Here is a 124976-nt window from a genome sequence, read left to right as displayed (position 1 = left end):
CTGCACGTTGCAGGTGCTGACGGCGCTGCTGTGCGCGGCGCTGCTCCCGCTCCGCTCGGACGCCGCCAAAGCGCCCAAACGCCCGGCCCGGCCCCGGAGCTGCGGCGAGCGGCCCGAGGAGCTGCTGGAACAGCTGTACGGGCGGCTGGCGGCCGGCATGCTCGGCGCCTTCCACCACACCCTGCAGCCCGAGCCGCCCGGCCGCCAGCACAACGCCAGCTGCCCCGCGGGGGCCCGGCCGGGCGGCGACAAGAGGTTCCGGCTGCCCGTCAACCTGCGCAGCGCCTCGCCCTGGGCCTACAGGTGACCGACGGGCGGCGGGGAGCGCCGGGTGGGGCTGCGGGCGCGGCGGGGCCGGGCTCCGGGTGGGTGCGGGAGCCGTGGTGCCCTGGCGGGCCCGAGGGCTGCGCTGCGGGACGGGGCGGCGAGGGGGTGCCCGGTGGGCAGGTGTGCGGCGCTCCGGGCGGGAGGAGCCCGCTGGGTAGAGCCGGTGGACAGCGGAGGCGTGAGATAGAGCTGAACGGCCGGCACACTTCAGCGCATCTCCTTGTTGGCGATCGCCATCGGCGTTTGTTCTGTGGCGTGGTCGTTGCCCACTTCTCCTTTAAGAGGTAATCCTGCCGAGAGAAAAACGGTTGATTTGCCCAGTCAGCCTTTCATAAACAAAGTATTTTTAGAAGTAGTATTTTTAGTGATACGTTTCTGTAAGCAGACTGAGAACTTTTGAACCGAAACATGTGGAAACCCGGGAATGATGAACACCTACCAGCGAGCCCAGGTATTTGTACGTCACTGTTGCCAAATAGTGCTGCTATCAGGGAACTGTGCTCTTCGGAAAGCAGGGGGTTCCATTCTCAGCCCCTCCGGGCAGGTATTTCATTTCAGCTGGAGCTCTGTGTATGCTCAGTGCTTAACAGAGAGTGCTGTCTAGTAACAGATCCCATTTCTCCTTGATCACTGGTACTGTGAGACATTGCAAGATGTGTGAGGGAAGTGTAAAATACAGAATTGCTCGTTATGAAGAGCGATGTACTTTTATGATGACAGCCGGCTGTTTCACAGACTGTGAAGCCAGATACAAGAGGCATCAGGAAGACCAAGCACTCAGAGCACAGCTGTCCACCCAGTTAACTCCCTCAGCAGTCTCCAAGTGCCTTTAGAGCTGTTGTGTATCTCCAAAAAGGACGTGCGGCTCTCGTTAAAGCGCGTCGTGACACAGTACACCTTGTCAGTGGTTAAGCAATTCCACTGACACGATCTTGACAATTTCTTCTCCATGGCATGAACGTTATTGTGAAAATCTGTGTACGGCTCTTTCCTGTGTGAGAGAACTAAACAGCCTGCACATGTTTAGTTCCCTCAGTCTTTCCCCACGAACTGCTCCCCTTCACTCATCTTCCAGGAGTCGTGGCTATTTCCTGCTGCTGTTCCTTTGAGCTGCCAGGGTTGTTCGGTGAATACCCAGAAGTGTGCTCACCCAGCGTCACCTGAGAGGGGCAAGAAGTGGTCCCCTCTGTTTAGATGTTGTACTAAGGGACGTGATTTAGTGGGGAAATATTGGTGGTAGGTGGGTGGTTGGACTGGATGATCTTGGAGGTCTTTTCCAACCTTGGTGATTCTGTGTTTTTATGCTTCCTCTATGCCACAATGGGATGGACACACCTCAAACATGAATTTCACTATTTGAAACTTGCATCAGGATTCCTGCCCAGTTCCAGCATCTCCTGATGTCTGCTCTCCGGCTTTTTTTCTGCCAGCTAAGAGATACAGCACAGCTGATTTCTGCTCAATGCAGAAATCTTTTTTCTTTTTGACCTGCATTTTAATGTCTGAGAAATACTGTGCTATTACTCTGTCTTCACTGGTGTTGCAACAGTTCCCGTTGTGGCCATCTGCAGATTTCATTAACATGCTGTTTATACTCCCTATTCCAGATCATTAATAATGAGGATATCGAGCCTGGCTGCACTTACCTTCCCTGCACGTCTCCCCAGACACCTGTTCCCAGCTGTTGAACACAGCTTCTTGTAATTCTTCTGCTTGCATGCCAGTTCAGCTCAAGTCAACTGGAATTTCTTCATATCAGCATTTGTGAGAAAGAATCAAATATATTAGTTAGAGAGCAGTGTTTAACGTTCACCTTGCTGCATCATATATATCCGAGTTTGTCATTCTGTTCAGTGTGAAAGACGTAGCTTTGATTGGGTAAAAGTACTGATCTTGGTGTGGCTTCTTTCTTTGTCTTTGTTCTGTGCTTGCAGCTTGCTTTCTATTACCTGATCCTTAATTTGGTTACGCAACTAACAAGACTTACTTATGTCATTTTTGGCATGCTACAACCTGGACATACAGGAGTTGCACATGGACTGCACCATGAACCATCTGGTCCAACATCCTCCTGCTGGCAGCAGTTGTCCATTGGTATTTCAGCAAAAGTTAGGGGAAAATATGAGTTTGTCTGCCAGATACTGAAATTCCATCCCAGTGTCTACAGAAGTTTGGTGTATAGCTAGGAGCATGAAGTTCAGAATCACAGAATTGCAGGCGCTGAAGGGACCTCAAGAGATCATCAAGTCTAACCCCCTGCTAAAGCAGCTTCCTTACAATAGGTCGCACAGGTAGGCGTCCAGATGGGTCTTTAATGTCTCCAGAGAAGGAGGCTCCACAATCTCTCTGGGCAACCTGTTCCAGTGCTGTCACCCTTACCGTAGATAAGTTCTTCTGCATGTTTGTATGGAACTTCCTATGTACAAGTTTTAGGCCATTACTCCTTGTCCTGTCACTGCACGCCACCGAGAAGAGCCTGGCCTCATTCGTTTGCCTCCCACCTCCCTTTAGATATTTATAAGCACTGTTACGATCCCCTCTCAGTCTTCTTTTCCCCAGGCTGAACAGACCCAGGTTACTCAACCTTTCCTCATACAGGAGATGCTCCAGATCCTTTACCATCTTTGTGGCTCTCCGGTGGACTCCTTCTAGGAGATCCCTGTCTTTTTTCAAGTGGGGAGCCCAGAACTGGACACAGTAGTCTGAATGTGGCCTCACCGGGGCGGAGAAGAGAGGGAGGATCACCTCCCTTGACCTGATGGCCACATTCTTTTTAACGCACCCCCAGGATCCCATTGGTTTTCTTGGCCACCAGGGCACACTGCTGGGTCATGGCCAACCTGTCATCCACTAGGACCCCCAGGTCCTTCTCTGCAGAGCTCCTCTCTAGCAGATCATCCCCCAACCTGTACTGGTGCATGCCATTATTCCTCCCCAGGTGCAAGACTCTACACTTGCTCTTGTTAAACCTCATCAGGTTCCTCCCTGCCCAGCTCTCCAGTCTGTCCAGGTCTTGTTGAATGGCAGCACAGCCTTTCGGCGTGTCAGCCACTCCTCCCAGCTTTGTATCATCAGCAAACTTGCTGAGGGTGGACTCTGTCCCTTTATCGAGGTCGCTGATGAAGATGTTGAACAAGGTGGGACCAAGCACCAACCCCTGATGAACACTGCTAGTTACAGGCCTCCAGCTGGACTCTGCACCACTAATGACAACCCTCTGAGCTCTGCCAGTCAGCCAGTTCTCAATCCACCTCACTGTGCACTCATCTATCCTACACTTTCTAAGTTTCGTAACAAGGATGTTGTGGGAGAAAATATTGAGCTCAGATTCCATTAACCTTACTGCCTAGCACAAGTGCTGTTCCATTAATTAGCTGTTTATTTTCATTGACTTTATTATCTGCTGTCTTGGGGCTGTAATAGCGTTCAAGGCTAGGAATTAAAGGAAGAGTTATAAAAACACATTGGGGGGCTTCTGCAAACACCTTTCAGCATGAATTTGGCAAGCATCTTTATGTGTAGTCAAGAAATCATAGAATCCTTAGAGTTGGAAGTGACCTTTAAAGGCCATCTAGTCCAGTTCCTCTGCAATTAACAGGGACATGCACAGCTCAATCAGGTTGCTCAGAGCCTGATCCAGCCTCACCTTGAAAGTCTCCAGGGATGGGGCATCCACCACATCTCTGGGCAACATGTGCCAGTGCCTTACCACCCTCACTTTTTCTTTATATCCAGCCTAAATCTCCTCTCCTTAAACTTGAAGCCATCTCCCCCTGTTCTGTCACCTCAGAGCCTGCTAAAGAGTCTGTCCTCTTCTTTCCTCTAGCTCTCCTTTAGATACTGAAAGGCCGTTCTGAGGTCTTCCTGGAGCCTTCTCCAGGCTGAACAGCCCCAGTTCTCTCAGTCTGTCCTTGTAGGAGAGGTGTTCCATCCCTTGGATCATTTTTGTGGCTGTCCTCTGGACACGCTCCAACAGGTCCGTGTCTCTCCTGTACTTAGGACTCCACATCTGGATGCAGTACTCCAGGTGAGGCCTCACCTGTGCAGAGCAGAGGGGTAGGATTCAAGACCTGCCTGGAAGCCTACCTGTGTGTCCTACTGTAGGGCAGTTGCTTTAGCAGGGGGGTTGGACTCAATGATCTCTTGAGGTCCCATCCAACCCCTGTGATTCTGTGTTTCTGTGATCCTCAGTTTAGTGCTCACTTACATAAAATCTTAATAAAAGTAATACAGCCTGTCTTCATGGGTAGGGCCAAACCGACTGCAGTGCTTTTAGGAATGAGGTCATACACGAAAGGGGCTTTCCTTTAGACAAAACTCCCGTGATTTGCAAGAACCTTATCCAAGACGTTTTCCAGGATTTAGCGTTTTTGTGTGGCACAGTGTGCATGGCCCAAAGATGCAGCTGAGGCCGAGAACACCGGGGCACACAGAACTGCTCTCCTTTGTGAGTACACACTCATACAACAGCTGGATGTTACTGGAGGTGTGACATTCGGGTCATTGTCCCGTTGCACTCTGAAATACTTAGAAGATTAGGCACTAACAACTGTTTTTTCCCTTGGCAGGACACGTAAATCTCTGTAGCAGGTGTTCGTTTGTTATGTTCTCATTGTGCTCAGTGTGTTCCAGACGCAGGTAGTAAGCGTAGTAAGCGTGGTGTGTGCAGAACTGAATTGCCCGACACCAGCTGTGGGTTCCTGAAGAGTTAGCTGTGCCTGCCTAATCCAGCACAGCATCTGACCGCTGGATTTGGAAGCTTGAAGACTATGAAGTGCTAATATTATTAAAAAATACTACATCTGAAAGTAGCAATACAGGGCAAGAGAGACAAAGTCTTTGCAAGAGTTTTGCTTCTGACAGCAATGTGTCTCTTGAGTCTCCAGGCTTAGTGCGTAAATGGCAGGAAGTTTGTTTTTCACTGGGAGCTCTCAAGACACTCATAGGGTTGTAAGGAAAAGCAGCCTAGAACTAGTCACACTTCATTAGCAGTTCCAGTTCAGCACAAACCTGCTGCTTGTTCCAGCAGATGGAAACGTAGCAGCCCCGCACAGCTCCCTGCTTGGTCATTTGCAGATGAGGACCGCTGGTCAGGCAGAGCTCACGTGGCATACAACGACTCGAGCTCAGTGCCAAGGGCAGCCTGCGTCTGTGTGCTTGGCCTGTCTCGTTTGCAGCTGTGATACAGCACCTGGCACAAAGATGCAGGGGACTCTGCTGTGGGAAGATGCACCTCTCAGGTCCTCCACCGCTTCCAGCTGATTGATAGAATCATAGAATGCCTTGGGTTGGAAGGGACCTCAAAGATCACCTAATTCTACCTCCTCCCACCCCCCCCGCCACACGCAGGGTTGCTAACCTCTAACTCAGCCATTGCATCATATTGCTAGCGTCCCATCCAACCTGGCCTTGAACACCTCCAGGGATGGGGCACACACAGCTTCTCTGGGCAAATTCTGTTGTGTCCACCCATTTGGTGCATCTTCTAGCACATGCAGGGAGGAGGCAGTGGGAACTTGGAGCATGCTTTTTGTCCTGTTGTTGAACACTGTCAAACATGGTTGTCCTGTTCCAAAAGATTTAAAAATGGAACATGTAGCGCATGGAGTAATGGAGATACATCAACCTGCAGCAGCTGGGGCTGTGGTCACTGTATGCACAAACTGATGATCAATGCATAAAGACAAGAGAAGGCCACAAGGTGCACTTGCATGGCTGGGTTACCTTTATCAGCAAGTTTGGGCCAAAGATGCAGAACCTTTTAGTTCAGCCTTTAATTTCATTCCTTAGAGCATTCAGCCTTCCAGTTCTGCTCTGGATGCAAAACCATGTCTACATTTTGGATTCATTTTCGTGTTTGTAACTCTGATTCCTTTCAGTCCTCATCTCATGGAGCAGTGGTACCTACCCCACACTTAGGAATAGAAGAGATTTTCCTACGGAAAGTAAAAAACCACACCACACCATCTTTCCAGAAAACCTCATTTATGCCTGACTTTTGCCATGTGAGAATTCAGAAGGGGGAAGCTTGTTGCAGACCACGATTCCACTGACACTGTTCTCTTGTTATTAGTGAAAACTGCAGTGTTTGCTTCAAGAAGCATTTTTGTGCTTTCCAGTAACATCATAAACCAGGTGCTAGAGATAATACAGCATAGGAAATACCACTGCTTTGACATATGGTATGTTTAACATTCTGCCACTGAAATTATTCACATTTGAGTTTGAAATGGGAATGTATCACAGGAGAACCAACCGTATTTCACTGTCTTCCTTTCTGCTGGCTAGCAGACATTTCATTGCACGTTGGTGTGAGATCCTGTAACTTTGAAGGTATTTCCTGGGGAAAGTAAGCAAGTGTAAATGGGACAGAGCAGCTTTGCAAAACCTATCAGCAGCATCACAGATGTCTGGCTGTGCAAGAACTGGCCGCGTTTCTCTGCAAGGAAATCAAGTTCCTTAAAAAGATAAAGAATCCAGAATATATGGCCACTGCAAAAATAGTGAAGTGAAAAGGTCTCTTTTTTTAATGATCATAGAATCATAGAATCATCTGAGTTGGAAGGGACCCTTAAAAGTCATCTGGTCCAACTCCCCTGCAATGAATGGGGACACCTACAGCTCCATCAGGTGCTCAGTGCCCCGTCCAGCCTGACCTGGAGTGTCTCCAGGGACAGGGCATTCACCACCTCTCTGGGCAACCTGTGCCAGTGCCTCACCACCTTATTGTAAAAAACTTCTTTATGTCCAATCCAAGTTACAGCCCTTCCCAGAAATTCCAGTATAAGCAGGAAGAGGGGGTGGAGAACTAAGCAATGAATACATTGTCACAATATGCACTGTGGCTGCATACTTCATTTTTTATGCTGTGTAGTCTTTTTTTTTTTTTTTTTTTTTTTAAATTTCAAAAACAAGCTGATTTTATCAGCTTCTGCTCTCTGTTGAAAACATGAGTTATAAGGCAGTCAGGATCAGTATAACCTGAAACCACACTATCACACTTTCACTTCTTCCAAGAAGAAGAGGAGGCTCAGGGGTGACCTTAGTGCCCTGTATAACTGCCTGAAGGGAGAATGTGGTGAGGTGGGATTTGGCCTCTTCTACCATGTAACTGGAGATAGGACTAGAGGGAATGGCCTCAAGTTGCACCAGGGGAGATTCAGGCTGTAGAGTGGTCAGGCGCTGGAATGGGCTGCCCAGGGAGGTGGTGGAGTCACCATCCCTGCAGGTGTTCAAGACACATTTCGATGTTGTACTGAGAGACGTGGTTGAGTGGGAAATATTGGTGATAGGTGGACGATTGGACCGGATGATCTTAGAGGTCTTTTCCAACCTTGGTGATTCGATGATTACATGATTCTGTGTGTTATTCTCTGCTTAGAGGAAGAGGTGGAGACAAAAGAGGTGAATTAGGCAAAGAAATGCAGAGTTCTGCTTTTAAGAGGAAAGAACCTTTACAACCCTGAATACCTTAGTCATACTAGGGAGCAAAAACTATTGCAGAAAGAACTGTACAAAGTAATTCCATTTAAATTATATAATTCTAACTAGTCATGTCAACAGTTGAATGTTAACAAGTATCTGTAGTGCATTTTTAAGAACTCAAGGCAGATAAGGAGTTTGGAAGCGTCCACGTCTTTCCTAATGCTCTAATTTCCCACTCAGTCCAAAGGGCAAGACTTATTCTATTGAAACCCCTGAATCGCGTTTTGGGAAGCCGGTCACTTCATACTTCAGCAGGCTCTGTAGGACTTGATCAGTTCAATGAGTCGTTTGTGCTTTTTCTTTCAATCTTTCAACTAAGAAGCCAGACAGCAACGACTACTGCTATTTTTCCTGGCAACGCATCCCCCAAAACATTATATAAATGTTTACAGTCAAATAACTTCATAATAATGTTTTCCAGATGAATATATAGAGACATGCTAATGAATCTTTATTATTTACTTCCCTGTAGAATTTCATATGACCCCACAAGATACCCTAAATACATTCCTGAAGCATACTGTCTGTGCAAGGGCTGCCTCATGGGGATCTTTGGCGAGGAGAATTTCCACTTCCGCAGCACCCCCGTGTACATGCCCACCGTCATCCTCCGCCGCACCTCCTCCTGTGCTGGGGGCCGCTATGTGTACACGGAAGACTACGTCACTATCCCAGTGGGCTGCACGTGTGTGCCCGAGCAAGAGAAGGAGGCTGAAAGCGTGAATTCCAGCATAGACAAGCAAGAGATGAAGTTGCTGGTAAACCAGAACAAGCCGTCATCAGAATGAAGAATATAGGAAGAGTCGTTTGTTCGGTATTGGCTTCACATCATTATTTCACCACCTCAGCAAACTGTGCACAGCAGAGAAACACATCAGATTATGCTGTTTCTCTGCTTACAGCTATTTCAGTTATAAGATGGAAAATTCTGCTCAGTTGCTCAGATCGTTAGCGATGACAATTTGTATTAAGAACTTCTGTAGCTCATGTGAGCATTTGTTGCAAATTCCAGTATAGCTTTCCTTTCTTTCCTTAGGGCGGAACATTTTATCCATACTTATTCACAGTAAATTTTAGAAGATGACGCAATAGTAAGAAATGCTCGCTATTGCTGTAGCAGACTACTGGTTGTAGATATTATTCAGGAATCTCTTATACTCTACGTCTTTTAAATACTTTTATATAAAGATCACATACCAAAGTGGCCTAAGTGCCAAATCATCAGTTAAAAGTATGGTTTTTCAGTCTGGGAAAGCCTTCCTTTATACGACATATCTCAACCCAAAGCAGCATTCTTTGCTGTTATATCTTTGGCTATTTATACAGCACAGCATGGGAACCTTCACCGGGCTGGAGTCATTCATGAAACGACATTCTGTGAATTAGCTATTTTTAAACCCACCAAATTGCTATGGGTACAAAAGTGTTGAGAAAAAAGCCATGCTAAAATGTTATAAAAGTGCAGTGGACTTCCCTGGTGTGGACTACAGCTAATGGCACGGAAAATATCCATTAGAATAAATAGGGTTTGGATCCCAAAAATTCTGTGTTGGATTTCATTCATCATTAACTTCTTATCAGTTTCTTGAGACAAAACTGTTCTGTGAAGTTGAAAGGCCAAAATGTTTTTCATGTCACTGAGATGAATCGCAGCCAATCCAAACTGGTTAAATCCAGCTAATTTATACAATTAGTTCTGCTCGGTTTTCCCCATGTTACAAGTAGCAGAGAATCACCTGTGAAAACACCAGCTTGTAGAAAAGCATTCAGCCTTTCATCTTTGCAGCTTACAGAACCTGGGGGCAAGACCCAAGTACAAACCATCAATAAGCAGAAGCTTGCATTTCCACAATGAGAGACCAAAGATTGACTTAGTCTAGAGAATGATAGTCAGGAATAACTGGGCAGCTTGCATGACCACAACTCATAGAAGGGTCACAGTCACCGAAGTTGATAGATCTCAGAATGAAGAGCAGGGAGTATCTTTTACAGTTCAAAGATCGTGACTACAATATTGTTGTAAAATAGAATAAACACAGTGTGTGTCGAGATATTTGCTACATCAAGAATCTTAAAATTGGCCTTAGTTCATGGAGGAGAGAGTCCCAGACCTACACAAAAACATATCTTTGGCATGTCATTGGATGAGGAATGGAAAGGCTACAAGCTAAACAGAATTAGCAAGTTAAATAGAGAATTAAAATCACATAACTCCTTGTCTCGATGCATAATTATTGACCATGCTCTTTATGGCTCAGTATGGCATAATGGTATTTTCATAGTGCAGTCTGTCTAGCTAAGAAGCCTAAGAATTCTGGAAACCAATAATAGAAAGATTGCCATCACAATGTCAGATTGAAGTATGTAACTGTTTCTTGCAGATGTGTTTTTTGTTATTGTACTTTTCTTTCGCTCTGTGTCTCCTCAGAGTGGGATACTTCAATCACAAGGAGATTCTCAAAGAAAGGTTCAAAAGAGGCCACAAAGTGTTTATCAGACTCAGAGAACAGCTAACTGCCTAGCTGCTGCCAGCAGTTATAGGTGGTTAGCTGTTCTCCTGAGAATATAAATACTTGAAGCTGTTAGAGCCATTTTTCTTTCCTCCTAATATGGAAGAACTTCTCACCCTCAGAGAAAAGGGAAATGCTAATCAAAGACAGAGGGTTTCAAAAGGAAACAGACCTGCAGGGATAAATATTGCATTAGATGATGCTTCAGCAGTTCCTTAAAGGTTTCACTGTTACATAGTGTTTTTTCTCCACACGCACATTTCGGGAAGGATGAAATTGGACCTTCAGACTCCATAACATATTAAACCAATTATTCGTTACAAAAGACAATAAAAGCAGCCCACAACAACAACAAAATAAAGCTCCTGCTAAAAACTGCCCTCCAGAAAATGAGTGTGACTGACCACATCTCTCTGATATACGGATCAGTGTCTGCAACAAATGTGCTAATTAGCATCTGTGGATTTATTTGCGTGACATAGAGAAAAAAAAGCTCACATTCTGTTGTAACTGTCCTGCAGCCATAATTTTATGGCATCGGTTTGAGTTTCTTCAAGTAACCATAGCATGTTCTGGGAATTTCTGGGAATCACAGGCTAACACCAGGTAAATGGAACACAACTGGTTTTGCCAACCCGGAAGAACAGATGCTTTAGCTTACATAAAGCTTCAGGAATTGGATGACTGAAAGGAAAGTATTAGAGAACTGCAGAACCTCAGTGGATCAATAGATTATGTATATTGGCGACCTCCTCTTCGTACTGCAACAAGTGCAGAAAACTTCCTATGGTCATGGGCAACCTCACGCTATTCTACTTGAATACCCTTTCCCTTTTTTAATCTTCTTTCTCTTCTGTGACAAACCTTCTAGCTGAGCCAGTCTGCTTTCTGATCCAGCTTTCCAGTTAGATGTCTTGTAAAAGCGGTTTTATGTTTCAGCGTGAGCAACTATTCAATAATAATTTGTTATTGAACAACTGTTTCCTAATACTTAACATCAAAAGTGATTAGCTGTGCAAACATTTATTAACCTTCATCATACCCTTCCATATATTACCCCTCTCCACATTACTCATGTGGAAAAGTTTGAGTATTAAATGTAGTTTGTGTTTGTTTGCATTTTTTTCCTTTTCTTTAAGATTTCATCACATCGTGGATTTATATCAGTTGGACTTCAACTGTGGTATGACATTTTCCAGCTTTTAGCCCCCTGGTTACAGCTGCTGTAGCCTTGCCTTTAATTTGCACGGGGGGAGGGAGGTCCACTGGAGTTGCTTCAAGGCTCACAAACTGTTGACAGAAGGCAGACATGAAATGCCTCATTGAACCAACTCCAGGCCCAATAAATGCAAACAATTTGAAGCTGAAACTATCTGGCAGCTGTGGCTGATTTGAGAAAATTTTTGTTGTGCCAGGAAAATCTTCTCCTGCAAGGAGGTTGTCCCTGGAATGCATTAGGAGCCACAAAACACAGAACAATATCCTTGGTAAAGGAATTACTTTCTTCTCTGCAGTATCACTTAAGATACATTGGAAAATTCGTATCGTGCAGGAAGGCTGAGAAAATCCTGAGATGCTTGCTTTGGTTTACTGGCCTCTCATTCCAAGAAGGTGTTCGCATAACCTGGCAGTGGCCTGCAGCTGCAAATAAGCACAAGATTGCCAGCAGTAAGGGGAAGAGGCAAGAAGGCGATTACATGCTCTCAGAATGTATAACTGCCTGTTAATTTCTCTGGGATTAGGGAGCAGCCATAACTATAGGAGGGAGATCTGCACGCATTGCTGCTGAGTGGTGTGAGCTACCACTTGTTTTTGCAGTACTTCCTTCCAAGGAGGCTGCAGAATACGAGGAGAAATGGAGCAGCAGCATCAGCAGGTGCTTTCCATTTGCTCATGGGCTGAGGGGTGAAGGCACAGAACCTGGCTGGCTGCGTGACACTGAGATGAGCACAACACTTTTAGTGCCAATTAGAGCTTAATGAAAGCTTCATCCTAATCTGATACCATGCAGGCAGCCGTGGTACCTGCCCCTTCTTGTGCAGCCCTCAGCCTGTACGTGAGATGCTAGGTTTCCTCTGCCAGGTGTCACACAGTGTACTGGCACATGGCTGCTGCAGCTCAGAGGCTGCTGCATGTCTGCCTTTGCAGCACTGGAAGAATGGCTTCACGTTGAAAACTTCACCAAGAGAAAGGCAACCCGTGAGAGACCTGCAATAAAGCCAGCCAAGCACTACATGACACTCAAGTTGTTTTTTTTAATAATGCCGTTCCAGAAAAGATAGATGGTTTGCTGTTACGTAAGTTACTGCACCGGCACAAAGTACAAATTCACTACAGACTTTTGTGGCCTCAGAAACACAGCAACTTCCCCATAAACAAACAGAGCAAAAATAGTTTCCACCCTATCACTGATGAATGCTGTGAATGCCACCAGTCAAGCTCTGCTTGGGCAGCTGCCCATCCTCACCAGCCTCAGGAGAAGGAAGCCGGTGGATAATGGGCTGCTCTGTGGACTGAATCTACAAAAATTTACAAGTACCCTCATTTTCATAATCACGCATCTTCACAGTGCCTCTTTTCAAAGCTGTCTGGCCAACGTGTGAGAGGCAGCAGTTATTAAGTGAGCTGGTTTACTTGGTACAACTCAAAGTTGTACTTTTTTTTTTAAGAAAAAGAAATAGGTCTCTGATGAAGTTAGCAAAGTTATCTTTTAATGCTGCGGTAGAGAGCCCAGTAAGACAGATTTAGCACAGGGAAGGAAACAACTGAAGGACATTAACTGTAAAGCAGCTACATATGTTAAGCTTGTATTTGAGCAGCACGTTCCAATTTAGGTGGGCAGGAGGGAAGAATATCATCAGTTCTGGCAGTCATGCCGTACCTGTCCCATCTGAGGCCTCTGTGTAGTTAAAAGCTTCAGGAATTGCTCCATATTGCACTGCCTCAATCTACTTGGCGTGGTAATAAACACAAAACAGTTTACAGTTGTGACTGATGCCAATGCCTACATGTTTAACATTGCTTTGCTTTCTTATTTTCAAACTGGCCATGTAACAGCAATGTCTCAGGCTCCTGGAAAACAGCTAACCCCAGCTGCGTGTCACCTGTGGGCAGGGATTTTCAGGGAGAATTCTGGTGTAACTGGGCTCAACAGCAGGGTTGAGCACCAGCACCTGGTCAAACAGCACCAGTCAAACCAGCACCTGGTTTGACAGGTATTGGCCATGGGTGTGCAGCGACTCTTGGATCAGCCTTGCTGAGCTCTTCCTCTACCACACGGTCCTTGTTCTGACAGTATCCATTACCAGTCCTGTCACAGAAATCAACAGGAGTGAAAGAAAGAAAACTGGTGCCATGAAACCTGGGAGCACTGTAAAGGGTGGGAAGCAGCTGACAAAAAAGACACGGGGGGAAAGTCTTAGGACGTGAACAGATCTGTTGGGAAGCAGACAGGAGAGCAAGAGTGGCTTGGAAGGGTATTCAGGGTCCAGTTTTAGCTCCAACTCGGGAAGCACGATTCTCTGAGCACTGTAAAAAGACTCCATCCACAACAGCTCTGCTCATTTGTTTACGCTGTCAGATGGGAAAATCTGCATCCGAACAGCAGAAACGCACAGAAACCTGAGTTTGACCTCTACATTATTAGAATTCTTCTCTCAAAAGGTTAATTAAATTTATCCCTTCCACAAAATAGATTTTCTAATACTTTTTCTTAGATGCTTCATTTCGTAGATGAAGCATTTCTGTTAGCCTTCTCTACAAATCGAATATCTAGTATGCTATACAAAGACAAGTACTTCCATTTTGTTTGATATATTTACAGCCAATAAAAACTGTTGAGTGCCTTGGAATTTATGAACCAGCTTTCACCCAAAAACACATCAGCAGTGTAGGCAAGAGGTCAGAGAAAACTGGCTTTAAAAGTGTCCTGTTATCAAAAATCCCATCTATCCCAACATTTTTTTAATGCATCATCTATTTTGACACAAATTGCTTGAAATACAGCCAAACCCTTTTATATAAAATTTAATATTTGCCTGTTAGAAACAGTGAGAGTCTATCAAAGGTTATACCTCATTGGCCTTATAAGATGCAACAATTTCTATTCTACTCCTAACACTTCTGTCTGTGGAATAGAAGACCAAGATAAAAATCGGTATTCAGAACAAAAGGGCCTGTTCTTGGAACTATAAACTTGACATACCTGTAAATTATCTTTAACTTGATATTGAAATCAATGAAAATGCAGGTTCTGTATTTAATCAGATCCATAGTGATTCAAGATTTAATGCACATGTGTGAGTCATGTCGCTACACAAACAGTATTTCCTAGCCAGCAATAGGAGTAATTCAAAGGGAGAGCCCACGGACACAGTCTGAAGCGCTAATTTAGGCAACTGGCTGATGTGTGGCATCTTTATTAATTACTTCATATTTTAGGCTGATTTTACCTGACTTACTTATACGATTCCTAACGAAACTAAAGCTCAGTCTATCGGGGGAATCCTTAATGGGTTTTTCTCAAGGAGACATGAGGTATATACCAATATTTGGAGATACGCTTAGCTAGAAAGTCTAGCTGGGTTTTTATTTGTTTTTAAAGTTCATCAGTTTTTGTTGCTCGTGTTTATTCTGTATTGCAAAATAAATGCACCGTACCTCTGCAAAGAGATGTTTAACACATTACTTTTTTCAAGTATGGCACACATACACAAGTTTACATGGTGATCATTGAAGACAAAATAGATCTACAAAAACAAAGTCTGGGTTTTTGAAAAACCTTTATAAAAGGTGAAACAATCACCACACTATTTTTTTTTCAAGCCACTATAGCAACACTAACAGATAGTAGGTCTTATCTTACTTGGCAAATCTTTGATTATTATACAAAGCAACTGAAGAGACCTACGCAGGAGATGTGTTTTCTCTTTAGTTATTCTTATAAATATATCAGCCTGCTGGATAATGAATCTGAAAACACGTTGTGTTCAGAACAAACAGCTCTCAAAGGTGAAAGGAGACCAATATTCATGCTCTTTCAGTCATCGGGTTGACACATGACTGACACACAGCTGACAGTTCTGATGTCTGTGAGGCAAGCACCTAAGTGGTGTTAGAGGCCAAGCAGCTGAAATCAATTCAGAGAGGTCACTGGAAAGTACTTCAATGGTAACAACTACTGGTTGGAAAGGAACTCTAACAAAGAAGTTCCCGTTATCCAGAACCTACTTTGTTTGGGTCCCTGCTTACCTAACAAGTTAGGTAAACGACACTTGCAAATGCTTACACATTTAAAAGAGAAAGACAATCGCCCTGCGTTGATTAAGTCTAGCCCAGAAAATACTGCTCGGAGCTGAATGTTTCAGCACTGTGGAGTCACTGAGAAAAAAAATACAAAGTAACTTGATTGAGAAAGTTGCAGATCTTCTGAGAAAGTTTTAGATCTTCTCCTGAGAATCAGTCCAGTCCAGAAGCATAGTTCACATAGCATCGAAATTCATTAGCTAAATTTCGAGAGTGTTTTGGAATAAACTTGCATATCTTCACACCAAGATGCTGTGCTGCCTGTTCCTCCATGATTGCACCTGTAGCAAAAATAATTGGTAGTTGATGAGAAAACAGTAACAATGTCAAAATGTTTGGACTCTTTATTAGCTCCTCCCAACTGCCTGCCTCTTTTTTTTTTTTTTTTTTTTTTTAAGAGAACACACTTAAAGCAGCTGAACTGTCACTTTGTTAACTGTCTTTTCAACAACTGAAGCCTTGGGCTATTTAAGCATGAAAGAACGGAAGAAGCCCCAAAGAAGTGAACATCCTCTAAGTTTCAGAAAAATAGGTAGAAGGGTAAGATCAGTGCCCCTTTCATAGAAAACAGAAACGTGCACTCAGTCTTACTGCTACATGCCAGAGAAATTTCATGGTGGGGAGCATGGGAAATGCAAACAGATTACATATACTATTTTATTTAAATAAACCACAGCGTGATATTTATGGCTCCACACAAAGAAATCGTGTGTGAGAAATCCACACTAAAAAATCGTGCCTTGAGTAGTATTTGTCAAATCTTATAAACTGAAGGCCCACTTAGCCATTTTAGGGAAAAAAAAATCTCAGGACTATTCTCATGCATGACTGTCATTTACAATTAAACAAAGAAGTAGACTTTCTACGTCCACATATTATTTTCATTTTTCTCTATTTTGCCTACTTGGTTGACTGCCCAGAATTGTGCGTACACAGGGTTTTTGTCCTTTGGCTTTTGTTTTGCAAAAGTTTCCTGAATGTTTTCAGAGGCCTTATTGTAAGGTTACAGTTTTAAGAACCACCATAACTGAGGCAGACACTCGTAGCTTCTTAAAACTATCGAGTTCATCCTCATGAAGAAGGCCCTGCAAATGCACTCAGTAAGTTTTCCAGTTTCACCGCTGTTATCACCGATTTTTAATTCCTCCTGCTGCATTTCAATGCCTAAGAACCAATTTTTTGAACCAGTGGCAGAATTCTCCTGCACTCGTTCACACTGCAATTGCTATATTTACCAGTAAGGAGTAGGTGATATGGAAAAGAAAAAGAAAAAAAATTGCCTTTTTTGGTTTTTGTTTTCTGAAGACTTAGCTGAAATCATCCCACTCCACAGAGCAAAGGCCATTCTAACCTGTTTGTCTTTCTATTTGGTTCACCTTAGATTTTGCTAAATATGCAGCAGCTGGAACCCTGCAGTGACAGCCATGCTTAGGAAATCGTACATTCAACAGGAAGCGGCACCTCTGTTTGTCACAGCCATCACTTCAGTCATTGCAATTCTAGAGAACAACTCTTATACAAGAAAAAATATTCTGGCACTTTGCAGGGTGATCTTAACAATTTGTCAGTAATTTAGTAAAACTCATAATGCAGTAAGAAAAAGGGCAGATTTTATTAAATAAAAATTAATTAAATATTTTATTTTATAAAATTTATTAAATATTTATTAGAATACACCTATCTTCAATGAAAAATAAATGTGGAACTGAAGTATACCAGTACAAAGCTTACCCTGTTCTGGATATATGTTCTTCCTAGAATTACCTGTAAGTCAGTATTGTTGAGTTGGTATTTTTCTCACTTGAGTACGTTTGCCTTTTGAGACAGAAAAAGAGCTGCTTACATCTTACATACAGACCTTACATACAGACCTACATATTTTTATTAATGATACCTGTGCAAAGCAGAATCTTTCCTTTTGTTAAGTATTTGATGGTCTCTGCAGTTTTTTGAAGACATTCCTCGGACAGATAGGGTGGATCTGCTACTACAATGTCAAAACTGTGCGGCAGGAGATTTTCAGGTAAGTTCAAAGGCTTGTTGTAATCATAGAAGATAAATTCTTCTCCGTACACAGAAAACCTTCTGTCATACTCCAGGATACACACAGAAAAATCTGTGCCGTCCTGTTCTTTCAGCTTCTGGTACACACTTGGTGCACTGACACAGGCTATCCTGAAAAAAGAGACAACAACTTAGACTACTGATTTTAAAAGGCAACAAAAATAATTACAGCAAAGACAATTCCCTAAGTTCTCGGGGCTGCTATGGGAAAACATCTTAAACATTTGCCTCAGATAACGTACGTAACTAGAGTGAAAAGCTTATTTCACAGCAGCAATGAAATATATTTGAAAACTTGTTTTCAAATGAAAATCTAATCCTTGCAGAACTAAGAGGAAAAAGTTTTTTCCATCTGTTCTGCAGAAATGTATGAAAACAGAGAAAAGAATTAGAAGTCATTAATATGCTCTGGAGCTCAATATATTTCTCAGGGAAAAAAGAAAGAAAAAAAAGATCCATAGTAAACTTCTACTACTGGCACAGCTTGCCCAGAGAGCTGGTGGCTGCCCTGTCCCTGGAGATGCTCCAGGTCAGGCTCCGAGCCCCTGATGGAGCTGTGGTGTCCCTGTTCAGTGCAGGGGGCTTGGACCAGATGCCCTTTAAGGATCCCTTCCAACTCTAAGGATTCTGTGATTCCACGATTCTGTACGGCAGAGCCTACAACATTCATTGCAATTTGGAACAAAATCAGTAGGAAGCACTGAATAAGTAGTGGCAAGGCATTTCTGTGCCATTTCCCCCAAAGAAAGATGAGGTACAAAAGCCAAAGAAAGATGAGGTACAAAAAGTAATGAATAACACTGCGTGCTCTCTCTGCATAAATGGGATAATTACAGAAAAAAACCAAAACCTTGCAAGCCTGCAAGGTAGCTATTAAATCCTACCTGCCACCTTTTCCAGCTGCCACAATCGCTTCATTAGCCAGGCATGATGCAGTCTCATCACTGTACCAAAACTGGCTCAGTTGCTGAGAAAAATAATGCACAATGATAAGCAACATCATCTCTTCTGATCATGTTATGCACAATTAGGTGTTGAGAATCCTATGTGAAGAAAACCCAAATCCACTGCAACTTCTTGCTTCACAAACTACAAAGATGACCATTTTCTGGAGAATCTTTTTTCTTCTGAAAACCAAGGACAAACAGCAGGCAGCTTACACTGCATGTTTTCTAAAGCACTTACCTGCGGCATCAGGAGAACCAAGTAATGCAAAATCACTGACAGGGTTAGCTCAAACCCAATTTGCAGATGTACAAGATAAACACATGCTTAAATTGGGTTACTTCAGTAGAAAAGGAAAAAAAAAACCTTGAAAAGTGACAGTAGAGAAGGAAATAAAGGATAAAAGTACTAAATGAGAAGAGATCATAAACAGAAAGAGTGAAAAAACAAACTCAGAGAAGAAAGCCAGTCTGTGAGATGAAAAAATGCAGCAAGGCACCCACCCACACAACCAAAGAAATAAACACAAGCAGAAATGCGTGTGGAAGGAAAGAACATTCCTTCTTATTACACTGTGTTGTCTCAAACCCAGGGAAGAATCTCCACTACCCTCACACACCAGGCTGGAGTTCAAGTCTCCAGAGGGCACAGATGATTCTGTTGGCAACTTTATTCCCTTTCTTCATGTAATTTACCTGATTTAATATTAAAGTGAATAACCCTACAGTGCTAACATCCACAAACAGCTGGGCCACTCTAGGAACATCTCGAGTGTTCGCCTTTTTATTATCCACCCACAAAAGAAAGCTGGTGAAGGCTGTTCCCCTGCAATGCTAACCAATGTGCCTCATTTGCTGCAGCCTTGTTTCTTACCCAGTCTTCTTCTATTGAGCCAACAGAATATTGATTAAACCCTTGGGAGGTCTTCATGCCCTCTCTCTGCTGCTGTTCCAAATAGAACTCCTGGAGGGCAGCCAATGTGTGGGATGAAAGCTGGGGAACGTCATCATCATCATCATCCATTTTTCTAGACATTGACCAGAGGGAAAAAAAAATAATTAACCCTTTTCAACGGTGGAAGCTTTTAATAACAGCCTACTCTTCCAAGGAAAAACATTCCTGACACCAGGGGCTCAGTCTGACAGCTAACCAGGAAAACCTCCCACAGGGCACAGCACACCCTCCGCTTAGCAGCTTTAAAGCGGTCAGAGGCAGAATGGAAAGAGCGTGTCTCCAGAGGGAACGCAGGAGCTGTTTCTGTACAACACAGAAGTGGCTTGTATTTGTATAGGGATGTTGTCATGACACTTTGTATACCCTGCATCCAAACACCACTTTTGTATCAGCTTGCTGAAAAAAACACCAAAAGCTTTAATGGATTTCACAAATCCTTTGGAATATTTTCCCTTCTCTCCTAGACATAACGATAGCTGCCAGTCATTTCTTGCCATGCTGTAAAGTCACAATTTTGACTCCAAATGAATAAAGCAGTGTTCTAGGATCAGCGTCACCTGGCTTCACCTCCCACACTGTAACAAGACTCCTCTGTACGCTACAAACCTGAAGCAGACGAGATGCTCAAGAGGATGCTTTTATTAGCTAACACTACATGACTGCCTTGTGCACCCACGAACACAGACGGAGCTCATGTCAGAAGCACGAGGCACAAGCGGGCAAGCACAGCCACTGCCGGACGCTCCGTCTGCCGGGTGCCACCGCCTCGCTGCTCAGCGCGCCCCGCGCAGGAGCCGAGCGCCGGGGCCCTCCAGTCCTTGCCAGCAGGGGCACTGCCACCTCGTGGACCAAGGGTGACAAGCAGAAATTGGGCGTGTGAAACTCGAATTTATTCTCTTAAGAAACTAATTTCCTCTGCACTCATTCCATGAACTCACATACGTGCAAAGATTTCAACAGAGCTCAAAGCGGGTGCACCCCTTCCTTTGCCAGAGGTCTCGCAGCAACGCGTGCCACCAGAACCACAGCTAACTTCCAAAGTTAAGCACGCTTCACCTGAGCTAGAGCTGCTTAACGCTTCTTCCACCCTCGGTTGCAGTGAAGACTGCAGCGCTCTCGGCCTTCTCGCTTTGCTCTTTCCTCTGTGCTGCGCACTCCTGCAGAGCTTTCATTCGGGACATTTCCTAAAACTCAGTTTCTCTCCGCTTGCTGAAATGACGGGCAGCTCACCACCACAGGAAAGCCATTGCACAGGGCACAGCACACGCAGGGTGCTGCGATGCAGAGCCCATCACCTGCCTCGTGCAGGGGAAATGCTGAAGCCAGGCCACCCGGTAACAACACAACGGCCCGTTTTGTTCCTACTTCTTGACAACAGTGCATATTGCTAACATCCATCGTGGCCCTGTACAAGCACATTTATTGTTGGGACAGATGTTACAAATTACTTTTCATCTCACACTTTCTCTTTAATTAAGTGTGTCACACATGCAGAAATCTGGTTCACTGTTCTCCCTAAGGCAAGCACACATCTATGCTCTGATGCTAAGCTGAAACAGATGCAAACTTGCAATTCTTAAGTCAAAAGCTGAAATTTTGATCTTATGCTCCATGAGCCCGTACGGGCCTTTGGAAAGGCTGAATCTATACAGATGAAATGAAATCTTCACAGACAGAAGCAAAGATTGTTGTGTTGGTGGAAGGGCGGGCATACAAGCAGAGGCATCTTTTTTCTACACACGTTATTTTAGCTCCTTTTTAACAGTCTTCCTTTTGGTTTGCATAGTAATGCTTCAGGAACCGAGCAGCAACTGTGAGGCTGCAAGGAATGGTAACTCAGAATACGTGGTAGAAAAATCATGAGGTCCATCTATTCGGAACACTTCCAAAACTCAATGTGCCTTTCTGAACAAACATACATTGTCTACAAAGACTGACTTAAGTCTTCAGCACGAAGACATTTTTATGCACATGAACCACATTATAAAACTATTAAAGTAAGTGAGTTTATGCGAACAAGACTTGTAAATTCCTTTGGCTTCAAGCGAGCAGGAAGCGCTACTACTTGAGACCGTCTGCAGCCCTCCCACACACCGCTGCTCTCAGGTCCAAAAACAGCCCCAAAAGCTGAGGAAGAATGGGACGAAGCAGAGGAACCCGCAGCGCCTCTAAGCACCATCAACAGGAATACAAAGTTTAAAACTAGCAACGTGTCAAGTCTGATTTACTGTTATGTGAATGCTGCTGGCCTCCAAAGGGGCAGCTCGACCCACTGATTGCGCAGAGTGAGCGCACCGACGCCACACACGACAGCCCACAGCCTGCAGCTCGCAGGGCAGAGCCCTGTCCCTGCACAGCCGAGCCCCTGCCAGCTGCTGAGCTGTGCGGGGCAACGCACCACTTCTGCGTGACAGCTCTTCTGAAAACATAACAAAATGAAGAGGTAATAACACCACATGGGAACAGCAGCACAGAAGACTCCAGTGCCTCGTCTACAAAGCAGTACTGTACAATTTAACACTGGCTTCCAGCTCTCGTATGAAAACACTGATTTTACACAGCCAAGTCCTAAAATGGAGACGAAAAAAAGTCAGAAGGAACACTGGAAAAATTAACTCACTCACAAATTCCTATGGGCTTTCACAGTCTTTCTGTGCCCCGGTACATTTGGTCCATCCATAGTTAGGAACTTACGGACATCTGGAAACCAGCACTCAGTGAGATACAGCGCAGCTCCTGTGCACAGATGTGCCTGTGCTCCTACAGCAGAAGCCTGGGAACTCATACCCACCCAGTTAGGTTAGGCACATGGGGCTGTGTACCCGTGCATTACTGCTTACCCTGTAACTACAGAAAATGGAGTCAGATCCTTCCAGAGCCACAGCACTACTCAGGAGAGACATTCAGGAGGTAAGAACAAGGCGGCACACGTATTTATGAAGCTACCTCAAAAATTCTCTTAAAGCAGGCAACGGCTCCTTCAGAGCTTTTACCTCCAGACTGCACCACAGCTGACTAGCTACCGCTTCTCTGCCAGCGGAGAGTTCAACCTGACTCGTGGCTGTAGGTCAGGCTTCCCTATCCATCTGGGTAATGCAGAAATACTGTTTGGCGCACGCACAACCAGAGGGACACGTTGCTGCTCTGCCAGTTCCCAATACTCACTCCTTTACGGTACCCTGAAGAAGTAATCTCATTGTAATAAATGTCCCTTAGCTGATGGGAGGAAGGAAAGACTACTGGAAGGCCAAGGAGTATTAACACAACTGGGAACTGGTACTGCTAACCTCTGTGAGGGGAGGGAGGATGCTGTTAGCCCCTTCAATCTCTTACCAAGAATATAAAACGTGCACGTGCAACTTCTGAAAAGACCTTATTCTAGCATAGCATAGATCTAAAATCAGCATGCAACTGAGTAAAACATAGCAGTATTTTTCCCAAGCTGCTGCAGGCACTCCTCGCACGGGAGGAACTGACATCGGACCCCCACTCCGTCTCTCATACCTCTGCAGTGCTCCCCCGTGGCCCCAGGCTCCCGTCCCTTAGCAGAGCCTCCCTGCATTCGCTCACCCTCATTCATCTCTAACACAGCCCTTTCTGTGATGGGGGAACTGCAGCTGTATGCTGCACTTAAGACAAACGTGATCACGCATTTGTACTGTGGTTTCATGATGTATTCTGCTGCACTCCCTTCCTTTCCCTTAAAAATTCCAGCATTTCCTGGGTGATGTGACATTCTTCATAGAATCATAGAATCATTCAGGTGGGAAAAGACCTTCAAGAACATCGAGTCCAACCACAACCTAACCATACTACCCTAAAAACCCACTGCTAAATCATGTCCCTGAGCACCATGTCCAAATGGTTTTTAAACACATTCAGGGATGGTGACTCAACCACCTCCCTGGGGAGCCTGTCCCAGTGCTTAACAACCCTTTCTGTAACGAAGTTCTTCCTGATATCCAACCTAAACCTCCCCTGGCACAACTTGAGGCCATTTCCCCTTGTCCTGTCACCTGTCACCAGTGAGAAGAGACCAACCCCGCTCTCACTGCAATCACCTTTCAGGTATTTGAAGAGAGCAATAAGGTCTCCCCTCAGCCTCCTCTTCCCCAGACTAAACAGCCCCACTTCCTTTAGTCTCTCCTCAGAGGGCATATTCTCCAAGCCCTTCAGCAGCCTTGTTGCCCTTCTTTGGACCTGCTCCAGCACCTCCGTGTCCTTTCTGTACTGAGGCGCTCAAAACTGAACACATGTACTCGAGGTGGGGCCTCTCCAGTGCCGAGTACAGGGGCAGGATTCCTTCCCTAGTCCTGCTCACCACACCATTCCTGATCCAAGCCAGGATGCCACCGGCCTTCTTGGCCCCCTGGGCACACTGCTGGCTCATATTCAGCTGACTGTCCATCAGCACACCAAGGTCCCTTTCCATCAGGCAGCTTTCCAGCCACTCCACCCCAAGCCTGTAGGGTTGCCTGGGGTTGTTGTGACCAAAAAACCGTGCAGAACCGTGTGCCAGACCCACGTGCACAGACTGCTGCGGAGCTGGCTGCCTGCACAGCGCGGCCGGGCGGGCCTGCCGCCTGGGAGAAGCGCAGGGGATCGCTCCACACACAGAAACGACGTTCCGCACCGGCCGCCTGCCCCCTCGTCGCCCCGGATCGACGTGCCGAGCGAGGGCAGCCGGCCCTACGCAGACCCCTGGCTCCGCAGTGCCCCACGGCCCGCAAACGCCCCCGGGGCCGCGGGAGGAACTCCGGACCAGGCCGGGCCCCACCGCCCGCTCTCACTGCGGAAGAGAGGCGGGCGGACGGGCACCGCAACGGCCAAACCACTCTCCGCCGCGCGCCCACTCACCGGCCGCCAGATCCCTCCGCGCACCCGGGCCCACTCCGCCCCGCCCCCGAGCCGCGCGCGGCCGTGTGGGCCGAGGGGCGCGCGCCCCCTGCCGGGCTCGGCGGGCGGAGGGCGGTGCCTGGCGCCGCCCCTGCCCGCCACTTCCCGCCCTTGCTGAGGGGAGGTTTCGCGTGCAGCCGCCGGCGTTAGTCGGTGCTCTGCTGCTGTCCGGTATCCCGAGCGGAGCGCGGCCTTCAGCCGTCGGAGGGGCTGCCTTGGACCGTAGACGCGCTCGTAGCCCTTCTTCCCCCCTCTCTGGTGCTCCATCTGGCTTTAAAACAGTCTCAGCTTGACTAAACGAATGACAGCTTAAAGATGAGCCTCATAAAACCACCTAGCTGTATCTAGAGCTGGATGTGCCTAGCAGGCCCTGCTGTTTCGCCGCACTGCTGAAGCTTTATGAGACACAGCCTTGTGCTGAGTGACGGAGGTGCTCAGCCCCTGGTCCTGCAGCAGTGCGCGGCCATCTCAGTGCCAGAGGAATATTAACATCGATCAAATATTTTTGCAGCACTGCTTTGTAGGCAGCAAAGCATAAAACCTGTGGGGATTCATCAGTTATTCCTTCGGACCCCTGTAGTACATCACTCTCCTGTTTAGAAGCAGTGCCTTTCAGGGCAGTAGGGAACTGTGGGCTTTCCCGTTTGGTTTTGAAGGATGACTTCTGAGGATTCTGAACTCAGCATTGCATGTGTCCCCCTCTGTTCTGGAAGGTCCAGCCAAAAAAGATCCTCATCCCAGCATGGAGGGTTGTCCTGCACGGAGTATGCCCAGGCTCAGCCCTTTGGCTGCTGCTGCAGTAATTTGATGCTACAAAAAGACCTTCTCCCATGCACCGCTGCAGAGATACAGGGACCTGGCTGTGTGCTGCATTCCATGCAGCTTTGTCTTAGGTGAAAAAAAGTATGCAAAGGGCTGATAGAATTAAAGAATGGAAGGGTAAAGGAGGCTGTGCAGTTGCATGCAATGAGTCCAGCTCTCAGGAGCACCAGGCCCTGCTGCAGCTAATGGCTCTTGCTTTCCAGAAGGTTACAGACATCACACAGGGCACATGGCTCTGCAGGCCTGGGGGCAGGCAGGGTAGCAGCATTTCAGCTGTGCTGTCAGACACTGCGTGGAGTACTGCTTGAATCTGATATAGGTGATGCTAGCAGGAAAGTGCAGATGCTGGAATGCTGGAAAACAGGTTGTGTCTTACAGAATAGCTTCTCTGGGGACATGAGAGCAAACTAGTCACCGGTGTGGGAATGCCGGTAACGTGAACCCAGCAAGATATTTCTTATTAATAGGCTTTATGGTTTCTTAATCCCTTTTTTGCAGGAAGGTGCCCAAAGTTAAGCTACCTACCCCTTCCCTTTTGGTCACAGACTCGTGGTTTTCTTGGAAATGCAGCAGTGACACGGGCATCTCTGAGACTTCAGTCTGACCATTCAGACCACTGCTGCTTTACTAACACATCCGCAAGTGCTCTGTGTTGGAGCAGCTCAGGACCAAAGCGCACAGCAGCTTTTAAAAATCAATTTATGCACTGGAAAGCAATAGCAACTTGCTGCCAATAAGGATTTTGTGTTTCTGTGTTTGGGCTTATTTTACAGTCCATCATATTTTGCCTTTACTGATGGAAGTCCTTGCTTCTGAGTTGTCTTGCTGTAGCACAAGCTGTAGCCCTTTCAAAGAGGAAGAGGTAATGAGTTTTAACTAATATGAAAATGCATTATTAAATTTCAGTTGTGGAGTCTTTGCTCTTGCCATGAATCGAGTCTAAAAAAATTCTCAATAGCTATTTTCCCAAAAACGTTGACGTTTTTAGCAATGGCAAACCAACTGCACATTTCATTTGGAAGACAACCAAGCAGTGCTTAACCATACATGGATTGCATCTAGTAAATGTCAGCATTATCCTGCTTCTGAAAAGGAAAAATAATAGAAGATGAAATACTTTGCAGAGAAACCTGCATCATCTCACTTAGTAAGGAAAGCTTGCTGCACTTTTTCTTTCAGTGCCGAGTTGTTCTACTGCAGATGCAGAACACAGTGTGCACTACGGCCCAGTGGGGTACTCAACGTGCATCACCCGCAGCACTGTCGGCCTTCCTGAAGCTTTCAGTCATCCTCTGAATTTAAGCGCAGTACAAAGTCGTTTTCAACCTCAGCCCACTTATGGACTCCCAATTCTCTCTGTAATGGAGATGCAAATATTGCATGTGATCACAATGACTTCTCTTTTTGTCAGGCTTTTTAGAGCCCTTGCACATAATTCATGGATCACGAAGAGGGCTACAGACCTCAGATGGAAAAGCACTTTGGGGGAAATCTAATGGTATTGGCGTTTTAAATGGATTTTAGAAAATCACAGAATGGCAGTGGCTGGAAGCGACCTCTGGAGGTCATAGTGTCCAACCCGCTGCTAAAGCAGGTTCATGCAGTAGTCGCACAGGGAAGTGTCCATTTGAAAAACTACAAAATCAGTCAATCAAACAACAAAACAACCCCCCCCCCCGAAACAGGATGACCACTACCTCCATACTTTTTAATATCAGTTGATTTTACTATGCCACGTTGTCCCCAATTTATGCTGTGCTCTCTCTCTCTCTCTCTCAAAAAAAGTTACGAGATAAATACTGACATCCAAACTTGATGGATCTTTGTGGCCACAGCCTTCTCACATTCATTTCTGCTTTTTCCCCCCAAAGATGCAATTACTCCGCCATCACAAGAAGCAGGAAGGAAAATATATAAAATATATTTAGCAAAACCAGTAAAATTAAAGTGGAACAGAAAATGCAGTCAAGTAGCAAACACTATGTACAGCAGCGGTTTTACAGTTTGTCCTACACATACCTCCACACTCATTTCACATACGCTTCTTAAGGAGAAGGAAGAAAACAGAAATAAGCTTACGAAAGAAAACATATTTTTCCTGAACAGTAAAGGGTTTATCACTGCTTTTGCTTTTGAAGCTCCAGTCCAGATTATCAATATCTATGTTTCAGAAAAATAAGAGGACACCATTCTCTCAGTCCCTAGATTACACTGTCCTCCTACAGACCACACTGGTATCTCACACAACAATTACACTCATAGCATCCAGACATTATCTGTCCATCTTCAAGGATGTAGGTAACAAACAACCGAGATACAAAACAGGTATCTAATTTTTCCAGCTTTCCTGAGGCTGAGTGAAATGTTTACATACATGTGCGCTTATCAAAATCCATGTTACAGTACATTTTTAACAGTAGTTTGTTAAACCATGAAAGTGCATAAGAGCCTACAAGCAGGCAGAAAGTACTTGGGAACAGTCTCTCCTTACAGCGGCAGAACGCAAGCCTTCTCCAGAGGAGTGCTGATCTGGTGAGAGACAGGAGAGGACATCAGTGATCTTCCTAAAGACTCCAGAGTGTGGCGGTAGGCTTTGGTTCTCTGAGTTACGGCAAGCGCTGGCGGGAGCAAAGCAGCACTAGAAGAATTGGTGTGGTACTAGCACTAAAGCCAATGTCTTGACTACTTATCACCAAGTTATGGAGGAACCTTTCAAGTCAGCACTGGTGAGAGTCTAGAGGGACGCCTTTCATTCGGTAAACAGCACGGTGACAGATTGGAAGTGACCTGAATACGCCACGAACCCAAACTGTGACATCTACAGCAATAAGTTACAGCAAACCAATCGCACTCCTTCACAGCAGCGAGCAGCGGGCCAGGCAGCGAGGGGGAGGGAAAGGGAGCACATCACGCAAAGCTGCTGCCTTCTTCGGACTTGCAAAGACAACACGGTATTGGCAAAATCAACCTGATAACAGCTGATGGGTGTGAGAACAGTTGTGCCATGAGATTCGGAGATAGGAGCAGAAAGAACAGTAGTTACACAGCAGTCAGTGGGTACTTCAGTGTTTGTTGGAGATGATTTGCCTGAAATGTTTCTCAAAAAAGATTTCGTTATATAATTAGCAAACCTCATGCTGATTGTGTTGTATCACACAATTCCAAAACGACCCCACGCTGATGGAAGGGCAGCATTTACTAATCCTTGCAGGATGACACCAGGTAATGAGAGGTTGACACCTGCATTATGAACTTGCTTTTCTTTTTACAGAGTAGCTTGACTTTTCTTTCTTATCCCCATAGAAGGTTGCAAACTTTTTACTCCCTACTCCTCGTGCCCACTTCCAGACCTCCTCCTTTGCTCAGCTGCCAAACTGCTCCAGCACTGAGGCTTCTTAGAGTCAATGGCCATCGGAAGGGAAAACCAAAGCAAACCAGTCGCTACCTTCACCACACACACAACTGAAGCAAATGAAATTTCTTAAAGGAAACACTAATGGGTGTTGCATACATTTCCACAAACAAGTATGAGTAAAGGTTTTGTACCCAAATCATTCAAGTTTATTCCAGACCTCGTATTTAAAGTAAAATAGTCCAGTCTTCTACACGCAAGGCTCCTGGATGCGCTGCTGCTCTCAATCTTGCCAGCTTTTTTCAGGGACTCGCCCGAAATTACCTTGCGTGTTTCTGTCCTTCACCAAAACAGTCACTGAACCAAACCAGGCCACACCAGTGTACGGTTGCAATAACTGTACTTTTGAAACCAGTAACATTTCAGTGATACACACGGCCAAGGCGTACAGTGAGCTGCCAGCACCACAGCTGCAGCGTAGTTTTACTTTCAGGATTTGTGAATTTTTCTTCTTTTGAAATAAAAGATGATGTGAATGCATGAAAGGAAGAGGGGAACAGACCAACATAGCTGTAGATTTTCCAAACATAACTGCATTACAGAACATTAGGAGCTGCTGCCTGCAAGCAAGCTATTCCAAAATACACAAAGTAACATACATTGGATGCAATTTACATGGGAACAGACACTAGTTTGGAGAACATTTCCATGCCATGCATTCTTGGAACTGTTTAGATTAAATCTACACACAAAATTTGAGACCTAGAAATCAGCATTCCTTCTGGGAATACAGACACCACCAATAACAGGGGCCTGAAAAGTCACCATTACTTTTTTTTTTTTTTTTTTTTTTTTTTTTTTTTTTTTTTTTTTTTGAGAACGTGGGGGTGGGGGGAAGGACACAAATTTGTTTTTATGTTCCCAGCCACTTCTGGGAGCTCACTGGCGCTGCCATGCAATACGCCCCTCACACACCCACACCAACCATGGTTCTTTTTTTGATGGACAACCTTGTGCCGTTAAGTGCTGACATGAATCTAAAGTTAGCCCAGCAACTTGAACCAAAGGGCTGCTCGTTCACACAGCCCAGTGCACTCATGGTTAGCTCTCAGTTCCATAACGTTCCTCTCCTTGTTCCCACCATAAGGAAGGATAACAAACGCTACTTCAGGGGTTCAACACAGGTGGGACTTCAGAACGTGACAAACAAGAATACACACAAATCACACATGGCCAAAACAAAATAAAAGCCTTTAGTGGAAAACACTTTGATCCTCTTCCTGTTCATGGATCTTAAAAATACAGAAGGTTTTCATTTCAAAATTGAAAATCCAGCGGTGATAAGGCTCGATTACATAGCTGCTTCCCAAGTTTTATTGCAATAAATTGTGAAATAGTTCTATGCAACTTTGTATCACCCACTGTACAGGTAAAACAAGACATGAAATCAACTAGCACTTCAATCCCTGCTTTTTATAATACATAAGCTCAACATAGTACTGAATTGTACGTTTAAATATTTACACATTTGATTGCCAGCAGTCCTAGCATTTATTGCCTTAAAGCTGCATGGTTACTGCATGGAAGTTCCTCATTTTGCACAAAGAGAACAAATAAACGGGGATTTTTTCTTCATTATGAAATATAGAATTGTTCAATGAGAGATTGAAACGTGCTGAGCAGTACTATTAGAAAGCTTGTCTGTATGTTTGCTTTTTTAAATCAGTTTCAAGTATCAAGCAGTAATAGATGGAAAATCGCATGAGTATGATCTTCCACTGAGGCTGGAAAAGCCTTCCCAATCTTTTATAATGGCCTCAAAGAACATGAAAAGCAGGAACGGGAATGGGACGAAAAAACAGCACTTGCTTTAACTCACTGAGGAGGAGGGCAGGCCAGGGACATCTTATTTCTCAATTGCTTGACCCCAGTAAATCTCAGCTTGCTTTTTTTTTTTCTTAATTTTTTAAGACAGGTGATAGCTTAAGGCTCTACAGCAAATCACACCACTTGCTTCATGATCAGCGCTAGGGAGCGTTCATCTCACGTACTGCAGAGGGCACGATCTCATACTGGAAGCAACGGAGAGGTTTCAGGGCGCTTTGTGTTTTAATCATTGCCACCAGGCTGTAGTTACATTGAGGAGAACTTGAGGGACAGAGACATGGGAGAAGCGATTGGTGTTCGTTCACTGCAGAAAAGCATAGAAAGAAAAAAAGCAATAAACCTACCACCACGAGAAGCACTTGACAGAAGCAGCAGCACCAAGGCCTGGATGCCTAACAACTGCCCCTCTTCTGTTTTTCCTATTTAGAGCAGAACTGAGGCACCGCGGTGGGGAATCACGTCTTAGTGAAGAAGAAACCACCACTGTAACTGAAGCAGCCGCGACGCGCAGCCAGCAGCACTGTACTGCAGTAGACCATTCTTGTGGAATACCATTCTGCCGCTGCCTCTACAGCCTTATAATTATGAAAACCTTCTGTCTTCATTACAGTAAATCTTACACCTCACAAAACTAAAATTAAAATATTTAATATTTACATAGCATTTCCAATCCTCAATGCATTTTATAGGCATAAGCTAACCCTCACAACACCCCTGTGAGGTAGGTAGGTACCATCGCTATTTTTACAAAGACACAGATTTAGCGACGTGCCAACGGCCGCAGAGGACCCCGTGGAAAAACTGATACAAAATTAGAGGAGCCTGGCTCCTACTCCTGCGCTTATATTCATCAAGCTACTTCTGTAAAGAACACCCCTTCTTACGTAATTATTTAACTGAAATTACTTGAAGTGTTTTATAAAAGAAATGCTGCCATTGTCTCTCTGTAATAGTTTTTACGGATCACAAATTAGAATTTACATCACCTTTTAAATTTTAAATGGACAACTGACTACTCCAAGCAAGCTTATTTTCTAGAACTACATGGCTTAAATACAATGGGATTTACCCAGGTAAACATTGGGGTTTTACCAAGTGCTATGCACTATCAAAGAGATGCTCCAGCTTTAAACCCCTCTCTTTGAACTTGTAGGATTTGGACAAGCTGAGAAAACAAGTTTCTCGTTCCTGAGGAAAACCGTGAGCCCTTTATCACTGAACAGTGAAACACAAACTTGGGGGCAATAAGATGTAGCAGACTCTTGTGGTAACTCAGCAAAGGTAGTTAAGGCATTATGTGCATGAAAGCAGAAGTGTAATGCAGTCCACTTCTTTCTGCCCGTGTGTGTCTGTGCTTTCAAAGTCTTGAATGTCATGACCCAAGCAGATGGTCATGCCTGCCAGCATCAAAATCTATAGACTGAACAACAGAACATTACTATAGTAGCATTAGAAATAGCTAATGGGGGAAGGGCTGGAGAAATGAGAAAGAAGCTACTGGATTTCTGCTCTCAGAAGGAAAACACTGGAGCAATAATCTGTTTTTGCAAAAGGAATATTATGCCTAGACAACATTTGTTACAACTACATCAAGCAGCATTTGCAGTTCAGTTTGACGTGCCCTTTTTGGATTTGTTTTCTTTCAAGAAACAAGTGCCTTTTAAAAACTATTATTCCCTTTGCATGGTGAATGGAAAAATCAATGCAGTGATGCTGTCAACATTTCAGAACTGTTACTCAGAGCCAGCACTCAGGGTCCACTGGAAATGGTCTTAGGCACTGTTCTATGGACTTGAATGAAGTTTTACACACAGACATACAGCAACTGGATGTGGTGTTTTGTTTTTCTTGGGGTTTTGTTTGGTTTTGGAAGGGATATATATGCAAAATAGTTTAGGTAGAAGTAGCCACCTAGCCAGGAGTATGAATTCAGAGAACTTATTGTTGAAAAATGTTCTGGGAATTTCAGGGATGTCACTAAGTGAAGACATCTTTGCGTTTGCTCTGAAAGAAACATCAACTGGCAAGGAAAGATCCATGTTGAACAGACAAGAACAGAAGAAAAATTAAAAAGAATGCTGTTCCACATAACATTGAGCACAAAAATCACACAAAGGGCTCTCTAGGACAGTTTCCCTTTAACATAACACTGATTTTAAATAGAGGGGTAAACAAAAGTTTTAAAATCTTCTAAATTTGTTTTTGAAAGTAAATCTTCATACTTTAACAAGTCTCAATAGACAAAATAAGGTGTGCATCAGCACTTATAACAATACAGTGGGCCTTAGAAAAGTAATGGGTATGCACGTGAATTTGTTCTAACCCCACTTGTACTCCCAATCAGTATTATAACCCAATCAGTTATAATACTTAAGATAATTTCACAAATGTGAAGTTGTATTTTTGAATATTGAGACAGCTTTAAAAAAAGTGACGGCGGCACAGCTAGGAGCTAGGAGCATCAGTTATGCAGCCAGATCCAAAAAAGTTGAAGGTATTTGCCACGATCTCTTTGAAGGCGTTGGCCTAGATATTTGACATCATCTACATTGTCACAAACCAGCAGCAGCTCCTAGAGCTCCTCTGGTACACAGGCTTTAATGCCTCATCGTCAGCCTGTGCAATGTACAGACTCAGAGAAATGCCAGAAGCAGTTTCAGAAACATAGCAAAAACCTAAGCTAATGAAAACAGATGCTAATTGAAACAGATGGATCTGCTGGGATTATTATCATTTATGCACATGCACAGTCAAGAGATTTTTTTTTTTTTTTTGAAGGCAAGCACTAGGGCTTCAGGGAAAAATTCAGTGCAACACCTCTCTGTTGTAAAAAAAACTATGCGAATTATGTTGGAAATAAAATAATCAGTGGGAAGGAACATTACCTAGTAAGTTTTATGGTCACTTTTTAATGTGTAAATCTGTCCAGGCCCAGTTTTCACATAAATTAAGAGAAAAGTATAATGAAGAGATGGTTTTTTTGGCCTTGAGGGTCCACACTTGAGAGAGGTACGGATTTAACTAAGAAATAAAGTCTTAGATCACTTATAGCACAGTGTCACAGATTTGTCTTTTTAGAATTCTGGCTATTGTGACTAATAGTGAGATGAACAGTTGAAGGATGGCACGGCGTTGCAAACATGGTGCTGTACATAGCCACGCAAAGGTGTATACTGTACATTTTACATAAATTTTAAAAACACACGGGAAATGTTCAACAACATAACCTAGCAGAGGTCTTACACAAAAGGGCCAACTTCTGCCTCCATGTATTTCCACTAAAACCAATTTTACTCTGCATGCAACATTTGTGTTTGCTTCAGTTTTCTCTGGCTCGTGACTGGAGACAAAACAGGCGTCGCTTTCGTGTTCGCGCGCTGCTCTCCCTTGTTGGTCCGCTAAACTCAGGGCACTGTTCTCTGCTGTCATAACCACTGAAGTGCTGATACAAAAAAAGAGCAAGAGCAGAGCAGCAGGGATGGCGCTACAGAGGCAGAGCTAAAGTCAGCAAAACCCAAATCTCTCACAGCACTGTACATCCCAATTATCTTTCTTGACCAGAGTCAAGTAAACATGGCCCTTGAATCAAAGGATTTGCCACCACTGTTCTAGCATAATTGTTTTAGCTAATGCCCCAACTTTGAGAAGATTGTAAGTCAGTAATTTAGACCTTTCGAGTTGTTATTGCTTAAGCGAACAGTTCAGTGTAGAAATACATTGCAGTTGCACACAACCTGGACATGAATCAAACAGATACTGAAAGTAAAATCACACGTGAACCTTGCATCACACACGGTTCCAAAATGACACTTGTCAGCGTGAAGGGCTGCAACAGGCACACGGCAGCTTAATGCCAACATCCTAAACCAACTCTGAAGAGTCAAATCTTGCCTTAAGTTTCGTAAGTATATGAATTTTTTTTCTTTTAAATTAAGGCAATGAAATGGCTACAGATCCTAAAGTTCATTTTAGGGGAACAAAAATATACACCTTTTTTCTTCTGAACTTTAGGCAGCAGAACATAATGTAAAAACCTGCATTACAGAAACATGCAATGTCAGGTTGATATAGAAAAACAAAACTAAACACAAGTTAAAATACCATTTTTTTTCTCCCCATTCGAACACCAAACTCAAACTTTAGAGAGGAAAAAAATAAAGCTTAAAATCAGCTAAACTGTTTAGAGCTTTTTATGTATTTGCATCACACTCTAACATGATTCTGGGTAGAAAGGAAATCTGCGCGTTTATCTGGACACTCATTTTAAACCAGTGGGGGAAAAGGCACTGAATTTATTTTTCATTGTGCCCATATCTGTTTGCACATATATGGAAAAAATTTAAATTCTAATTTTCTGTTCATTCTCTCCCACACACAAGTATGACAGATTGCAGCTAACACATAATAGCAGAAGCTGATTCAAAGTTGACCTCTCCTACTCCGTTGTGTTATGTTCAAAATTCCAGACTCTCTAGAATCTGAGATGGCTGCAGAGAACCCAGAGACAGGTACAAGATTTAGTCAGCATTCAGCGTTTCTCAGTGCATTTTGCAGAAAGGGTCTAAATTAGGCATAGAGTTTTGTTGTTTATTTTACACAGAGAAGTCCACCAACATTTGCCATAAATTCTTCTAAACTCTTTAAGAAGGCCATCTTCTGCTTACGGTCCAGTGTAGGAGGAGTGCTGCTTGCAGTAAGCTTGTTGAAGGCATCTGCTAGTCGCTGGTAAATTACTGGATCTTGCTGAGTTGACAGTAACGTTTCAACTAGCTCTGAATATTCAGCCTGTTAAATAAACGTGAGTCTTATTAATTTTAAAATAAAAAAAACTGAAGCCACAACATATACAACTTCTCTGGTCAGGACAAAATTCAGAATTAAGGCTGTGACAGAAAACTCTCAGTACTATCTCCCCACCTGTTAGCCGGTTTCACCGACTAGCATGCCAGGAGCAACTATGGACTTGCAGCCTCTCACCTTTCTCTAAACCAGATAAAGACTTTCAATCAGAACAGGCTGAAACTTTAAGCACTCCCTTCAAAGTTATTTCTGGCTCTTAGCATGCGCTCAATTCTATGAGCTGGGCTTCTCCTCCTTCACACCTGCCCCACATTCAGTATGCCATTTCCTCCCGCAGTTTTCCCTTTCTCTATATTCCCTTCCTTGAAATGGACAGCTTAGATTCCTAAGAGTTTCCCACTTCTTACTTGAACAGCAACAGAAGATGAAGAAGCACGTTAAATGTGACTAAGACAGCGAAGGAGCGGTTGAGGGTTTTAAGAACAACAAACTGACTGCTCTTCAGGGAGTAACGGGCTCCTGGCTATTTTTGTCTAACGTGCTCACGTGCCCCTTTACATGGGATGAGTGCTGCTAACAAGATAGAAGATTCATATGGAAAAATGGCTTAACACCTTTGTCAGAGGCTTGTCAACCTGGCAAGAAGGGCTTTCTGGAGCACACTGGGAGACAACGGTAACAACTTGTAGATAAGTGGGGATGGTGACCAGCAGCAGTAAGAACGGGAGGCAGTAATGGATCTAAGAGTGTTCATCAAGAAGGATAAAACAGGCTGAAGGAGGCTGACCTCAGATGTCTACAAAGAAATGCATTCAGTCTTGGAAACAAAACAGTAAGAGCAGATACAGAGCAGCAAGATCACTGCAGAAACTTAGAGGTGGTGGGACAGCTGATATGACTGGAGTACTCCAATGGACAGACAGAAGAGCTTTAGCCAGGGAAGAGCACAGAGGGTTGCCTTTTATGTGAAAGGAAAGAAATTAAGGATACTGTCTTATGGACAAGGCAGCAGTCTAGCTAAGTGCTTCTGGGTCAGTAAAGAGGCAGGAAAGATGATGACATGGTGGGAGTTATTACCAGTCACCTTGGCAGCATGGATCGTGAAATAGTGGAGATCAGCATCCTTAAGAGAGTGAGGACAAAGGGCAGAAGTGTACTGACTCCAGACATCCTGAGAGCAGATTTCAGTTTATTCAGGAGACTGGTGGGTGAGATCCTGTGGAGTGCAGCTCTGAAGACCAACAAAACTGACAGGTTTGTTTTTTCAAGGCCAGCTGCTCTATTGCCTTTGAGAGACCATGGAGACTGGGTAAACTCTGATGGCTGTATGAAATCAAGTGTTGTGTCCATCTTCAAACTGTTAAATTGCATTTAACAGTTCGTATCCACCTGGAAGCCAGTTTTAATAGTGCCCAGGGGCCTTATACTGAGGTGTCTGGAATTGCAGTAGAAACAGACTAACTCCCAGCAACTATGCAGACTGGGAACTGAGAGTTTGAGAAGCAGTTCTGCTGAATAAAGAACCAGAGGTTCCCAGAGGACAGCGAGCTAAACAAATCAGCAGTGTGCCCTGCCAGAGATGAATGTTAGCAGCACACTGGACTGTGTTTACTATTTGTCTTTACAGAGCACTCATTGGTTTACACGTGGAATACTTTGTCCAGTCTTGGACTCTTCAATGTTGAAGAACATCGATGATTTAGAGGAGGGCCACCGAGATAGTCAGGCAGGTGCTGAAAGTACATTTGTTTTAAGGACAATAAGTCTTTCAACAGGCTGCTCAGATGCTCTAGACTACCTATCTTGGAAGGTTTAAAGACATGGTTGGAAAAAGCCCTGAGTGAGCCAATCTGACTTCAGTATTTAGCCCACTTTGAGCAAGAAGTTGGACTACAACCTGAACAATTCTACGATTTGCCAAATGCACAGTAATTAACCATTCTCCATTGCAAAGTGAGTGGTTTTCAGAGTTCTCAAGTGTTTAAATCATACCTGATGCAAACACACTAATGTGTAGAATGCTTCACCTGCTGCAGTTGTCATTTCTGTATTGTGCTTCTGAAGTACCAGCATATCAAAGACCATCTGAAATCACAAAACAAAAGCAGAGAAAGAATGAAAAAAAGCCTTCGTTCCTCAATTTTTAAAGTCTCCCACAGCTCACAGAAAGCCAAACCAGGAACAGATTAATAAGAATAATTTTAAAAAATTAAGTGGAAAATTTAGAGAAAAGGCAGATAGCCATGTTAACTTAAAGAAATAAAAAGATGAATACAATTATTTAAGGCGTTTCTCATACTCTTAGCTTAGCTGATCTAAGCTCTTAATGAGAAGTCCCTAGAAATCTGAATGTCAGATTGGTAACTGAATGTCAACTTGATTCGAAAACATAATATATTAAGCAAAACTGATCTACTGAAATTGGGAGACCAGAACATATGTTCCCCAGTCACTTTGTTTCTGATTATCTATGAGCTACAAGCTGGCTGCTACCAGATAAATTGGAAATTCAATGAAATAGAGTGAATGGTCCTTCAAGGAAACTGGCAAGAAAAAGCAAAATATACTGGGTACACTGAATAAAAGACAGCACTTTCCTTTCTTTGTTGTACCCAATTATGCTCACTTTAGTGTTCTAACCCTACATTCATTTCACACAATTCTGGCCGCTTTTTACTTGACACATGGCTCTGATCCTCTATGCTCTTCAACTGCAAGTTCTGTCTCTTGCTATTTGTGCGTGATGCTCATTAATCTAGTCTGACAGTGTCACTATTTGGCCTCTTGAAACTACCCGTATGCAACAAAACACCAAAAAAACAACCACAACACAACAACAAAAAGCCCACAAAGTAACACAAAACCGTTGTCTTACCTTAAGAAAGTGCCTTGTTGCTAGAAAGAGGGCTGAATCTGTTTCTTGTGCTTTTGCACACTGTTCTGCTAGCGGTGTTACAGCCTCCAGACAGAGCTGGCAAACCTCAGAACTCATTCTGATAACAAGCATTAAAGAATCAATGTTGGATTTCTGTGACATTGTGGCAAAACTTCCCTGCAGTGTCACTAGAAAACACTTAAATGCTTATATATTCCAAGATATTTTTTACAATAAAGCTGTTAATAAAGTAAAAAAATATAAGAAAGGGGAAAAAAGAACTCCATCTTTGATGCTTTCTTTTATTAGCTGCACACCCTGAAGTATCATAACCCTCTCTGACATAACATTTTCAGAAAGAGTCCCTTATGGTCAAGCTCATCTGTTTCTGACACGTGCCACAGATTAGTGAAAATGGTACTCCCGTTGTAAGAGGGAGAGCCCATTGGCAACCTGACAGGAAATGCTCTGGAGCCAGCCCAGGAGAACAGCAGCAGTGTTTTCTATTACCAGCTGAGGAACTAATTCAGGAACAGCTTTGGGATGCCAGCTGAAGGCTTATGAAGTTACACACTCTGAAGTGAAGTAATGGAGGAGGCAGGAATGGCTGCCAGAAAAAACTTACACGTTCAACCACTTAAATATGCATTCAAGCAACACGAGTCAGGAAATTCAGCTAATACTGGAATCCCAATAGACATTGCCATGAAATTCTCAGTCACTAGAAGGCATGGAAGAAGAGTTGATTATGGATATAGAATTGTAGGTACAGAAACTGATAGGAAAAGAAACAATGCAAAGAAGAAGAATCAAGAGTTAACACATCCTTATAAAAGCAGCTCAGACTTTTAAACACTCTCAAGCCCCATAAAGGATACGATGACATCCCTAACTCCAGTGAGTACATTAGGCTCTTAAAGAGGTCCTCTGGAAGTTGTGGAATTTTCTCAGGGAATATCTCACAGATGAAAGTTATTAGTTTGTAATATTGATTACACAGCGAAGGAAACTGTCAAAAGAAAACAAGATCATTTTAGAATCACACAGCATTATCCTGATGTTATTTCCAGCTGTACAAAGACACAAGTCTGACGCTTTGCACTGAAGACAAGACAATTATAGGCAACCACTTTAGTTATCAGTAGCTACAACTATACTAGCAAAAAGCACGGTGCAATAAAAGCAGACTGCTGCAGTTCACGCTGATGGCAGGTGTCCAGCATCTACTCCATACAAAGTTGTGGAGTTTTACTTCCATGTGAGTAAGTGTAGTCCTGGTGGGAGAAAGCCTTCCCAGCATTTGGAGTACAAGCTGGGTGCTCTGAGGGCACGTCCTTTGCCTTTGTTTCACCTAAAGTGCACGCAGCTCTCACGCTCAGCAGGTGCCACCAGATGAGAACCAAAGCATGTCAAGAGGAGACAACCGAGGTACACTTCAAAACTGTTCCCCTGATTGAGAGTAAATATTAGCACAGCGCAATCCAATGCAGTATTGCCATTCAGTTGTTCCGTATTTTGCTGTTGTACCAACAAGCTGCTGATGCCTATGACATGAAAGCAAGCAGTACTGCAAAAACAACTACAGAGTTGCTATTTGCTCCTGGACTTTTCTGGTGCTTCCTACCACGCTTCTGACAGCACCAGAAAAAGGATTCTACAGGCCACATGTGCAGGTTGGCTAACTGTTAACCTGCAGAGACTCACTTTTAGAGGAAAAGAGATTCGTTTAGGCCTTCCAAATACACATTTTTTCAGCTTTACATACTTCTTTTTAAAACAGTGTCTAGAATTAGAGGACAGTTATTTGCATTTTAAAAAGCCTAGAAAATTCAACTTAATAGAATGCAATTTAGAACTCATTTCTGGGGATTCGCTACTGTAAAGCTTTCATATTCTAGCAGTTACATGTAAAAACAGATTTACCTTCAGCAGATCCTGAGACATTAGAGGCAGAACTAGATTAACCCCATATAAGACAACATCTGCAGCTGATACAGTTCTATTTGTAGCTTGCCCGGGCTCATGTCCTCTAAATACTTCATCTGTAGCAAAGACAAAAAGCATGTTTTATAGAAGAGGAGGATTACGTATATTGAAGGAAGAGTCACATTACTATTGCCCTCTTCCGAAACAAAAACATGAGGCACTGTTTTAAAATAGAAATGTAGTGAGTAGAGGCTGCCACATCACTCTATATTTACACTCACTAGGACTAAGCATTTCATAATCACATGTACCAGATGGCATACTAAGCCAGAACACTTCAGATACTTTGAGAGTTCCCTTCCATTACAGAATCTTACAGTTATTTCTAATGATATCTGCTTCCTACTTGCACAAATACACTGAGCAAAGTATTACAAGCATTTATATGCTTTCTATAAATTTTTATAGAGTGTAAATTAATAACTCATATTTATATGAATTTTATAAATACAAAGATAAATCAATGGGGAAAGTTACTGAAGAAAACTCTGAAATACAGAATTTGACATGTTCCTCTGCTTCCTGTTACAATCTATATTTCCCAGCAACTGGAAGTGACCTTACTTTGGTCATTCTTGCGTTAAGTTAGCAGCAATTGTCAATGCATTTGATATCTGGGTATTACATTTAGGTAGTTTTCACAGTCCTTAGTTTCACAGCATTTTTTTTTTCTTTTAAACAGTATTTTCAGTGCATCTAACATCCAGTGTCAGACTCAAACAGAATGCATTAATAGCATTTAGTTGTCCATTCAATAGACAAAGCGTGCCTCTGGTTCTGTATTTGTGTTGCGCGTACATGACAAAACAAGGCAGATATGCTGACTTTTCACTTTACCTTGACTGAACACATGCCCAGTGTTTAATAGTTCAGAACACAAATTATGGCTCAGCAATTACCAAGTCCTCCATACCTGTATCACTGAAATCAATGAATTCTTTTGAAAGAAGATTAGTGAGAAGCTCCATAATAAGAAGGAGATCCTGGTACTGGTCTTCTTCTGCTGTAACATCTATCCGTTGTCGACCTAGATTATTCTTTGAATACACCTGGAGCAGAGTTAGGCAGGCCTCATACAAGTTCATGGCTTTGGCCTATGAAACATTGTTAGATAATAGTAAGAAAACTTCTACATGCCAAAAGTGACACACTTTGTTTTAAGACAGTACTACATGGTTGATGATACCTCAAGAATCAAATTTCATTTATACCATCCATTTTTGTAGCAACTGCACACAAACTCATCAATAAAACAGCCACTCTAAATACCGAGAACACTTGGAGCCATATATTTACGTGCTGTTGACAAAAGCATTATAACACTACTTTTGTCAATTCAAACGTACAAAAAAAAGGATATGCCCTATATCTCACTAGTCTCACCAACTGAAATTACCATTACTGACAAGATCCCAAAGGGACGCACTTTAGCTATCAAAGTTTGAAGCCATAAGACATTGCCCATGCAGACCCAGTTTGAGGTAGGCTTCTCCTAGATGCAAAATCAGAACTAGCCAACAGTACTGCAATATAAGTGGACTGTACTGACTCATTTTACCTGATAATTTCTCATTAACTGCTTGCTTAGGACCAAAGCAGCAGCATCTACAGCATGCATTTGTCACAGACAACAGTACTGGCATTTTGCTAGACAAGCCTTCAGAGAAGTATGATATGGTTAAATCAGCACTCAGTATAGTCTGCACTCTTGCCACCCATGACTAGTGATTAATGAGAGTTACATTTATTGCTATAAGAACAGTCTAGATATCCTGCTTTTGATCTTTGAGAATGTATGTTTTAAAACAAAGGAATTCCTCAAACAGATATGATCATACAGCATTTCTTTCTGTATAAACAGAATAGTGATGTGACCATACAGGGTTTCTTGCCATATAGAACATAGAAAACATTAGTTTGCAGCATTCACACACGAGTACACGCACACACTTCCCCCTGTTGGCTTATTTACCTCTCCAAGATAGCAAATTTGTTTATGTGCAACTTCAACAAAGACTTCTATTATGAGATTAACAGTCTCTGGTGTGTTTTTGTATACTTCCATTAATCCAATGCAATTATTAAGGAAGTCCATTAGGAAATTAAAGAGAATTGCTACATTATCAATCTGGGTAGCCTCAGCAATGCCACAGAGAGCTTCTAATGTAGCCGTGATTTCCTGTTTCACCTCCTCCTCTTGGCAGATCTGCTGAAAGTTTTCTTGGTTTATCACATTCAGGAATCGCTGCTGAAGTGGCTGAAGAACCTGAAATTTTTTTTTTAGAAAAGTCCCAGTAAGATGAGCATATTGTTACATGAATTAAATTTGAGGTTTCAGTAATTTAGCAAGCTCAGGGGTTGCTTTTAGCACAGCAGTACAAGAATCAATCACTTCCAGTTTGCCATTATGTTATTTTCTGTCACATCAGCATTGTCTGCAGTGACAGTGATTACTGATTCTCACCATTCATCATTGCCAGCAGGTTAGTTTCAAAATGAGCACCTCCATAAACATTAAACATTATTTTGTCATGTTTAAACAAATGAGGACTTTGAGTGACAGCATTTGATGCTTTTCCAGATTCAGTACTAGCAACAACAAAATTGTTGCAGGTCAGCGCTGAAAGCATTAATTAAGAATTATGTTCACCATTATCCTTGTCTCTCTCACAATCAGCCAGTGAGACTGCAGCTGTAACTAAACCAATCTGAACCAATTTAGAGATTTCCATAAAATAGCTAAATGTTTTTTCACCAATTAGTTCCAGTGCCTTATCATCTTACCTTCATTAATTTCGTAACTTTGCTAGTAAAAGAAGACTTCTCTGAAGATCAGTGTTTTTCAAACTTCAGAGCTAACGTGGTGCTCCATGACCACATTTCAGCTACTTTCAAGCACCAATCTTTCTGGCACTAAATATCTGAATATTAATAGAACCACGGCACAGAAGAGCTGATCAAGCTTCTTTATTTTTCTCATTAGCTTTACTTACTGTTATTAAGTGAATAAATGAAAAAGTCATAACCATCACCAAACTAAAACAAAGGGAAGAAATGGCACAGATCTGAGGAAAACTCTTAACCTTTATGATAGCATACTGTTATACCGGATTTCACAAATCCTCCAAGTACTTACTGGCTGTTTCTGTTTAGGTACTGATGGTACCTTAGGTACTTCTGGCAGCTCCAAGGTGCTATAAAACTATGGACGTTCAAAGAATCACTAAAAAAATTCATCAGTAATAGATTGTCAAAATCTAAAGATTCTGAATGGGCTAACTTTGCATCACCATGAAATGCCCAAAACCAACTTCAAACTCGAGGTGTACAACTTGTTAAAATGAAGGTAGCAGAAGCACCAAAATAGCTTACCTCTGTCCAGTATTGTTGCTTCATTTCTGTATCCATATGAGCAAAACCTCCTAAAACTAAAGCTTTCATTAGTGTTCTCTGCACAGAACTGGACAAATAGTGAAGAGGAGGGCTTCGCCTTGCAAATTGTTTAGCTAAATTCCACCAGTTTTCACACTGAATAACTAAGTTTGCCCTAGAAGAGGGAAAAACATTTTGATTAAAGACTTCCAAAAAAACTGTATGTTTGAACAGAGTGCATCAGGTTGCTAGCAGCTGTCGGAAGATTTTAATTTTCTTAATTGTATTTCCTTTATTGTAAGGCTCAATTGCCTTTTGATTTTCATCTTAATGTCTCAGCCCTAAAATTTCTTAAGTATATACTCTGAAAGTAGCTCAATTCATATGAGAGAAAAGCAGGAAAGTACTTTAGTTTTACACACATACGAACACACACGCAGTTAATGGATACATTGCATGGATTAAAAGCTTAGTCTCATTACGTCATGATAAAATAAGCAGTTTATTCCAAAACTAGCTCCTGAGGGTTTTATTCATTTATCTTTAAAGATAAAATTTCTCAAGCATTTAACTCCTAAAACTTCAGTCTTTTTACAGACTGAATGTGGGTTTGCATGTCAATTCACAAAAACAAGGCATTCTGGAATTTTCTGCTTCACAGTCCATAATATCGAAAAATCTCTAAAATTTCGCTGAACCCACCAAGCCCTTGATTATTTTTTTCTTTCAAGGTTTATAAAACACATTATACATAGGCTTAGCCAGTATCTGAACTCAATCTGACACAACTTGTTCGACCATGACCAACAACATGAAAATCCTTGCAATAAGAGTAGAGACCAGGAGAGTTTTCAGTTCTCACTGTTTACAAGTGAGGCACAAAGGTAGGGGAAGGAGAGTGCTCTGATAAAAAACAATGAAGTTTAGGTTTGTCAAATCTAGGTCTCACTCCTCACTTGGTCAGACATCTTTTTCTTCCATTTATAGTATGTTACTAAAGTAATTTGACTTACAGAGACATGAATAGAAAGTGCCCCATATCTGGATTACTTTGGCCAAAAAAATTTAAAGGAAGCAAAAGAAATTTTTTGACTTCCAGAGGTGTAGCAACTTACCGCTCTCTCCTTTCCACTAATGTTACTAGCAGTTGTACAGTATCATTTGCAAGGTCCTGCTCTGAACTCCACACTGCCAGGTTACTGATCACTTTTTCTAAAAGGTAACCCACAATCCACTGGGAACCCTCTGTATCAGCACCAAATGCTGTACTAAATGGCAGACTTATCTATAAGAAAAGCATTAAAATGAGTGAGATTTACAGAAGGCAGAACCCCAAAGTGTATGGTAATCAGTCAGCAAATTCTTTTCAGGCTGTCACTTCTTGCCTACTTATAATACACAAATGTTACACAGACAAAGGCAAAGAATACCCGTAACAGAAAAATCTTTGCCAAATTTAACTTCCAATTTTAAGCACAACACCTAAAAGAAAGAAAGGTTTCAACCTCATTGCAGTATCAGATTACATCTAACTTTTAATGCCACAGAAAGGTCAAAAGCTTTAAAAATTAACAGAAAGATCCAAACCAAACCGTCTCCCAAAAGCACACAACTTACAATGTGACAAAAGTAACTAGAAATAAACTTCGCTCTTGATCTAGGTTGAATATTTTAAGAACTTATTTTCATGTGCTTCCTTGAAACTGTCCACTTTCTTATCTTTAGAAAATAACGCTTGAGAGTGAAATCCAGGGATTTTGTAATATTTGCACAGGGGCTTCCTGTCAGCACACCACCACCATTTCTAATTTTAAAAATGTCCAAGCATAAGAGTTAAACAGAAGTGTTCAATCACTTCACATGCCAACATGTGTACATTTCCTAGATATTCTGTTTCATGCTCTCCAATTCCTCCCCAGCTATCTTTGCTTTACTGCAAGTACAAGTTGAATAATATAATTCAAATTAATTATGAGTCTTCGGTATCTCTGTCTTTGTTAAGGAGGGGCCTCCTGAAGCATTAGTATTCTTAGCTGCTTCGGTAGTGGAAAAAAGGGGAGGAGGAGAGGGCTTCCTTCCCAGAAGTTAGAGCCAACAGGATCTTCTCAGGATGGGAGGTCTCCATTAGCTAGCTGGATTGTAGTTAGTAGTATAAGCAACATCAGGATCAAGACCTAATCACGATTAGTGCTGTCCAAACATGATAAAATGTTGCCCTTCACAAAGAACACACCACAGAAATTATGATATTTACAATAATGACATACAAGAATGGGAAGAGGAGAGAAAGTAACATGATTTCAGCAGATGTCTAACATCTTGTGATGGTGTTAGACATGTAATTCAGAATCACGACCAGGTTACTCACTGAATCATCCATCAAGGGCAACCACTGTCTTAGAGATGAACTGTAAGAGCTGATGGAGCTTACAGAATTGCTGTGGTCAGTGAGCTTCACCCACTAAGCAGCCTGATAGCATGCTACGCTATTCTGTGATGCCACTGGCCACAAAAAACATACCAAGATGTGCAAGAAGGATCCCCTAACAACTTACATTTCTAATTAAAAAAACATCTGCTTTCAAACTTATTCCAAAGTAAACCCAATCCCATTTAATATTAAAATGCTTTATCTTAAAATAGCTACACTCACATCTATATTCACAAGATACAGTTGCTAATACTCACCAATGCATTCATAAAGGTTATATCCTTACCTGCTCATACAGTTTTTCATCTGCTAGGAGGTAAGTCTTTGCCCAACGCTTGAGGAACCATACAATATCTTTGCCCATCTGGGGGCTCAGAAGGTGCGTGAGATTTGCTCTTATTGCTCGAGATTCTACTTCTGACACTCTTAAAATAGCAGATAACAACCTGTAGGTTACAACATACAATGAGGATGTTGAGAGTGTTCTCTGGAGAAGAAAAACACTTATTTTTCATGAAATATAAAGGGAAGAACAAGATAACAAAATATTTTCACTCTAATGAAGTAGAGAGCACCTGAATTTATTGCTTCTTTAAATGTAAGGAGACAGGATAGAATGGCAAATATCCTCCAGGAAGTCAGAATATGCATTAAAAGATAAAGTGATTCTTTGATATCAAAAACACTGGAACAAAAGCAGCCTGACATGCATCCTGACAGCATGGGACTTCTCCCTTTCCAGCACCCAGCACCTTAGTTACAAACTGTGGCCTAATGGTGAAGCTTCAGTAACAAAACTACTGAAGAACTATAGAAACACCCAGATATTTCTTACTTTTAGTAGAAGTCTACTTTAGTAGACAAGCTCACTAAAGCTCTGGAAACTTATTGCTTAAGCTGCACATGTACAGAATGCATTTATATGGCCTACAATATGTTATCAAGATTTTTATCTGTTGCTTTAAAAACAAGATTTCAGTAATTTGAGCCATTGCATGGACTTTCTGTAACAAACAGATCAGAGTCAGGTTTTCAGCAGATATAGAGTTTTTTTAATTTGTTTTAATAAGTAGCTCATGTCCTCCATTACAACTATTAGGTCATCAATCTAGTCATTTTGGCCATCCCAGCTCAAATGACTTATCTGTTTTGATGCCATATTCTCGCTCATCCCCTCAGTCCTCCCCCTGGATCACCCTGACTTGAAATATAACCTGTAATCATCACTCTTCCTTTCTTTACCATTAAAAAAATACACTTAATCTTTTCTGTCTTTTCTTTTAGAGTGCTTTCTTAATATGTCTGTTATAAAACCATTCTTATAAGTTATTTACCCTTACTTTAAAACTAGTTAAAAGAGACACTTGATTTCTAATGTCCAGTGTTTTGCATATGACTTTTTACTTTTTCAGTTCATGGAATTCCATTCGTGTTCTTACTTTTTCCTCTGAAAAAGCATTTGACGTAACACATGATACATTCTTACCTAATTACAGAATCGGTTCTGTTGTACCCTGGGATGGAAGAGGCCTTTTCTCCTGGAGATCCCAGAATTTGAAGTGTTGTATTGATGTCAACCTCAGTTGAATGTTTAATGGAATATTCCATGACTTCTGGAGGTATTAGCGGAGTCTCTCCCTGAGTATCATTAGCCAAGAGGTAGCCTTACATTAAAGAAAGAAAGAGTGATCACAACTTTCTACCCTAGGTTAATTTATAGCTTTTTAATGAGAGCGTCCATTGTCTTAAATGCAGACATCATACCAGAACCAAATGTTTATACAAACCCTGACTAATACTGTTTAAAAATGTACCATTAACTTCAGAATCCTTAAAACCATTCTGCAGAGAAGAACCTAATGTGACAGTAAACAAATACTGAAAATAAACCATCAGATTAAGTAATAAAAATAAGATGGGGAGAAGTTTTACTTCATGAGGGAGTACTACAGCCAATTCAGCTACTGGGAAAAAAATATATACATTTTGTAGTCACTGCTTTCTCCATTCAGTTAAGTGATAAAAATAAACATTTGATTTTACAGCTTCCCTACTGAGTCCATCTCATTTGGGGCTTCTGCTCTGCTAACATTTCAAATCTCCTTGAGACTTTCAGATAAGAAACTTCATAATAGAAAGTTTTCCCTGCATAGCAACAGCAGATCAGGTCAAGCAGGGGTTTTCACAATACTCTAGTGTCAGGACAATTAATATTAATTCCAGATTCAGTCAGAGTTTTCATTGTCTGATCTCATCACCATCTGAACTATGAATACAAGCTTCATCCCACAGTGATATAAAAATATTATAAACACATTTATGCTAACATCTGAGAGCAAGTTAAACATCAGCCATTCAAAAAGACTCCACAAAGTATTTCATAAAGTGTACATTTCTTCTAATGAAATACAGATACTATCTTAGCTTGTGTTACATTTTGCAAACAGATGTAAGATAATTCCACCTAAAAATCAAAAATGAAAAGGTTCTTAAAGTTCCCTGAAATAGCAAAATGCCAGGACACGGATGAACAGCCCTGATGGATTCTGGAGCTTACTTGATTCTTTGCACCACCAGGTAATATTGCTATCCAGATCTCACGTGGATTCCCTCACAAAGCCACGTGAGCCCCAGACAACATAACTGAAACCACAAACAGATTTTAATTCTTTGACTAGGTTGACTGGTAACATCTCAGAAGTCTACAATAAAATTATTTATGGGAATTTCCAAAGGATATACCTGACGTAAAGATGTCATTAATCTTTTAAAGATCACTTCTGTGTTACTGCAGACAAATGAAAGCGAGACAAAGACTTTGCAGGCAGCCTAAGATGAAAGAATTGTAAGCACTATATACAGTCATTTACCAGCGACCTATGTGCAAGGATTTTTCTTTCCTGAGATGTTGCAGCTGCAATAGCAATACCAGAATAAGCACTACTTAACACTGTTCACTAACCTGTGACTAAAATAAGCCAATGAATATCCTCATACAGGTCATCAAGCACTTTATTGTCAATTGAGCCTGATGCTGGTGAGGCAAGCAACTGCTGCTGATGTCTTTGCAACTGACCATGGAGCCTTGTCACTCGGTCTTCCAGTAAGCTGTGGACAAACCAGAATAAAACAACTTTATTGTTTTTAAATTGTTTCAGCAAAGCCAAGCCTTTCCAATTACACAAATCTATTCATTTGCATTCATGGCTATGGTTCTGTACCTTGTAAGAAGAGGTATACAGTGTTCTGCAGCAATTCTTCCTAGCATGCCAACACTGGCCAGCTGGTCACAGAACTGGTCTCTGTCGTCTTCCTGCAGTTCACTTATTTCTTCTTCTTCCCGAGAGGCCACACCATTGGCAGTCTGGTGTTTTATCAACAAAAATAGAAGCAACCAATTCATGTTACGTTCTCTACAATTCATCACCACTGGACTTCTCTACATTATTTTGGCTGTTATGTCACAGAATTGCAACAGACTCATACTAAATTAGATGCAGAAGAGATAAACAGAAGAGTAAATAAGGCTTTATATTGTTTTGAAATAATCATTTAACAAATTTATCATGAAACAGCAAATCCAGTTTGTCGTATATTTGCTGCCATTTTCAATAGTACTCTCAAGTCAAAAGAATCACTGCTAGTGAAAAGAGTCAAAGATAAAAATTATGCAAACTGATGCTCATTAATAGGATAAGAGCAGACTGGACAGTAGCAAAACAGTTTCTTTAATCACACCCATAAATAAGCTTTGCCAAGCAGCCACTGCTATAGGTACCGTATACCAATGCACTGAATGACTCTGGCTCATAGAGATGGTCTGCAAACCCAGCGTCAGGGGACTGCTAAAACACATGTGGCTGTGGATTTCACATCACATATGTAATCAGGCCAGGAACCATTTGAAACACTGAGACTTCCACGCTTTGTCCTGTTCATTAGCCAAATACACTCTTCCTCTGAGATCGTACTTAAATCACGAAAGAGGAAATATTTTTCAAGATGAAATGAAAATCACCTCTTTCAGAAGTTGCACTATTTGATTTCTCAAAGCTTATCTTGATTATAAGACTACCAAAATAATTACAAGACTATTTTCTTGAGGAGATGAGTCATATGTAGAAATTACACATCAATGTTACAAGTGTTTTTAAGAAATCCCTTGAAGAATGACAGAATTTACACAAATAACAAATTCAAGTACAAGTGATGGAGAAAGCTATCATTCTGCATTGTTTCTGCAAAGGCTCTGGAAAATTAAATCCAGACACAATTTCTTACCTAAAGTGGCTTTAACCCATATTTTCTTTATCTAACCCACCAAATCATTCTCATTTAGCAACTTCAAAGTCGCAGCTGTTTACTAAAGAGTGAGTCTGGTCTTAGGGCAGAGATTGAAAGTTCCTGTTACTGCTTTGATATCGAACAAGAAGCATTCTGAAATGCCAGCTGTGGCTTTTAAAAGGTTACCCATGGGATAAATGACTTATCTCACAGAATGACATGAATTAACCTGTGGATACAAGCTATGTCAAGACCGCCTGATATGAATCCAAAGTTCTCTTGTGGAATATTTGTCTCTGTTTTGGCACTGTTATTACCATCTGTTACATAGCGAGAGATCAGAATTAGGTTTTATACAATGATTTTCAGAATGAGGTATCTCAAGTATTTTTGCACAGCATCAATTTAAGCTTATGTAGTTATTGCATCAAAACTCTGCAATAATTAATTCAGCATCTACATCCAAGTTTCAGTGCCACAATCTATTTCCGTGATATCCATACTCCTGGCAAAGAGGTTAACTTGCTTTCTCCCTAAAAGGTCCAGGAACTAGTTAAGTTAATTCTGGGTTTTCCCTCTAGAAGAGTCACCTATAAAAATTCAATAGGGAACTCATGTACGATTTTATCCAAGAGAACATAATATTTCATGTTTCTTCCAGTCTGAGCACAGTTATTCTGTATTTTCCTGCATATTTATGCATGTCGATTACACTACAGACAAAAGATAACAAAAACAGAAAAGGCTTCCAGTGTCACTGAAGATTTTAACTGTGACTCCAGCCAACAGAAGGACAGTCAAAGGTTTGGTCATTCCATCCACAGCAAGGATCAGTAGGATGCAGGTCAAGTTAAGTAACAGTTTTTGGGTTGGTTGTTTTTTGTTTGTTTTTAAAGGTATTTTCCATCTTCGTATTCCTTTATTTGCTTTTCATAATGAGAGAGGTAGACTGGAAAAAGATCTATGAGTAGCAAACTCATTCAGCAATTTTTTCTTGTCTCCAGTCAAAGTCACAAGCAGTAATTCTACACTAGCTCCTTTGAGCTACATAATGAAGTACAAAACAAAAAAAACATGGGTTAATTGTGATATATTATCACCAAGAACTACTAGAATAAGGGCTTACCAAATTCCTTGTACCATCAGGAGCAGCTAGATGGCACTGAATGTAAGAATTAAAGACCTGAACAGCATGTTGGGTAAAGAAACCTTTATGGAAATGTTTGTCATCTTGTACCAAAGTAAGCCAAGATTCCAGCAACTTATCATATGCTTCCATATATACCATGTCATCTTTATCAAGCTGCAAAGAGAAGAAAGAAACAAAACAAAAATCTTACTCCTAAACTACATCAGAGGAACATATTCATACTCATTATTATTACTCATTATTTAACAGATGTCCTTCTAATTTTGAAACAATTAAAAAAAATCACAAAACCTTTTCAAGGATAGTCATAAATAAATCAGAAAGAATTGAAGCAATGCATCAATAAACATCAGTGCTGCTTTGTCAGGCTTCAAAAATCTGTTGGTGTTTAGTTATTCCTTTTCATCTGCTGTTCAAAACAAAACTATCTTAAGTTAAGCCTTTAGTGCATAATTACCTAAATACAGTCACTACCAGGCTCCCTCTACAATGATTCCAACCATCTCAGCTCATTTTAGAAACAAGTAATTGAGCAATTTCTGTTTAATTAATTAGACAAACAGAACAAGTGCATATAGATTAATATTATTTCAAAAATAGTGGAATACAAGAGAGAGAAGGGATTACAGCTCCATTATGGAAGTAACTGTTATGACTGCATACATTAGAGAAATCCCACTACAGGTAGTCTATTTTGATGGTACACAATGTCTCCTTCTACTCTTTTTCTCCTTCACAGAACTCCATAGAATAAGTCTGCACCTCCAATTGCTTAGTGCATTCTAACTGCTATTCATATAAATGCACTCAAATCGGAAGGAAATTCACATCTGGAACACAAAACCCCTGGGTTACAGGCAAGCTAAAGAACCCAGCTAGCAAATGGATTGTTTCTTTTTTAAAAGGACATTTAATGCACTTTCTCCGCCACACTTCATGCAAAAATTAAACTTCAGTAAATACCACCAACTGCAAGTAATTTAAATATGAATACATGGATAGATTTGCTTGTGCTGCAGGACTTTTCTTGCCTCTAAAAAGTCTTCTCAACTTTTATCCAACAAGATTGCTCACAAAAGTTACTTTGAGATAGCAAAGCTTAGTAAAAGGATTTCTTGATGAAATACTGAGATACTAAAGGCCTCAGTCATGTTCCACACAGAAGAATTCCTGACTTTCAGTGAAGTTACAAACATAGCTGCATGAACAGACAAAGAAAGGGAAAACATTGGCTGGACGACTGACTAAGGGAAAATGCCACGTTGTAAGCACTTCTAGATACCTTCACAGCATCTTTCTGTAACTGCAAGTAGTTGAATTTACAGAAGCTAAAATATGGGATACTGATGCAAGTCTGAAAACAAAAGCTGAAAATGAAGAGAGAGACCAAACTGTATTCAATGCTAACATAAAAAAAATTATGACCCACACAATGCGACTTTTTAAAATTTAGCTGAAGTACATTCATTGAATCATGGAACATTTTGACTTGAATGTTATATAACTTACATACAACTAATAACCTAGAAGAATCTAGAGCCTAATGCAGTAAATAATGTCCTTTAACTAGTGACAAAGCAACTCAGATTTAATTAATTTGAGAAGGTAATATCATACAAAAATGCTGTTAACACCTGATGATATTTTCCTAAGGAAGTCAGGACAAGTAAGTGCCTCTGCTGAGTAGGTGTCTAAGTAGCAGAAAGAGCTTGCCCATCTTGAACAAGTGTGATCACAAAGGAATCTTACTAAAATTCACAATCCTTGTTTCAGATTAATGATTCAGCTGACAGGCTACAGCTGAGATACCAAAAATGTGGCACATGCAGATTAAGTGACAAGCTGCAGACTGAGGAGCATTTCTGATAGATCCAAGAGAAGCAATGGCAGGGCCCAGTTCAGGACTCAAGACGTTCAGGAGAGGTAAGGTGCAACCAGTAAGGCCAGTGCTTAAATTCTCATGGGTGGGCAAGGTGAACTCCTACTTCTTCCTTCATAGACTGCAGACCAACCCTCAGCACAGCTGAAGCTTGCTGTTCTCCAGCCGCATAGCTACTCAGGCAGATGTTTCAACTTCCCTCAACAGCCAGGTAAGCACAAAACAACATCTGAACATGGTGTTTGGATTGTGTTTTCCTCTCTCCCCCCCTCCCTTGGTTGAATATCAATATTAGCAACAGCAGCAAGTACTGTCAGCAACAGCTTCTGATTCTGTGCCAAGACGCATATTGCTTTGAAGTGGTTTGCACATTACAGCTGGGGACCTCCTGACTTTGACAGTTTCAGTAGCAGGCTTCTGGCTAAGCTGATCCCCTGCGTCTTTCGAGGTGTCTCCAACGTTTGTACAGGCTGTTCTGCTGGCAGAAATATGGGAAAAACAGCTTGTCTCACCAGCAAGGCTTTACTGGGTACACTTGCCTGCGTTATGCTGCATTTTAGAATTCTGACGAGCTGCAGGAATACTATCTTAGGATTCTACTGAGTCCAAAACACATGGTTTTCTATTTTTCATCAGTAACTCTTAATTGCACATGAGCTCACAGAGCGCATCACTATAGGGAAACTCAGCAAGAAGCTTAGGATAGAATGTTGACCACAGCTGGGACTTCCTCAGCTAAAAGATTGCTCTCAGGGATGCAAACCAGTCTTTCCACAGTGCATAGTATCACTGCACCAAATTTAAGTGAACAACAGCTTGAAATTCTCTGCAGTGCATCTTATTGCTGACATGCTGTTCAGGTATAGGAATTATTTTTGAAGTCCCAACACCCCACAGTTCCGTAACCATTCTGGAGATCAGAGAAACAACATGAAGTTTACATCTCAACTTCACATCTGTTACACCTATGATACAATGAAGCGATGAACGTGCAACTTTCCCACAGCATGATTTGAAAATTCTCTCTTTAAAGGAAAAATCTTGAACATTCTCATTTCTGATGTTGCTGGATCTGATAACACTAAAGGATAACACTGAAAAGATTGCCTTCAGCAAAAACAATGGGATGATTTAAATGTAGGCAGCCATCGCTCAGTAGGCATCAGCAGTCAGTCATCTCTAAAACAAACCTGTGTACCAACAGTGGTACACGCTACCACAGGCTTCTGCTGGGACCAGAAGAGCTGAGCTGGCAGCTCGCACCGAGCGCTCCTGTGGTTAAAAATCACGGTTGCAAATTCAAGCTCTCAAGAAACAAGAGGCCAACTGAGGAAATGTACATCCTCTAGCCCCCATCATTTAAATGATAGCTATCTGTGGTTTTGCAGAACCTTTCTGTAATGGTTCAAGGGCTTCCAGTCCAAGTGGGAACTGGGCCAGAAGTATTACATTTTAACCTTGCAGTGTTAAAGACAGTCTAATGCACTGCAACCAACGCTCATGTTAACACACCTGTGATCTTCAGTAAAGAAACACGTCTGCCAACTTTATAACTAAATACTTCCGTAATTATTTTCAAACTCAAGTATTAAGCCTGGTCAAAATAGAGATCTCAAAAAAAAATTATTTTTAACGCTAACAGCAAAAAACTGGCTGGTACCTTGATAGTTTCATTTAAAAATAACTAACTACCCCATGTAAATACTCAGGTGCAAGATCTGCCTTAATTCTTATGGGCTTTTTACAATATGTTCCATCCCCTGAGATGTTTTTATTTTAATGCAATTTCTGGAAGGAGAAGACTTACCCTTATCCCAACTGATCTTTAATGTTACAACCAAAGTTTGGTAGAACAGAAAAAAGTCTTCTGAATTACAGATTCGTACACAGAATTATTGCTTGAGTCACGTCAGTAATGCAGGGATGACTTAAACTGTTCAGTATTGGGTTAACAACAGACCTTAACAGCTATATTCACTTAAAGCAGAAGTTCCTGCCTGTAGAATCGCAACAGTGTAAATTTCAGTCTGTCCATTTGCTCAGGTTGTCATTTTAGGCTCTTGTGTCTGTAACAAGTTCATTATCTACGACACTTTTCAGAGAAGTCCAACTAGAGCAATTCAGCAGCATTACAAGACTTTCCTACTTTTTTAATGTACCTGTTCTTTTAAAAATGAAAATATGAAGCAGTGCTTTAAATTAATAGTTGGAAAGATGCAGAGTGTGCAGTTCCGTGTTATGTTATTTATAGCAAAAGTAAAATTATCTCAGATGTGATTTCAGTAATATCTAGAACAAAAGCACTGAATTTCACAATACTTAACAACAAAACAGCCAAATTCTCATTCCTTATTACAAGGAGAAAGAAACAAAAAAGACTGTCTATTTGTTGAGAACGGATACTTACCACTTCTTCCAAGGCAGCACTTCTTCCAAAAGAACAAGTGAGATGGGCGAGGCAGTTAACAAATGAAGAGAAAAGTTCATTTGGAATGGCAGTTAAAATATTGCGAGGAAATACAGTTATCAGGTTGCTGATAATACTGGAAATTCCAACTGCTTCAGAGTCTTCTATTTCAATTCTATAGATAGAAATAAGAGTTAATTTTCCGCCATTAAGAAAAATGCTAAAAGCCGATTGATTCTGTCGATTCCTTTCAAATTAATACATCTATTTAAGAAGCACCTACTTTAAGATGCAGTTTTTAAATTTCAAGAATCCAACAGTAAAGACAGATTATACTCAGAAATAAGCACGCCATAACAGTTCTCCACAAACACACACTGCACTCTGAACTAAAGCTTAAAAGATGTCATCTAAATTTAGAGAGCAGGCATACATACCCATTGATAGTATTCAGTAATCCCTCAATGAAGTGTGCCAGGTAATCAACTTGTGAACCTTCGTCAGGAAAGACGGAGCCATGCAGAGATGCCAGCTGTGCCAGACACTGTAATGAATCTTGGGCCATATCTGTATCTTCTCTGATTTTTCGGTGTACCTTTCAGGAAGTGAGATAGTTAGCAATACATGGAAAATAGGATGTTCTTACAACAGTCACATGGCTCTCAATCCAAAAGAGCACACACCAAAAAAAGCTTATTATAACTTCTATGATTCTATTCAGCCTGAAATGCAAGGGTTCCTACAGCTCCCTAAAGCACAGCAAATGACAAGACTGTGGCTTGGTTCGCACAGTCGCAAGCCTCCAACTAACTCGCTGAAACTAGCGTTTAGTTAATCTTACCTACATTTTGAAAATTGAACTCTGCACCGAACGTTATATCTTAAAGAGAGAAACAGATGCCAGCCAGTCAGACATACTGCTCCTGCTAAAAACAGCAATAATGACAGTCATCTCTATTATGCTAACTATGCCTAGGCTACGGAGTCTTGCTAAAGTTAGTCAACAAGTTCAATCAAGATTATATAGATGCTTCTTCAGCAGAGGTAAACATTGAAGACAGACGAAAATGAATGCATCACTTCCTTGGCAACACCCTTACATTATACAAGGCCAAGTCATCTTCTCTCATTTCTGCGGCATGTTACATCACTACTTCTGCTGGTAAGACACTCAAATCTGCTAATATTTCAGTGACTGTATTCTCACAGCCTTACTTCAGTTATCAACTAGGGATTTTTAAGAGTTTTCTTAAGCTCCCTCTCCCATCTTTTCATGTAAGTTTTACTTAAAAAATATAGGGTAGCTTCCCATCCCCCCCAATACAAATTTATTCAAATTACAAATAACATAAAAGTATAGTTAAGACAATGGCCATTTTTGGTGTTATAGTTTCAGCTTCACCCAATTTGCAACCAGCTAACCTCTGCAAGATCAATCTGCTAGGTGAAACAAGCCCTGAAACAGAAATACCCCTTCTAACATGCGTCCCACACTACGTTGAGATCAGAAGAGAAGGCTTCCTCTTTAACATGGCAGTCTTGCCAAGTTTTGCAAGGTTATTAAAATTTCTTAGATCAGATATATGCATATGAACGACCACCATTCACTCACATCACTTCAAATAGCAATCTAATACCACCAGCCTCAAGCGTGGCGAATCAGGAATCTAAAACCAAAACTGACAGCGCACTGCCCTGGCTAGCCTTCATTCAAAAATAATCAAACCCAGATCTGTCATGGTTGCTATTAAATAAAATACAAATGCATCAAAACAATTCTGCATGTTATTTAAAACAAAACCCTTATCACAAGTAAATACTGGTCTCATAAACTAGCTAAAGAGAGAGATTTAACTCGGGCAGCTTCGTATTATTAAACGGGGAAGGGTTAACATGTAAACCAAAAAGTTATTTGCATGTGGAGGTTCACAGCTGACAGTAGCAACTGTCTGGATAGCCTGGACAGCTGTTCCGATTGTGAGTAGCTGCTCAGAGTTCTGCCAGTGATTTTTTCACCTTTTCAGAACTGCTGGAACAGAAAAACTTTCTGTTAAAAAAAATTACCAAAGTGTCCCACCAAGTATGGACATGTATCCAAACACGTATCAGACAACTCAAGCACCACAGGAGATCGCCATTTACTTCCTCTAGTAAAAGCTTTGTTCCCGCTTTGAACACACTGCTTCTCTGCTTTGCAAGAACAAGGTAGCCTGAGAATGCTGAATCCTCAGGTCCCCAGAGATTAAACACAAAATAAGATAGCACAGTAAGCTAATTTGTAAGCCAATACATGTTGCTGCTGCGGCAATTCCTAACTGAACAAAGACTACTGACTTCTCTCCCCAAAACTGGGGGGAAGAAAGCAACATTACTTACAGAGTTTAAATATCAGACTTCTTTTTAAATGATAGGACGTGAATATGGCATTCCCTCTCCCCGTTTCACTTCTTCCTCCTCACTCCTAACTTAATCTCTTTTGATTTAGCTTGTTTGGACTCATCTTGTGCTGGGGTAGGAATTGCAGAATTCTGCATGCAGAACTGGCTAGAACACTGCAATTACATTACTAATTTTCAGCTGTTCTCTTGAGCAAATGTTCTAATATCAGCAAATAACCGCACACCCTCTTCACTTGATTTTTTTTTTTTGAGAGCTGTTACACCTTATCTGAAAGACATACTTTATCACTGCTTACAATGCTTGGTTTCATTTAATGAATATATTTCCCAAAGCACTAAACATAACAAAGCTTATAACTATTGATCAACTATTACTTGATAACTATATACTTTTTATTTCAGTTAACAGTTATCAATTTAAGGCAATTTATAGGCAAAACATATCTGGTAACCTAATAAAAACACAGTAATTCTGTTCACTTCAACAAATCAGCTGAAGTTAAGGGAATCAGTCCTACCTGATGCAAAAGGAAGGATCCAACAACAAAGCTTTAAAACAGGAAGGAGCTGCTTTCCCTGTGGTCTGGACTATGAAAGTTGAAGAATGAAACTTACTGTAAAGAAAAGCTCCATAACTCTGCTGTCCAGGAGGGTCTCACGCCAGGATTCTGTTGGCTTTAGCATCACATTTTGTGACGATTCAAACATAGCTATATAATGTCTGCCCAGTTATCTGGTGTCAAGGTCAACAATAACATTCCTACTTGGCTTTAAAAAAATCCTAGATACAACAGGATCCATTCAGAAAGAATGTAATGGAAACAAACTTTAAGCCTCTTCACATACACAGCATAATTCATGCATGAGGCCAAGGAATAAAAGGTATTAAGTATTGAAAAAAAGAATGCTCCAGGAATGTTAGATAACAGTTTGATCATAATTATGAGACATACCATAGTGATATGATCACTTTGATAACCAGGGTGTCTAATGTGACACAGCGAGAAGGGAAAAAAGCAACCGCAATTAACAGGTGTTAAAATTTATGCAAAATGGGAAATCATTTCCTAAAAAATTTTCCTGGCAGCTTTTAAAAAGGCCTTATGACAGCTAAAGATAGCCCATTGAAATCTATATCCTATTTTTCTAAATAGCCAAATATGCGTCCCAGAACACAGATATGTTAGCCTTGCATTAATCGACATTTTTCATCATGCTGTAAAGAACAAAAGCATAAGGCACCACAAGGTATTGCCACAGCGAACACATGCTTGTATGAGACCCACGTATAAAAGTGCCCACTCTGCAGTGAAGCTATGACTTTCCTGCACTCCTTCCAGCTATTACCATACATTCTGGTGTGATTTAGCTTCTATGAAATTCTGCCAGTGCTCCAGTAAAGAAAAACAACAGAGATGTGAGCAAAACCACTTAAACAAGCATGTGGCATTCTTTGTCAGTCTGATCACAGACAGGCATTTATCAAAGGCTTTTGAAAGTCCTTCCTTCTGACACCCCTCAAAACAAAGAGCAGTAGAAGTTATGTTTTCATTTGTCTTTTGAAAGCCTTTCGCTGCCCCCTCTGATCCCTTTGTAACCCAACATCAGAATAAAGTACAGCATGCTCAACTGCATAAAACTGATCATGAACACGTCTGTAGTGTAAAGTCTATGTATTATAAAAAAAGGTATTATAAAAAAAGGATATCAAAAGGTATTTACTTATACCTCTGAATGAAAATAAATTTTCACAATAGTATCACAAAGGAAAGAAAGCAGGCCCCTTGGAATTCGATGAGCTTTAAGAGAACAATACATAAAGCAAACATCTAGTTTCATACAAAGCATTGTGATGCAAGGCAGGAGGCACAATGTTAGGTCCTCTGTGTTCTGCCAAGACCAGGAGTTCACAATAACTGCAGAGCAGTTCCAAAAAAGCCACTTTCTCTGTGGCACAGCACACTGCAATGCAGGAGAACAATCGTGGATTTTCATTAGCACAAAACCAAAAACAAGACAAGCCACCTTTTCCACAATTTTCAAAACTAACAATGTGTGTTGAACAATACCAGATTTACATTATTTCATTTCAGGCAGGGTCAATTTAAAAAAAAATAATAATAAAATCAGAGTTGGGTATTTTACTCCCATCTGAAATGGAAACGTCATGTAGGTGATCAGAAAAGCTTCAGTTCTTCCAGATAAAAACAAAATTTATCATGTGCATCCTTTATCAGGAGTAATATTACAAGTTAAAACTAATCTACAGCTCTGGCACTTTAAATTATGGGTTTTTTTCCCCCTTTTCATTTGGAATATTTTATTTACAAGACCATTCTTGAATTCTTTATTTACAAGACTGTTCTTTGCCTTAACTCTCCAATGTAAGACTGGCATCAGTACCAAAAGATTATTGATTGATTATCAGTCTCTGAAAATCAACTTGCTCATCACTTGTTTGGGTTCCCAGAGGGGCCCAGCTACATACCACTTTTGACGTGGAATGGAAGAAGGGCCGATTTGCTGTCGGTATTTTAACAAGCCTCAGTATTTAGTGGCCCTATCCTGTTATTTTTAGTTCCATTTCTCATGCTAATAGACTGATGACACATCTGACAATAGTAATCTGTGGGTAAAATATCTGTTCATTAAATAACACAAATTATACCTGCACCTATTACTGAGATTTTACATCCATCTTCCGTCCCACACCAGGTGGATGCAAACACGAACATAAGCTGGGTGTGGAGACGCTTTCTGCCATGAAGTATCAGAACTTCAGCCCTAATAACAGCAGCCGAGATGCGTCAAACCTGAAAAAAATGGCACTGAATTACCTAGTACATGATATGGGTGTGTATAGGAGAAGTGCCATCTTCATAATCAAAAAAATGAATTAACGTGTACCAAGCTCCACTGAAAAGAGCAGGAATGTAACTAGCTGCCTTCCAGTCTGATAAACCTTGATGTTCCTTGATTAGGGCCTAGAGAGGAAGAGGAGATGACAATAGCGTTTAAGATGGATGTTCTTTTGTCTCTGGTGAAATTCACATATGTAGGCATTAGCACTATGTTTGGGTTTTGTTTCACAAACATGAGAAAAAAAAAATGTGTTTTAAAAGAAGTCTAACTTACAGTTAATACAAAAAGATCTGTATGTTTCTCACTGGAACATATTAAAAGAATGAAATGAAAAGTTAAAAAAAAAAAACTGTGTAATTTTCTTCACGCTCTTTGCCTCCCTTCCAGGAGGAGACTGATGAGTGAATGTGAGTATTGATATATTTCATAACCTAAGGTAGCCATGGAGGATTATAGTACTTCAAGACATCTCACAAATTCTAACATTTGCAAGTGGCTCCCAAAGTTCTAGGTTCTCTTCATTCTCCATGAGAGGCAAGGCAAGGCTTGCCCTGCCACCATGAAGGTCTTTAGGAACTCAAAACCCAAAGCTAAGCATTCTGCCAGACTCCAGTCCACAAATTTGTCCACAGCAGTAAAGAACTCAGAAATGGAGGGAAAACTAATGGAATGACAAGGACTTTAAGTTATTCCAATTGCTTTACCTTTGTTGTCTGGAACATTTCCGGAGAGCTTTATATCAGTCTTTGACTTATACTTCACAAATAAAAATGCATTAGAAAGCTTGGAATCTACCACACATTGTTACAATGCAAATACGCTGCTTATATTTGTATTTTTAAAACCTCCTCCTGCTAGCTAGCCAGTCAGTCAAGCACATCAGATGAACCTAAGAGCAAATCTAGAAAGTCATGCAGGGGCTTGCTGCCCCCTATGGAGAATGGCTTCACAAATCTGCATGTAATTTACACTCTCAGGAAACAGATTCAGCATTCATGAGAAAGAAGGTGTGCTTAAGCATTCAGTTGTTAAAATATAAGTATTACTAGCAATGGAACAACTGCCTAGTGTGGGAAGCACCAGATTCAGATTGCATCTGCCAGAAAGAAGCATTTGGCTGCTCAGTGGTTCCCTGCTCAGTGACACACTCACGGGAGGTGTTGGGATGGGATGCTTTTTCAGAAGCAATGCCAACTCAAGTAATTCCTCAATACAAACCTGAAAGTTTTTTTGTTTTTTTTTTTGGAGCATTCTGTGTGTTTTTCCACACACTTCCATCATGTATAACAGATGCTACCAATCTGGGTTGGACCAACTTCAAGTCTTGAACTATATAGTTCACAGGATCTCCCAGAGAGATCTCTCATTATGGCTTGAGATATTTTCACAGAGATTTGAAGAGCTTGTTCCTTTAGAAGAATGGCTGAGGAACACATACTGAAAACAGAGCTCAGATCAGACAAAAGCTTCAGTCAGTTCATACAATTGCCATTGCACCATTAATTTTCATGGAACATTGGTGATGCGCATTACTGGAGTGCATCCCATTAGGTTTATGTAACCTGTCCTTTAAATCTAATTCCCTATTCTACACTCACTTGAAAATTTGCCAGCTTGCCACTAAGCAAGAAGAGGCACCAAATCCAAAACAAGAACTGAGCAAAGAGGAACTTCAGCTTTATGTACTATTAGCACCCTTTACAAAAATCTGTACCTTTATGAATGAAATAATGCATGAATAGTTTTGTAACAGATAACGGACACCTTCATTTAGATGAGAGATAGCAGGAGAAAAGGTTATGTTTTGATAAAGAACTCCTGCATTTGTGGGCGTTTGTCCGAAGTCCATTGGAACGCAGCTGCCAAGAGCAGTTAAGTCCCAAAGTAAAGAAGTGAGAAACTCTCTGGAGGCAAAAGAATATAAACTATAATTATGTCCTGACTCCATAGGAGAGATTATACATCCATATCAAAATGCATTAGGGCCCACCAACACTCAGCTCCTTAACTGGATGGACACTCAATGCAATGTACTAAGAGTGGGATCCTTGAAGGCACTCTACCTCTTAGCACCCATCACTGGGGCATCCTTAACCAGTCAGAACATTTATTTAAGAAAAGATGCAGTTAAAACTAGTTCCATCCAAGTAAACAATATTAAACAGTAGTATGCTGTGACAGCACTGAAAATAGAAACCCTACAGAAGCCTACATGCCACAACTGTCACATACTCTTAGTGCAAAATAGGAATTCTATGCTACTGTCTTTTCCAAGAGTACTGCCAAAAACCTCAAACATCTGCAAATACCAGGTGAACCAATACCACAAGGTAACAGATGAAAGCAACAATAAATGATTGCCTGTGTGTTAGAAAAAGAAATTGAAGCAATTACACATGACTGAAGGCCTTCTAGGTCACTGCACCCTGCCTGCTGAAGGCATCACACTCTATGACACTCAAAAATCGAGTTCCAGCTTAGGAGTAGGGATGTCCCAGCCTCTTTTCTTTCATTGCTCCACAAAGGTGACTACTCCAGAATGCAAATACCAGCACTTCTCACTGGTAACTGACAGTTCACATTCACTACGGCTCTTCTGTTATAGTAGCTGGCAGCAGTGCCTAAGACTGCATTTAACAATGCAACATATACTGAGTGATCCTGTAACAGCACTTCTCACTTTTTTATCCCCTCCCCCTGGAGATACCAGAATTGTGCTAGAGGTTACACAGAGACATCGCTATGCTGCAGGGAATACTGAGAATCACTATTATCTTGCCAGAGGAATATGAACTAAAGGAAAACTATATATATGTGTGCATACAATGGGTCACTTTACTCCATGCTTTAGGTATTACATTTATGCCCATCGCTTTGGCATGTGTGCTGTCAAGATTCGGAAAGAGGATACCAACTGATCAATCAGTGCAGCAATTCTTATGTTCTTGTGTAATGTGCTATCTATTTAGAAATTCCAAGTTAAACTTCACTGCCAAGAGCCAACAATCAACACCAACTTTTTAAACCAGTCTTTGTAAGGGAGATCTATGCCACAATGAAATCTATATGTTGCAGTAACCTTAACAGCTACCAAGTCGTAGTTAAGATCAACTTTTCTCAAAGATGATTAAAGCTATTCCTAATTCTGTGAAAACAGGTTGCTAGGTAGAGGGGGGACACCACAACCAGTGTAGCAATTCTTATAGCAAACGGAAATGCCCAATGGTAGAAAGCTGTAAGGTAGGACAGAAGTTACGAAAAGACTTGAAATAAAACCACATAAGAGCACTTGTGGTGGTTCAGCACCAGAACCCAGTCTCCAGAAGTGGCCACAATTTGTTTAATAACAGTAATGTCTCATCAAAACTGCAACTCCCAAGGCTTGACTAAATTGCTGCTGACATCTTGCTCATACATATCTAGTTCCACCACTGCAAAACTCAAGGTTATGACTGACGGCTCCTGAAAAAAAACCCTGAGCTTTTTCTTTCAAACTGTAACATCATCAGTACTCATGACTGCATCAGAGCTTTCCATTAAGCAAAAGTATAAAACAGGAAACTACCTCCAACCACCACTGCACAAAACAGAGGCATTTCCTTTCTATTTAAGGTGACTGCTTTAAAACAGAAGTGCTCACACGTGATTTTAATTCTTATAAATCTCAAACCCTCTTCTGAAAACTTTTGTAAACGTTACAATTTGACTCCAGTCTCAGTCCCATAAGCACATGCAATGAATTACTCTCTGGTCCCCTGCCAAATCATTTCATCCATGGCACTTTCCAGAAAGACATTATTAACTGGCTCTCTGCTTTATTAAAGAAGAATAAATAAATAATAAATAAATTTCACTTTTGCTGTTCATCACATAGTAAACAGATTCAAAAGACAGACACACACAGATACTGCCTTCTGATTGTCAAATGAGGAAAGAAAAATAAAATGCTATGCAGGGGATTTGAAGGCAACACCAAGGTTCCTGCAATACATGCAATTTGGAAGCAATTTATTCAGAAGGTTTTAAGAAGTTTATAAAGGAGCTTACAAGTTTAGGTACTGGTAATTCTGCTGAGCACCTGAAAGATGATGCAGCTATTAAAAGAGGCATCAGTGCTGTATGGCAAGTGCTGCCTTACCCTTATGTTTCTACTATATTCTTCTAGCCCATTTTTCAGGCCAAGCATTTCCACATCTTCTTCTCTCTTTCGACAAGATTCACTCTCTGTTTATTATATTCCAATTTCCTTTCCATATCTGCATTTCCCCTGGACTTTCATAATCAGCACACACCACAGAGATATGAAAGTGGAATAAACAGAACCAGTACGTTGGCAAAAAGTACATGTACTTCCTCCCAGCAAAAGAGAAGAAATGGAATCTGCTGAGCATTCACATTCCTAAATTGGATATTTACCTGCCCCACTCCAAATTAAACAGAGCTTAGATCTCTTCCCTTGTTGGTTCTGCACTAAAGCAGAGGGTTGCACTTTCCCTCTCCTTTGTACAAACCAGAGACATGCCAGGTGGACCATCAGCTCAGAACTAAGAGCTGCTCTGTTGAACTAGTTTGGTCTTTTGTATGAAATATTTCAATGAAAAGCAACAGTGGTTTCTATATGTAAGCATCTTTTAAGCAAGCACAGGGGTGACTGAGCATACTAATGGAAGAAAACATATGCTGCTTATAAAATTTACATTTTTCTCCATTCACAAAGACTTATCACCCATTAGAAGTGACCCAACTCATCTGAAATGAAGGTCCTGACATGAAAAGGATATAATTTGGAGGAAGGAAGTTCCAGCTTAAGACCTGATTGGCTAGTGCAAGATAACGCTGAAACACTGAAGACATCTGAGCATTGAGGTTTTCACGCCTGCTGAATTCCTGAAGTACCTCTACTGTGAGCATGAAGATCTGCCGCAGATCGTCCTCCTACAGTCAGGATGAACACAATATATTAAAGTCTCTCAGTCCATTCTGTTCTCACCCTGTCTTTCATTGAAAAACAGATAATGACCTGAAGTTGACAGTCAGAACCTCAACTTATTTGCCAAAATTAATGCAATGTGTCTGTAAATAAGAAAAATATTACTGTAAGTACTAGTTATTAAAATAAAAAAATTAACAATATCTTTTAACAACTGGTGAAGGAGGGGCTGGTCTTTGACACAAAAAAAGTTGGTAAATTGTTCCACAACAGAGTTTAAGGCAATGCCTTCACAAAAACATTTCTGCCTGGCCAAACAATACATCTGAGACAACCAGACTACACCATCTGCAATAATATTTTTAAATACATAGCTCTCCTTGGCTTTAAACCAAATCTATATTTAAGACTATCATTGTTCCACAGAGTATTCGTTTTGTTTGCAATTGGTAGCCAAGGAATTAAAGAGTCCAACCGTGTAAAGATCTGTAGCTCTACATTCATAAAATGGGCAAAAAGGGATGGCACTTCTTTTAGACACAAAAGTAAATTATCAATTTTTCTAAGTAGCCAATATCTGCATTGGTAATACAGAGCAGTCCAATTAAATGCTATCAAACATACACTGTAGATGAATGCACCTGGGGCAAGAAAATACTTCCACCTTTTAACATTTAAATTTTAGAAATATAGGCAGCATATATTGATACAGAACCACTTTACCTGAAATATACGTTTACAGTTACCATGGAACTCCATGCTTAGTCCAATGTTGCTGGTTTTACTTGAACTTGAGAACTCGCTCAACAACGCCGTTAAAATGGAACAGGCCAAAGTTTGCTATAAAGAAAATAAATAAGGAGGGTTAATTTAACTATAAGATGTCCAATAATGTAACACCATTTACATTGTCTTTTAGTTCTTTTATTAGCGTATTCCTGTGGCTATTACTTAATTTTTTCTAACACAAAGTAGAACAACTCAGGCTTCCAGGAGTACAGGCACTGGGGTGAGCCATCTCCAGGATCATCCAAGCTCCATCCTTACAAAAGAGAATCAAATATTTGAGCAGCATAAAGAAAAACCAAAACAACTATGGACCTGTACAACCATCACTACAAAATGAAAATAAACGCTGCAATCCATTTGCCAGCCTGTTGATTTTCTCTCACGGTGCACGTGGCTTTACAGATTCAAGGAAGGTTCAGTTTCCAGTATTTTCTATCCATTTAATAGTTCAGATCACTCTGAACTTTGTTGTGGCCTTTCCTTGCATTTGCTACATTTACTGTGGTACTTAGTACTTGATCATCATTAAACTTACACCACATAAAGTGATACAATCTACTCAAAAACAGCACCTGTAATACATCATTTACTACAGCTCTCCCATCAAAAAAGGGGAGGAATACGCAGAATGCACCGATGCTTGAAACAAGCCGCAGGAAGAACCTTTAGACCTACTCTTTCAGAATGATGCCCCTGAAGCAATGTAAAAATGAGTGAAGAAAAGACACATTAATTTTAGAGAAACAGATCCACGAAGATTGAAGGTTTAAGTATCTTCTTCACTCTCAGAATTTTTAAGTAAGGTAAATCAAATGCTTATGCTAAAACACAACTTAAAAGCCAACCTTCTATTATGAAACACACTGCTCTGGCCACAGTTAATGCTTTTTGAAATAAAAGCAGCTTTCTTTTTCCCTGATACCAAAGTTTAGCAACCATCATCACCAGTTTTGATGTATTTCTGTAACTGTTCATTGCACACAAAGGAAAGTAAATATTATATAGTGGGGATATAAGAAGTACTTCAGAAGTGTGCCATGTACTACCATAACAAGCACAAAAGAAACTATATCCTGATGAAAACACTTTTTGTTAAATATATGATCTTAACAAAAAACTTCCATATTAATGGCTATACTCCTAGACTGCTCGGAGCCAAGGTGCCAGGGATGGACAGAGGGATAGGAATTGTTAAAGGGTCATGCATGCCAGCAAGTGTCCAGGGGTTAAACAGAAATATGCACACTACCTCTGAACACCCGAAAGATTAAAGTGGAGATGATACTATTTATGCAAGCTCATACAACAGCTGAGACCAGTGCCATCCACCCACCAACTGCAACATCTTTGTTCAGAAATGCCTCTGAAGTCAGTACCTTGACCCCCCCAGACAACTAGTTATCTTAGCTAGTATACACTAAATTAACATTCTTACTTGCTAAATAAATCCCAGACAGATCAAACATAGCAGCTTCCTGATACTAGGCGGCTGTTCTTTTGTGCTGCATAATAAAGCTGTACAATGGGCCAGCATGTTGCTATCAGTTGCTAAATCCAAATGTTCCCATTTTAAAGAAATTTCAAGTGGATTATTTCTCATCTACTTGATCATGATAAAAGCAAGCGTTAGCCAGTGAAAAGCGTCACACTTCAACCTGGTCCAGCAAAAGCGCAATTCTCTCAGTCCTATGCAAGATTTAGGATACTTCTAACTAGCTCAAACATTTCAGTATTTTCTTTCCAAATTTCTGTGTAAGCTATTTCTGCAATTATTATTATTTTTAATTAACACAAAGACTAGATTTGAGTTGATGTAAAAATTAATGTAGAAAACACTGCATTTCAAGTCCAACATTAGAAGTTCCATATGGAAATAATTAATCTGGAGAGAAAAAAAAACACTGACCCAATCCCATAAAAAAACCCCAAAGTTTGGCTCTAGAACAATGCTTCAGATAAGAATACATGTTTTCAGAGAAATAATCCAAAGTTGCCAGAGAACACTGCCCAATTTCAATCTGTGCCAGGAGTTGTAGAAGTCTCACGAGACACTCAATACTTCAATACAGACTTCACTTTATGCTTGAATTACAAACACGCGGATACTTTTCAGCTCTGAGAAGCAGTGATGCAAGGCCAGCGTTAGTTGTAACCACAAATCTGCATGGTTTGGGTGCTCCATGATTACTACATGGTGTTCGTGATTGCAATGGTACAACAGCCTGGCCAAAGCTGAGACCCATCTGCTCGATCATGCAGAGACCAACGGGAGAGCACAGCACAGGCAGGGCAGTGGTGCAGACCCTATGGCTAGCTGCCATACTGGAAAAATTCACTGAGTTAGAATTAGAGGTAAGGAGCAAATCGCAAAATGTTTGTTCCCACCACAACTAGAATTATTTTAGCTGAAGCAGATATCTTCTCCTATTGCTTTCTCTACTTTGTTTATATGGTATAAAACCACATATCTGATCTGCTCAGACAGTAGCATGCTATAGCATGAAAAAAATCGGATGTTTTTTTTCTAGGTTTTTCTCCTGATTTCAAGGAGAAGTTTAAAATGAAGGACAAATGTTATGACTGATGATGAAAGCTCTTCAAAGATACAAAGAGCAGCAGATGCAGCTAGGCCTGCGGGAGTCAGTCATGGGCCTGATGAAAAAGCTACAGCAGCAATCGCTGGTTTCAGTAACAGCTACTTCAGGTAGCATCAGATTATCATCGCAGAACGGTTTGTGTTGGAAGGGACCGTAAAGCCCACCCAGATCCAACCCTGCTGTGTTCAGAGCTGTCCCCCGCCAGCTGAGGCTGCCCAGGGCGCCATCCAACCTAGCCTCAAACGCCTCCAGGGATGGGGCACCCACAGCTCTCTGGGCAGCTGTGCCAGTGCCTCACTGCCCTTTGAGTAAAGAATTTCCCCCTAACATCAAACCTAAATTTCCTCACTTTTAGTTTAAAGCCATTCCCCCCTGTCCTATCTCCCTGTGTAAAAAGTCAGTCTTCCTCCTGTTTACTACATTACTGGAGATCTGCACTCTTGATTCCTTCCAGTTGCCCAGCTCATAGCTAAACACCACACTGCATCCCACCATCCTCCCTCCCTCCTTCCACCAAATCCTGCATTCCCAGCCTCCTGCCAACACCTTCACCTTGGTACTTTCACTCCTGGAGTCCTACCTCGTTCCCTCCTCATCCCAAGGTCTCTGTAGGCCCCACGTGTCCTTCTGTCGCTACCTGTGCCCAACATTTTCCTCTCTGGGCATAGGGAAGTGTACCCCAATAGCCAGGCCACTATTGCAGCAGAAGGCCAGATGAAAGATTTCCACCCCAAATTTAAGCTCTATGGCAGCAGCAGGTAGGGGAGATTGATGGATGCAGGTTTTCCAGCAGGTAGGTGTGCAAAGCAGAGGAGCTGCCCCAGATCTGCAGCCTGTCTGGGCAATTCATAGTATGTACACAGAGCTGCACACAAAACCACCCCAAAACTCCCATAAAACTGCCGTAAGATGACACAAATTTATACAAACTGCTGTGCATAACAGCAAGACTGCAATTTTTATAAGAATATTGAAAGATGAACTAATTAAAAGAATGTGTGTCCCGCCATACGTTAAACTCTCCTGAAAGCACAGAAATGTACTTCAGAACTTCTGCAACAAAGCTTACTTAAGCTTCACTTTGCTGCAACTTTATTTTATGAAAAGAAGTTTTACTTTCAAAAAACTTTACTTTATGAAGAGTAATTCCACTACAGGTTAATAAGTAAAATATTGAAATACAGTTTTTGAACTTATATGCATGTTTGGTATGAAGACACAAAGCCTTTCAACACAGCCTACCGCATTAGAAGAAATACTTAAAAAAAATCTGAAAAGCAACATTATCTCATGTAAATACTAAATAGTTGTGCACTGTGAAATTAAATTACTTCCTCTAACATAATAAATTTGGATAAACTTATTTCAAAATTAATACTTCACATATGCCACACCACAGAAGAGATGACGATCAATGTAATAATACCACATGGTAATAAGTAGAAAACGCACCTGATGCTGGGCATCATATTAAAAGTCAGATCTGAATGTCTGTTGCCCAGTAAGGCCATTAACTTCACCCCAGTAAGAGTACACCTCTGAACCTAGCTTGATTCACTTGCTAGCAATTTCACTAGTTCTGCCACAAGTACATACCCAAACAATAACCCCATCTAACAAAATAAAATACCTCTCTTGTTGAGAGCCTCTGAGAATAGCTTGGCACTCACCCCAGTTAGCTTTATTACCAGAAATAAACTTTATGAAAGATCGCTATACATAAAATAGACTCTCAGCTGCTCAAACAGAAGATCAATGGGACTTGAGATAAGAGATTAACTTGGCAATCAGACACCCAGTAGTGACATCGTTTTAGTGATTTTCTTTTTAAACTATTCTCATAAAACACAGATGCTACAAAAGGGCCACACATCATTTGAACAGTAATCTTTTATGCATAATTCATAAAACTCAGATGCTGTAGGAAAATGCAACTTATTCCTCCAAATGGAATGTCCCCTACAACAAAAGTTAAAGCCATAATGTTTGAAGGGATTTCACACTTGTGCCTGGACTGCCCATGGAATCAGTGAACTGCTTCACTGGAGAGTAGTTAGGTTACAAAGCATCCGAAAGGAAGAAGAGTTCAAATGTGGCTTAGGAAAAAATGGACATGTGGTACACCAGCTCCAAGGCAAAAAAAGTCAACTGACAATGCAGAACAAACTACGCCACTTAAAATGTTTCTTCTGTTCTGAAATTCTGAGCAGAGAATCAGCTAGCTTCTCAGAGACTTGATTCGATTGTTCATTTCTCTACAATGTCATTTTATACCCACAGAAAAAGTAAGTACTTTTAAAAGACTAAAGATCTCACCTGCACAGAGTAAATTATGAAATCAACCCTGTTACATTAAATTGTTGCCATCCTGAACATGTATTTATAAGACATTGTCTCCATTCTTAAAAACAAGTTATTACTGAAACCAAAGGGAAGTGCCAAGAAGCATTTAATAGCATTCCTGAATCAGCTAGTTTAAACCTGTGTGAAAGCAGGAAGAAGAGGCACAGTTTGCTATGCTGCTGATAAAATTCTGCAGTGAGAATGTGTCAAAATCAGTTTTACCAAGTAAGTTGTTTAAAGAAAGCCTTCCTTAATAAAGGAGGTAACAGACTTCTTCCCTATTTTCCCTGTATACACACAGCTGTGTTTCCTAATATTGTCAGAGCATGTAAATCCCCAGAACATAAACTGCAACTCCAAATGGAAAGGTAGCAGTTAACAGAACGGTGAGAGGACTAAAAGAAACAGCATTAAGTACACACACAGAAACCGGGGCTACTCAGGCTTTTCAACTTGTAAGTAGGATTGCAATGGGAAAACAACAGAAAATCCACAAGGAGCTGAAGTAGTAGCTGTCCCCAAAAACAATTTAAAAAAAAAAGAACGAATAGCAAAAAATAATAATAGTGAAAAAAGTTTTAAAAGTAAAAAAAAAGCCAACAAAGTATATTCTGAAGAAATAAAAGCAAGCACCAGGAAGAACCAGCTGGATTTCGTCTATATTTTATCCTGCCCAAATGAGCCAACTGGTGGAAAAAAGCTGTAGAGTAGGGACGGGATGATAGGAATAGGACCCACAGCTGCAGATTTGTGCTGTCAGCAGTAAGGGACTGGCTGAGCAGAGCACCCCTTTCCTCCCCACTTCACCACCACCTGCAATGACAGATGAGTGATGCTCTGTTAACACACCACATCTACAGCAGCGCAAAGGGTGAGGCCGAGCTTCCTGGGGCGAACCAGAGTAACCATGCAAGTAAACCCCCGGAGAGTGAGCCGAGAAAGAGGAAACCAGTCACTAGGGGCCACAGGAAGATGATCTTGTGGCATGTGAAGTATGCAGACTTTGGCCAAAGGGAAAGGGAAAGCAGCAGCCTCTACTGATAGCTGAAGAGGTCCAGGCTAAGCTCACTGGAGCTTGGGGTGCAAAATGTGCTTTTCTTTGTTTCTCTGGAGACAGAAGAAGTTGTGAAGCAGAAATCAGGAGGGGAAAAAAGTAACCTCATCAAGCAAAGTGAAGATCTGCAAACCATTTATCTAGAGGTAACATCTTTCCTCCAGGTTCTTGTCTGAAAGGCACCAGCTGGATCTTCATTCCTTTAAGTAGCTGCGTGAACAAACCTAAGACTTTCCATTAAATTCAAAACACCAAACAGTTAAGAGTAGTCATGCAGCTTGCCATTAGGATTACCCAGCAGTAGAATTAGAGGATGATGTACATTTAGTTTTGGCAGGTCATACTCTTGGCAAGTGCTCTTTGGCAGGCAGGGGTCCCTTTCTCCCTCTACTCTTCCTGGTACTCACTCCTGGCCCCAGCCCCCTGTGCCTGCCCTACTGTCAGGATATGCCAAATGACCTGAGCTATGTGGCTGTGCTCCAGGGCAGATTTGCTTAGAAAAAGAAACCGAAGGGTTAGGAAGGAGAAGTGTGGTTGTTCCTATGGAGATAGACAGTTTATTGCTCAGTGTTCTGTTTTCAGAAAGGCAGTACACTGCTGAGAAGGAATAAAGACTGAAAAGCAAGAGTCAATACACTTTTTAAAGATGCTCTTCTGATATCCATTTGTTTGTACATCACCACCGTAATAATAAAAGAAATAGGTGTAACACATGGAGAGGTATCATTTATTCCTTTCCAGTGAGTCTACATGCAAAGGCCTCCATATCCACACATCTCATGAGATAGCCAAACTGAGACAACCGCCTTGGACACCATGCACAGAACAGGGGACACACCTATCTCTCCTCTGGATTTTGTCGCCTCACTTCACAACCCACTGAAACCCTAGCTGTATTGTAGAAGACAATATTGAGAGCTATTAATTTATAATATTAAAGTTATTAAGCAACCAAGCTGGAGTACTGTTGTAATACAATATCTGGCAAAGTAGACTTTCTTTCAAAAGAGAAATTGGAGACCTTTAAAAAGCAGCCTGGTTAATACAAGCACTAAAAAAACCACTTGCTTTAAAATTCTTTTACAGTGTTAACCTCGTATTTGGAGTAGTTTCTGGATGACTAAGATTCCCCAAACAATTTATAACATGCTATCTTAGGCCTTCATAGGTCACTTCTCAGAAAAAAAAAAAGGAGCAGCTTAAACATTCTAATTTACCATCTGGTTTTTAAAATTCATTATGTTTCAAGGGTAGTAAGGTTTACAGGAAATTGTAGTCGTTTCATTGGAACAGAATATTTAGCTGAGGGCAGAGGTGGTATGTGAAGGGGAACAATATACAAGGTTTTGTCAAAATTGTCAAAATACAGAAGTCAAGAGAGCCTCTCCAACTCCTACCCCACCACGTGAGACAGCAACAGTTAGACAGGGATCCAAGAGTAAAACTCCTCTTAGAAATAGAAATAAGGTCCATAAATGCAAAGCAAACACAATTAGTTATCTATTTAACCATTATTACCGAGATTAATTTCATAGAATCATAGAATGGTCTGGGTTAGAAGGGACCTTTAATGCATATCCAGTTCCTACTCCCTGCAGTGGGCAGGGTTACCACCCACCAGATCAGGCTGCGCAGGGCCCTATCCAACCTGGCCTTGAATACTTCCAGGGATGGAGCATCCACAGCTTCTCCGGGCAGCCAGTGCCAGTGCCTCATCGCCCTCACAGACAAGAGTTTCTTCTTTATATCTAATCTAGGTCTACCGTTCTTCAATTTACAACTTACTCCTTGTCCTACTGCTGTACTCCCTGATAAAGAGTCCATCCTCATCTTTCCTGTAGGTTCCCTTCAAGCACTGGAGGGCCACAGTAAGATCTCCCCAGAACCTTATTTTCTCTAGGCAAAGTAACTTTTCAGCCTTCAAGTGGAAGCCTTAAATTTCAATGAAGATGAATATCAAGAGTTCTATTTATTCATATTTCCCCCATTTGTCAGATGAGATCCACATCACATTCCCATGCAGTTCTAGGTAACCTGAAGCATCTGAATCTCTTCTCTAGCCTGAATGTGAACATCAGGAAGCAGAGAACCAAATTTGTAGATTTTAAGAGACAAGAAGTTGACAGGATCCCTGAAGCTATTCCAACAAGTTTTGATAAGCCTTGCACATTATACAGAAAAAAATTAGGCTTCCAGTATGGAGCTATAAGATTAGGATATATCCTTCTGTACATGTTGGAGATCGTAAAAATACAACTTCTAATGCTTTCCTTATTCAGGTCTGCAGCAGTTGGATCCCTTCTCTGTCCGTTTACCCATATTCTGGAGGAATTCACATCCTGGTGCAGACAAAGTCCATCTGATTGTGTTTGTGTGCAGACTGGTTCTTCCTCCTGGGAATCAGCCACCTAGCTGTCAGGATTCCTGACCTTCTGGCAAGAATGAAGACTAACTAACTCAGCTCTTCAGTTATGCAAAAGCACTATATTCTAATAGAAACAGAAAAGCCCAAGAAATTGAAGGTATTTACAGTTGAGAAGATCTTAGCTCACACAGTTCTTCAAAATCAGTGACAGGAAACATGTGTTTCTTATTTTAAGATTGGCCCATGATATTGCATCTACTGCCAGATGTTCTGTCCCCCAGAGATGAAGACTTTAAAAAGAGATGCTGAAATTCCTGTTGGAGGAAGCTTACAGCGTGCCTTTTCTGAGCAGGGTGGCTTGTATTAAAGCTCCAAGAGGGAGGAAAAACAAAACCAGAAGGTACAAAGCTAATCCTCATCCTTCCAGAGGTTTACTACCTAAAGTTATTTACAAATTAGCAGGCAGCCAGATTCCCTGTTCTCTGTGTTCCCTTCTCAGACGAGAGGTCACTTTCATAGGATCCATAAAGGTCTGTATCGTGGAGATGCAACAGCAGGAGCCAACACTCCATGTTCAAACCCGAGTTCTAACCACAAGTCCTTCCCATCCATGCAGTACTGCCTTTCCTTAATGCCCTATTATTTTCCTAACAAGTACACAGTGTTCCACTTTTAGAAGATTACGCAGTTCTAAAGACAGCTTTTTCCCTCTCCAGTTTACTTTCTTCCTCTTATCTCTATTCCTTCTGATCCCCCTTGCATTTTTCATTCTCAGCAGTTCATTCATTAGTCTTTCTCGCATGTCAGTTTGGCACATTATTCAACATACCATCAAGTTCCATCTTCAAAATGCATCCATTCCTAAAAATATTTTTAACCAATGCTAGAGAAGATATTAAGCATATCAAACTCTACAAAAGAATGCAGAAGACAGTACAGCTTGCAGTTTTCCCTTTCACACCTACGTTCAGGACCTGACCTTGTCAACATGCTACTGAAAAGTCATGGAAATTTCATGGAACACAAGCAGCTAAGAAACACAGAACTGGTACAGGTGTCTGTCAGGAACTGGGCAGAGGATTGCAGGGAATGGAAAAGATGAAGCACATCACACTTATGAGACAAAGAAGGGCCAGGCAGCTTCAGAGCCAGCAGATGAAAAAACAAGCAGGAAGCAGACAAGAGACCACTTCACATTTCTAAAAAGGACTCTCAATTACAAACTGCTCTGTAAATTAAATAACTACATTTCACATACAGGCCCAGGTTGATTACGTTCCTTTTCCAAAGAGTATTTTCCCTACTGTGGTGAAAAAATACATTCTCCTTTTCAATAGCTTCCCATCCAGTTTTGCCCCATTACCCATAAGCCTGACTCAATCTCAACACCTGCAGAAAACCACTATCAATGGCTAAGAGCCATATTTGAAAGCTTTAAGCATTTTTAACCACCATGTGACTACTGCTGACCTCAAGTTATTTGTGAGCCTCAGACCAGGGATGAGGGGACACAAAGCAGGCAAGAGATCAGAGAAGTTAGAGCAGAATCTGGGAAGGACACAGAAAGGGACAAGGAGGATGGGCAAAGAACTGGGAGTCACAAAGGTGTGACAGACCTACAGTTGTATTAGTATACTGGAAGAGATGACACTACCTAATCAAGGTATGTTTATTACTCTTCCTAAAACTTGAGCACAAATACTTTGGGAAAACTACGGAGAAAATTTTTGTTTGTGAAAGAGGCGGATAAAGGGAGGCTTGGTCTCAAGCAGAAAGTGGCACTTGGAGGAGAGTGAAGAGCTGCCCCTTTCCCCAAGCAGAACCCACTGCGATGCACCAGGCAATGTATTTAGAGCTGGCAGCCTTGGTGAGCTGTGTGCTGCGCTCAGTGTGGCGTGCCTGAGAATCAGTGCAAGCACAGGACACAACTGCACAAGTAGGGCTGGGCAAAAGTTAACTCAAATGGCTTCTCTGTGAACATACAGGTTTCTATTTGCTCCCTACTTGTATATTTTGGAAAGATAATGAAAGCTACATAAGCACACACTGGCGTGCAAAAAAGCCTTGAAAACCTCAGCTGTAACTCCTTTTAAGAAATAAAACTACATTCCCTGAAAAAAAGCACAAACTAAGCATCGTTCTTCTAAATAAATACCCATTTCTATCCAAATTGCACATAACCAAAAAGCTGAACTGTTCTCACTAAAGTAACCGTGAAAGTGCGGTTTAGAAAAGTAACCGAAATTTCCATGCCCTTGGGGGATATCACTTCTGCTCAGAGGTGACACACTATTTTTAGGACCATGACATGAGCTGCATTACTTCTAGCACATTTTGATCAAATTTTCAGATTTGAATATTTGCTGCTCACATCCAGGACAACTGGTGCTCCGAATGCGCCAGTCAGTCCCTCAAGGTTTGGCACATCTGAGAAAAACTTCAGTTAAAAATTTCAGCACGGATCTATGTAATCTTTGATTTGCATTTGGTAGGAGGAAAATCACCTCTCTTTAATCTCTAGCTTCATGCCTCTATTATGACCTATTCTAAACTTATCTCCTGGCATAGCAAATGGCATTTCACTAAATGCAGAGATAGATATTGGACACCTTGTTTCCACTTTGAGCTCCCTCTGGAAGGTAACACTTACCCCAGTAGTATGACATTAAATCTAGAGTAAGTTTTGTATTTCCATTCCCTGTTTTCCTTCTTCGCACCCCTTTCTCTCCACCTATCCAGAGAGCACAGAGGCCCATGCCTCTTGCTTGCAGCCATTGTGACAGCTGAGCACAGGAGGGTGCAGTGCTGCACAGACTGAAGAAGGACAGGGAGGGCAGCGAGTCTGCCAGCAAATGCAAAATCCATTTTAGGTCGTGTTGTTTTGTGAAGGAAACCCACAGAAACAACATCAAACAAGGAAAAAACCAACAAACAAAAGCATATATTCAGAGAAACCTGTTCCCTAAAATATATGATACAGCTGCCTACCAAAGAATTACACATACTACTAGTTCCAAGACATTTTTATTCAGAAGTTTCAGACACTGTAAATGATTGCTTAGATAGCTAATTACTAACTTTCATTTTTAGGTAAGTAGATTTTTATCATTGCTAAAGTACATAACTTATGTTGCTGATGCACATTGCTTATGTTTTGAGGAAAAAAAAAGAAATACTTACCACAGTGGGATTACCACTGCTGATCAACTGGCTGACTTCATGAAAGATGCTTTTGCAGTCGATTGATTTGTCTAATGATCCCCGTTTCACTATCACCGCTACTGCTAGCAGAATCTGCTCCCGAACATACTTTTGAAGGCTGTAAACAACATTGTTAACACTGTTTGCAAATAATTTTGGAAATCAATGATCAATTAAATTTTAGATCCACTTTTTCAAACCTTTTGTGTGAACGCATAAAGGCAAACTGACAACTCTACAGAATTCAACTCAGCAATAAGAAACTGAAAGTTACTATTGTAATGGTCTTCTGCCATTACCCTTGGAAACAAAATGAAAACCAAGAATGTAGGCTGAATCCTACACGTTCAGCAGCACTTTTTCTATACTTACTTAGGTCTTTGTAAGACATAGGTTAGAAGGAATGTTCGCAATGATTCGATGCTAGTTTTTTCCAATAGAATCCATTCTCTTACAACTGCTTCCATTATCGCTGTAGCAGCTTGAAAAAGAACATAATCCACTTTACTAGTTTCTGTGGGGGAAAAACAAAGGTAATTTGAGTGTCAGGAAACATCTATTTATCTTGCATCTATTTCTAACAAAAATAATGGACTTAATAATTAATGAAATTTTGTTACTATGAGAACAAAGATCTACACCTCAAAAGAGGCAAAAATAAATCAATATCTCAGTTATCAAATTGTCCAGTGTTGTTTAATTTAAGTCAGAGACTCAGAGGAACTAAAGCTGGCTACACCAGGAGGCTGAGCTAAAGATCAAGAATGAGAATGCTAATATTACTGCAGAACAAACTAAAATACATGTGACAGATTTAGTCACAGTACGTTAAGATACAATTAAATTGACAGGAATGCCAAAATGAAGACTCCTTGATCATCAGAGAGCTTGCCTTTGGAACCAACAGTGCATAAGCCCACTTAAGCCATAAGGGAGCATCTGTGCTTTATTATCGAAGCAGAAGTTTCACAAACTAGTGTATTTAAGATTCTCTACATTCAAACTTCCACATTTATTTTGAGGTAGTCAAAATATAACTTCAGTAAGAAGTGTAGAAATCATTAACACTTATTACCTGAATATCTGGATTGCTTCGTATGTAGATGGACTAAAGGAACTAGAAGATGATGTTACCAAAAAAGGTGACTGTTTAGGAGGCTACAGAGTGTAATTTAAAGAGAAACCCCAGAATTTCAGTGCAATTTATATGATGATAGAAAGCTACTGTGATTTTTTTTTTTTATCCTTGGCTTTTTAAATTTTTAATTCAGAGATAGCCATGCAGAGGGACCTTGATAAACATGAAAGGCAGGCCCATGTGAACCTAATGAGGTTCAACAAAGCAAAGTGCAAGGTTTTGCACCTGGGTTGGGGTAATCCCAGGTATGTATACAGACAGGGAGAAGAACTCATTGAGAGTAGCCCTGCTGAGAAGGACCTGGGGGACCTGGTTGATGAAAAACTTAACATGAGCCAGCAGTGTCCACTTGCAGCCTGGAAGGCCAATGGTATCATGGGTTCCATCAGCAGGGCGGTCAGCAGGGACAGCAAGGTGAGTGTCCCCCTCTGCTCTGCCCTTGTGAGGCCCCATCTGGAGTACTGCATCCAGGTCTGGGTCCCCCAACACAGGAAAGATGTGGAGCTTCTAGAGAGGGTCCAGAGGAGTGCCACAAAGACAATCAGAGGGCTGGAGCACCTCTCCTATGAAGACAAGCTGAAGGAACTGGCCTTGTTCAGCCTGGAAAAGAGAAGGCTGCAGGGAGACCTCATTGAAGCCTTCCAGTATTTAAAGGGAGTTCATAAACGTGAGGGAAATCAACTTTTTAGAGGGGTAGATAGTGATAGGACAGGGGGAATGGTTTTAAACTAAAGGGAGATTTAGATAAGGTGTCAGGGGGAAGTTTTTCACAGAGAGGGTGGTGAGGTGCTAGCACAGGCTGCCTGGAGAGGCTGAAGATGCCCCATCCCTGGAGGTGTTTAAGGCCAGGTTGGATGTGACCCTGGGCAATCTGATCTAGTACTTGATCTAGCAGTTGGCAACCTGCCTGTGGCAGAGGGGTTGAAACTTGATGATCCTTGAGGTCCCTTCCAACCCAAGCCACTCTATGATTCTATGATCTCAGTAGCCAGTTCAAACCACTCTGAGTCTATAGAAAACATACAAAGAGCATTCAGAAAAAAAAAAAATGTAGTCACAGGGTGGCAAAAACATAAAATATGAAAAATGAATTAAAATTCCAGAACCAGAAGTGGAGTTTGAGCTATGGTGGGCAATGTGCCAGGACCAGAAAAATTGGATTTGCTGAAGAAAGCCTCAGTCATGGGATGACAGGCTTTAAAATCTTTCTTACACTGATTATGTACACACAAGCTAACAGTACACATTCCTTTATATGCAAGTTCTATATCCCAGATAAAAGCATTTTAGCAAATTGAATGCTAAGTAATCTAATCAAGCTCCAAACTGAAACTCTCCATGATTTAAACATGCTAAAATCAAAATAAACCTCCTTTAAATCTACTAAACTTAATTTGGAAAACTACATAACCACTTAATTGAAAGATTAGTGTGCATGTCTAACACATACATAAAAATGAACCTGCACAGGAATTTTAATTTTGGCTTTTTTTTTTTTTTTTTTACTTCTGTATGTTTGGGTTCTCTAACTCTACAAAGCACATACAAAAAGAAGACTCCTGTAAAAGAAAAAAAACAACAAAAGAGGATGGAATTTCTCCTTTGCGTCAAGTACCACAGATGCACAACTGCAATCGTTAACAGCACAGACTTCCAGCACTGTGTAAACTTATAACCATTCACTGCACCGTTATCCTCTACATGAAGTTACTAAAGAAAGACAGGACAAGACTTGCCAGTACATTTAACAGCTATAAGCTTACACCAGAAGAACGTAGAGCCTCCTGCTTCATGGGTTCAGCTACAGGCTTCTAAATAAACTCTATGGTGGTGGCTGTTCTCCTTTCCCTTACGCTCAGCATCTCTGTTGCTTTCCCTGCAAGGCTCATGCACTCTTCTTTCCATGAATGCCATCAACGTCCTTATTATCATTCTCTACCTCCATTTCAATTCCTGTCTTGACCACTTCCTCCTGTTTCTTTTTTAAAGCCAGCACCTCTGGTTTCTGCTCATCCTTACTTGCTCAGATCCCTTCAATCAGCTATTATTTCTGTCCACACTGTAAGAACACTTACTCAAAAAGCAAAAAGTTTGGGGAAAAATCCTTCAGTTCCAGGTCTCAGCATCTCAGGTGCCCATTGGAGAAAACTACAAGAAACTCTGCCCCACCTGGAAACACTGTTTTCTCAATGGTGATAGCACATGAGCAATCTAAAGATGTAATGTTTCTAGGCATCTAAAAGGGGTTAAGATCAAGCTCACACTCCCTTCAATCAGTTAAATTTCAGAACTAAAAAAAAAAACTATCACTGCAGACATTTTTCATTATTAATGCTACACTGTACTTTTTTGAGGACAAGATGCAGCAATATATGCCTTAGCACAGATAATACTGCTACATGTATTTCATAAATTTCCATTACTTCTGATTCATTACACGTACATCTCTTAATGGCAACTGAAACATTCTGCAAAGTTACTTATGCATGTTCCGTTCCCTATTTAAAATTATTAAAAGTCAATGTGGGGAAGAAAAAAACACCAAATTCTTCTGACTCAAGTACAAGTGTGGTTACAGCCTTCAGAACCAGACAAAGTACTATTGTAATGCACTTAAACCTTAAGAAACTCATTTGTAGAAAAATTATTGGTTTGGGAGAGGGTACAGGAAAGGAACAACATCTTGCTCTATGTATTCACAGCATGATTTGACAATTGCCCAGAGAGGCTGTGGATGCTCCACCCCTGGAGGTGTTCAAGGCCAGGTTGGATGGAGCCCTGGGCAGCCTGGTCTAGTACTGGATCTGGAGGTTGGCGGCCCTGCCTGTGGCAGGGAGGTTTGAACTTGATGATCCTTGGGGTCCCTTCCAACCCAGGCCTTTCTATGATTCTATGAACACAGTAGATGGCCTGCAATATTAACATCACAATATTCATGAATTAATTATACTTCTCTAATTCGGTAAAATTGGAAGCAACTGTTAAAAACATCGCAGACTGAAGTAGGAAAATAATCCTTTTAGACTTTATTTTAACATTTCTCAGTTCATCACAGCAAATTCTTTGAAATGGGAAGGTCCTTTCTGTTTGGTTTTTTGCTATGTGTTTTGTTTCTTTAATATTTCTTTGTGTGTTTCCACACATTTCAGTTTTCATCACCAGATCTCAGATCCAGCTTTCCCTGAAACTTCCCTCCACTTCCCCCCAGCACTCACATCTGGCGGGTGCTGTGGTGCTGAGCAGGAATACATTCTCACTGTACCTGGACTTTTCAGATTATTTAGCTGCCAAACTGTAGTAAGTCTCTATAGAGCCTGTAAGAATAGATTTATTTTTAAATACATGTAACATAACCAAATTTGCACCATTTCCATAGAAACCTACAATTTTTTTTTTTAATAGAAGGGTGACACCTACCTACACCTTTCCATTCTCTATGCATATAATCCCACAAAAACTTTTATCAGTGCTCTGTTGCCTCTATCAGGTAGACAGAAACCTGTCTCTAACCGATTTTTTAAAATAGTTGGGCTGTTTACAGCAACTGAGATGTTTGATCCGAAATAGATTATTGTCATGTTCAGCACCAGTACAAAATCTGGCAGAAGGACATAAAATTGTATCAGTGGTTGACATAATGGGAAGCATCAAGCTACCACAGTACAGGCAGTTCTGCAAATTCCACACATTAGCCAGTATTACAATAAACATGTAATAGAGGCAAGTTTAATCTATTAAATCAATTTAGGAACTCTGCCAAATGAAGTTGCACCTTACTGACCACGAAGGTGCCAGAAACAAAACCAAGGGCAGTGAGAGGCTTCATCATCCCATCACAAGCCTCTAGTTAAAGCAGTCCTGACAGCCCTGCAGGTATTTAAGCTATAGTTTCAAGTAGACTTTAACAAAAACTAATGTCAAAAGAAGCAGCGTTGCCTCCTTGCAACTACTAACAGTTGTCTCCTATTCTTGTGGCATATTTGGGTACAGACATTGACAAGCTCAACCTGAAACAAGTATCTGTTAATGTGCTCACCCTGAAATGCTATGACTACTGTAGTGAAACTAGTATATGAAATACGACATTTGGGAAAACAAAAAACAACAAAGAACCCATGCAAATAAGAAATACCCTTAGTCAAAATCATACCTAATGTCTGTTATCCCAGCTGCAGAACATAGTTCTAGTTACAAAAACCACTCAATTTATTAAAACTTACCCAAAATGTGTTTGCAAACAGCAAACGGTGATTTTGATTTTCTAAATGATAAGAATATGTGCTCGGCATGTTGGCGTTGTTCATTATTGACCATGGAAGGTGGTGCCTGAAAGAGAAAAAAAAAAACTTGATTTGAGTACTAAAAACTAGTTACACTGTAACCAAACTGTAAATACACAAGCAACGGCAGGAACTTTTAAGTATTTGCCTTGTTAAATATCAAAACCTAGTATCTCTTGGTAAAACTGCCCCTTCTTCTGTACCACCGTGTATTTACATTGTGTGCATTTAAGCGTGGCTATCAAGGCATCCGACAGAGAGTGAATAATTCTAAGTATTATGTTCCTAAGGATGCTTCTGAAGAAAGTCAACTCCTTTTTCCACCCCCAACCAAAAATAGCATTGTGTACCACAAACATTGCCAAACCAAGCTCACAGTCACAAAATGCTATTTTTGCTCTAGGTCTGCATTTGTTTTAAAAGATTTGCTCATACCATGAACTCCAGGGATTAAAAATCTTGCCTATGGTTGTTTTAAAATAGCATACTGGCAGTAACATACCACCCTCTAGTGTTTAGCATTAAGGCTGACAACCTTAAGATGCTGTGAGGGCTCAGATCACAGAGAGGGGTCGGCATGTTTGGGATGGTGGGACCACCGCTCCGCATGACACACACGTGGCACCTGGCTGCCCAGTGCCACCCACCCCTCACTGCTGCTGGAAGCCGGCTCCATGTTGCTTCCTAAACTGAAAATCACCTACAAATAGAGCACAAAACTGAACAGGCACCTGGATCATCACGAGGTGGGCCATGGTTTGGGGAGCGCAGCCCACACAGCGGGCTTATCACACGGAGGGCCCCAACAGCCCAAAGATAAAACAACCCACAGACAACACCAGCCATTCACAAACCCATGCTGTTCTTCCCTTTTGCCATTAATATTTCCCGACGCCAGCTATTGGGATTTATCTAACAAGTACACAACACAAAATGCTCTCATGGGGAATCAATACCACAAGGCAGTGTGAGCTGCAGCCTTCGAGAAACACACATGCACACATGGGAAAATGAAGGCCTTGCATAAAGAGAGGTCGAGGTGATGCAGTACATTGCTGAACCTCAGCTGGGCTTCTGAACTGCCCGTGTGAGTGCTGTCCCTGGCCACTCCAGCACTGTACGTGAGCTGCCCTGCTTGATTTGTATGGCTGCTCTTGCAATAAGAGCACAAAGGCCAAGGCATAAAGATGATGGCATTTAACTTCAGAGGAACGTTTTTCAGTAAATAAAAGCACATTAAACCTGATTTAATTACTTCCATCCCTCACAAAACAGCTCAGCCTCACCAGCTCTGGGGACGCGATGATGGCACCTGCCTGCATCCCCTCTGGGGTCAGCAGCAGCACCTGCCTGCAAGTATCAAAGCTGTTCCATGGGAAATACTCCTTTATGCCCACAATAACCAGAAAACAGTTCTCATTTCACATTATTTCAACTGTTCTAGTTCTCTGAAGTCTGACTACAGAAGATGTTTAGCACCGTGAGAAGCCATCACGAGTATTGTTTTCCTGTACAATTTTAAAAACAGTAATAATTTAGTTCTACATTTTGAATGTAGACTCTCAAAACTGTGCAGAGAGGAGTGCTCCAGAGGTGAGCTTTGGGCTGTGCTCGGCAGCCACCAGAGGGAGCTTGCAGCTCACAGCCTCCTGCCTTTGGTGTGTTCACCAGGTAAGCCTGCACTGAGAACATTAAGACCAGATAATTTAGGGCTTTCAAGGAAAATCCAGTATGCATGTATGTATTCTGTGCACAAAATTTCTCTTTATAAGAGCATTAGGTGAGCTGGAAACATTCCCCAGCCTACCCACTGTGCTTGAAAGGGCCCCCCCCCCCCCACCCAATGTTAGAATTCTTAACTATTGTACACATTTACAGAAATCTTGTACTTTCTCTGTGCAGTTGTGAGAAGTCTTGCTTGCCATTTTACTACTCAACAAGAAGCATGGGGAAGATGGAGGCTTTGCCTTGCCTTCTCAATCCTCTTAGAGATTGTAAATAATAGAGACAATTCTCAATAATCTTGTCCAGGGAGGTGGTGGATGCCCCGTCCCTGAAGACATTCAGGGTCAGGCTGGACAGGGCCCTGAGCAACCTGATTGAGCTGTAGGTGCTCCTGTTCTGTGCAGGGTAGTTGGACTGGATGACCTTTAAAGGTCCCTTCCAACTCAAATGTTTGATTCCATGATTCTCCTCAAGCCATCAGCAAACGTCCCAGTGAAAAGCTCCTTTTGATAAGAGTACAAATACTACATTTAGGGGAGAACAGAATCTGACAGGACAAAAACAGACAACTCCTGTAACACCTCACTCTCAAAAAAGAGGACGGGAAAAAAAGAAGGAAAGAGTCATGAATCTACATTCTCCTTATTAGGGTAAATGTGGGATTGAGTCCTTAGCATAGAATCATAGAATGGCCTGGGTTGAAAAGGAACTCAAAGATCATCAAGTTTCAACCCCCTTACTGACTGCAGGGCTGCCAACCACTAGACCAGGCTGCCCAGAGCCACATCCAGCCTGGCCTTGAATGCCTCCAGGGACGGGGCAACCTGTTACGGTGTGGGCATATTTCTAATATTGCGGGATACAAACTGATGGAGCTTGAAGGAATGTGTCAGCACAAAAAAGCTGTCCTAATCATAGGAACACGCACATTTTTTGGTGTAGTGTAAGTACACTTCAACTTTCTTTATAAAAGCACAGGGAATGGCTACAGCTCTCTCTGCCCATGCAGATCAGTCCTGACAAGAACAGGTCCCATCCATCCACATGGATGATTTCCAACACAGCCAGACCTTGCTAAAGCTGAGCAGCGACCTTCAGCACCAAGAGAGAGATCAGCTTCTTGTACAATATATACCTCATCAGACTCTTGATAGTTTCCTTTCACAAATTTGACACTCTTCATCTGATGCTTGGCTTTCATAAAATCAGTCCAGTTTTCAGGGGGTACCTTATCCCAGCATACATGGATGCTACAGCAATGAGATTATTTTGGAAGGACGTGAACTACCAGCGTAAATAAGAGCAATGCCAAGTCAGGTTTGCCTTCCTTGATTTCCTGAACATATAATTCCATAGCTTAGTATACTGCCCCTTATTTTTCCCTCACCAAAACAATCCAAGTTTCTGGTTTTCTTATTTAACACAAATTCCTCATTTCTATCTTTAATTACATTTTTTCTCCTCTTCTGATGGTACACCAATTTAAGTGACGTCATTATTCACTGGTGCCATGAGAAAGGACAGCAAAATCAGGAAGGAATAATACAGTCACGCATTCAGTATACCTTAACTAGGCATAAACCAATTAACACAAGCAAATATTACAAATAATTTCTAGTAATAATTCACTGCACATTCAAAGCAGGAGAGTGGAAGCTATGTGAAAAATCTACTGTCTTAGAAAAATACGCACAGCTAGGAAACGCCTGCTGAAGGCGCACTTGGAAGAAAAAAGGGGTAAAAACGAAGTGTTTGTTTTAAAAAGAAGTAGTCAGATGCAGATAGGGGATCCAAAGTTACACGTTTGTATTCACAACCACACATTTAATAAAAGCATTTCCTACCTCAACAACATACCTTTAAAAAAAATATATAGCTAATGTTTGTCATTGATGGAAAATGCCAAGCAATACAGGCAATGAAAGGAATGAAGACATGAGAAAGCATAAAGGTTACAACATCAGCTGCAATCTTTGTAAGCCTGAAGTTGGCATGTTTGCAAATGGCAGGCTGAAGAAGTCGCACCACATCCACATTTGAGGTTATATCTGCTTTTTCAGACTGTCTGCTTACTTTGGAGAACAGTCCTTGATGAAAAAGGTACAAACCTCCCACCCTCCAAGGTTAGGCAGGCGATTTGAACACTGAACATAATAGATAGATAAAACATCACATTTTTTATTACATATTGGAAGTGACATTATTTTCTTCAAGATGTTCGGTGTCAGAGACTTACTTATGAATCACATCTGGACAGTGGCAGTACCTTACAATTAACTTCCAACATTCAAGTGACAATGTTATTAAAAAAAAAAATCAACAACTGAAGAGATCCTTACTTAAGCATTATTTAGTTACCCAATTTGCACTTATTTCTGCATTGTGTTTTTTCTAAAAAGCAAAAATAAAAGAAATCACCCACGATCTTGTGAAAACAATTAAGGATGAGATGAACAAAATGTATTCCTCGCAGACATAAAAATTTGCCAGAGACAAATTCTATTTTTTCCCACAGATTTCTGCTATGGCACGACAGCACAGAACACAACCAGACTGAGCATCCTCCTGCAATTACCCAGAAGGAAATGGGCAAATTAGCGCAGCATAAAGAACAATCATGTCCTCCCCCAGACTTTGCTGCTTTTAAGAGAAGACAGAAAAAGTGCACTGGAGTGTTTTAAGCTGACACCCACAGTATTTCCACCTACAAAAAACATCTCCTGTGAGCAGCGCAGCCTCAACACTGGTAGCATTATGAAAAGGCAAATGTGCCTGAGACACTTTTCTTGTATTTAAAACAGATCAAATGACTTGTACCTGCTACTACTAATGCCAAGAAGAAACTGCCTTGCCAAAGGCAATGTTTATGTCTGTAAGAAAAGTAAATCACAACCTTGACAAGGGTAGAAATAAGAAACTTGCTGTTTCTATTGAAAGCGTGACTTTGTGAAATTCACCCTGAATTCCCCAAGCAAGCTTCCCTAGGTACAAAGGGGCATCCTGCCTTCCCTGCAGTCAAGAGAGAAGATAAAACTCTTCCCTAACTGCAGTCTGTGGGCCATTATCATCTTAGAAAAGGCAAATAAACATGTTAGCTGTTCCTCAAAATGGTGTCTTAACTCTGCCAGAGGGACGTCTAAAAGCCTAAAAAAGACAAGAAACTGAATCTGTACCAATATACAAGGACAAGCGAGAGCCACCCAAACAGCAAGGTCGCCACTGGGTTGGAACCATGCTGACAAACACCACTAGGCACAGCACGCTGCGTGATTTGGGGAGTGAGGGAGCCCAGATGGCTCAGCAACACCTCCCAGCAGGCAACAGAGCTGAGCAACAGAGCCATATGCAAAGCAGAGAGACGATGAGTGAACCCGCAAAGCATGTGCAGGGGAATACCATGTGATAGTGAGTACAACCAAAAATAGGAGAAAGAAAAATCAAACACAAGGGCAAGCAATATTTTTGAGTGCACACGCTGCATTAAGGAAAGCTAAATATATTGTTCCATTCATGTAAACAATCATTATAGCTGTACCAGATCTAAGTAATGAAAAGTCTTAACTTACTGTGCACTTCTACTAGGATGCTCAACACACCCTCCTCTACTAACAGCCCCAAGAAAAGCCTTTTGTCTCTTAGAAGAAACAAACAAGATCACCTTAGGGAATTAATCCTTCTATAAAGCTTCTGTATAGCGACTGCTTTATACAGAAGAAGGAGGTTCCAGAAGAAGGAGATTTAAATTTAATTCTACCAAAGTCATGGCAGGCAACACATCCCAACACTGCATCATCCTGCCTGCTGTGGAGGCAATCCGTAGAGTTAGTCTCCATCCCTGTTTTGCCAGTAATGCTTCTCTAGCACTTCACAGGTTTTTTTGTACCTTCACAACACATTCAATAATTGCCATTTGCCTTACTAAAACGATTACCAGAGAGCTCAAACACAATGGTCAGGCAGACAGCTGGATGATGGGCAGTGCTCCTCTCCCAGCTGTTCACTCCACGGCTCAAGGTATTGTCTCCTAGCCATGTGGGAATGCCTGCCCCGCTCGTAGAGAGACCTCCACCAGCCAAGAGGTCAGGCTACGCAAAGACACTTGGCAGCAGCATTCAGTAACCACTCCACAAGTGGACGAGGCATTCATGCCACAGGCACCAAGCCAGGAAGCAGTTTAGACAACAGGTATTGACAGCAGCTTCTGTTGTCCAACTCAGATATGTCATTAAATAGAAGTGAGAGCCCTGAACAACAGCTAAGTTACTACAGAAAACCTAGCTAGCATAGTAAACAGTGACAAGATGTGGTGTCACCATTATGAGCTGGAGTCAAAATAGCAGTCCGTGGACTGGTGATGTGTGAATAACCCACTGAAGAAAAGGTTCAAGATGCAGCCCTCAGCAGGTAAAGGGGTATGCACGGCCTTTTGGGATAGGAAAAGGGTGATCCTCCTGGATTTCCAGGAACCCAAACAAAACACCAGTGCTGACTGCTGCATCATGATGCTGACTAACCTGAAGGCGTGAACTTCCAGAGTCAGGCCAGAGAAGACGACAACACGGTAACACCAGGTCCCATACCAGTTTGAAGGCCATGGAGAACATTGCCAATCTTGGATGGACTGTCCTACCACACCCACCAAATAGTCCGTATTCGGCACCATCTGACTTCCATCAGTGAAAGATGTGACTGCATGAGCAACATTTTCCTAGCAACGATGCCATCATAGCAGCTGTGAAACAGTGCACCTCCACTGGTGCAGAATTTCACAAGCATGGCAAGCAGCTCTTGTTCATCACTGGTGAAAATGCATAGTTAATGGTTGAAAAGTAGTGCTTTGGGGCAGAGAACCTGCTCTATCAAATAGTGTTATTGTGCTCTATTTGTTCTAGTTTCAAAAACATAGGAGGCATTACTTCCAGATCTACGTACGCATGCTCCAATTACTTCTTTTGCACTTGCTTTTTGGGATAATCATGTGAACTACAGCACTAACTCACTTTCCAAATTAAAAGATGAAGTTATTTATGAAAACTGCTAAGAAAGATGCAATAGATGGCTTCTCACCAGCTCTGCAATAGAGACAACACAGTCTCTATTTAAGATATTTAAGACTTTCCAAACAAAAAAAATTGTTGGATGAAAAAAAGCATTATTTCCCCAAATTGATTATCAGTTGAATTATTTCAACTTCAGAGTGCCCAGTATCTTTCAGTTTATATTTGGAACAAATGCATGACTGCTCAAGGAATTACCTCCTACACATCTGCTCACTACCACCTTGCTTTCACGCAGACTTAACAATAGGATTTTTTTCTTCTTATCAGATTTTGTTTTGTATTTTAGAGTTTAACTATTTAATACAATCTTTTGCAAGCAAAACAGAAGATACATTTATATCCAGTGTATACATTTATAAATGTGTAAAGAAAAAGTCTTTTGCAGCGAGAGTGGTGAGGCACTGGCACAGGTTGCCCAGAGAGGTGGTGGATGCCCCATCCCTGGAGACCTTCAAGGCGAGGCTGGATCAGGCCCTAGGCAACCTGATCCAGCTGTGCATGTCCCTGTTCATTGCAGGGGAGTTGGACTAGATGGCCTTCAGAAGTCCCTTCCAACTCTAAGGATTCCATGATTCTATTCTATGATTCTATGATTGTGGCTGTGACAAGATCTATTCTCAGTTTTGCAGTGGTCTATATATATACACTATAAACAAAGGCTAATTGACTAGAGAGCCAAAGTAAACTATTACCATTAATATCAAAATGTGTTCTGCGATGAAACTTCCTCTCCAAGACAAGCAATGAATACTACGGAAATTTTATTTCTCTAGTAACAATTCGACCCTCAAAGACACAATATTACAAGTTCTTCATTGAAATTAGCATCCATTCACCTCCACAACACACCTGACATATATGATTTGTGATAATCAGTCTGCAGAGGAAACGGCCGTTGCCGCATGAGGACACAGCTTCCACTGTTCCTGCTTTTCAGCTTCAAACAAGTACTCAAGACCTGCTGCTTGAAGAGTGAGCAGGCCTTGCAAGGAGGCAAGACCCTGTATCTTAAGGGTCTCAACTAGAGGCCCCGAGTCCATTATCCTAGATGGTAGGAAGACTAAGAACAACCAACACAACTGCAGTCTTCACTGCCTGATAAATTTCCCCATGGCAGGTTGCAGTTCTTCAGCAGCATTAGATCAGCTGGCAAGTAGAATATAACCCAACACATCCACAGCCCCTAAAATCACAAATGCACCTTGATCACGCTACTTTAAAGTGCTACTTGAAGATTCAAGTAGCTCAACTCTGTATTTCAATTACCGTGTCTATTAGATAGTATAGGCAAGGCTTAACACAAGAATCAGGACTGTGACTATGACGTTTTGAGGACAAAATTTTAAGTCAAGAGCCACTGTTGTGATCCCGTCCTAGTATACACCAGATCATGATTATACTGCTGATGGCACTCTTCACTTCCCAATGCTCGCAAGCTGAGATTTACATGATGTATACCCTTTCTACTAGGCTAACCATGCATCAAATAATGTCAGCAACTGCCCTCCTACTGAAGCAGAAGTGTACTGTAGTATTTGTTTTTTCCCATTGCCCAATTGTCAATTACACTTGACAAAGCTACAGCTATAACCACCTGTTTTGCAAAGGCAGCATTAGTTTTACTCACACATAATCTTCTACAGCAAGATAGAGCAGAAGATCCCTGAAGATCCCAGAGATAAGAGCCACTGCCTGAGGATCAGGCAACACAAGATCACAAACTCACGTAGGGCCTAGAAGAGCTGTCACGGTTCTACAGCTCTTGGTTACATCATCTGCAAAAGCCACTCACAACTTCTTCACTGGTTATGCATTAAAACTTAAGGACAAACGCCACACTCAATTATATCCACCTCATACTCATCTCTGTTTAGAGCTCCTCAAACTGAATAAAAGAGGCTGAACAGCAATCAGACCGAGCAGCATGCAGCTCTCAGCGCAGCAACCCATGCTACAGCAAATACTGACAGCCCTACCAGGCCATGGAAGCCAACGTTCCCGCCAAGGACAGCGAGGCACAGGGTGCGGGCTGCGGGGCAGAGGCAGCAGCGGTGGCAGTGCACCCACCCAATGCGGAAACACACCACTGCCAACACCCAGTTGGAAGTCACCACTCTGTGAAAGACTGAAGTGGAGATAATAACACTTTTTTTTGTTTCTTACAGTTTGCTTCTTTGCTTCTCATCAAAAAAGCATTTCCTCCCACCAAGTTAAGGAGGAAAGGCCTACACGTCAGCCAGCTGCCCAAATCCAGAACTCAGGTTTTAGTGTTTCTTTCTCCATCAATCTTGCTAAAATTTCAAAACTTTTTCATCCCAGTACAGTTAATTTGAAGGAGTTGATTAAAAGTGAGAAAAAAATTAAAAGCTTTCAAAGCACAACCTGATTTGATATGGAAAACTCCTTTGGCTTAGTGTATTTTCAAAATCGCAAGGCTTGAAATATCAAGCGTTTTTACTAAAAGCTTTTTAATTGTTATTAATGGAAACTTACAGACAGGTAAAATACACATGAAAAACAACATTCATCAGAAATATAACTATAGAAACATGAAATTTAGTACTACATATACTTTAGAAGACAGGATGCCATTTATTTTTACTGTGTTTTACTAATTCGTTCTGCTCTTGCACACATAACTTGAACCACATGTTATTGAAGAAGTTTACAGCTCTGTGTTCATCCTCCACCTCATGCACAGACAGGCAGGCACACAGTACGTGTTTTGAGATAATCTTCCAAAAAGCACTTCTACGAAGATGAATTCTTTTATGTGCAGACATTTTGGGCTTTTGTATTCTTTAGAAGAGGTAATTTTTATAGACTCCCTTAAAGATAAACACCTGAGTTAACTCCAAGAAACCTCTGTGAGTTATCTAAATCTCAAGCTCTGAACAGTCCCAGGGCTCCAGACACTGAAATATGATTGCAAATGAAATGTGGCAATCTTTACATTCTTTTTCTTATTGCTGTTAAAGAAAATGTGACACATTATTATTATTTCTCTTTAATACTAGAATGTAATATTTCTACATTCCCTACTAAACAATTCATTATCCTGAAGCTAACCCAGCATCTGTTCTTAATCCCACTTAAGACAACTTCATGCACTAACAGCTTGGCAGCTAAACCTCCCTGATTCCTCAGGAAGAAGCATGTATGGTTTTGGGGAGTTGGGTTTTTGCTGATGTCAACAGGAAGGGGAACCCCTATTTGTGTTTTCCTCATCAGAAAAAGAGATACACGCATAATTTGTGAACCTCTTACTACGTTCTCTCAATGATGACACAAGACTTTAGCCATCTCAGATGCTACCAAAAAAGCATGGTTGATAGAGAAGTCAAACAAAATCAACTTAAGGCCAATGTTATTAGTGAAGTAAACAGTAGAAGCCTGTGACTGAAGAGATGATAGTGCTCAGCTAAATGTGAATGGCTGTGACCTTAAAGGAGAAAAAAAAGAAGTACGATCTGTGCAGAAAATGTTAAAAGCACTGTGAACATAGGATCCATGTAAAGTTTTTCAGCCACTGCTTTAACAACACACACACACTCAGCTTTAAGACTCCTAATATCAAACCACCTTCTGTAGCCAAGTGACACAAGAAAGAAGAACACCTTTTTTCTCTTTCCCGCAAGGCTGCAGTCCTGTTGCAACAGAGAGATACAGATCCCATAGATCAGGCCTTCCATTTTAGGATCTCCCATTACTTCACTACACACACATACGTACACACACCTGCTATGGAGGAGTTCTCATCAAGTCTACCACTGACAAATGTACTAAACGTAGCTGTAAGATCAGGTGTGTAACACAAGAGGAAATCAACTGAGCTGTAAAACGAGACTAACAGCAGAGAGACAGGTCTGCCAGAGCTGACCATGCACGGTAAGCTGAATGAGGAAGTGAGTGAAGCACCCACGTGACGTGCCAAGACCAGGTATCTCCAATATAAGCAGCAGCAAATCCAGTCTGGGGAAGTTTCTCCCAAAGCCCTGAAGATGGTAGAGAGGCTCTACAGAGACATCTGGACAGGCTGGATTTCTGGGCTGAAGCCTACGGGATGAAGTTCAACAAGACCAACTGCCAGGTCCTGCACTTTGGCCACAACAACCCCAGGCAGTGCTACAGGTTTGAGGCAGAGTGGCTGGAAGGTTGTGTGGAGGAAATGGACCTGGGGGTATTGGTTGATGCTCGGCTGAGCATGAGCCAGCAGTGTGCCCAGGTGGCCAAGAAGGCCAATGGCATCCTGGCTTGGATCAGAAATAGTGTTGCCAGTAGGAGTAGGGAAGTCATTGTCCCTCTGTACTCAGCACTGGTGAGGCCGCACCTTGAGTACTGTGTCCAGTTTTGGGCCCCTCACTGCAAGAAAGACATTGAGGCCCTGGAGCGTGTTCAGAGGAGGGCAACGAAGCCGGTGAGGGGTCTGGAGCACAGGCCTTATGAGGAGAGGCTGAGGGAGCTGGGATTGTTCAGTCTGGAGAAGAGGAGGCTCAGGGGAGACCTTATCGCTCTCTATAACTACCTGAAGGGAGGTTGTAGTGAGCTGGGGGTCAGCCTCCTCTCTCTCGTAACTAGTGACAGGACGAGGGGGAATGGCCTCAAGTTGCGCCAGGGGGAGATTTAGGCTGGACATTAGGAAATACTACTTTTCTGAAAGAGTGGTCAGGCTCTGGAATGGGCTGCCCAGGGAGGTGGTTGAAGAAACATTTAGGAACCCTGAAGGTGTTCAAGAAACATTTCGATATAGCGTTGAGAGACATGGTTTAGTGAGGTTACTGGTGGTAGGTGGATGGTTGGACTTGATGATCTTGTAGGTCTTTTCCAACCTTGCTAATTCTATGATTCTATGACCTATTTAGTCATACACAAAATCAGCAGGAAGAGGACCCTGCCTTTGCTGCATGGCCGAGGCAGCGAAGCTACATACATCAGTTCAGGTCCACAGAGCACCCTGGTGAGAGAGGTGCCCAGACTGGCAACGCTTGCCCCACATCACCCACGTGTGCAGCCTCTCCCTGTCCCCAGCCAGGCTGCACAACAGTCTGATTTATTCTGTGCTGCCACGTGATAGAAAGATGGTATTTCTGCAGCAATAGGTCAATGCGCTCCTATCAGAGTCAACGCGGGTTGTATTTACACAACCCTCTCTGTTGTAGAGTTAGCATCTGTACTGTGTAACTAACACAATTAACAATAGTTGCAATACTATTATACAAGGACAGCATAACTCAATAGTATGAGCGCAGGCCAATGCACCAGCTTCCAGAATACACCCAACTGTCAGACCTTCAGACTCTGTATTAATGATGCTGCAGCCTGCTGTGTGAGTTCTAGAAGTTACCTCTGCCCTCCTTCATGTGAAAAATCCCAGCAGATGGGATATTCACTTGGGATGTGAAACAGTCAAGTTCAAGCTCCTTCCAATGCAGCCCCCAAAAAAAAAAAAAAAAACAATAGAACATGCCTCAACCACCCCTCGGTGTCTTAAAAGCTACCAAGCTACCCATTTCTGAAAAACTCTTCCCACTAAGAGATATCAAAACACATCTATGAAAAATGCTAGTGTTACCCTTCCCCTTTCTAGCAACAGGATGCTGGTCTACGTTAACAGTTGTGAACAGGCACTGCCTTTGTAAAACCCCAAAGCTGTGGTGCCAGGAAGGCAATGTAATGCTGGAGTCCTTCCTCCCCTCCTTCCAGGCATGTCACCTCCTTTCCACTCCTAGTTGCACATTACCAACATTATCTTGTGCTAGCTTTGGCAACAGGCAGGTCCTTCCACAGGCCAGTCCAGCTCACTGGAGTAGCAGTGAAACAAGCCAGCAAAAAGACAAGTAATGGTTTTCCTCAGCCGTTTGCTGCTGGATTGCTTTAGGCTTCCCTGACATCAGAGCCAATATCTGAATGGCACTTAAAAGCCTGGAACCGCAGATGTTCTTCGCCTTGGAAAACCCTGTGAAATTTCAGGGACTGCTGTCAGACAAATTCCATGGCAAAACACCTCTATGCTCTTTACTGGCTTCACAGTCACAAAATAAGAACGTGTGACTCTGTGATAAGACATATTTTCAGTGTCCCCACCATTTTGCACAGCGGTGCATAACACAACTGGACTGCAGGAAGATAAATACTGAACACAAATCATGGTGTATCTTCAGCCTTTCTGCATATTCACTTCCACAGCTGCCAGTTTTGAGCCAGTAGGCACCACTAAAGCAGCTTACCTAACGTGGAGTAACGCAGGCAATAAAATCTCATTCACTTGCTCCTATACTATGTCAAACAACTTTAGATGCATTCTCCATTAAAAACAAAACAAAAAAACCACCAAACCATAAAATAGTCTGGATCTGAAAGTAAGTGTATCTTGCTAAGAGGCTTAACAGCACAATTTGACCAAAGTTCATTTTGGTCAGACAACCTTCTTCATCACAGTCAAGGTAGCAGAATTGTTTATAACGCAACGCAGCAAGAGTAACCTCAGCTAAAAAAACCCACACAAAACAAAACAACTCTGTTCCTCCCTGAATCCAATTCCCAAACTGGTTGACCATGCTGCTGCACAGAGTGGTGTACTGTTGCTTGATGTCTGGGCAGAGCCAAGGGCAGCACCGAACAACTCACTATGAGGAATACATTTTACCAAGGGAAAATGGAAGAAGACGTGATAATCAAATCCCACCCTTACATCAAGCCAGGAAACACGTAGAAAAACACTCAGATGCATCTAATCCAGACAGAATTTTTGGTAACAAAACAGTGTCAGAAAATCATGAAAAGGAATGTATTACTTAGCTGCTCGTGACAGCATCAGCTCAACTTAATTATCCGGAGGATTTCTTCCACCACTCCATATGGAAAGCTGTTAATTAACTAATGAACACAGATTATTGTAACAATGCTAAGACTCAGGAAGCAGGTTAAAGGGAAGACAACAGTAGATAGCGACGGAAGAATTATCCAGATGGAGTCATCAACTAATGAAGCTCCCCAACGGACAATTCCAGATGCAGACACCCAGAATTTTCATTAACGACTCGAACAAAACGTAGAAATTTGTCAAAGCAATGCTGACATGTCCAACGAGCATGAAGTATCACAAGTTTAAATACTGTTTGAATACTCCTTCCCTGAGCATGAAAAATCCCATTTCAGTAGATGCTGTGTTTGCTTTTCAAAGATCTCAGAACCAGCACCAACCTTCATGTTCCTGTTCTCAACTCCTCACTCCTAGCACTGCGTGCTTTGGGTACAGTCCACACGCATTTGGTCCCAGATCCCAGGCAGAAGTTTCATTAGCATGCTGTGCACTGTATGTTCTTATCTCCTCAACTGTAATCCAAACTACGTGAACTGTAAAATGCACTGACCATAGCAGTTCTCAAGCAAAAAGCAGAAAAACCATACATACACACTGATGGACTCTAAGTTATGTAGTGCAATTCCCCAAAATGATCTGGACTGCTTGAGCATAACCCTCTCAAAACATCACCTCAATGCTCTAAAGAAGAAAAGCGTATAGTTAAGGATGGGAATACAGAATTATACCAAAAATCATCTAAAATCTTCATGCTCCCACGCTGCAAAAGTATGCAATTTTGGTCAGCTCATTTCAAAAACAGTATCACAAATCTAAAAAGCTACAGAGGAATACAGGGGTAGTTAGATGTATGGGGCACCTCCTACATGAAAAACTGACTGGGTATAAAAGATAACTGGAGAGCGCAATATGGTAGAGAGCTACCAAAATCCAAGGACAGAAAAAGAAAACCCAATTACTTGGTATTTCTCATAATTCAAGAATGAATTAGATGATCAAACAGCAGAGTTCTCTGAAGTAAAACAATGTTTTGGGTTGTTTCCCCCTCCCCCCAAACCATGAGTGAAATTCATTACTGATAGACAAATATAATGCAAAAGAAAAGAAAATTTACATATATATGTATTTTCCAGAAACAACTGGATACATTAGCAGAAGAAAAGTTCATCAATAATCATTATAAACAACAACGTTACCTGAAGCTCTTGAAAAAACCTAATTTAAACATGGTAAAGTACATAACAGTGAAAGGATTATCCCTATTTTTTTTTTTGTCTTTCTTTTAAATCAGCAGCCAGAGGCCATTGCTGGAAACAGAACTCAGGTGTGCAGATGTCTGGTCTAATCCAGCCATAATATTATGGCACACATCCAGCTTGTCTTACCAGGTGATGACCTGGAGGACTTCAGCAAGTCTCAGCATTGAAGTGATTCATTAGTCTGGATTCCTTCCAACAGGTAACCTGCCGTAATATAATCAGAGCTGCTCCATCTCTTCCTCTCATCCTTGCTATTATTCAAGAGTCAAAATGTGAGAAATTGCCCACAGCAAAAACAGGCTGCCACGAGAAATGGAACGTTTTCACAGGAGGAGGACTGTCACAGCCCTGAACTCCAAGGAAGGCAGGTGGAAATAAAACTCCCTACAAACTGTCAGGAGAGATGATACAAACAATTTGTTCCGGAGTTTTAAGAATACTGACATGCTCCCTTATGCTGCTATTCTACAAACTTAGTGAAACATCTGAAAGGGAACTTCGTTTGACACTCTCAGACTATCAGCTTCATCCTGACACCCCCCTCGGAAGGACAACAGACATCCCAAACCAAGAAGTACCCAAGAAGAGAGAAATGTGTGAATTCCCCCCACTGTCAGCCCCCAAAAGACCACAGCGAGACCAGAACATTTAAAACGTGTCAATAAGGGAGCTCTTTTGCAAAAGCCTTTGCTCGGGTGTTCTGGAACCCAACCATTAATGCAGCCCAAAGCCACACCACACAGAAGAGCTGAGGACAACAAGGACCTCCGCACACCGCTCAGCCCAAACCACTGCCAACAAGAGAACCTGCTTCAAAGTTAAATCACGTTGCTCGTGGTCTCATTCAGCCAAGTTTCAGATTTCTCCAAAGATGGGAGATTTATGGGAGATTCCACAGCAGGCAGCCTGCTTCACTGGATTTACCAACCACACTTACTGTCCCAATTTCTTCCTTCTGTGCAGCTAGAATTTCCCTCTCTGGAACTTGTAACCTCTCATCTTTTCACTGTGCATCTCTGAGAAAAGCCTCGCATTTCCAATACCCAGCCAGTCTGAGTCGGCAAGTTAATTTTACAGCGAAGGTGTATGATGCAACCGAGCCAATCTGACAGCTCAGCAGTGCTAATGGAGCACACCAGCCCTGCACATGTCCAACAATCAAATTTCAGCCCCCTCCTTGTGCTAGCTCTGCAATTTAAATGGCTGCAGAGATCGTCAATTCATCTTGCTAACCTGACAGAAATCCATTCCCTTGCTTAATTCCTGTGTCCTCTTTGCAATATTAATATGTTCAGCACAGGGTCACAAGGGAGGAGGTGGAGTTGCAGGTGGGAACAGAGCATCCCTTTCCAGAGGGGGCCAGGCAGGAACGAGCTGGGACCTCTGAATTTAGATTTATGCGACAGAGAACATCATTTGCTAAAACAGTTACAATCTGCCAACAATACCTAAAGTCTTATGCACCCTTTGAACTTCATCCTTTCACCTATGAGATGAAGTTAACATTTCTTTCCTTAATCATAGAGTTATTTAGGTTGGAAAAGATCTTCAAGATGACGCAACCTATCCTCCTAATCCACAAAGGCAGTTATTAAAACAGTGCTTAACTAGTACTAATTACATTCAGCACTAATTACCACCTGAGCTTAACAGAACATAAGAGATGAGACCCATATGTTACAGCTAAGGGATGCCTTGGTGTTCGGAAACAGGGCGGCACTGCACTCACTTGGTTCATACAGACACTGGTGTGCGTGGTCCTCACTGAGCTAAAGTCACAAAGGCACCCATCAGCCGTGGCACTGATCCACAGCGCAGTGCATCAAGTTCTAAGTTATGAGGCACGACGGGGAGCTTCAAACACACACTGTTTGAAAGGAATCAAGTTTCATAATTGCCTACTTCTTAATATTGCAAATGCTTTTATACACACCAAGGAAAACTGCCACAGGACTGGCATTCAAAGCCACATTGGGCAGGTAATGACAACTCAGACTTAATCTTTTGTAGCAGCTCTAACTTGTACCAAATATCAATCATTTTGCAAACCCTGCCTTTTGAACATGGGCTATCTAGAATCTGCTGAAAGACATTATAGCAACAAAGGACAAGGGTTCTTAAACAGCTGTAGGACAGAGAACAGACTAACATCCTTCCACTTCTCACACACTGCGTGCCATGGTCTGTAAGGCCCATAAAGATCGGCAGTTTGTGAGGTCAGAATAAATGTATCCCATATCTGACACGCAAAACGTAGTTTTCCAAAGCAAATTTCTACTCACCCAGAGCAATAAAAATAGAATTATCAAAATGCTTATCAAAGATTTAGAGAGCTCAAGGTAATCAATACTTACCCTCAAGGAAGGTTAATTAAACATTTTTACTTTTTTTTTTTTTATTAGCATGCCTGAATTCCTCAAGTCCATAATTCCCCCACAGCTCAGTATTTCAGCACTGAATCACTGCAAACTGCCTCCATCCCTTGCTCCAATACTGTGCAGCACCTCTGGTGCCATCGCAACCATGCACTGGGCCAGGCCTGCTGTCAGCGTCACCTGCCCGGGGTGACATCTTCTCCCCCAACCTCCCCACCATTTCCTGCCCAGTTCAAGCATACACAGCTCTGCCCTCTCCCAGTTTTCAGCTATGGCTCCCTCCAAGGTGCCAGCCCCCCAAGATGGCCTCCATTACCAGTGCCGGGTTCACCACCCTCCCCTAAGGCATTTTTCACCATTCTAGATAATCCTATCAGGTTGTTTAATCGCTTAGTGCCTCCCAACTGCCACACATCATTACTCATCGCTGCCAGCTCCCAACAGACCTTTCACGGATCTCACCAAGGGGCAGAGGAAATTTAAATGAATGTTATCACTGCCCAGGTGCAATCCTGCAGCAGGATCTTGCTGTTCGCCCAGTGCTGCAGAGGAGAAGGTGCAGGCACAGCACACACAGCCCTTTGGGGCTGGGGTCCTATACCAAGCACCGTACAGCCTCACAGCAGCCTGGCTGAGCTCCTGCAAGGACCCAGAGATCCTCGGGAACACAGAGCACAGGGCAGAGCCCTGAGCAGCTCCTGCAGCCTCCCTTGCCACCCCTTGGCCTGGTGTGGGCTCCTCAGCCTCAGACAGCTTCCAGAGATGTCTGCTTCATGCAGCTTCATTGGGAGAAGAGACCTAAACAACTCCTGACATTTCCATGCTGCCCACAGGTCTTCTGAGAGGAGCAGAGGAGAAAAAACTACAGCAAGCAAACCAGCAGCTAATGGCTGCAACAGGTTCATGTTCATACTGACATAGGCTGGAGGAAGAGAGGATGAGAGAGATCACATAATCATTAAGGCTGGAAAAGACCACTAAGATTATCCAGTCCAACCATCAACACATCCCCACCATGTCCACTAACCGTGTCCCTCAGTGCCACATATCCACATTTCTTGAATACCTCCAGAAATGGTGACTTCACCACCTCCCTGGGCAGCCTGTGCCAGTGCCTCACCGCTATTTCTGAGAAGAACGTAAACTTCCCACCATGCAATTTAAGGCGATTTTCCTCTCCTCCTATCACTGTTACCTGGGAGAAGAGGCCAACCCCCACCTCGCCACAACCTCCTTCCAGGCAGCTGCAGCAGGCAGTAAGGTCTCCCATGAGCCTCCTCTTCTCCCAGCTAACAATCCCAGTTTTCTCAGCTGCTCCCCACCAGATTTGTCCTCCAGCCCCTTCACAGCTCCACTGCTCTTCTCTGGACACGCTCTGGAGCCTCAGTATCTTCCTTCTAATGTAGTAAAGGGCCCAAAACTGAACACAGCACTTGAGGTGCAGCCTCACCAGGGCTGAGCACAGACGGATGACCGCTTCCCTGCTCCTGCTGGCTGCACTATTGCTGATACAAGCCAGGATGCCATTGGCCTTCCTGGCCACCTGGGCACAATGCTGGCTCACGTTCAGCCAGCTGTTGACCAATACCTTTGTCAGCAAAGATCCTAACACCCATATCTGCAGATCCGAGACACAGTTTGACCAGTGAGTCCAGCACCTGCTCTTCACTAGGAACACGAACGCTGCCACGGGACCCTGGCACCTTCTCCTGGTACCAACGCTTTTATTAACACTCTGCCACGACGCGTTCCCCCGGTGGCACTGCCAGGCTGGGGGGCACGCAGCACTCGGCTCCCCAGCACAGACATTAAGCACTGGGGACATGGCTCCAACTCCGACGCTGAGTACTACCGAGAACCACCTAACGCCGGGCGGCCAGCCCAGCCCACCCCAGCCCACCGCCACGCTCTGTGGTGCACGGGACAGCACGCAGCCCCGTACGAGGGACGGGGCAGCACGCCGCTTTACGTCCGCGGGGACAAAAAACTTGTACGCGGTGCAAACCACCACGTCTCGGCACGACCCACCGCCGGGCCGGCTGCGTGCCCCGCGGCGCGGCCTCACCCCGCAGCAGCACGGAGCCCAGCTCCCGCCGCGCACCGCCGGGCCGCGCCCTGCAGCATCCCGCTCCCGAGGTGTCTCGGTCCCTCCGCCGCGAGGAGAACTCCGGAAGCGGAGCGGCCCGGCCCGTGCCCCTGCCCGGCTCGGCTCGGCGCGGCGGGCAGCGCGCCCCGGGCGGCCCCGCGGGCAGAGGGAGCCCCGGCCCGGCGGGGAGGGAGAGGAACGGAGGAGAAGGGAAGGGAAAGGGGAGCGGCGGCGCCGCCCGCCTCACCATCAGCACTTTGGCCGCGTTCTCCAGCTGGGCGATCACCTCGGGGGCCCCCCCCGCCGCCGCGGCCGCCGCCATCATGGTCTCTCTTCAATGACGCGCCATGCGCTGCATTCTGGGACGACGCGGCCGCCCAGCCAATCCCGGGCGCGGCCCGGCGCGGCCCCGGCGCGGAGGCGAAGCGGCGGCGGCGCCGGAGGCAGCGTGACCGCCGGCCGCCAGCCAGGGCCCGCCGGACGCAGCCCCCGCCCCTGCGCGCCTTCCTCCCGCCGCCGCCAGACCGCCTCCGGGGCGGGCCCCGAGCACGCGGTGCACCCGGGGCGGAGCCGCCACCGTGCCGCCGGTTCGAGGCCGCCGCGGCACCGTGTGAGAGGACCCTGCCCTGGCGTGGGGGGATGTGGCTGTAGGATGCGGTGGGCTGTGACTTTCCGAAGTCGTAACTGATTTATGGTTAGCGCAGGTAGAAATCCACAGAGGTTTACAAGGGATGGAAATCTCTGGACTTAATGTGTAATTCCATCTGGAGCTCACCTCGTGTTGTCCAGATGTGGCTTACCAGATGGCGTCACCTCTGGAGAGTGTCCAGGAGAGAAGCTGCATGTCTGCAGGAGCACAGGGACTCGGGTTATGCCTGCACTGGTGCTTCTGGATGTTGAGCTGGACATGAGCAGCAGTGTGCCCTCGTGGCCCAGAAAGCCAGCCGTGTCCTGGGCTGCATCCAAAGCAGCGTGGCCAGCAGGGTGAGGGAATGATCCTATCCCTCTGCTCTGCACTGGTAAGGCCTCACCTGGAGTACTGCATCCAGATGTGGAGTCCTCAGTACAGGAGAGACATGGAGCTGTTGGAGCACGTCCAGAGGAGGGGCACAAAAATGATCCAAGGGATGGAACCCCTCCCTACGAGGACAGGCTGAGAGAGCTGGGGCTCCAGAAAGGCTCTGATGAGACTGGAGAATGACTTTTCAGTATCTAAGAGGTAGCTATGGGAAAGAAGGGGACAGACTTTAGCAGAGTGTGTTGGGATAGGACAAGGGAAAGTGGTTTGAAACTAAAAGAGGGGAGATTTAAATTGGATGTAAGGAATAAGTTTTTTATGATAAGGGCAGTGAGGCACTGGAACAGGTTGCCCAGAGAGGTGGTGGATGCCCTGTCCTTGAAGACACTCAAAGTCAGGCTGGATGGGGCTCTGAGCACCTGGTGGAGCTGTAGGTGTGATGATTCATGGCAGGGAAGTTGGTCTAGATGGCCTTTAATGGTCCCTTCCAGCTCAAATGCATCTACGGTTCTTACAGGTGTAGGAACTTGCTTCTCACATCTGATGTTGCACACTCAGTTTGCACACTAGGGAAGCCTTTGTAGCACACAAGCTGTGATGCCTGCAGATGTATTGGAAGACCTGTAGCAGCAAACACTGAGTGCCTGGACCCATCCAGAGCTCCCTCAGTGCCAGCCCCTCACAGCACAGCGCAGGGCATTGCCACTGTTCTGCTCCCCAGGCCCTGCCCTTGTACCATGCCTCCAGCCATGGCTCTCCCTGCAGTAGGGTGACATCAGCTGGCCTCTGCAGCTGGAGTTACACAAAGTTTGGAATCCAGTGGCTCACTTAGCACACTTGGACGTTCACAGGCTGCTGGTGCAAGCCGAACGTGGATATGATGTACCAGTGTGGGGGGAGAAGAAAAGATCAAGAAAATAGGATATCAGAAATGCAGCTTACTGAATAGAGGAATGGAAGGTGTCTGTGTTATTCTCCCAAGGAGTGCAGCTTTCAGTGCTGAAGAAGCAGTGCTAAACAAGATTAGAAATAGCAATAGAATTCTGTGAAAGATTGATTTTGTGGTTTATCTAGGACACAATGTAATTCATGCTGAAACATTAAATGTGTTTCAGGGTGCTCTCCATTTTTACTTCATTCTTGGAGGGTGTGGGGAGATCAGCAGGGCTGCCCTGGAAGGAGAGAGAAGTGTAAGGACAATTGAACCAACACTCAGAGATGGAGGAGCTCAGAGGCAGGGATATTGTGACAACACTCTGAAGTCCTGAACTGTGTTTATAGGACAAATGAAGCCATATACAAGTCCTACGCTAAAGAACAGCAAAAGAAGAGCTAAAGAATTAGAAATTTGCATGCAGAGAGATAATGTCAAAAACAAACTGAAGAGTATTAGAAAAGCTATTTTAAGAAATTATGTGTTCAGTAAAGGACTCCTTCAGTTGAGTACTTCTGTTCTTGTAGCTTGTATTCCTAATGAGATTCTTCAGCAACTTCTTCAGCCTGCTTGAGGGTGCTCCATTCTGCTGAGACTTGTGTATTCAGCAGCGCTCTTGGAAAGCCCTGGGAGCAACAGAAACAGCGTGGTATTGTTCAGGCTGGGGTGTGCTCAAGAGGTCTCCAGGCCAGTTTTCTGCCCAACAGACCAGGTTGCTCAGGGCTTTGTCCAAGTGGGTCTTGCTTTTTAGCATATGCATGAGTGGAGTAATCTCTATTAAAAATGGCCATGTTCACGTAGTTACATTTTCTCTCAGCTGTATGGCCATCTTCATGTTCTCTTGAAAAGCTGATTGTTCATATATCTTGTCAGAGGGAATGCTGAAGCTATTTCTGCTGTTGGCTAAAAAGATGCATCACATTCTTCCTTAACACTTCCCGCTTTTGTGGTGTTAATACTCCTAAAATAGTTCTAAGCTTTTGGACTCGCAGCCAAGCCAGAAAGAGTGCTATTGATAATGGGACCTGTCCTTTAGCAATCCTCTGTCTTGCTTTCTTCCGGAGCTGGAAACATCCAATCAGTGCTAGTTTTGGTCAAAGTTTAATAACAGAATCATAGAATGGCTTAGGTTGGAGGGGACCTTAAAGGCCATCCAGTTCCAACCCACTGCTGTGGGCAGAGCTGCTACCCACCAGCTGAGGCTGCCCAGCGCCCCATCCAACCTGGCCTTGGACACCTCAGGGATGGGGCATTCACCACCTCTCTGGGCAGCTGTGCCAGTGCCTCACCACCCTCTCAGTGAAAATTTTCTTCCTAACACTTAACCTAAATCTCCCCTCTTTTAGTTTAAAGCCATTCCCCTTTGTCCTGTCACTATCAGACTGTGTAAAATGCTAAAGAAAATGAGCCCATAAATCAGTAATTAATTATTATTATTTAAGAGTATATGTTGATCAGACAGTAATATGCACACACACAGGCTGGCAGGGACCTCTGGGTCCATCGGCTCCAGCAGGGACACCTAGAGCAGGATGCCCAAGACCATGTCCAGGCGGCTTTGGAAGATCCTCAAGGAGGAGACCCCATAGCCTCCGGGCAGCCTGTGCCAGTGCTCCATCACCTGCACAGCACAGCAGTGCTCCTGGTGTTCAGAGGGAACCTCCTGTGTGCCAGTTTGTGCTCATTGCCTTTTGTCCTGGCACTGGGCACCACAGAAAAGAGCTTGGCTCCATTCTTTTTGCACCTTCCCATCAGGAATTTATGGACATTAACAAGATCTACCTGTTGTAGTGATGAGATTTCTTTACTTGGCAGCATCTGAGGAGGTTTATGGTGAGGAAATGGAAGTGACTGAGCAATAAATTAGATGAGATGAGGAAGCCAGTCTCAGCAGGGAGGAGGATTGCTAGTATGAAAGGGCAATGACAATTGCAAGCTTTCAAGTGGCAAGTTTGGGAGGCATTAATCTTTCATTTTTAGTTGGTTTAAAGCTTTTGAAGCAATTCTCCCCTATCAGGACATGCATTTTGATTTATTTTCTACTCTTGATACCTTAATATTCCCAAAACTCTTTCCCTCCTGATTCCCAAAGGTATTCAAGAGATCTTTTCCAACATAGCCCATGCTCATTTTTAAGTAGACCTCTTTTCTCTAGCATGAATGTCCAGTTTCCTTTTCTCTCAGGCACTTTTCTTCCATGGGGAACAGAATCCTTCCTGTTATCCCCCCAAAGTCTCTTTAGTGAATGAATAAATATCCATCTATGAAGAAGAGGTCTGTAATAGAAGCATCTTGTCCATAGGAACAAGGAAGTGCAGGATGAATCAAAATGAAACAAATCCTAGGAATTCGTTCTAGGAGAGCATCTGTCTTTGCCTGTCTGCTCTTAGAATCATAGAATAACAGAATGGTATGGGTTGGAAGGGACCTTCCAACCCCTTGCCATGGGCAGAGACAGCTCCCACCAGATCCAGCTGCTCGCTTGGAACACAAGGTACATCCAACCTGGCCTTGAACACTTCCAGGGATGGGGTATCCACAGGTTCTCTGGACAGCCTGTGCCAGTGCCTCACCACCCTCTTGCATTGCTCTGGTGCAGGGCATAAACCAGACTGTGCATTTTATTTTATGGGGGTGATGTGGTATCTGGGGTCTATTTGTAGCAGCACTGAGGTTTTCACTTACAAATAAAGACAATGAGTAATTAAAAATAATTGTGTTTGTTATCTGAAAAAGAAAAGAGTTGCTTTACTTCAAGTTGTTTGTGCTCCAAATGCAAAGGCCTTAACCTGGCTTTCCACCAGCAAGGCATTACATGGGGCTAGGTATGTGTGACACCGGGAGGCAAAATGTCAGTGTATGAAAAAAACATAGGATAGTTGGATGGCAGCACTGTTGCTAAATCTAGACTTTAGTATCTTCTGACACTTATTCCTCCATTCAAAACTACAATAGTAAGAGCATAAGCATTGTTTAAAAATAGTGAGAGCATGAACTGTCTAGCAGCCACTGCTGGTTAGCACCTCGGTGCGCCAAGAAAGACAGAGCATATAGCAGTCACCATCTATTGCAGTTTTGACCTTCAGAGTTATCTTCAGGATTTGTGACTGGTTGACTAGAATATGTTGCTTATAATTCACATGTGGACATTTATCAGCCGTAAATGTTTGGAAAACATGTATGTTTTCCTTCTTTGTGCTGAACTCTACTGTGCACTTCTGTGATATTTAGGAAAAGTTTACGAGTACACAAAATACTAGGATGATAGTTCAAACTTGCCTGTTTCATCTGTGTAGCAAACACTTAAAAATCTTCATGCATCAGATACATAATAGAATCAGAGAGTCATTAAGGTGGGAAAAGACCGCTAAGATCATCTAGTCCAACTGTCAACCCATCACACTATGTCCACTAAACCATGTCTCTCAGTGCCACATCTCCATGTTTCTTCAAAATCTCCAGGGACAGTGACTCCCTGGGCAGCCTGTTCCAGTACCTCCTCACTCCTTCTGAGAATAAATTCTTCCTGATATCCAACCTGAAAGCACATCCAAGCAAACACAATGCTGACTCAGCTTACCAGCTTACTGCCTCTTTCATCTCAAACTGACGTGAAGGCAAACTTGACAACGTGAATGGGATTGATGCGGCACCAAGGTATTTTAGGCTACTGTCTGTAGACACCTACTTGTTTCATGTACATGTAATTCACTCAATATTAAGTCATCCTCTTGACTGGCGTAGGCTACAGTGCTTTAGGCTTTGAGAGATCATTCTGTTCTGACTCTGCTCTTAGGCTTCCTACTCCAGTAGTTTATTCCCAAAGCCATTTGATTTGGAGATGGCTTTTCCTTTTTCTCAGTAGCTTATAAGTCAAGTTCTTGCTGGTCCTGCATAAAAAGCAAGGACCCAAGTTTCTTGTCATCACGTCTCTTATTGAACAGCTGTTCCAGAGTGTGACTTCTGACAGTTGCCATCCTTCAGATTTCCTGCTTATTTACCTTCACTCTATTTGCAGCCAGCTTGCTAGTGCAGAAGTAGATATTGTTCTTTATCCTAATCAGATTTTCTTCCTTCTTGGTGTTTATTCTAGGTATATTTAGAAAGCCATGTTGTCCTCACTCATCATTTTGCTAGTCCATATAGAATTAGAAGAGAGTTACTTCCCATAAATATGTTCTGTCCCTTTGATTCTGCCAGCACTTCTAACAGGAGTTGATCTGTTCAGAAGCAGCCACCCAAGCAGGAGGTGATCCTCCAGGCTGTGCTTTACAAGACCACTGCTTTTTCTATAGCTCTGTTAGAAATACATTCTGCAGTACTTTTAATAACTTTTTACTGAATGTGCCTGAATATTAATTGCAGATTTCATTAGTATGCTCTATTTTTTGTTCTCTAGCCATTTGTAAAAGTATTATAAATGGGTCTATTTTTAGGCTCTCCACCTCTTGACATGTCCTTTGCAATAAGGTCTATGTAGCAGAAATACCATCTCTATTTTCCATCAGCAGCCCCTCAAGGGTGTCACTGCAGATTGGCTCAGTGCTAGAATCAGCTCTGCTTAGGGAGCTCAGGGAAACAGCCGTAAAGAAGTTCCTAATGAATTTCAGACGGGAATTCCATTTTCCTCCATCTTGCAGGAGGGCCTTGGAAACTTCAAGCAGCTGCATATAAATTTCAGATTAACCACCCTTCCCAAATCTATGCTCCACCCATTTATGTACCCAACTCATGCTTATTTCCCAGCCCTTCCTAGTGGGAGCCACAGTACAAAAAGGACATCAAGCTGTTAGAGAGCGTCTGAAAGAGGGCTGCAAGGATGGGGAAGGATCTGGAAGACTACGTGTGTGAGGAGCAGCTGAGGCCCCTGTTGTGCTCAGCCCAGAGCAGAGCTGGCTGAGGGGAGGCCTTGTGGCGGCTGCAGCTCCTCACAGGGAGCGGAGGGGCAGCGCTGAGCTCTGCTCTCTGGGACAGCGACAGGGCCCGAGGGAACGGCATGGGGCTGTGTCAGGGGAGGGGCAGGTGGGGGTTAGGGAAAGGGTCTGCACCAGAGGGTGGTGGGCATGGAACAGGCTGCCCAGGACAGTGGGTACAGCCCCGAGCTGCTGGAGCTCAGGGAGCATTTGGACAGCGCTCTCAGACTTCAGGTTTGAATTTTGTGTCGTGCTGCATGGAGCCAGGGGTTGGACTCGATGATCCTTGCTGGTCTCTTCCAACTCGGGATATTCTGTGATTCTGTCATCGGAGCCTTCCAGTCAGCCCCTCTGCCAGCAGCTCCAAGCTCCGAGGTCTGACAGAATGGCTACCTTGGCAGCCAGTTCTGCAGAGTTAGCTGAAGAAACTGGCCAGGAAATCCTTTGCTGCTCCACCCCTGGTTAGTCTGCATGGGGGAGCTAGCAAGAAAATGGGGGGAAAGACATTAATGGATTAGTCTTTATGGCTCTAGAAGCATTCAGTAAAGACTGATAAACTAATACCTCTCCTCCCTTTTCTTTCCTATGCAAGCCAGTCTATGACAGTTTCCATTCTACCAATCTCACACATCTCTAACTAATAATGTTCCGTATGACAAAAGGGCAATAATTTTTGAATTCCAGAAAATTTAGCCTGGAGTAAATTAATAGTTTGTGTCTGTAGCTTTTTGGTTCATCAAAATAAATCATATAATCATTCGGGTTGGAAAAGACCACTAAGATCATCCAATCCGACCATCAACCCACCCCCACCATGCCCACTAACCACATCCCTCAGTGCCACGTCTCCATGTTTCTTGAACACCTCCAGGGACAGTGATTCTACCACCTTCCTGGACAGCCTGCACCAGTGCCTCACCACTCTTTCAGAGAAGAAATTTTTCCTAATACCCAGTCTGAACCTCCCCTGGGACAACTTAAGGCCATTCCCTCTTGTCCTATTGCTGTTACTTGGGAGAACAGCTGACCCCCACCTTGCCACAACCTCCTTTCCAGCAGTTGTAGAGAGCAGTGAAGTCTCCCCTGAGTCTCCTCTTCTCCTGACCGAACAATCCCAGTTCCCTCAGCTGCTCCCCATACGATTAGTGCTCCATACTTTTCACCAGCACAGATACATAGTCATTATTAATCTGGATTAGACTTTACATATATCTAATACTATGCTATATATCTAGAGCTTATGAGAATGAAGCATTGAGGAGTAAACGGGACATAAATGAGCAGCTGGCTCATCTGTCCTCAGAGCAGTGCTATCCATGACTTCAGCAGATGAAGAAAGACATGGAATAAACTATCCTATCCAAATACAGAAGGCATTTGAGTATTAACTTTTGGATGTATAAATATAGAACAGTATTTGTGAACTTCTACCTTTCTTCTACATAGTTCATCTTTTTGTACCTTTTGTGTCCTAAATACCTTGCCCGGAGCTGTGCTAGGCAGTCCTCTATCTGTCAGCGCAGCGTGCTGATCCTATGGCTCTCCCTCAGAACACTTCCCATCACTTTGCTCCTTTCACCTCTGTCAAAATGAGAAAATGAGAGAGGATGTGGTGCTGGGCAAAAAGTGCCGTGTGACAATATTCTGCAGAGTTGTTTCATATTGTTGTATGTTCTACGACATCGTAAGACTGTACATGCTTTCCCGGCTGTGCCGCATGTTTAGCAGCAGTCTTCAATCAGCTGCCAGTGTCCATGCACCGGTGCTCTCCTTGAGATGACCAAATTAATTTAGACCCTTTGAGCGTACATAGATCATCTATATTTTTGTCTCCAGTGCTTATTTTTATTGTATTTGCCACCACTGAATTTTCATCTGATATCAGGTTGTCCATTCATATATTCCTGTTAAACCTCTCTTGATTACCACAGCCTGCTCCTGGTTTTTAAGATAATTAATTTACTTGTACAATCTGCAGATCTGTTATCTAATATTTCCCTTTCCAGATGGTACTCTCTTAAACAATAATGGAATTAATATACAACTCTGAAGCACCTGTTCTTAATTTTATCAGTTACAGCATAAATCTCTTTTAGATTTCTGTATTTTTAACCGGTTCCTTTCCATTTTATCATTTCAATTCTCATTCTTAACTTTCAAAGTGGTGTCTTGAAAGTCTAAACAAATATAAATGACTTCTCCCTTTTAGACTATTCTATCACAGTTTTTAAGTAATGCTATGAGATTGCTGGGACATGATTGTCTTGTGCAGAAAGCATGCTAGTTAAGTGTTGTCAAGCTCAGTGAAATAAATAAGAATCAAAGAGAACCATGAGGTTAAAAGATAGATACACTTTCTGTAGCCTTCTTTCTCTTCTTTTTCAGCTAGCAGAGTATTAAAGGAATTAACGCTTAAAACTATTTCAGCGCTGATTTATTACTAGGTGTCCATGTGTCAGGTTGCCAGCGAGTTTACATTCATACGGTTATTCAAATAAATTCTGATGAGTAAGTTGTATCCATTTGTTTCTTTGGATAAAAGCCTAGATGTATTTAATCACAGACTCACAGAATCACCAAGGTTGGAAAAGACCTCCAAGATCATCCAGTCCAATCGCTCACCTATCACCAGTATTTCCCACTAAGCCATGTCCCTTAGTACAACATCTAAACAGAGGGGACCACTTGAATCACAGAACAGTTTAATCTTGTGATTACCAGAAAAGCAAATACTTAACAATTTGCTTGGGCAGTCACAAACCAAAATATTACACTGTGATGTAAGGCTTTGGATCTCCTAGATGAGCATCCTTTTGTATTCACCACTCAAAGGAATATGTATAGTAAAAAATTTAGTCTACTGACTGAAACTTGCTGGGATCACATCTTCCTGAACTAGGTATGCTAAAATTTTGGTTTGCTTGCAAGCCATCTGTGGATGAAGAAGACAACCGTAAGGTTGGATTTGTGAACCAGTCCTTCTTCCTGGTGACCTGCTGGTCCCCAGGGATGTCCGTGCACAGGGTGGGGTCAGAGATGAGGGAAGATAACCTGAAATCAGCGTGTGGTCTGTTCCAAAGGAAAAGCTCTGAGCCAGGACTCCTGATGGACCTCACTGTACCCATGAGTGTCCCTGTACTCATCTGGGGTCGGGTTGGGTTTGGTCTGGGGATTTTGGAGGCATTACCCTTAGAAGCATGCTTGATTACACAGCATATGAAAAAAAAAAGACAAATTTAAGTCAGCTTAACCCTTAATTAAACAACATTTGTAAGCAAATAATCAATGGGAAAATTAAAAATGGTAAGTAGTTGTCCTATGCAATCTAAAACAGTAGGTAAGGCTTCTGCTTCAGAGGAATGAAGGCAATGACTCTAATTTGTAATCAGTCTCTTTACATCATTTATAAATGCTCTGACAGTTTATTTATTTATTTATTTTTAATTTCGAAACCAAATTGATAATCTATCAATTTGCCATCGGGAAAATATTCCGAGTGGGATTTTAAGAAAACAAAAATGTCGGATTACTCATCTTCACCAAAAGAAATTCTTCATATGCAAATCACCTGACTGCTTCATGTTATTCTTAGCTGCAGCATCTGCCAGCACATTTTTCAGTAATTCTACACGAAGTGTCATTTGAAAGCAAGCATCGGAGTAAACAGTAAAAGAGAGTAAACTGACTGGAGCTGTTGAGGTAGCTGCATTAGCTTCAGCAATGGTGCTGCTGGTGCTCTCGGCGGACGGTCTTCCTGAGGCACGAATTGCTCAAGAGGCCACGCTGGGTGAGTTTTCAGGGCAGCAGAGAAGCCGGATGTCTCTGATGCTTGGAAGTGCGTTTTCCACACAGAAACTCCGACTAAAATTTGTCCTTTAGCTTGTGTTAGAGCGAGAAAATGCTATCATCCAGGCGTGCCTTTGAGAAGCCCTAAAACATGGTATGGATAGAGGAGGGAGAAATGCCACGTGTAAACAAGAAGGTGTCACGATGTGTTGGATCTGGTTTGTTTCCTGCTGGGCATTTAAGAGATTTGTGTGCCTGACAAAATGGTGAAGGAGGTTTCCTACTGGGATGTTTGGACATCTGCGACAAGTCATATTATGACCATGCACGGTTCGCTCTGTTGATGCTCTTTTGGTAATCTCCATTCTTGACAGATATTAGTACAGAACTGCTTTTAGCTGCTACATATGTAGAACCTATTGTCAGCAGCTGGTTTTAGAAACTGCTCATCCAGAGTGACCTAAGTGAAACACGTATCATTGCTAGTATGCTGAAAAATGGGAAGAAACACATCACAGCAAGCAATAGCATTTCTGTAGGATCCAGAGACCCAGTGGGGCAATGTACCCCTCCCACTCCCCTGCTAGCTATCGTCCTGAGGATGTGTCTACACAACAAAAATGCAAAAGCATTGTTTGGGGCTGGATGATCCCTGAAAGCAGAAGGCCGAGGTGATTAAGGGAAATAGACTCCGAGGCTGTGTTTATTAGCCAGGAAGTGGATATTGCCAAATTGGCAGGAAACGTGCTGGAGGCCAGTGTACCGACACCAATACAGACAGACATATCAGTCAGCTTTACCCAGTGCCACTGAAATACTGGAATTGCAGTGCCAACTTTTGTTTGAGAACAGCCAATTGACTTTTTTTTTTGTTTTAATTTTAGCAAAGTGTGTAATTAAACCCACCTTTATTTGGAGGGTGTGCATCTAATTTCTCTACTCCAACTATTTTGGTGATGATGGTGCCAATGAAATGAGGCTGTCCACTGCTTTTGGAGAGATGGCAGCTGCGCTGTATGATGCTGTGCAAATGGCAAAAGGGAGCAAGAGGAGGCAGGATGGAGTGTGAGGATCCCTTCAAGAGCTGCCATTGCTGGAGGCTGATTCTCATGGAATGCTTCTGTGACACTATTCAGAGAGAGGTGACATCCCAGGTGCAGGATGCTCCATTCCACCTTCATTCACAAGGCAGTTTTGGCAAAACACTCCTTCCTGTGTTGCTAGAGCCATGCAAGCTTCTCGGCTCAACCTCCACAATCCATTTTGCTGAGGACTGTTCCCAGACTGTACAGGTAAACTTGCCCATGACCAAGCCTGGAGCTCAACCATTTTATGAGCATGGACAGAAAAGGAACTACATGAGCAGCATCACCCCAGAACTGTGCTCCACGCAGGGAAAGAGCAGGGTAGGGCTGACTCATCCAGCGGCAGCAGTCCCCAGAGAAAGACAGTGATTCATCCAGTTTCTCTGGCAAGAAGTTTCCTTTCCAGGTGTCTTTTTCTTTTTCTTCTTTTTTCTTTTTTCTTTTTTCCCCAGAACTGTTTTTCAAACATTTTGCTGTTGCTAGTTATTCAAAACAAAGGTTTACCTTATAGTCAACTTTACAGTGGATGCTTTCCTGAAAATGAAGCTAGATTAAAAAACATATACATGTGCCACTTGTTAGACTTCAGTGTAAATTAAGCTGTAAGGAATGATCCAGTCCATGAAACAGTGGGAACAATGCATGAGAGTAATACATGGTGAGGCACTGGCACAGGCTGCCCAGAGAAGCTGTGGGTGCCCCATCCCTGGAGGTGCTCAAGGCCAGGCCTCATGGGTTCCTGGGCAGTCTGATCTAGCTGTTGGCAACCATGCCCATGGCAGGGGTGTTGGAATTAGATGATCCTTAAGGTCCCTTCCAACCCAAGACATTCTATGATATGATTCTATGATATAATGGAGTTAAATTTCAAGGTGAAATTCAAGAAAATTAAGCAAAAAAAGAACTTTTTAAAAATATTCTTAAATAATTTGAAAAGTTGAGAAGACATAGAGTTTGCTGTTGTTTATAGAACAGTATATCTTTTTTTAAGCCCCTGTTGAGGTGACAAGTGCCTTGGCTCTCATTCAGAGGATGGCAAGCCGCAGGTGCCCTCACTCTTTTGCCAAAATATGCAGCGGTGGAAAATCCCCATCCAGTTCCAAAGGCCCATCAGCTCTGACACCACTATTTTCACTCCCTCGCATGGTGGCACAGCAGTTTGGAACGTTGTGCTCCAGCATGAGGATGGTGACTCCGACTGTGGCAGCCTTCTGGGCTCAGAGAGGCTGGATATTGCACATCTGTTTCAGTTTTGTTTTAGCATTTCTGAGGAGTTGTTGCAACTCCAGTATTGATTTTTAAAAAGTATTCCTGGCGTCACTTTTTAAAACTATAAGATAATTAAGTTCAAAATCTAAGAAGTTTCTAAAATCTACCTGAAAACATAAACTTATTTTTGCTTTTCAGTTCCACCAGGCTGCTATGGGACCTGATTCATGCAGCAGTGCTGGCAGGCCCCTGCTCAGTCTGCATTTGATGTAAGCAGTTATTACAGTTTTCTGCATTTTAAAGTATCTGAAATACTGTCAGTAAGTCAAAAAGGTTGAGGGAGGCTCAAATTGCTCTTTTAAACACAACGACGTGGACTTACAGCCTGGTTGAGACGGACGGTAGGCGTCTCACCACAAGATGGCCCCACCACTGAGCACTTAAGCCCAGTATGTACTGCCATCAAGGGTTACTGTGAGAAACACCTTTCCGGTGTCTTCAGGCCTCTGTGAAACAATCAACCTTTGGCTCCATAGTGGTTTAATTCTACACGCCAAGCACTCTGCCCAGCTCATGAGGTGGTCAGCACCCACAGCGCTACATGCTCTGCACTGCCTCTTTGGTTGTGGTTAGGTGATGCCTGATGTCATCAGATTTAGGATGAAAACTGAGCGCCTCATTCACAGATTTCTGGAAGGTGAAGGCTGAGGCGTTCTGTGAGGAGGCAGTCCAGGAGCACACAGCTCGGTACAGGGAATCATGGAATCACAGAACCACTGAGGTTGGAAAAGACCACTAAGGTCATCCAGTCCGACCATTAACCCATCCCCACCATGCCCACTGACCACATCCCTCAGTGCCACTTCTCCACATTTCTTGAGCACCTCCAGGGACGATGGCTCATGTGCAGGACACCGACCTGAGAGATTAGATTAAGTTTCCTGAACAATTTTCCTCTCCTTAGCTACTGGAGTGGGAACACTTAGATCAGCAGCTATTAAGGTTAGCATTTAATCTAGTGAGTTCATGGGGTGCTCTCAGCTCTTGTTAGCACCAGCAGCCGCTGAGGAAATCCAGATCTGAACCAGAAAGATAGTCACAAGCAGATTAATGAAAGGGACTTCAGTGCCTGAACTTGTGGTGTCCTTTGTATTCTACAGCTTTAAATGACATTGGTAGGTCCCATAGTAATTCTTAGAGTGGGGTGAGTGTTTTATTAGAACTGTATAATAAAAATATTGTTGCCTGTGGAGTGACTTGAGGTAACTAAATTTACCGAAGAGAAAAAGAGCAAGAAACACTTGTTACTAATTTGGTACCTCTGGCCGGAGAGCTGCATCTGCTCATGGACAGTAGACATCCCAAACCCAGGTCCTGGCCTGCAAACAAATAGGAAGCTGCTTTGCTTGTGTATGGTTGGTAAGCTGGTGGCTGGAGGGTCAGCTCTTAGGTGGGACAGTGGTTCCTGCTGGACCTCTGCATCCTCTAGAGACAGGAGTTTCTCTCACCCCTTTGTGACAGCCTGTCTCATCAGACTGCTGAGAGTCTGCCATGGAAACCCTTAACTTCACCAAAATCTATTGCTCTGAAGCAGAAACCTCCCCCTACAATTCTACTTCACTACTCCAATGAGCACAATGGTGGCCATTAGCTGCCATTTCCCTTTATCTAGGTTGGGAATCTCATTTTGTGCCAACCTGGCATCAGCTTGAAGAAAGACGTTTGGCAGCTTGTAAGGAGTAGGGTAAGGTTTGGAGTTTAAGTGTCTTTGCCCCATGAATTCAAGGATCTCATGGGATTTTGTCTTGTGAGGGCAACTGGAGGGCTGCCAGAGCTGGCTGTCTGGTGGCAGGAGGTAACGATGAACTCGGATGTATCTAATTGCCTCTCAGGAACTGGATTTCTCCTCCATTCAAACACCGACACCTGAGACATCCATCCATCAACCCACTGCTCAAGTGTTAGGGAGAGCTGTGGCGGAGAAGGAAAGTAACCCTAGTGACAAGACTTGGCAACTCTTCTGGGTAACCCTGGGGGTAAAAGTGAATGGCAGAGTGGAGGGATCACACAGCAACATGTTTTCTGGCCCTGTGTCTCCCCTCATTTCACTTTTTTGTCCGCTAATAGCAAGTGTGGAAGAGGAAGCAAAGCATGCCACTGGTGACCAGTGTTTTCTCAAAAACTCCCCGCTGGTCCCATACTGGCCACCTCTTGCTTCCGCTCACAGGCGCTGACCAGCCACTGCTGCCCCGTGCACAGCCCCAAAGGGAAATGTTTGACCTTTAACTCATATCCCAGGGCTTAAAATTAAACTAGAAGGTGATTTGCAAAGACACAGTTGTTCTTTCATGTCTTTTCCCTGAGCTTTAAGCATCCTTTCTCTGCCCCTTCATTTCTACTCCTTATCCTGGGACATTTTCCACTGTTTGCTCTGTGAGATTCTGGTACCCCCCCTGAGAGCACTTAACTGCTGTTACTCACTTTAAAAATAAATCCAGACACCCGTGGAAAGAGTCTTAACAGAAACACCATATGTTCATCTTAATAAAAGTACATATTAACTCTGGGCTTCCCAGTGCAGGAGAAAGCCATCTGAAAATCAGGCTGGGGAAACTGAATACACCTGTGCTATTCTGCCTGGTGTTCTGTGAGCAATTAAAATGCCAACATATTGCCAACAGTACGGGTTTGTGACCCACAGAGTTGTTCAGTGCCCACCGGAACTGTAGAAGAGCGGAGAAACAGAAAACTGCCAGTGACTGAAGTTCTCTATAGACTGTGAATTGTGACGAGGGATGGAAACAATATCTGGGGTTGAGGTATAATGGGGCACAATGCTGTGTGTAACACCATCCCTTCAGTGCACTCCCCCAGCTGAGATAACTCAGAAGCTGTTGGTGGACAGAGATGAGCAGTAATTATCATACCCGGAAGAGGGCAGCAGACAAACTCCTATGGCCTACTGGTACAATTGAAAAAAAAGGTTTTCAGCAATGACAACAGTTGTTTCAAGTAGCTCGGTAACAGGGAGCTGTGCCAGAGCCCGGCAACAGAAGCTGGTATTTTACTGGTTTTTCTCAAAAGCAACTCCAGCCCGATTATGTATGTTGACGCTCAGAAAATGCAAAATAACATCTAAATTCATAGTAAAGGGATGAGGATGCTTTATGCAGCAGTGAGGCTGTTAGTCTTCTAATTAAGTCAGTCACTGATCTGCAAAAGGAACTTAAACAAGTCAGGAAGGAGGATAAAAAGCCAGGGATGTGCAATGCACTTTGGAATGCTTCCTCACCGAGGCCCATCCATACCACAGCACGACTCTTCCTTGAGAGGGAACGACAAAGTTACTCCTGAGCCCACCAGCCACCACCGTTTTCTGCCTCCTGCTGGGCACAGCTCTCCTTCACTCTCCCCACTGGACAGAGGGGCCCCAGCAACCTCAGTCCACCCTTGGGCTCAGGGCAGTGTCCGTGCTGAACTCAGACCGGGCAGTGTGGGGCTACCCCAGGTCACCTCAAGGTGTCCTACGGCTGAGGCAGAGCAGGAACCAGAGCAGGAATGTGCTGGCAGCAGTTCACTCTGCTTTGGCAAAACCACTTATTAAGATCAGCTGATTACTGAATGAGCTGTTAAAAATCCCTCCAAGCAATCTCCACACGGAACAATTACAGTTTTGCAGCTTCCAACCAAGTTTCTCACCTGCATGGGAGATTTTAGACTCAATTTTACGGAACCTGAACACCAGGTGAAAGCCATCGACGCAGCTGCTGCACTGTCATTCAGCAGACCCCTGCTGGGGCATTGCCTCAGCCCTGCTCCAAGGCATTCATTGTGACTTTGAGTTAATTAGGCTACAAGGTTGTCACTGCATTAATTATCAAGGCCAGGAGCAAGGCTTGGGAATGTGGAATTGGCTTTGGCTAGGAAGCAGCATATGGAAGGGATTGCTCTTGATGGCCGTGTGATGTGCCGTCTTGATGACTCTGTGATCTTCATTTTCAGCTGGGCACACCTGGAACTCCTCTGTAAGTCACAGAATCATATCATAGAATGGCTTGGGTTGGAATGGGCCTTAAAGATCACCCAGTTCCAACACCCTGCTGTGGGCAAGGTTGCCAGCCACCAGGTCAGGCTGTCCAGGGCCCCATCCAACCTGGCCTTGAATGCCTCGAGGGATGGAGCACCAGCAGCAGCAGTCTGTGGGGACAGGAAAGACAGAGGAGCCCCAGAACGCTCTTTCCTGAGGGCATCGTGTGCCATGCTCAGCCTGAGTGTGCTCAACATGGACAGAAGCCTTCTGGTACCACCTGGCTTCAGCAGCTGGAGTCAGTTCCTGGTCCATTTTTCTCAAGTCAGGTATGGCCATTATTCCCTGTTGCATTCCCATGCAACATGCTCACTCCTTCCAACTCACTCAAGCTGGCATTAGATCAGCATGCCCTAAAGTAACTGGCCCTGAAACGCTTTCACATCACTGTCTTGTCTCGTGCGCGTATTGCTTTTTATCTTGCACTGTGAAAAGCTGCCCTACAGATAAATTTGAAAACAACAATAAAAAAATGTCCCTGCATTGCTTCAAACACAACCACTCCAGACACCAATTCCAGGGACCAACCGTTACCCTGAGCTGAACCATAATAGAGATAAAAATTGCAAATCAGCAAACCACAGTATTTCTGTAAACTAAAGCAAACAGTGCACAAAGTGGTGTCGGCTCCCCAGCTATGAGCCTGGGCGATGAGCTCTTGCCTCATGGTAGCACTTCACAAAGATGCTCATGGCTGGGCTCTGTAGGAGGTTCACCATGGGCACTGGTGCTGCCTGCCGTGGAGAGTCCCCCAGCACAGGACATCCTCCACTAAGGGACGGTGTGGACACTCACGCAGTCACCAACCTCTGCACCACCTCCACTGAGAACCATCCCTAGGCCTAATGGGATACAGGTTAGAACGGGCTGCCCAGGGAGGTGGTGGAGTCACCATCCCTGGAGGTGTTCAAGAAACGTGGAGATGTGGCACTGAGGGATGTGGTTTAGAGAGGTCACAGCTATGGGTTGATGGTTGGACTGGATGATCTTAGTGGTCTCTCCAACCTTAATGATCCATGATTCTATGATACTGTGAAGACAGATGGCATCAGCATTGCATGGAAGATGAGCATGTCAATTAAGCTCATTTTTATTCCAGATGTTATTCAGTTCGACCTCTTCTGTTATTTTTAGAGCTAGTTTTAATTGGCAGGTCCTGTTATGTGGGAAGTTGAACATTAAAAAAAATATATCCTTTGGTCTTAAATTGGAACATGTGGCTGGAAATTTCCAAGGAATTATATTTCCAAAATCTGCTCTGGAAACATCAAAATGACTTATTCACAGCAGTTCTTTTTTTTTTTTTGGCCTTTTTATACTTTTTTGCTTTCATTTTTGGACACAACTTTTTTCTTCTTTTTTTTTTTTAAGTATGATTGTAAATACATTGGTAAGTTCCTCCCCAAATATTTCCATTTTTGTCAAACCAACATTTCAAATTTTAAAAGCATTTTCATTGAGGAAAAAAACCAATAACCCAACAATCACCAGTCTCTGGATTCTTCATGACTTCTTCAGCAACACAGATAACGTTCCCTGAGGGAAACGGCCCTCCCTGAGAATGGAAAGATGACTTTCTTCTGGGAGATACTTGCTTTTTCTTAAAAAATTCCTGTGGAATCATAGAATCATGAAGGTTGGAAAAGACCTCCAAGTACATCCAGTCCAACCACACCATGCCCACTGACCACGTTCCTCAGTGCCTCATCTCCACATTTCTTGAACACCTCCAGGGATGGTGACTGCACCACCTCCCTGGGCAGCCTGTGCCAGTGCCTCACCATTCTTTTGGAGAAAAAACTTATCCTATCAGAATTTTCCTCTACAGTGAAGCACCTGGGGGTAAGCACAGCTTATGTCAATGTTACAGTCCCATCCACAGCCAGGACGAGGTGCACATGGGGAAGCTGAACACAGAAAAACATTGCTCCTTCTGTTGGGGTGCTCGGGGTGCCTCACATGGCCTGCAGGAGTTGCCATCACTGCTACCAGCACTTGGCCATGAGCCTGGCACTCTTCTCCAAAATGGTGTGCGGTGTCCGGCAGTCACTCCTTGTATACAAGCCAAACTGTGCAGACAGCCTGGCCTGGTGTTGGCCGTAGGCCCATGTGGAGTGCAGATCTCCAGAGGTCCCTTCCAACCAGCATTTCTGTGGTCCTATCTATTCATCCCTTCATCAGGTTAAGCCACGCTCCTTGCAGATACTTTTGAATGTTAAACTGCAAATCAGCCCTAAATTTTTACCTGTTGGATTTAACATCTAGAAAACAAAACAAAAAGCCTCTTCCCAGTCCTGCAATGTCAAGCTAAAACCAAGCTATATACAGAGCTGCTCAGCGCGCCTGTAAGATGGGTATGTATTTATTTGATGACTGAGCATTTTGTAAGAATTTGCTCATGAAATTTTTGCTCTTGTGACAATGACCCTGTTGCAGTTATACACAAAAGGAGGAAACGTGCTTTCCTTTCTTTCCTTTTTTAAGGTTGCATTATTCAGCAAATTAGGCATCATTTTAGCAAAATTTGTAACTCTGAACCTGCCATCGAACCGATGAAAGCAACAAGCAGTTACTAAGTCAAGCTTACTGTTGTACCAAGGACTAAAATGACAAATGCTGCAGAGAGCGTTATCAAAATGACACAAAAGCTAATGAGACCATGTGGCTACCACGACAAGCAGCTGAGATACCAATCCCACAAGAGGCGATTTCATGTTCAGACTTTGCATTACTAAACACATCCCAATAGACTTGTCATAGAAACACAGTATTGTAGAAGGGTTTGGGTTGGAAGCCCACCCAGTGCCAACCTCCTGCCATGGGCAGGGCTGCTCCCCACCAGCTGAGGCTGCCCAAGGCCCCATCCAACCCAGCCCTGAATGCCTGCAGGGATGGGGCACCCACAGCTTCTCTGGGCAGCTGAGCCAGTGCCTCGCTGCCCTCACAGTGAAGAATTTATTCCTTACAACCAATCTAAATCTACTCTCTTTCAGCTTAAAACCATTGCTCCTCATCATGTCACTACAAGCCCTGGCAAGAAGTCTTTCTGCGTATTCTACACAACCCCTCTCTATGCACTGAAAAGCCACAGTGAGATCTCCCTGGACCGCAGGCTGAAGAAACACAGCTCCCTCAGCCTGTCTTTGCAGCAGAGGTGCTCCAGCCCTCTGTGCATTTTTGTGGCCTTCCTCTGGGCTCACCCTGTTAGGTGTCCATGCCCTTATGCCGGGGCCCCGCGGCTGGATGCAGTAGCCAGGTGGGGTCCCATGCTATGGGCTGTAACTCTTTGGATGCATACAAAGCCACCAGTGCTCTTTGGGACGAAGCAGGGTTGTGCAGCCAACTATTAACATAAAGGTGACAAAAGGACTTGGTATGTGTTTTACTTAACAAATACCCATACCTGCAGGTGTACACGCATGCCTCCTAGCCACGAGCAATGACAGCGTCGTGGTTCTTCCCCACACAGCACGACTCTGGGGCTGTAGGCCCAGCTTGCTCCATGCACACATCTGCAGCCTCTCTCCTGCCCAGCAGCACCCTCGGGACGGGGCATTGTACACTGTGCGCTCCCCAGAAATCCCCATGAACATCCCAAGGCAACCACTGACAGTGCAGCACAGATGGAGCAGCTTTGAAGGCTTTTTCCCGGCTCCCATTCACGATCCAGTACCATCAGCTGTCTCGCCCTGCCCCCACTTGCCGCTCACACATTCAGTCTCCTCCTTATTTAAGGGAGGCCACACGCCTGGGGCTGTTCTGCTACCAGCGCTTTCCTCCCATACGCAGAACCAGAAGATGCAGTCATGGGCATTTTTCACCTCGCTGAAGGGCAGCCAGTGCATCCGGCAGCCCATGTGGATTTTAATTGCTCGTGTCACCGGGCTTCTGCTGGACTTGGAGCTACCGCAGCCTTTGCAGAAGGTGACCGCAGCTTTACGGATCAGATCCTCAGTTTATTTTCATTAACGATACTGATAATGAGCCCCGGACTCTGTTTTTACCAGCACTGCCCAGGGCACGTTCACTGCTCACACCCAAAACCAGAGGAAGTCACAACTTCCATGTTAGTGCTGCAGATTTCTTTGCCAGGAAAAGCATTTTTACACATTTTTTCGTTTTAACAGTTGCTATTCCTACATTATCTATTCCTGAGATTATTTCCTCTGTGAAAGATTTAATATACTTAATTCCAGTAATATTTTTAGTAACAGTTGCTATTTTCTGCCAACATTTCTGTATTTTGGGATGGAATCAAATTGTATGTTCTCAATTCCTCTTCCCATCGCAGTCTCTCTAGGAAAGCTTTTAGAGCTGTTCTTTCAGACCTCATAGGCTACATGGAATAGAATTTTCTGAAGCCTACGAGACTGATTTTCCCTGCCACTCCAGGTGATGGCCCCACCTCCTGCATGGCTAATCCCGTTCTTGCATTTCCATTTAAAAGTCAAATGCTTTTTTCCCTCATTTAGTTTGTGTTATCCAGGCTAGGTTTTAACTTCTTAGCCTGTAACTTCTGCAGGTAGTTCTTGCTCCTTGAACCAGGAATGATACTGGTCGCCAAGAGCTGCTGCTGTTCCCTGGCCCCACCAGAGAACACAGAGACAAGGGGCTGCAGGAGCCCTGTTTTCTTTTAAAGCGAGAGGTTTGTTGTTTTATTTTTTAAATAAAAAATGGAATTGACATAACTTAAAACGTTTCTGCGGGAAGCTCAGCAGAGCCGAGAATGCCTGGAGCCGGTCCCGATGTGTGCTGCACAGTTACCTGCCCACCTTCCATCACATTTACTTCTGTTTTCCCCTGAGGGGATGAGAAGGTGTGAGCCTTCTGGAGATGGCACCTGGTAAGCTGAAAGGATGTAACTTCCAGTTCAGCTCTTCTTTAGGAGCCATGGGAGTTGGAGTTGTTCCCCGCAGTACAGATGCTGA

At 42.7% G+C, this 124976-nt stretch overlaps 3 protein-coding genes across 4 annotated transcripts in view; 1 reads left to right on the top strand and 2 right to left on the bottom strand.

Moving 5' to 3' along the window:
- The window catches only part of IL17D (interleukin 17D), a 9862-nt gene extending 508 nt beyond the window's left edge, over positions 1–9354 (top strand). The window contains exons 2-3 of the mRNA XM_021379675.1: positions 14–303; positions 8285–9354. Of these exons, the coding sequence (XP_021235350.1) occupies positions 14–303; positions 8285–8600 (606 nt within the window). The 3' untranslated portion in view covers positions 8601–9354. The remainder of the gene's footprint in view (positions 1–13; positions 304–8284) is intronic.
- EEF1AKMT1 (EEF1A lysine methyltransferase 1) lies at positions 14880–24525 on the bottom strand. 2 transcript variants are annotated; one of them, XM_021379653.1, is made up of 5 exons: positions 24447–24525; positions 19509–19662; positions 18575–18657; positions 17521–17801; positions 14880–15907 (listed from the first exon to the last, which is right to left on the bottom strand). In XM_021379653.1, the coding sequence occupies exons 2-5, from the start codon at positions 19656–19658 to the stop codon at positions 15780–15782; spliced, it is 642 nt and encodes a 213-aa protein (XP_021235328.1). In that variant the 5' UTR covers positions 19659–19662; positions 24447–24525; the 3' UTR covers positions 14880–15779. The 2 variants fall into 2 exon arrangements, with proteins under 2 accessions (XP_021235328.1, XP_021235337.1); XM_021379662.1 differs by lacking the exon at positions 24447–24525 and adding an exon at positions 24223–24416.
- On the bottom strand, positions 27213–103453 carry XPO4 (exportin 4). The gene is made up of 23 exons (XM_021379625.1): positions 103264–103453; positions 83629–83734; positions 78643–78784; positions 78250–78388; positions 66645–66761; positions 65773–65926; positions 58745–58857; positions 56168–56325; positions 55731–55905; positions 51421–51597; positions 49232–49374; positions 48973–49118; positions 47497–47674; positions 46297–46456; positions 44695–44864; positions 43580–43754; positions 42180–42473; positions 41121–41301; positions 40145–40263; positions 39100–39230; positions 38222–38339; positions 37339–37431; positions 27213–35331 (listed from the first exon to the last, which is right to left on the bottom strand). The coding sequence occupies exons 1-23, from the start codon at positions 103339–103341 to the stop codon at positions 35134–35136; spliced, it is 3465 nt and encodes a 1154-aa protein (XP_021235300.1). The 5' UTR covers positions 103342–103453; the 3' UTR covers positions 27213–35133.

This window comes from Numida meleagris, chromosome 1 (genome assembly GCF_002078875.1).
Source record: "Numida meleagris isolate 19003 breed g44 Domestic line chromosome 1, NumMel1.0, whole genome shotgun sequence".
In the NCBI taxonomy this organism is placed as follows: Eukaryota; Metazoa; Chordata; class Aves; order Galliformes; family Numididae; genus Numida; species Numida meleagris.
Note: the sequence above shows the minus strand (reverse complement) of the source record. Positions and strands in the feature narration are given on the sequence as shown.

What these genes read in the sequence shown, in the direction of transcription:
- EEF1AKMT1 (XM_021379653.1), bottom strand. Translation starts at nt 19,658, where the DNA reads ATGGATGATGATGATGATGACGTTCCCCAGCTTTCATCCCACACATTG. An exon ending in GCTCAATAGAAGAAGACTGG is followed by an intron (nt 18,658 to 19,508) that starts GTAAGAAACAAG and finishes TATTTTTCTCAG; the next exon opens with CAACTGAGCCAGTTTTGGTA. An exon ending in AAAGATTCTGCTTTGCACAG is followed by an intron (nt 15,908 to 17,520) that starts GTATCATTAATA and finishes TTTTTGCTACAG; the next exon opens with GTGCAATCATGGAGGAACAG.
- XPO4 (XM_021379625.1), bottom strand. Translation starts at nt 103,341, where the DNA reads ATGATGGCGGCGGCCGCGGCGGCGGGGGGGGCCCCCGAGGTGATCGCC. An exon ending in TGTTTGCAAACACATTTTGG is followed by an intron (nt 78,785 to 83,628) that starts GTAAGTTTTAAT and finishes TTTCCCCCACAG; the next exon opens with AAACTAGTAAAGTGGATTAT. An exon ending in TTATGGAGCTTTTCTTTACA is followed by an intron (nt 56,326 to 58,744) that starts GTAAGTTTCATT and finishes ACTTCCTGAAAG; the next exon opens with GTACACCGAAAAATCAGAGA.